This window comes from Mobula birostris, chromosome 2, assembly GCF_030028105.1.
Source record: "Mobula birostris isolate sMobBir1 chromosome 2, sMobBir1.hap1, whole genome shotgun sequence".
Lineage (NCBI taxonomy): Eukaryota > Metazoa > Chordata > Chondrichthyes > Myliobatiformes > Myliobatidae > Mobula > Mobula birostris.
The window spans coordinates 212,150,330-212,273,354 of NC_092371.1; the positions used below are offsets into that span (position 1 = coordinate 212,150,330).

The window sequence follows — 123,025 nt, forward strand, 5'->3', positions numbered from 1 at the left end:
GGGGCAGGGGCTGATTGATTTTTGGTTAGTCAGGGCATGAAGGGATACAGGGAGACGGCAGGAGATTGAGGCTGAGAGGGAAATGGCTCGGAGCAGACTCGATGGGCCAAATGGCTTATTCCTGTTCCTATACTTTATCTTATGATAGGCGCTTTGATTTAGTGCGTAAGGCTTTAGAATTCTGTACCTGAGGGCAGAAGCCGCGGGCGAACCGCGTACACCTACACGCACCACGTGCGCCGCAGCGCATGCGCAGTTTTGCTGCGAGGCAATGCGCATGCTTGGGGTGCATTCGGCCGGTTTCGGAGGGTGGGCATGGCCGTTTAAACTCGCACCACCCACCCCACCCACCCCGCGCGCACCCTGAGGTACCCTTCTGGTTACGCGCGTCTGATTTCCCTACGTCATCAACTGCTCCAATCCGGATGTGAATCTCCGTGTCGGTCCTTGCCTCAGGACGGTGGCTCGTTTGGTACCTTCGCTGGTGCTGGCAGCGATCGCAGTGTTGAATGGCCCGTCAGGAAGGCGGGGGGGAAGTATACGCAATATAACAACGGGCAGCTGAAAGCTCCACGTGTAGCCGACACTGAGCCGTTGTTTCGTTCTCGTCCTCGTCCTCGTCCTTGTCCGTTCAGTGAGGGAGCCTGCGGACGCGGGGTGCGATGAGACAAGGTATTAAAGCTTACCGTTTGTCTGGACAGAGCTGCGAATGATTGAGGCGGTTGGAGTGGGCCTGTCACTCCCTCCGGCACCGAGTGGTGGGTTTCCTCGGTGCCTGCTGTGGAGGAGATTACATCGTCTGTTTCGCCACCCAAATGAGCCATCCTGCCTGCCTGTCCCTCTCCATTTTTTTAATATATTGCTGCCAAAACCTGAGAAGGCCGCAGTAAAACTGCACACAGTACCTATGTGCATTGTGTGCAATTCAACCATGATTTGATCAAGTAGCCGACTGACTGGACTATTGAAATGAATCCGTCCCGTTCTCCCTCTCCTTCGCTATTTTACTACCCCCCCCCCCCCCGGCTATTTAATGTTTTCCCCTTGCAATTCGTTTCTATAGAGCGTGATTGCTACAGTCGGGAATTCGGTTATTGGATGTCCCTTGGGTGGTGTTTTCAGACATAACTGATACTTCATAGCTACGTGCAAATTGAAACTCTTTACGGGCATTCTGAAAAGAACAACACCAGCCGATTTCATTTTTCCTGCTTTGGACTGTCCAACTGAGGGAAAATGAGTCAACTTTTCATAAACGTAGATTTTAAGCATTTTTGATTGCATAGGCTGTAAGAACATCAGAAGTAAGCGCAGAAGCATGTTCTCTGGCCCTTCAAGATTGCTCTGCCATCTAGCAGAATAATGGTTATGGGCTATAAAGAGATGCATAAAAATTGGAACAAAGCAATCTGCATTAATGGCTGTGCAGCTGGATTTAACCCCACAATTTGTTAGCGAATTGACTGGTACCACTTACTAATTGTTAATAGAAGGATTTCTTCTGATGCTGCTAGGTTATGGATCTGTGGTAGGCACCCATGTTTATTTGATGGGCCATGGGGTTGTTATTCAATGTTCACATTGGGAGGTGGGTGGTGTGAGTACTGATCGCCATATTTCAGCCTGTTCTGAATCTGGTCACCACTGTGCTAGGCTGCCCACAATTATCAGCAAAGTTATGGAAGCACCTTTGACCATCTCATCAAGCAATATTCATGCATTAATTAAATAACTGCTGCTCAGTCTCAATTCCACATAATTCTGATCCTTTTTGCTGATAATTGTGGGCAGCCTGGCACAGTGGTGGCTGGAGTCTTTCTGTCCTGATTTATGGACAGGACAAAATCTGACAAACTTTCACTTTGGATGTTAGTATTACAACTGCACTGGAAAACTTTGGGGCGCATTTAGTTTCGGGCTGCCATTCCAGACAGCAATGACTTGTTGCTATGGCTCACAATCCTTGCTATGTTAGCATTCATTTCAAGGGGTCTAGAATACAAGAGCAAGGGTTTGATGCTGAGGCTTTATTAGGCACTAGTGAGGCCTCGCGTTGAGTATTGTGAACAGTTCTGTGCTCCTCATCTTGGAGGAGGTGTGCTGGCATTGGAGATGGTCGAGAGGAGGTTCACAGGGATGATTCCAGGAATGAAAGGGTTATCATATGAGCAGCATTTGAAGACTTTCTCTCTGCTCGCTGGAATTCAGAAGGATTGCGGGGGGGGGGGGGAATCTCATTGAAATCTTTCAAATGTAGAAAGGCCCAGACAGAGTAGATATGGAAAGGATGTTTCCCATGATGGGAGAGTTTAACACAAGAGGGCACAGCCTCAGGATAGAGGGGCGCCCTCTCAAAACAGATGCAGAGAAATTTCTTTCGCCAAAGGGTGATGAATTTGTGGTATTTGTTACCACATGCAGCTGTGGAGGCCAGGTCATTGGACGTATTTAAGGCAGAGATTGACAAGTTCTTGTTTGAATGTGGCATCAGAGATTACAGGGAAAAGGCCAAGAAATGGGGTTGAGGAGGAGGAGGAGGAAAAAAAAGGATCAGCCATGATGAAATGGCAGAGCAGACTCAATGGACCAAATGGCCTAATTCTGCTCCTGTGTCTTATGGTCAATATCAAGTATGCTCATTCCTTTCTCTTTATTATCTTGCATTAATTGATTTGGGTGAAAAATTGAATGGTGTTGCATTCAGGAGGACTGAGATCAATCATCTATTCAAAACTTTTCTGTGCTTTTTAGGATTTATTATTGAGAATTAATTTGTTGATGAAGCATTTTTCTTCTCTCCTTTGTTCTCCTGTGCTGCTGATAGATACCCAGTTTTGAACTATTAGCATAGCAGTTAGTGTGACTCTACTACAGCTCGGGACGTTCCGGACTCTGGGGTTCAATTCCCGACCCTGTCTGTAAGGAGTTTATACATTATTCCCGTTCACTGTTTCCTTCAGGTGCTCCAGTTTCCTCCCACAGTCCAAAGACGTACTGGTTGGTGCTTTAATTGGTCGTTGTAAATTGTCTTGTGATTAGGCTGGGTTTAAATAGATGGGTTACTGGACAGTGCGGTTCAGTAGGCCAGAAGGCCCTTTTCTAATCTGTATCTCCAAATAAAAATGAGCTAAATCAACCCCACTTTATGCAATGATGGCACCACACAGTCAAACAATGCTCTCTGTGAAAATACGGGTCTTCATCTCTATGTAAACAGGGTGTTCAGTCCACCATGTCTATACTGATCGGTGGGCATTCTTCCTTATTAATCCCATCTTGCAGCTCCTAGCTCTGGCCCATAGCCTGGGTGATTCAATTACTTGCCTAGACGTTACTGAAATGCAGTCAGTGCTGTAAAAGGAGTGGATTCAAACTACCAGATCACACCTATTGAATTCTCAAGTCATTGCTATTTCAAAAACATTTTTGATCACTGCTAAAATCAAAAAGTCAATGATAAGTACTATTCTGAAACTATCTGTGAATTTGATGCAATTTGTTACTGCTAGCCCGCTTAATGTGAAAGTTGGAATTCAGATGTTAAGACGCAAAACCAAAAAATAAGCTAAAGTTATTGTGCAATAATGCTGTACATACTGCAGATTTAAATTCTGATTTTTTCCATTTTTTTTAGATTTTAATGAAATTGCTGAGCCTGAGGTGATCAATTGCCTGAAGTGTACAAAGAGGAAAATACATTTATGGAACCAAATCTTCAGGAAACCTGTGAGGCTGATACAGAAGAAGCACAAAAAAAAGTTGCATCCCTAGAAACGGCACAAAGTTCTGCAGACAGCACATCTCGTGTGAATACCAATGGACTGGAACCTTTATCCAGTGCTTTTGAATTGGGCATTGCGGACAAGAGCGGTCTCCATTTGGGAAAACGTTGTATGAGTACTTGTGGTATTACAGAAGTAGGCTGTAAGCACTTAAAAATAGGGGGCAATAAAAATGAGGATGTTTCGACTGAACCTGAAATAACCAAATATGTTGCGAAATCATTGCTTGCTCTTAAGACATCAGTGCAGCCTCTAATGGGTGATATAAACGAGAGTTCAGAAAAGGATTCTGAAACCATTTTGCCACAAAGCAATAACAGAGAAAGATGCAAACCTGTACATCACTCTTTTGGACATGCCCATTCCGCAATAGTTAAGGGTACCATGACGCAAGCAGAGATCTCTTCAAATGATACCAATATCCTACCTAATTCTCTGCTGGTTTCACAACAAAACACATGTCAGATAGAAAGGCATTCAAATAAAGGACATTTGACTGATCATTTAAAATGTTCTGATGCGGACAAGAATAGTGCAGCCCCAAGTAAATTGGAACACGAGTCTCAGTTCACTCCTGTTACATTACCTTTACAACAAAATATTGGCAAAAAAAGGGGGAGATGCAAAGAAACTCAAAATAACGTGATGAGTAGTCCAGCAGTAGATCTTTCTAACCTTTCTACCAATGGTAGTTCCAGTGAAATAGATTCAGTTCCAGGATTAGTTCCTGTGAAAATCCCTAGGAAACCGGGAAGAAAGGCTAAAAGTGCCACAGTTGTACCTGTGAAAGAAATTCTAAGTCAGAGTAACATTGAAAATGGAGGTGAGAGAGAGGCAGAATGTCCTCAACAAATGGAAATTGCAAAGAAACAAAGAAGGAAGCCTAAGAACGTAAAAGCAGAGCATGTGGAAGAAGCAGTGACTCAAACACCATCAATGGAGAATTGTACAAGTGCTGAAAATGGTGGGGACAGTGAGATGGGAATGCATGATTTAATGAAGATTCCAAAGAAGCAAGGAAGGAAACCCAAATATGTAAAAGCAGCATCTGTTGAAGGAGATGTGTCGCAAACACCATCAACCAGGACTTGTCATAATGCTGGGAATGGAAGTGACAGTGACTTTGAAGTGTCTCAATCAATGAAGATCCCAAAGAAACGAGGAAGAAAACCTAAGAATGCAAAACCGGTATCTTCTGAAGGAGTTGGGCTGAAAATTTCCTCAATAGAGGTGTGCATTGATACTGAGAATGGTGAAACCAGTGAGAAAAGAATGTCTGAACCAGTGAAGATTCCGAAGAAACGGGGAAGAAAGCCTAAGAGTGAAATGGTAGCCCCAGAAGAGAACACAGATACTCATGGGCTTTTGAAACCACTTGTGCAAACGTTATTGGAGCAAAGAGATGCAGACGAAGACCTAAAAGCAAGTGGACGACCAAAGAGAAGGGCAGCTAGAGCGTAAGGACTTGTATTTTTTGCTGTGCATGTGTGCTTGTATTGTTGTTCCACGTGAGCATGACTCCCAGCTAGGGTCATAATCATACTTTATTGATCCCGGGGGAAATTGGTTTTCGTTACAGTTGCACCATAAATAATAAATAGTAATAAAACCATTAACAGTTAAATAGTAATATGTAAATTCTGAGATAAGTCCAGGACCAGCCTATTGGCTCAAGGAGTGCAGAGTTTGAAAATTAAACTTTCAGTCTTGCCATGAACAGTGTATTTATAAAATGAATTAAACCTTGCAACACTTAAATCAATTTGCAGAAAGTCTGTAGCAACTAGAATGCATCTCTGTCCTTTATTGCCCTGACAACATAGTAGTTCAGGGCCGTTTGGTCCCTTGTGCCTACATACCCATTCAATAAGATCTTGGCAGGTCTTTTACCTGAGAACCACTTTTCTGTACAAATAGCTTATCTGTTGTTTCTTATAGTATCTGAAAATCTTTCTGAAAATAATCAGCAACTGGACCTCCTTGCCCCCCCCCCCCGATAGAGAATTTGAAAGATTCATTATGTTTTTATGAAGAAATTTCTTCTATACTGAGTGGCTCAGTTTATTTTGAGTCAGGGTACTCCAGTTTGGGAAACCTCAACTCCACATATACCTTATCAATTATGTCACTCATTAATGGGTTCTTCCCCCACCCCACCCAGATTACATCAGGCTGAGAAAGTTGCTCCCAGAGTCACTCAATTATTAGGGATGAGGTCTCAGGGTACTTGGAATCACATGGTAAAATAGGCCAAAGTCGGCATGGTTTCTCAAGGGAAAATCTTGCTTGACAAATCTGTTGGAATTGTTTGAAGGAATGACAAGCAGGATAGACAAAGGAGATTAGTTGATGTTTTGTTTTCAGAAGGCCTTTGACAAGGTGCCACACATGAGGCTGCTTAAGCTACAAGCCCATGGTATGACAGGAAAGATTCTAGCATGGATAGAACAGTGACTGATTGGCATGAGGCACAGAGTGGGAATAAAGGGAGCCTTTACTGGCTGGCTACCTGTGACTAGTGGTGTTCCACAGGGATCTAAGTTGGGACTGATTCTTCTTTTTGTTCTATATGTTAGTAATTTGGCCAATGGAATTAATGGCTTTGTTGCAAAGTTTCAGATGATATGAAGTTAGGAGGGGCAGGTAGTTTTGAGGAAGTAGAGGCGCTACAAAAGGACTTGGACAGATTAGGAGAATGGGCAAAGAAATGGCAGATGGAATACAGTGTTGGGAAATGTATGGTCATGCAGTTTGGTAGAAGAAATGAAAGGATTGACTATTTTCTAAATGGAGAGAAAATACAAAAACCTGAGGTGGAAAGGTGTCCTTGTGCAGGATTCCCCTAAAAGTTAATTTGTAGATTGAGTCAGTGGTGAGGAAGGCAAATGCAATGTATGCATTCATTTCAAGAGGACTAGAATATAAAAGCAGGGACGTAATGTTGAGACTTCATAAAGTACTGGCGAGGCCTCAATTAGAGTATTGTGAGCAGTTTTGGGCCCTTTTCTTAGGGAGGATATGCTGAAAATAGAGGGTTCAAGTGAGGTTCAGGGAAATGATTCCAGATTCCAGGACTGAATGGCTTGTCATACGAAGATAGTTTGATGGGTTTGTGCCTGTACTCACTGGAATTCAGAAAAATGAGGGATGACCTCATTGAAACTTATTGAATGTTGAAAGGCCATGCTAGAGTGGATGTGGAGAGAATGTTTCCTATGGTGGGAGAGTCTAACACCAGAGGACATAGCCTCAGAATAGAGGGGTGTTCTTTTAGAAATGAGGAATTCCTTGAGCCAGAAACATTAGAACATAAGAAATAGGAGCAGGAGTAGGCCATCTAGCCTATTGAGTCAGCTCTGCCATTCAATAAGATCATGGCTGATCTGGCCATGGACTCATCTCCACCGACCTGCCGTTTCCCCATAACCTTTAGTTCCCCTACTATACAAAAATCTATCTATTCTTGTCTTAAATATTTACTGAGGTAGCCTCCACTGCTTTATTGGTAGAGAATTCCACAGATTCACCGCTCTGGGAAAAGCAGTTCCTCCTCATCTCTGTCCTAAATCTACTCCCCTGAATCTTGAGGTTATGTCCCCTAGTTCTAGTCTCACCACCAGTGGAAACAATTTTCTTGTCTCTATCTTGCCTATCCCTTTCATAATCCTATATGTTCCTATAAGGTCTCTCATTCTTAATTCCTGTGAGTATGGTCCCAGGCAACTCAATCTCTCCTCTTAGTTTAACCTCGTCATCTCTGGAATCAACCTGGTAAACCAACTCTGCACTGCCTCCAAAGCCAATATATCCTTCAAGTAAGGAGACCAGAACTGCACACAGTACTCCTGGTGTGGCCTCACCAATACCCTGTACAGTTGCAGCATAACCTCCCTGCTGTTGAATTCAATCCCTCTCGCAATGAAGGACAACATTCCATTTGCCTTCTTGATGGCCTGCTGCACCTGCAAACCAACATTTTGTGATTCATGCACAAGCCCTCTGAAGTCCCCTGCACAGCAGCATGCTGCAATTTTTTTTACTATTTAAATAACATTTATTTTTCCTTTCAAGTTGGATGAGCTTGCATTGACCAACATTGTACTCCATCTGCCAGACCCTTGCTCACTCACTTAACCTCTCTGCAGATTCTCCATATCTTCTGCACAATTTACTTTTCCACTCAATTTGGTGTCATCAACGAACTTGGATACACTACCCTCAGTCCCCTCTTCCGGATCCAAATTACTACCTCTTCAATGCCCAGCAACTGAATCTTCATGACTGACCTCCCATGTGGGACCTTGTCAAAGGCCTTGCTGAAGTCAATGTAGACATCAGTATTTCTGGTAAATTCCTCAGACAACTCTGTTAAGATCGGTTAGACACAAGTTGCCACACACAAAGCTATGTTGACTGTCCTTAATCAGTCTCTGTCTATCCATACGGTTGTGTATACAGTCCCTTAGTATACCTTCCAAGGTATACTAAGTGATGTGGAGAGGGGGAGCCCGCTGCGTGGGCAACAGCCGGTTCCTCAAATCTTCCCACCCAGGCTTATGCCCTGGAGAGAACACAGTCCACCAGAGGCACAACCCATGATCCCCTGGGATTGATGGCTGCCTATTAATAACACAACAAAAACCACTTCTTTTGTAATGGTGGTTGGTTTTAGGGCAACACTGTTCTCTTCCTTGTATTCCCTTGCTTCTATGACCTTTGCCATGAAAAATACAGGTGAGAAGTAGTCAAGACCTCACCCGTTACCTGTGGCTGCAAACATACCAGACTGATCCTTGAGGAGATCAGTTCTCTCACTTGTTAACCTTTTGCTCTCAATATCTTGTAGGATTCTATTTTGCCATATCTGCGAATGATATTTCATATATACCCTTATTGCCCTCCTGATTTCTTATTTAAATATACTCTTATATCCCTCAAGCAATTCACTTGATCAGGATGTATAACTCCGTTTTCCTGACCAGAGCCTCAGTATCCCTCACCAATCTTATCAGAGCAACATACACACAATGATGGCAGAAACTTGCCAGGCTTGCCCTGTGCTTTAACAGGAAGGTGCTGGTCCTGAAATCTCCCTACTTTTTAAAAGAAAACACTTGCCTAACATTAATTTACTTGCCAACAGCCTCTCCATTCTTCCTTACCAGTAGAGTAACCCCTTTACCTCCCCATCACATCTAAAATAACGAAGCTCTGATGGCAACAACATTGTAATTCCAAGTACTGATACTCAGTGTTGAGACAAACACTTAACAGCCCATTAATTTCGCCATATTTATTCGTCTGTCCCTTGTTGTCCATCCTTTCAGTCTTATTTGCCATACCATCTTTCTTGATCTTGATCCTACCACACCAGCCCTGCTGCTATGGTTACCATACACCTGCCACTATAGTTTAAATTTACTCCTCTAATCCCTACTGATTATTGCTGGCAGTGTGGGGAGGTCTGTAGTACAACCCCATCAAGAGATCACCTGTTCCTATTGTGAACAATGTTGCAGTCCTAATACAAACAAAAGAAAATCTGCAGATGCTGGAAATCCAAGCAACACACGCAAAATGCTGGAGGAACACAGTAGCCTTGGCAGCATCTATGGAAAAGCGTATAATCCACATTTCAGGCCCAGACCCTTCAGGAGGACTGGAGTTAAAAAAAGAGTTAGAAGGTGCGGAGAAGAAACACAAGGTGATAGGTGAAACTGGGAAAGGGGGAGGGGTGAGGTATAGAGCTGGGAAGTTGATTGGTGAAAGAGATACAGAGCTGGAGAAAGGGGAATCTGAGAGGAGAGAACAGAAGGTCATGGAAGAAAGAAAACAGGGAGGAGCACCAGAGGGAGGTGATGGGCAGGTAAGGAAATCAGAGAAAAGGGAATGGGGGTGGGGCCTTACTGGAAGTTAGAGAAATCGATGTTCATGCCATCAGGTTGGAGGCTATCCAGATGGAATATAAGGTGTTGCTCCTTCAACCTGACTGGCTTCATCATGACAGCAGAAAAGGCTGTTGACTGGCATGCCGATATGGGAATGTGAAGTGGAATTAAAATTGGTGGCCACTGGGAGATCCCTCTTTTTTTCTGGTGGATGGAGCATAGGTACTCGGCAAAGTGACATACTGATCTCGGTCGGGTCTCAACGATTAATATACAGGAAGCCACACCAGGAGCACTGGACACATTATATGATCCCAACAGACTTACAGGTGAAGTAAAGCCTCACCTGGAAGGACTGTTTGGGGCCCTGAATGGTAGTGAGGTAGAAGGCTTGGGGCAGGTGTAGCGCTTCTTCCATTTCCATGGAGAAGTGTCAGGAGGGAGATCAGTGGCGAAGGACGAATGACAAGGGAGTCGCGTAGGGAGCTATCCCTGCAGAAAGCGGGGTGGAGGGAAAGGTGTGCTTGGTGGTGGGATCCCGCTGGAGATGACAGAAGTTATAGAGAATTAGGTGCTGGATACAGAGGGTGGTTAGTGAGGACAAGAGGAACCCTATCCCTGGATGGGGTGAGGGCAGATGTGTGCAAAATGGAAGAGATACAGTTGAGGGCAGCATTGATGGTGGAGGAATGGAAGCCCCTTTCTTGGAAGGAGGAGGATATTCCTTCATCCTGGAATGAAAAGGCTCATCCTGAGAGCAGATGCGACGGAGGTGGAGGAATTGAGGGAAGGTGGGGTGACATTTTTACAAGTAACAGGGTGGGAAGAGGTATAGTCCAGGTAGCTGTGAGAATCAGTGGGTTTATAATAGACATCAGTAGATAAGCTGTCTCCAGAGATAGAGACAGAGAGATCAAGAAAGGGGAAGAGGTGTCGGAAATGGACCAGGTAAATTTGAGGGAGGGTGGAAGTTGGAGGCAAAGTTGATGAAATCGCGGAGCTCTACATGGGTGCAAGAAGCTGCACCAATGCAGCTGTAATGCATGTATTTTCATGCAGACTGTAAGGCAACTGAAAAGTGAGAGTGCCCAAATTCCTAAACTGTCAGTTTTGGAAGGCATGCTTTGGTTTATTATGTTCAATCTAATTGTGGCAGAGGACTGTTACTGGTTGTGGTTCCATTTGGCTATTGTGGTAGATGGGTTACATTCCATTGTCTAAAGCAGCCTACTTTTGTTACTGTTACAATTTAGTTTTAACCCTCAATGGGTTATGCTGCATTGTTCTTTCTTTCAGTGCCTTGCTTTACTTGCGTGAAATAGTTGAGGAGATAAAGTCACCTTCTAATAAAGCTGATGATGTGGCTGCCAATACAAATAGTGAACCGGACCAGTCTCAGTACAGGCTGTTGACAGAGCCTCAGTCATCCCCTACGGAAAGAAGAGGAAGGAGGAAGAAAAAATCCAGTGATGATGATGTCTTTGATGATTTGTCAGATGACAAAGATTTCGTGGTTTCTGATGCAGTAACTGATGAGGAAGAAGAAGAAGATGACCTTGACGTACCTGGTGCTATCTCTGAATCTGATCTAGATGATCCTTTGAATGAGGAATGTCAAAAACCAAGAAAGACGCCAACAAATGTAAGTTATTTGCTCTGTGGTCCTTCGCTGCATCATTTGCATGTAACTATTTTATCACCCCTTGTTCAATCCCTTCCGACCTATGTTCGTGACACTTCTCACGCTCTTAAACTTTTCGATGATTTTAAGTTCGCTGGCCCCCACCGCTTTATTTTCGCCATGGATGTCCAGTCCTTATATACTTCCATCCCCCATCAGGAAGGTCTTAAAGCTCTACGCTTCTTTTTGGATTCCAGACCTAATCAGTTCCCCTCTACCACCACTCTGCTCCGTCTAGCGGAATTAGTCCTTACTCTTAATAATTTCTCCTTTGGCTCCTCCCACTTCCTCCAAACTAAAGGTGTAGCTATGGGCACCCGTATGGGTCCTAGCTATGCCTGCCTTTTTGTTGGGTTTGTGGAACAATCTATGTTCCGTGCCTATTCTGGTATCTGTCCCCCACTTTTCCTTCGCTACATCGATGACTGCATTGGCGCTGCTTCCTGCACGCATGCAGAACTCGTTGACTTTATTAACTTCGCCTCCAACTTTCACCCTGCCCTCAAGTTTACCTGGTCCATTTCCGACACCTCCCTCCCCTTTCTAGATCTTTCTGTCTCTGTCTCTGGAGACAGCTTATCCACTGATGTCTACTATAAGCCTACTGACTCTCACAGCTATCTGGACTATTCCTCTTCTCACCCTGTCTCTTGCAAAAACGCCATCCCCTTCTCGCAATTCCTCCGTCTCCGCCGCATCTGCTCTCAGGATGAGGCTTTTCATTCTAGGACGAGGGAGATGTCTTCCTTTTTTAAAGAAAGGGGCTTCCCTTCCTCCACTATCAACTCTGCTCTTAAACGCATCTCTCTCATTTCACGTACATCTGCTCTCACTCCATCCTCTCACCACCCCACTAGGAATAGGGTTCCCCTGGTTCTCACCTACCACCCCACCAGCCTCCGGGTCCAACATATTATTCTCCGTAACTTCCGCCACCTCCAACGGGATCCCACCACTAAGCACATCTTTCCCTCCCCCCCCCCCCTGCATTCCGCAGGGATCGCTCCCTACACAACTCCCTTGTCCATTCGTCTCCCCCATCCCTCCCCACTGATCTCCCTCCTGGCACTTATCCGTGTAAGCGGAACAAGTGCTACACATGCCCTTACACTTCCTCCCTTACCACCATTCAGGGCCCCAAACAGTCCTTCCAGGTGAGGCAACACTTCACCTGTGAGTCGACTGGGGTGATATACTGCGTCCGGTGCTCCCGATGTGGCCTTTTATATATTGGCGAGACCCGACGCAGACTGGGAGACTGCTTTGCTGAACATCTAAGCTCTGTCCGCCAGAGAAAGCAGGATCTCCCAGTGGCCACACATTTTAATTCCACATCCCATTCCCATTCTGACATGTCCATCCACGGCCTCCTCTACTGTAAAGATGAAGCCACACTCAGGTTGGAGGAACAACACCTTATATTCCGTCTGGGTAGCCTCCAACCTGATGGCATGAACATCGACTTCTCTAACTTCCACTAAGGCCCCACCTCCCCCTCGTATCCCATCTGTTACTCATTTTTATGCACACATTCTTTCTCTCACTCTCCTTTTTCTCCCTCTGTCCCTCTGAATATACCCCTTGCCCATCCTCTGGGTTCCCCACCCCCCTTGTCTTTCTTCTCGGACCTCCTGTCCCATGATCCTCTCGTATCCCCTTTTACCAATCACCTGTCCAGCTCTTGGCTCCATCCCTCCCCCTCCTGTCTTCTCCTATCATTTTGGATCTCCCCCTCCCCCTCCAACTTTCATATCCCTTACTCACCCTTCCTTCAGTTAGTCCTGACGAAGGGTCTCGGCCTGAAACGTCAACTGCACCTCTTCCTACAGATGCTGCCTGGCCTGCTGCGTTCACCAGCAACTTTGAGTGTTATTTGCTGGATGGTTATTCGCATTTTTCCTTCGTGCAGAATCTTACAAAATTGCTTTCGTAGTGTCTGCACTTGTATTTTTATTATTTTGGGACCATCAACAAAACGTGAATTGAAATCTAATAAATTTGGTAAACAGAATGAATGTGAATATGAATTTAAGACTGTATGGCAAGAAAGTAGATGAGCATAGTTTATAATTGTTTTTGTGCCCTGTGATGTTCAACTTGTGCCAAATTCAAATTGAATGTACTACTGTGAAGCAGTGTCAAAGATACCCACCTCATTTGGGAGGCCCACCTTTATGATGCTGAATGGAGCCTTGTGATTTCATCGATCCTTGATTAAATAATAAATCTGGCCTGAGCAATGGAAACTCTGGGAATTTCCTAACGAGGAAAAAAAACAACAAAGATTTTTTCCTATTTGTTAAGTTTAAGATTCTTTTATGTGTAGCACAAGGACAAATAGGATTTAACTTTTAAGTTCTAAGGAGGAAATTTAGGATTGCTTTCTCTGAAATACTTCCTCAGCTCGTTGCACAACTCCCATTTGGACAGGCAGCTAATTAAATGTGCACAGATCAGTTTCTGGGTTCAATTTGTTAGGGTTGGGAAGGAATTGCCACCACTTAACTGCATTGCATGCTGGTTATGATTGAAACTGTCATCTCTAAATCAAAGTTCAAAAGTTCGAAGTAAATTTGTTATCAAAGTACATATGTCACCACAAAATACTCTGCAGATGCTGGGGTCAAAGCAACACTCACAACACGCTGGAGGAACTCAGCAGGTCGGGCAGCATCCATGGAAATGATCAGTTAACGTTTCGGGCCAGGACCCTGACAAAGGGTTGACAGTTGACTGTTCATTTCCATGGATGCTGCCCGACCTGCTGAGTTCCTCCAGGGTGTTGTGAGTGTTACATATGTCACCATATGCTATGCTGAGATTTATTTTCTCATGGGCGTTTGCAGTAAATACAAAGAAACACAATGAAAAGAAGAGCAAACAACCAATGTGCCAAAGACAACAAACTGCAAATGCAAAAGGAAAAAAGCAAACGAAGTAATAATAAATAAATAAGCAATAAATATTGAGAACATGAGATGAAGAGTCCTTGAAAGTGGGATCAGTTCAGTGTTGGGATTAGTGCTGCTATCCCTTCTGGTTCAAAAACCTGATGGTTGAGGAATACTTGTTCCTGGTGGTGTGAATCCTGAGGCTGCTGTACCTCTGTCCTGATGACAGCAGCGAGAAGAGATCATTGCCTAGATGGTGTGAGGTCCGTGATGGTGAATGCTGCTTTCCTGCGACCGGTCCTTATAGATGTGCTCACTGGTGAGGAGGGCTTTAACCGTGATGGTCCGGGCTGTATCCTTTACCTTTTGTAGGCTTTTCCATTCAATGGCATTAGTGTTTCTATACCAGGCTGTGTTAAGCCACTAAGTTTACTCTCCACTGCACATCTGTAGAAGTGTGTCAAAGTGATGAGGATTGGCTCATGGACCTCTGGTTTCCTCCTGTAGTCAAATATCAGCTCTTTGGTTTTGCTGACGTTGAGTGAGAGGTTGCTGTTGTGACACCATTCATCCAGATTTTCAGTCTCTGTCCTGTATGCTGATTCGTCACAACGGTGTAATATCAATGCAATGTGTTTGCACGTTAAGGATAGGCTAGAGAAGTGTTTTGGGTCTGTTTAATAATTGGTGATTTTTAAACTAGTTTCACTTGCGTTGAGTTTATTTGACTGGCATGGTTATAAAGAAATAACTTACAAATATTTTATTTTCAGAAGCAAGCTCGTAGTGCAAAACGGCGATTATGTGGGAATTTCGCAAATGGCCTACCTAACAATATAATGGTACCAGTATGGGAAGCCACAACAATTACAATAAAGCAGTAAGCCTCTGAGTTTCTTTTTCATTGGGGAGAAAAAAACAAAGTTGTTTAATCCAGTCAATTTATTGATTACATTTTGTATTTAAATAGTAGTTTACATTATGTTACTAATTGGCTTTGCTGTGTATGGCATCCTGAAAGTTGAAGACTGCTGGCTGTATATATGAGTTAAGGTTAGATTGTGTGGTCCTTGAAGAACATCTACAGCAGAGTTGTGATTGGGGCAAGGATAAGTAAAAATCTTCAGAAGAATCTATATGCTGGACTTCAGAATGACTGATCAGACTTTTATTTGCACAGCATTAGGCCTTCTGAAGACCTGCATCTATCTGAATTGTGCCAGTCATCTGTAGCAACATAAACACAAAGGATTTTTTTCACAATTTCTAAATATGCAGGTGATGTCGAAATAGGTAGAGATAGGAATGCATCAAATTAGAGGAAGAGATTAATTAACTGTGAAACAGGCAAAAACTGCAGTGTAACACCTGTTGGTAAGGAGAATATTTATGTCAGTTATTATTAGAATTGCAGTTCTGATTGCTGTATTATGGTGATAAAGAAGAACTGAAGAATGCAGAGAGATTGAGGATGTACAGTTCAGGAAAGATACACAGGTTCACCTCAGAAATAAAGATGAGTGCTATCTAATTGAGAACTTTAAAATGTTTGAAAAAATGGGTAGTGAGAGAATGTACTTTCCCCACGTGGAAACCTAACTGGAGGTCATCAATGTCATGTCACCAAGAGGTAGTAATTCAGAGGAAGTTCTTTACCCGAGGAGAGGCAGACCCAAAAATATGACCGCGAAAGGAATAGAGGATTATGCTGCTCGATTTAGATAAGCAAAGACAGAAGTAAGCTTGAGTAGGGTGTAAACACCACACTACGTTGACCAATTAGGTCAATTGCTTTATGTCTGTGACATTTGTCAATCCTCCATCAAATTGTTTCAAAATCCCAGTGGTTTGGCGTGAGACTCATTGGATGCTGATTCCCACATCCTCAACATACCAGTCCCCCTCCTCCAGTGCTCCCTCTGGCTGAGTCCCTGGTTCCTGTGTTCCATTGAAATGTACAAAATTAAGTGGAAAATCTTATTGTACTGCTGTATTGTGTAACATTGCTTTTTAAAAAAAAATGTGTTAAAGGAGCAATGGAAAAGCATTCAGTAATTCAGAGAATATGCCAGTCAGGCACCACAGAGTCCAAGTTGTGGTAGAACTGTGTACTCTTTGTATGTAAATTAATATAAAATTGTGTCATTTAATGTCAGTCCACATGCTCATATGTATCAGATGTAGGCTTCAGAACTAGTTTTGAAACTTGCATAACCTGAGTAATCAGTAGTCATTTGGATTGTGTTGCATGTGGAAAAATTCTACCAATATTGCACTACAGTTGAGAATTCTTAAATATAGAGGAAGTAGGTGACAGCTTAGAATATTCGCAAGACCCAAATGACATAGGAACTTTTGTTTCTCATGCTGGATGTACTCAATAGATGAAGCAGTATCTGTATAGAGCAGGGGTTTCTATCTTTTTGTTATGCCATGGACCAATTACCAATAAGCAAGGAGTCCTTGGTCCCAGGTTGGGAATCCCTGTTATAGTAGGAAAAAGATTTAAATTTTCATAACTTGAAAGTTCTGATGAAAGATCTTTGACCTGAAACGTTAACTCTATTTCCTTCTCCGTCTGTCTGACCTGCTAATTGTTTTCAGTATTGAAGAAAAGTGTTTTGTCAAGCTAGTTAAGCAGAGAGCTATATGTTGGCATGTTTTTAAATCCTTTGGTTGCCTAATTTATTAAATTAATAATGCTGATATAAAATAAAAGTAATTTAGACAAAAAAATTCCATTTTGTTCATAGTCGAGAAGAGCATCACTCCCCTTGGGTATTTCCAGATTGGATTCCTTCATCTCAGGAATGGAGTTTTCTTTCTCAAAGGTAAGAGCTGATCTACTTTTGAGCTGTACTTCCTTGTCTATAAGGTGCTATCAAAGCAGTGTGGAACTTACTCTGAAGACCGTTGCTGTTTTATGAGCAAATAATAATTGAATTTTGTACATTTTAATTCTTTGTGAATTGCAGTATTTGATTTGGAAATGTATTAGAAAGTTCCAAGCCTATCATCAATTTCTAAGGTTTGGTGTTCAAAACAGAATTATTGAATGGGATTTGACTAGGTATTATGTAATTGAAAAGTATCACTATTTGCCAATTTCATCCCCTCTAAGATAATTGTACATTTTGGCACAGATGCTAAGGGAACTTTAGTTACTGGGAGATTAACTACAAAAAGATCTAAACAAATTTAATTATGGTTGCATTAATCTGCAAAGATTTTACTATCTCCATTCTGTGACAAAGAATGCCTGTATTCCTTGAATAAATCAATGGGCACTTGTACTGTCTTTGTCAATCCCAAACCCATACTTCCCTTGCACCATTGGGTACTGAAGCTCAGCTATTTAAGGCTTCATGGCCTTGCTTTGAAGACTTTGACTCCTAGTGTATCATGCCTTGTGAAACTAATAACCTTTCAGCTTCAATTCTATTGGAGTTACTATAAAGCACTCCAGAAGATTTTGTTTCCATGTGTAAAATCACTATTTCGCACTTGCCTTCTTTAAGTTTTAATTTTTTGATTGTGATGATAGAAATGGTGCTCTTGTCTGCATTCATCTGTATGTCCCATATTAAATCTCAGTTATGCAAATTAGGGAGTGCTCAGCTATATTTTAAAAAGATTTTGTCGTATTTTATCTTGCCAATGCTGAAACTGAAATTACTGCAGCTATCCACAAGAAGGCAAAAGGAAAGATTAATCAAAGACAATTCATTCTTTTGTATCACTTATCAGGTAATGCCACTTGCCTTTGTTTATGATCTATTTTCCAGTCATTATATTACAAAAAGAATGTAGATGTGCTAAACAATTGATAAGGTTGATGCCAGAATCCAGAATGTCCAACAGTCAAGCAAGACTGAATAAATTGGGACAATTTACCATCTTGGTAATCCAAGATGTTGCCAAGCTGCAAACTCCATTGAGTTGTGGCTCAGATATAGTTGTTTATTAGGTTTGTAAGTATGGTTTTGAGAACAGACAGGTGTTGAGGGTTAGCTTAGGGTTTTAGGAAAGGGATTAGGTTAGGGTTTTAGGAATTAGCGATCAGGCTGGAATCCTGGTCTAGCTTCATGTCCAAGGTCAGCAATGCGAATGTGGGATATCAGTGGTCGGATGTCTGATGTTGGCCGGCAGAAAACTGACATGGACTCCCCAGTGAGCTGTCGGCAGGTTCCAGAGTCGGAGTCCCATGCAGGCAGGAGGAACAATTTCCAGTGACTTCCTGGGTTCACGAATTGGTGAGATCAGAGTTCGAGGCCTAGTGTTTGGAGTTCCATTATCAGAGAGTGCAGGGTTCAAGGCCTAGTGTTTGGTGTTCAGCCTGTCGTGGGATCAGTGTCAAGGATCAGGGCCCAAGAGTCAAATTGGAAGTCTGGACTCAGGCCAGTGGGCCAAGTTTGTGAATCTCTGGAAGTCTGCTGGGAAGTCAAAGTCCAATGTCTGAAAGTGTAACTCAGAGCCCTCTGGAGGCTGAATGCCAAATAAGACGGCCTGCCCCAAGGGTGTGTGTAAGAGGGAGGAATGGGGGGTTTATTTTGCCGTTGTCGGTTTTTGTATTCTGAGTTGTTCTGCGGAGCATTGTGAGCATGGTAGGCTGGTGCCTGAATGTGTGGCAACAGTTGTGGGCTGCCCCAAGCACATCCTTGTTAACACAGATGATGCCTTTCACTATCTTCCAATGTACATGAGTAAACTTGGATCTTGACATGTGATTCTTGTGGGCATGCAACACACCAATTTTACCCCCCTTCTTTCTTCTCCCCCCACACCACAATTTTCTGCATGGAAAATGCAGAACATAACAATATTTAAGCAAGAAGAAGCCATTTAGATCCTTGTGCCATTCAGTAAGATTCTGGCTGATCTTTTACTTCAGTGCCACTTTCTTGCATTAGACCCATTACCCTTAATATCCAAAGATGTATTGATCCCACTGATTGCACCTCTAGGAGTGGATTCGATATCCTGCAGAGGGAGGAGCTTTTTCTCATTTCAATCATGAATGGCTAAACACTTATCTGAAGTTTTTGTACTGTACATCCTAGCTATGAAAGCATTATCAGATAGCACATGAATTTACTATATCTTAGTAAGATCATTTCTAATTGCTTTTGTATTCTGGAGAATATAGACCAGTCCGGCCAAGCTTCTTGTAGGATAATTCCTCCCACCCCAGGAAGTAACCTGATGAACCTCTGATGTAAGCATTGCCTTTAGTATGGAGATCTGATTGATATACAGTATTTTAAGGGCATTCTCACAAAGTGTTTGTCTTGCAGTTGTTATTACCCTTGTATTCAATTCTTTTTGCAGTAAAAACGAACATACTGTTTGTCTTCTGGATTGCTTGTTATCCCAGATGTTAACTTTCAATGATTCATGTGTAAAGACCATCGAGTCCCTCTAAATACCAGCTCATTTTTGTGTGTTTTCCTACTTTTTTCCTCTAGGTGGCAGGAAAATTGTCTTCGGTGACAATTCACTCACAACTTATGACATGCCTTTCTTTTTCCTTTAGTGAATCACTGAAATATTTGCCAAGTGAAACAACTTCACCTTCTTTTAAAATTAAAAGGGAAGGTCTTAGAGAGGACCTCACAATTCAGAACCTGAACAGGTAACATAAATTTTCATTAAGTGAAAAATGTTGATTTGTTAACTGAAACAAAAAAAAACTAATTGTATAAAACAACTTTATTTCAAGCTGCTTCCCAGTTAATTTGGTGTTTGATAGTTTCCATAGCATTTAAGCAGTTGCCCTCAAAATCCTTGACTTGGGGTGTAATGGAGGTCCAGTAGTTTCACTTACTTGCAGTTTCCAGAAAATGGTGCAAGTTATTTCCTGAACTCCTTGTCTGTTAAAGAAGGGAACATCTTGTTAAGTCTCTTGTATAATCTTCTATATTAAAGCTCCTGCATGTGTTCAAGTTGTTAAATAAGAATTAATTAAAATAAAATTAAACATTTATTGTCATTAGATCCTTCTGATAGAACATAACTTCAGGACTTATCACAATTTTACAGTTATCTTATTATATGGATATATTTCATTTTGCAGGTTCCAGTCATTACCTGCTCACACAGAACGTTGGGATGTAAACTTTTTTGTAGGTGGTCCAGTATGGTGTCTAGAATGGTGTCCAACTCCAGAGGGTTCAGCTGCCTGTCAGTATGCTGCTATTTATTGCAACAAAGGAATGAACGATAGACATAAACTAATGTGCCAGCACGTAGAGCCGACGTTGCTTCAGATATGGCAGCTGGGTGATCTCCAGCAGGAAAAATGGTAAGCAAGTAGCAATGACTTTTTGATTTCTGGTTGGAAGCAGTGATGCAAGGAATTTGTGAGTAGTGTCAAACTGCAATAGAAGAATCTAATTTCTACCTGATGTGTAAGTGCATTTACTATCATTGGCTTTTGGATTTATAAGAACAATCATTTTCCTAAGTATTTATCTGTGAGACTAAAATCAGAATGAGAATCAAAATCAGAACCAGGTTTACTATCACTGGCATGTGACATGAAACTTGTTAACTCAGCAGCAACAGTTCAATGCAATACATAATCTAGCAGAGAGAGAAAAAATAATAATAAATAAAATAAAACATAATAAATAAACAAGCAAATCAATTATGTATATTGAATAGATTATTAAAAAATGTGTGAAAACAGATATACTGTATATTAAAGAAGTGAGGTAGTGTCCAAAGCTTCAAAGTCCATTTAGGAATCAGATTGCAGAGGGGAAGAAAATTCCTGTAAAGCTAATACTACTTTAAAATAAACACAGGAAAGCTCAAAAAGAAGGATGTGAAGTCAAAGCTTGTTAGGTAAGATTTGATCAGCTGGTAGTTAGAGTAATTTATTAACTTTTTTTTAAAAAAAAGTCACTCAGAGAAAAGTCATCTCCATCTTTTCAAGAAGCATTTGGGGATGGCCAGTAAATGTTAGTCCTGTTGAGGAATGGCCAGTGATGCCCAGATGTAGAACGATAAGTTTTGAAAAATTTGTAAGGTGCCACCTGGACTGCCCTTGACTTTGCCAGCGGAGTAAATGATTTGTCCTTTTATTCACCTACATTTTTTTTACATCATTTACTGAAGCCCTTTATGTAACAGTGACATCTGCAGAGGTTTTACCTTCAATACCCACTTGATTAGGTGCACCTGTACACCTGCCCATTAACGCAAGTAATCTAATCAACCAATCATGTGGTAGCAACTCAATGCATAAGAGCATGCAGACATGGTCAAGAGGTTCATTTGTTGTTCATACCAAACATCAGAGTGGGGAAGAAAAGTGATCTAAGTGACTTTGACTATGGAATGGTTGTTGGTGTCAGACGGGGTGGTTTGAGTATCTTGGAAACTGACGTATCAAAATGAAAAGATTCTGAACTTGATTCATTGGACAAATTAACTTTGTCAGAGACATTGAATGAACAAAACTTGCTCTTTGTTTGCATTTTGTGTTCAGCTTAAATCAGAGTGAGTTTATTGTATGTTTGGAAGAAACAAAGTATATTCTGTAACTTTTATAGCCCTCAAATGAATGCTGCATTAGCTTATGGCATTGCAACAGATTATGGATGTATCTGGGATATGAAGTGGTGTCCCAGTGGGACTTGGGAACTGCCAGAAACCACTAGAAAGGTAAGTAACTTGTTCACTTTCAAACTTATGTAAACTTTTTTTTACAGAATTGTTCTAAAATACATTAAAAGATTAATCTGTGATTTTAACAAGGTTACAAAAGTGGCATTGAATTTTCAACTGATTCAGAATGAAAATTGGCTTTGTGATATCTACATATGCTTATGGTAAAACATTCAAAATCTAACTTAACAAAACTTTTTTTTATTATTATTTTTTAAAAATCTACCCCCACTACCAAAATGAGCTGGTTGGTAAAAAAAAAGAAGAAGAAAAAAAAAACCTTACCATATGATATTATAATAATGGCTCAGATCCATACTTTAATAACAGTTCAAAGATTATGAAAATAATTTAGAAAGGGTCCCCATAACATTAGAAAATCATGTTTAGAATCAGAAATGGAACAATGAATCTTCTCTAGATCAAGGCACAACATAACGTTAGATAACCATTGAACATGAGTGGGTGGGGTAGCCTCTTTCCACTTGAGCAAGATCGCCCTCCTGGCCATAAAAGACATAAAGGCCAATAACAAAACTTAAGGTAATATTGGATGTGTGATTGAGCATTATCTCTGAAATCAAGTTTTGTTTACAGTGCAGCCTACAATCTTGTACTTGCTCGTGTAATTTCTGTAACTACAATCATCCAGCAATAATTCCATTGTCCTAATGGCTGCTTCAATATCTTTGGGATTTAGTAGCAATGCTGTTTGAAATGTTCTTTTCACAAAATCTGTATTGCAACCTGAAATATCCTTGTGTAGACCATACTCGTCCCCAAGCAAAACTTCCACTGCCGGCACCATTTTGGAGCAGTTCTGCAGGATGTCTCCAAATCTGTGAATAAATGCTAGATATCCTTGGTGTACTCAGAGACCTGTCCTTGCCACCAAATGAACAAGAAGTTTAAAAAAAAAACGCTCTTCATCTATCATACAAATGAAACGATTTTACTTAAATTATCCATTTCGTTCCTGAGATGCAGTCCCTTTTCTATTTTCCTTGTAACTTAGTCTTAATGCCTTCCTCCAGTTCAGCTTTATAGTGCCATCTTTTGATTGATTACAAATATTAGTTGTTAAACAAAATCAACATTTTGTAGCAACTCAGTTCATAGCCATGTAATCTTTAAAATGTGAAAATAATAGAAACATAGAAAACTTACAGCACAATACAGGCCCCTCGGCCCACAAAGTTGTGCCGAACATGTCCCCACCTTAGAAATTACCAGGGTTACCCATACCCCTCTGTTTTTCTAAGCTCCATGTACCTATCCAAAAGTCTCTTAAAAGACCCTGTCGTATCCGCCTCCACCACTGTTGCCAGCAGCCCTGGCTCCTAATCTTCCTCTGGCATTAGTGGTTGTAACTTGAAATTTTCTGTAGATTCCTGCAAGAAATTGAATCTCAAGGTGGTATGGTAACATATTTAGAACTTCAGCTATGAAATTGTGTTACATTGAGGCCACCATCTGTCTCTGTGGTTAATTTTAAGGAGCTCTTGGTTATGAGGGTTTCCCTACGCATTGCAACCTTTTTGATGGGAGCTAGAACATTTTGGCTCAGCTGACAATGTGGCACTAACAAGATGTAAGTGATAAGGCCAAAAGATATGTTGACAGTTTGAAGTCTATATGAAAATGGTTTATCTGAAATGTCTGTGACTTGCAAGGCAACATTATCTTACCCAGAAAATATATTTATATTTTTGGTTTCTGAGGTTTATCATAATCATACTTTGAAAACATGCTCTTCCCCTTAAAACTATTTTTAAGGACAAGGTATAGTCTCCACACAGACAGGAAGGAGGAGGGGTACAGAGAAAAAATATTTGCAGTCGTAAATGTGTGATCTTTGTTAAGGTAGAATAAGCAGTTCTTGTGGGGAAAACATTCTCAATTTTACAATTTAGAGGAAGTACCCTTAATATGCTGAAGAGCCATATCATCATCATGATCAGATGGATAGATGTACTTTATTAATCCCGAGGGAAATTTGGTTTTGTTACAGCCGCACCAACTAATAGAGTGTAAATATAGCAATACAAAAAAACCCCAACAAATAAACAACAAAATGCAAACTATGTCAGATGGAAAATAAGTCCAGGACCAGTCTATTTGGCTCAGGGTGTCTGACCCTCCACGGGGGGAGCTGCACGTTCGATGGCCACAGGCAGGAACGACTTCCCATGCCGCCAAGTGTTGTATCACGGTGGAATGTGGCCGAAGTCCAACAGTAAAAAGTTCAATATCCAGTCTGCAAACACGTTCCTCGATCGTAATATACCCCGGATTGCACCATCTGTTGTTAGCCAGAACAGTAAGCACCTAACTCCTTTAGGCTTACCGCTGTCAGTGCACTTCCGGTCAGCCGGAATGGTATTACCCACCGAACTCCTCTTCTCCAAAAGTCTCTGTTGTCTCGACTCGATCCTCTTTCCTCGATTTTGTGATCCCCTCTGCATCCTCTGTGTTTTCCTCCGGATTTCAGCAGGGGTGTCCGCCGCTCTGCTCGCTAAACCGGCCGGCATTTGCTGGTCCATGGAATACACAATGCGACCTTGCTTTTGTCCCACGTGTCGGGATGTAACCATTTCCAGCTCTAAAGAAAACCCAAATAAAACTCTCTCTACCAGCATGTTAGAGAGGGTGCAGGTTCGATGTGTTACCGTGAGGGAAAAAAAATACAAAAAATAACGTAAATTTAAAAAGTAAGAAGAAGAAAGTAAGAATAGATCGGAACGGCTGTACCAGGCTGCATGCACAACTGGCGCATGCGCAGAATGCCACCATTTTTTAAATGTTTATTCCTAATCATACTCACAACTGTCCTGTTTCTTGATTTTTATCTTCTTTGAACTAGATGCTTTATCCTTTTCAAGGTTATCTGGAAAAAAGAAGAAAGAAAGAACAAAAAAAAAAGCTGTGTAATAATCATTGATACAACAATAAGAAAGAATGTTCATGGAGCCTTTCAGAGCCACTTGACCTCTTAACCAGTTTCCCCCGGGATCAATAAAGTATGACTATGAAATGCTGAGAAGAGCAGTAATCAACAAATTTCCGTAACACAGTGATAAGATAAATTATTAGTTAACATATGTTAGTGGTGTTGATTCGCCATTAGAAGAGTTCATCTCTTCTTGGAATAGTTCCTGTGAAGTTTTTTTTTCCACCCATTTGTACCACCTGGCCTAGCCTCAGTTTTAATTCTTATCCAAAAGACAACACATTGACAGTGTAGCACTGCCTTAGTAATACACAGGAGCACTTGCGTTACTTGGATGCTCAAGTCTCTGAAGTAAGGTTTGAATCTTTTACCCCAGATCCATAGATTAGAAATAGAAGTAATATCTATTATTAAAATCTTGTAAATTTTTTTTGTAGCTTCCTCAGATGGCAAGACTTGGTATTCTAGCAGCTGCATTTTCCTCTGGAAAGGTTGTTGTCTACAGTTTGCCACATCCAGAATCCCTAAACATGTATAAAATGAAACTTCTAAAAGGTATGTAATCAGGAAACTCAGCTCAGGTGAACATTTGAAGTGCCTTTCTCCATGTAGAACAATGACATTTTTCCACTGTTACAATGATTGGTTACTCTGGAGAGAATTAGGAGTTGTTACATTTCTACCAAACGTGTATTAATGTGCACTACATTTTAAACAAGGCTGGAAAGTTACAAATGTAAGTTAAGGAGAATGAAACTCAAAATTGTCTGCATCAGAAATGATGGTGATTAATTAATCCACTTTGTCATCCCCACACCCATGGTCCCTTGCTCCTTCGCTGCATTCTGAAAATATGCCACCAGAGGGCAGCAAATAATTAAATTCACTTTTTATTTATTGCATGTGCATCAAAACATACAGTGAGAAGTGTTATTTGCGTTAAGAACCAACATGAACTAGAGGTGTGCAGGGGGTAGCCTGTAAGGGTATTACTATACAAAACAGGCCCCTTTCCTCCCTCCAAACGATCACACACACACACACACACACACACACACACACACACACACACACACACACACACACACACACACACACACACACACACTCACTCTCTCACACTCTCGTGCCTCTCACCCCTGAACAGGCTGCCTCTGAGCCTTGAGCCTCCATCCTCCAACGGGCCACCATTGGGCTCACAGATAATGGACCCTTCAAGACATACTGAGCCAGGGCTTCAAACATTGGGTCTCCAATTCTGGACTTGCTGACTTCGGTGGTTGATCTCAGGCTTCAGTCTTGGGTATCAATTCCAAGACTTGCCAATCACCAGACTCTGAATTCCAGGCCTCAAACTCCAGACGTGCACAGACCTCCAACCCTAGGCGTTGCCAATGTGGAGGGTCGCCAGTCCTCATCCACAATGCCCACCTAGCTCAGTTGTTGATTACATCTGACCCAACATCAATCCATGGGGATCACTAGCCTTTGACCATGGAGCACTCCAATCAATATGGGGCCTGACCTCTAACTCTCCTCATCCCTGTGCCTGACCCCTTACTTCCCAAGCTATCCCCAAAACCATCCCTGCAAACCTAATAAAAAACAAGTCTGAGCCATGACCTGGATGGGTGTTGCAGCTCAGTACCATCTTGGCCAGAGGTAAAGGCCTGAAGGTCAAAGCCCCTAGGTCGACTTGAATAATTATTCCACAGACAATAATTATTCTGAGTAAGTTGAGCAGAAGATTAGTAAAATGGGAATGAAATGGATTTGCAAGTGGGGCTCAGAGAGCAGTTCATTTTTGAAATCTTCACATTTTACATGCAGAACAATATCTCTAATGGTTGTGATTTTTGATGACTGATACTGCATTGGTCTCCAAACCTTGGAAGCTCGGGCAGTTTGGAATTGTCAGGTGGACAAGTTGCCCAGTGACTTTGGCATTATACGCGTTATAAGACTGAAGAGCTTGGAAGATGATAAGAAATGCAAGTCTGGGAAGTTTGGAGGCTGTTGGTTGGGATTTGTGAGAGAGAAGAAATGGGATCTGGAAGGTGGAAGGGAAGTTCAGAGATGAGAGCTGTGGTGAGAGGAGAGAAAGGAAATGAAGGAAAGCGTGCCATATGCCTTTTTCACCACCTATCTACCAGTGTCATCGATTCATACCTGCATTCCGGGTCTCTCTGTTCTGTAACATATCCCAGGGTCCTGCGATTTATGTGTTAAGATTTGCTTTGGTTTAATTTACCAAATGCAACAGTTCACCCTTATCTGAGTTGAATCCTAGCTGCAATTCCTTTGTTCACTTCCCTAATTCATTTATGTTCTGTTGGAATCTTAGATAATCTTCACTAACAGAAAATCTGCAGATGCTGGAAATCCATGCAACACACAAAATGCTGGAGGAACTCAACAGGCCAGGCAGCATTTATGGAAAAGAGTACAGTCAACGTTTCAGGCAGAGACCCTGCATCAGAACTGGCCTGCTGAGTGCCACCAGCATTTTGTGAGTCTTGCTTAACCGCTTTCACTGTCTGCTATACAACCAATTTTGGTGTCACTCACAAACTTACTAACCACTTTAGATGATAAACAGCAGTAGATCCAGCACTGATCCCAGTGGTACGCCATTGGTCATTGACTTCCAATCAGAAGAACAACCATCCACTACCGCTCTGTCTCCTTCCACCATCCAATTTTGTATCCACTTGACTAGCGCAACCTGTATCCTACGTGATGTAACCTTTCAGACTAGCATTCCATGTGGAACCTAGTCAAAGGCATTGCTAATGTCCATTGAAACAAAGTGTACTGCTCTGCCCTCAATCTTGTCTGAGGATATGTTTGACTAGGTCCTGGGGATTTATCCACTGTATAGGCCTTAAGTTTGCCACCCCACCTCTATTCTAATGTGGATATGTTCCAAAACATCATTATTTCCATTCATTTCTTAGCTTCCATGACTTTACTGTGGAGAAGGTCATATGTAACTTCTCAAATGTTGAATAAACTTTTCTCAGGCTTCCAGTTAGGTACAGGTATTGATTATAACCATTTCAATGGCAAACTCTGCCATCTTCATCAGGGAATGTCTTAATAGTTATCCTTTAATTGTGTCAGCTATTTATTCACTTGTGCATCAATCTCAAGCTTTAACTGAATTCTTGCACATGGACAAATTACTCAGGGGTGCTCATCCTATTTAATTGTGTTTGTAGACTCTCATTGGTTTCTTATCTACAAAGAGCTCTCTTATTAATATATTTTTTATAAGGTCATTTGAGCTATCGCTTCTGTGCTCGCCTCTCAGTTATTTCCTGCAACATCTTCTACCCCCCGCCCATCTGTTCCACATGTGTGCACACACAAAATCATTTATAGTTCACGATTGACCTATTAACCAGCATATCTTTCGGATCTGGAGGGAACACTAACATTTGGAGAATTGAATTGAATTGACTTTATTTCTTACATCCTTCATGTACACGAGGAGTAAAAATCTTTGTTACGTCTCCATCTAAATGTGCAATCATAGTAATTTATAATAAATAGAACAGTCAATGTAACATGAAATACGCTCAAATCGACGTGAGTTAATCAGTCTGATGGCCTGGTGGAATAAGCTGTCCTGGAGCCTGGTGGTCCTGGTTTTTATGCTGCGGTACCATTTCTCAGATGGTAGCAGCTGGAATAGATTGTGGTTTGGGTGACTCAGGACCCAGTGATCCTTCAGGCCCTTTTTTTCACACCTTTCCTTGTAAACGTCCTGAATCATGGGAAGCTCACAACTCCAAATGCGCTGGGCTGTCCACTCCACTCTCTGCAGAGTCCTACAATTAAGGAAGGTACAGTTCCCATACCAGGCAGTGATGCAGCCAGTCAGGATGCTCTCCATTGTGCCCCTGTAGAAAGTTCTTAGGATTTGGAGGCCCATACCAAACTTCCTCAACCATCTGAGGTGAAAGAGGTGCTATTATGCCTCTTTTACCACACAGCTGGTGTTTACAGACCATGTGAGGTCCTTGGTGATGTGGATGCTGAGGAACTTAAAGCTGTTTACCCTCTCAACCCCAGATCCATTGATGTCAATAGGGGTTGGCTCATCTCCATTTCTCCTGTAATCCACAACCAGATCTTTTGTTCTTACAGCATTGAGGGAGAGGTTGTTTTCTTGACACCACTGTGTCAGACAGATGACTTCTTCCCTGTAGGCCACCTTGTTATTGTTTGAGATCAGGCTAATCAATGTAGTGTTGACAGCAAATTTAAATAGCAGATTAGAGCTGTGGGTGGCAACACAGTTATGTGTATAGAGGGAGTAAAGGAGGGGACAGTACACAGCCCAGAGGGACTCCTGTATTGAGAGTCAGAGGGGTGGAGGTGAGGGAGCCCACTCTTACCACCTGCCGGTGATCTGACAAGAAGTCAGGATCCAGCTGCACAAGGCTGAGGTCTAAGAGCTTCCTGTCGAGTCTGGATGGAATTGTGGTGTTGAATGCTGAACTGTAGTCAAAGAGTATTCTCACATAAGCACCCTTCTCCAGATGTGTAAAGACGGTATGTAGAGCAGTGGCTATTGTGTTGTCTGTCAATCATTTGTGTTGGTAGGTGAATTGTAGGGGGTCCAGTTTGGGTGGTATCATGCTGCAGATGTAGTCCTTGACCAGCCTCTCAAAACGTTTGCTTATTGTTGAGGTGAGTGTGACAGGATGCAAGTTGTTCAGGCATATTACCTTGGTCTTTTTTGGTACAGGGGCAATGGTGAATACTTTGAAGCAGGAGGGCACTCTACACTGGGAGAGGGAGAGATTAAAAATGTCTGTAAACACACCTCCCAGTTGTGCTGCGCCCATCCTGAGTTCTTGCCCTGGGATGTGGTCCGGTCCTGCAGCCTTGAGACTGTCCACTCGTTGGAAACATTTGCGTACCTCAGCCTCAGATAACCAGGTTGCAGTGGTGGCTTTCCTCAGCGGCTCAGAGTTAGCAACATCGAACCAAGCGTAAAAGCAATTGAGTTCATCTGGGAGAGAGGCCGCGATGTTGGCAGCACCACTATGGTTGGCTTTGGAGTCTGCGATGGTATGCAACCCTCGCCACAAGTCACGTGTGCTATTCGTTGTGAATCTTGACTCAATCTTGTCCCTGTATTGTTGTTTCGCAGCCTTGATAGCTTTGCTCAGATCATAGCTGCTTTTCTTGAGCTCCTGCTGATTGCCGACAGCGTAAGCTCTGTGTCGTGCGTTAAGTACTGCTCTCATGGAACTATTGATCCAGGGTTTCTGGTTCGGGAAGACCCTGACCGACTTCTGAGGGACACCATCGTCGATGCACTTCCGGATAAAGCATGTGACTCCATCCGTGAACTTGGGAGACATCCTCATCATGGAAGACGTTCCATTCGACGTCATAGAAGCAGCCTCAGGTAGAACATGTAAAGTCTACGCTGACTGCATCAGAGGTCAGGAGCAAAGCCAGGATGCTCCATCTTTGAAGAAGTAGCACTATCTGCCACGCCATAGTGTTGCTCTTAATTTGGACCCTCTTGCGTATATCCACTAATGGTCTTGTTCTTCATTCTGTTTCAGTTAGGTAGAATTCTGAGTCACCATTTTGCCTCAAAGTTTTAAAGGTTAGGCTCGCTCAAAATTTCCCAAACCAGAAATTGAGGGTTTGAAATAACAAGCAGTATGGTGCTGCAACTGATGCAAGGGGGATGTATAGTGCTCACTTGTTATGACTTGAAGCAGAACTATGCTATCCAATTGATTACTCAAAAAGTCTTATTTAAGCAACTTGTAATTCATTTTTCTAAAAAGTTTTGAAACTTGTAATTTGAAAACACCTGTTTAGAAGTTTTCCATAAGTATCAGTAATCAAGACAAGTATCACTGTCTTGTTTGATATTTGCAGTGTTTCAACTAGTTAAAGAGTATATTTTACATCCTTGGTTTAATTTCCTTTAGTTTGCAAATTAGTTTTGCATTCAAAAATGCTATTACTGCAATGTTTCTTTGCCATATTTGAGCTCCAAAGATGGTTGATCTGTATATGCATGCTTTGCTGGTTGCATGGTAATTTATTTGGGATTTCAATTGGTATAAGAAATTGTTCATTTCTTTATATATTGCCAACTACACTCTGTTTTTATCAGGACCTTTCAAAATCAGTTTTCCATTTTTATTATTTTTATACTTCCATTAAATAATTTAGTCGGATTGTTTTCTGCCTTGTTTCTTTCCTAAAGTATATTTTTTCAAGACTACAGCATTGTGAAGTTTCAGAGTTTAAATATCAGGGAGTGGCAGCTGAGACGTAAATTCAGATAATCCTGACCTCTTGCAATTGAAAAGGAATGAGTAACTTTTTTCACTTTGATGCTGCTGCATAAGTTCCACTCAACTTGAAAATATCAATGTCATCTTTTCAAAATTTATTTCCTTGCATTTAATAGATTTAATGATGGCTTCATGGCAAATTGTCATAAAAATGAACATAGTGGGACAGATTTTTCAGAAGTCACATATTTAATCAACATCCTCTTTTTAAGTTTTTTTAAACTTCATCTGATATTTTGCCAATTTTGAACTGGATTTGATTGGCTTTTTGTGATAAATGGAGACAGTGAGTACAATGGGACAATATACCAAAGAATCCATTTCTGTCAAACAAATTGTGATTGGTGCAAACTGAAGTTAGTTGACCATGATGATTTGAGGAAATAAAATAAATTCAATTTTGTAGGTCACACAGAATCAATCATGGGTCAATGGTTTTTGGATGCAAGAATAAAATTAGAAATAGATTTAGTTTTTTCTCCCCAATTTAATTATACGATATATCAAAGCTCTTTTTGAGCTGTGTCTGTCTGATAAAGCTGTTCATTTATTCTTGGTGATTCATACCTTCATATTAAATCACCCTTTGGATACATGAGGAGATTGATGATAAACTGCCGTATGACATTGTCCAAGAACAAAAATGTAAGAGCCGAGATAAATATACATTGACAGGTTGTGGTAGATATGCCTGTGCGGTACACATTCCCGGGTAACCAGGTGAATAGTTCTTGGTCCGTTAGGGAGGGTTTAAACTAATTTGGCAGGGGGATGAGAACCGGAATGATAGAGTGGAAGAAGGAGAAAACAGAAATAAATCTGGGTGAGCAGTAAAGATGTCAGGAAAGACAGGCAGGAGATGGGGCAAATTTGTAGCCATTGGGATGAGTTGCAGTGCAATCAAAGCAAAAAGTACCAAATACTGGTCTTAAGGTGTTATACTTAAATGCACGCAGCATAAGGAATAAGGTGGATGATCTTGTCATACAGCTACAGATTGGCAAGTATGATATTGTGGCCATCACTGAGACGTGGCTAAAGGGTGCATGTCTCTGGGAGCTGAATGTCCAAGGATACATGGTGTATCGGAAGGATAGGAAGGTAGCCAGAGGGGGTGGGGTGGCTTTATTGGTAAGAAATGATATCAAATCATTAGAAAGAGGTGACATAGGATCGGAAGGTGCAGAATCTTTATGGGTTGAGCTAAGAAATCGCAGGGGTAAAAGGACCCTGATGGCAGTTATATACAGGCCTCCAAACAGCTACAGTGATGTGGACTACAAATTACAACAGGAAATAGAAAAGGCTTGTCAGAAGGGCAGTGTTATGATAATTGTGGGGGATTTTAACATGCGAGTGGATTGGGAAAATCAGGTCGGCACTGGATCTCAAGAGAGAGAATTTGTAGAATGTCTGCGAGATGGCTCTTTAGAACAGCTTGTTGTTGAGCCCACTAGGGCTGTACTAGATTGGGTATTGTGTAATGAACTGGTGATTAGAGAGATTGAGGTGAAGGAACCCTTAGGAGGCAGTGTCCATAACATGATTGAGTTCACTGTGAAAATTGAAAAAGAGAAGCCGAAATCCAATGTGTTGGTATTTCAGTGGAGTAAAGAAAATTATAGTGGCATGAGAGAGCAACTGGCCAAATTTGACTGGAAAGGAACTCTGGCGGGTAGGACGACAGAGCAGCAGTGGCTGGAGTTTATGCGAGAAGTGAGGAAGGTGCAAGACAGGTATATTCCAAAAAAAGAAGAAATTTTCGAATGGAAAGAGGATGCAACAGTGACTGACAAAAGAAGTCAAAGCCAGAGTTAAAGCAAAGGAGAGGGCATACTAGGAAGCAAAAATTAGTGGGAAGGCAGAGGACTGGGAAGTTTTTAAAAGCTTACAAAAGGAACCTAAGAAGGTCATTAAGAGGGAAAAGATGAACTATGAAAGGAAGCTAGCAAATAATATCAAAGAGGATACTTAAGGCTTTTTCAAGTATATAAAGAGTAAAAGACAGGTGAGAGTAGATATAGGACTGATAGCAAATGATGCTAGGGAAATTGTAATGGGAGATAAGGAGATGGCGGAGGAACTGAACGAGTATTTTGCATCAGACTTCACTGAGGAAGACTGCAGTATACTGGACACTTGAGGTTGGCAGGGAAGAGAAGTGTGCGCAGTCACAATTACGTCAGAGAAAGTACTCAGGAAGCTGAATAGTCTAAAGGTAGATAAACCTCCCAGATCAGATGGACTGCATACTCATGTTCTGAAGGAAGTAGCTGTGGAGATTGCGGAGGCATTAGCGATGATCTTTCAAATGTCGATAGATTCTGGCATGGTTCCGGAGGACTGGAAGATTGCAAATATCACTCCGCTATTTAAGAAGGGGGCAAGGAAGCAAAGAGGAAATTATAGACCTGTTAGCTTGACATCGGTGGTTGGGAAGTTGTTGGAGTTGATTGTCAAGGATGAGGTTACAGACTACCTAGAGGCATATGACAAGATAGGCAGAACTCAGCATGGATTCCTTAAAGGAAAATCCTGCCTGACAAACCTATTACAATTTTTTTGAGGAAATTACAAGTAGGCTAGACAAGGGAGATGCAGTGGATGTTGTATATTTGGATTTTCAGAAGGCCTTTGATAAGGTGCCACACATGAGGCTGCTTAACAAGATAAGAGCCCATGGAACTATGGGAAAGTTACATACGTGGATAAAGCATTGGCTGATTGGCAGGAAACAGAGTGGGAATAAAGGGATCCTATTCTGGTTGGCTGCCGGTTACCAGTGGTGTTCCACAGGGATCCGTGTTGGGGCCACTTCTTTTTACGTTGTACATCAACAATTTGGATTATGGAATAGATAGCTTTGTGGCTAAGTTTGCTGACAATACGAAGATAGGTGGAGGGGCCGGTAGTGCTGAGGAAACAGAGTCTGCAGAGAGACTTGGATAGATTGGAAGAATGGGCAAAGAAGTGGCAAATAAAATACAGTGTTGGAAAGTGTATGGTTATGCACTTTGGCAGAAGAAATAAATGGGCGGACTATTATTTAAATGGGGAGAGAATTCAGAGTTCTGAGATGCAACGGGACTTGGGAGGACTTGGGAGTCCTCTTACAGATTCCCTTAAAGTTAACCTCCAGGTTGAGTCGGTAGTGAAGAAGGCGAATGCAATGTTGGCATTCATTTCTAGAGGAATAGAGTATAGGAGCAGGGATGTAATGTTGAGGCTCTATAAGGCGTTGGTGAGACCTCACTTGGAGTACTGTGGGCAGTTTTTGCCTCTTTATTTAAGAAAGGATGTGCTGATGTTGGAGAGGGTACAGAGAAGATTCACTAGAATGATTCTGGGAATGAGAGGGTTAACATATGAGGAACGTTTGTCTGCTCTTGGACTGTATTCCTTGGAGTTTAGAAAAATGAGAGGACACCTCATAGAAACATCTTGAATGTTAAAAGGCATTGACAGAGTGGATGTGGCAAAGTTGTTTCCCATGATGGGGGAGTCTAGTACGAGGGGGCATGACTTAAGGATTGAAGGGCACCCATTCAGAACAGAGATGCAAAGAAATTTTTATAGCCAGAGGATGGTGAATCTATGAAATTTGTTGCTACATGTGGCAGTGGAGGCCAAGTCATTGGGTGTATTTAAGGCAGAGATTGATAGGTATCTGAGTAGCCAGGGCATCAAAGGTTATGGTGAGAAGGCGGGGGAGTGGGACTAAATGGGAGAATGGATCAGCTCCTGATAAAATGGCAGAGCAGACTCGATGGGCTGAATGGTCGACTTCTGCTCCTTTGTCTTATGGTCAAAGGGGATCTAGTTCATCAATTGTCAACATTTTCTCATTTTTACCTCATTACAGAAGAACAGCTCTAACTGAGTAACTGTAGTAGAAATCAACAACAACCTAAATAAGATGAATTATTGAAGTTCCTCTATGATTAGCAGAAATGTTTGTCCCTTAAACTGACAGCTGTTTCACTTCCTTGAGAAGCCCTGTGCTTCTTTTCAATGAATTATTTTTTTAAGCTTCCATTTTTTCCATTATAATTTTTTTTTTACCTCTTGGTAGTGCATGTGGTCTTAGTATGTGTACTAAAACTTCAGCAATCTGGCAGCCTTGGTGCTTTGACCCTTGGTAGTGTCATACCTACAGATTTTCTACATTATTAGCTCTTTTATAAATACTCAAGCACATCTTCATTTCAGTTTATTTTCATCTTGTGCAGCAGTATAATAAATGTTTCAGTCAGCCTAGTGCATTCAAAGGGAGTGGGAAATATACAAGTACTTTGGATCCCAGCTTCAGCCACAAATCTACCCATTTTCCTGAACCCTGGTATACAGGACACCAATCCATGCTCTGGCTTTATACCCAGCCCACAATCCTGGCAGCTGTCTGGAACTATTGGCTCTGGACCCAGTAGCCATCAGGATTTCTGAGCAAATTCTTATCAGAGTGCCACTAAATGGGGATTCAGAATTAGGTGTTTAATTTAAGAAAAAAGCTTTTTCCTATGTATAACATTGTAACAATGGATTTATCCAATAATTATATTGGGCAGCACATCAGAATTGCAGAATTTTGTGTTGTATTGATGCATATACAGTGTAAAGAAGCGGATTTCTGATGTTGGGTAGTTAGTGTCCATGCTCCTTTCATTTTGTGCACTTCATTGAAGCATTGAGCACACTTCAATATCTGCAGTGGTACGGAGTGCCAGCCAAAAATAGCTTTATAATGTTCAGCTACTTTATTCAATCCTGTTTTGTCTAAGGCAAGGGCAATCATACTTCATATTTCCTTAGTACCTAAAAGGGCATTCAGTCTGTTAAGTTTGTTGGCTCACTGAGCATTTCAACATACTATTAACTTTCTTGTTAATCTGGTATCCATACCATCTGTCAGTACCCTCCCCAAAACTTATGACTTGCCCATGGATTAGAGGCCATTTTGATAGGGCTGTTGATCTACTGTCCTACATTTCTTTGTGATGTGGGAGGAAACCAGAGCATCTGGAGGAAATTCTGCAGTCAAACGTAACACATGCAAGCTGAGCACACAGGTTTGGGATTGAATCTGGATTACTGCCTCTTCTAGCTGCACTGCTGTGCCTCATTATTATCAGGCTCATATTACTAGTAGGCAGAGTTCAATCACTAGTGATGAGCCAAAACAGGTGTAGCCTCCTGGTAAGCTCAGCTCGCTTTTGTCTAGGGGGAGCAGCCTTTGGCCCTGCCAAACTGGGTAATCAAGTTTGTGTGGATGCTGTGGGATGTACCCCACACTGCCAATTAACAGACATCACACAATGTACGATTTACAAATTCCACTTTATAGATCTTACTGGAACGCTAATTAATAGAGATACAATATAAAAGGAAAGTAAAAAGCGCCAAACTTACTAGAGTTCAACCACTTTGTGCACAACCATTGGAGCTCATTGACGGAGTCTTCTTTCCACCATTCGATCTCCTCCGCTCGACCCGCTGCCTGGGACCAACCACGGTGGTCGACTGGAGTGCGTCCAGCACGTCCTTCCTGTTCGGTTCTCCTCCGAAAAGCCCTGGGCCTCAGACTCCCTCTTGGGTCCAATCCTCGCCCAGCTTACAGCATCTCTCTCATCGCGTCTCCTCTCTCTGTCCCTATCACACCTTCTGCCCAAAGCCCGCGAAAACAATAGCTTACAGACACAAGAAAGAATAACATCTATCCCAATTGGTTAGGAAATGAATACAATTCCCGTTATCACTAATTATAACCCAAACAAGCTGCTACCATTAACTCAGCAGTTAACATTACAGAGAAGCCAATTTATTATAATATAACAAAGAAGCCATTTTATTAGCCTTAGTAAATAACATGAAAGAAGAAACCCCTTACACAGGAAGATGCATATTTGAAATCAAACACATACTTATTCTTGTACAATAATTGTATACCACGTATTGAAAAAATATAGATGATCTGTGGGCAAGAATAGAATAGTCTCATGTTGTAATTAAAGCTGTCTGTGGGAGATCGGCTGATTTCAAAGGAACAGCAGGAAGGAAGTTTTAGTGTGTAGCTATACTCTGTGCAAGAAAGTAGAATTACGTGCACTATTCCTGTTTGGTGAGTGGTGTGTGCAGATGTCAATCATAATTTCAGCTTACCTGTTATTGATCCACAACTGAATAGTCTTCCAATATATACAGTGGTATGCAAAAGTTTGGGTGTCCCTGGTCAAAATTTCTGTTACTGTGAATAGCTAAGCAAGTTACAGATGACCTGATTTCCAATAGGCACAAAGTTAAAGATGAAACATTTCTTTAATATTTTAAGCAAGATTACTTTTTTATTTCCATCTTTTACAGTTTCAAAATAACAAAAAAGAAAAAGGGCCCGAAGCAAAAGTTTGGGTACCCTGCATGGTCAGTACTTCGTTAAGTAACACCCCCTTTGGCAAGTATCACAGCTTGTAAACGCTTTCGGTAGCCAGCTGAGAGTCTGTCATTTCTTGTTTGGGTGATTTTCGCCCATTCTTCCTTGCAAAAGGCTTCTCGTTCTGTGAGATTCTTAGGCCGTCTTGCATGCACTGCTCTTTTGGGGTCTATCCACAGATTTTCGATGATGTTTAGGTCGGGGGACTGTGAGGGCCATGGTAAAACCTTCAGCTTGCACCTCTTGAGGTTGTCCATTGTGGATTTTGAGGTGTGTTTAGGATCATTATCTTGTAGAAGCCATCCTCTTCTCGTCTTCAGCTTTTTTACAGACGGTGTGATTTTTGCTTCCAGAATTCACTGGTATTTAATTGACTTCATTCTTCCCTCTACCAGTGAAATGTTCCCTGTGCCACTGGCTGCAACACAAGCCCAAAGCATGATCGATCCATCCCCGTGCTTAACAGTTGGAGAGATGTTCTTTTCATGAAATTCTGTACCATTTTTTCTCCAAACATACCTTTGCTCATTGCGGCCAAAAAGTTCTATTTTAACTTCATCATTCTACAGGACTTGTTTCCAAAATGCATCAGACTTGTTTAGATGTTCCTTTGCAAACTTCTGATGCTGGATTTTGTGGTGAGGATGCAGGAAAGGTTTTCTTCTGATGACTGTTCCATGAAGGTCATATCTGTGCAGGTTTCACTGCACAGTAGAACAGTGCACCACCACTCCAGAGTCTGCTAAATCTTCCTGAAGGTCTTTTGCAGTCAAACAGGGGTGTTGATTTGCCTTTCTAGCAATCCTACGAGCAGTTCTCTTGGAAGGTTTTCTTGGTCTTCCAGACCTCAACTTGACCTCCACTGTTCCTGTTAACTGCCATTTCTTAATTACATTACAAACTGAGGAAATGGCTACCTGAAAATGCTTTGCTATCTTCTTATAGCCTTATCCTGCTTTGTGGACATCATTTATTTTAATTTTCAGAGTGCCAGGCAGCTGCTTAGAGGAGCCCATGGCTGCTGATTGTTGGGACAAGGTTTGAGGAGTTCAGGGTATTTATAAAGCTTTGAAATTTGCATCACCTGGCCTTTCCTCACGATGACTGTGAACAAGCCATAGCCCTAACAAGCTAATTAAGGTCTGAGACCTTGATAAAAGTTATCTGAGAGCTCAAATCTCTTGGGGTGCCCAAACTTTTGCATGGCGCTCATTTCCTTTTTTTTTACACTCTAAATTTGTACAAAACAAAAATAATACACTAATCTTGCTTAAAATGTTGAAAAGAATATTTCATCTTTAACTTTATGACTTTTGGAGATCAGTTCATCTTCTGTTCACTTAACTATTTACAGTAACAGAAATTTTGACCAGGGTGCCCAAACCTTTGCATGTTACTGTATGGATACAGCTTATAAATGAATTTTGTATAAAAGACACTAGTGAGTGACTAATAGAAAAGACTGGGTATCAGCAAAGAATTGGTACCTTCAAGAGGAAATGCTTTTTAAAAGATGAACTGCTCAGCTAAGATCAGGTATGATCTACAGGAGGCCATCATGATAGTGAAAAGGCAATTCAGGGTGAAATTAGAGACACAGTTGGATACAGGACAGCCGTTAGCGGGGTTTAAATAGCATTGCTCCCAAAAGGCAGACCCTAACAGCATAAATGGCACTGATGCTTCACTCCCCAATGAGCTGAACACCTTTTATGCACACTTTGAAGGGAGAATAACCCTATACCTGTGCAAACCCCTACAGATCCTGTGATCTCTGAGGCTGATGTCAGAACATCCTTCAAGAGGGAGGACCCAGTGATGTCCCTGGCCAGGTAGTGAAAACCATTACTGATCAAATGGCTAGAGTGTTCAAGAACGCTGGTGCTGCTGCAGTATGAAATTTCAAAAGACAGTGATTATACTGGTCCCCATTATCAGGGTGAGCTAGCTGAAGGACTATTCACTAGTAGCACTCATATCTACCATTATGAAGTGTCTCAAGAGATTTGTTATGGCAGAAACCAAATCCTTCCTGCCTCTGCAAGGATGTACTGTATACAATTAACATTTTTTATATAGCCTTTAGTTAATTATTTAAATGAATAGGAATACTTAATCGAGCGGTGTATATATATATATATATATATATATATATATATATATATTATTATTGAAATATTAAATACACAATAGTCCTCCCCTAACTAAAACCACCTACTCAATATAGAATGCATTTAATTTACATACACAGCATACTATATAATACAACTACTATATACAGACATCCACAGCATAAAATGGTCCTATTCAGGCCTAAAGATTTAATTGCTGTGGAGGATTTTGTACTCTTGTGCGAGAACTGCTTTCTTGACAAGGGAGATCACCCTGCTTGGCGGATGAGACTTGTGGCTGTAAAAACAATCTCAGGTTCTGGGACCTCCTCTGTGGTAGTTGTAGGGGTTGACTCTGAGACTGCTGGAAGTGGTTCTGACAGCTCTGGACACCTTTCTTCACCTTCCCTTTTCTTCTCATTTGTGCATCTTGACCTTGGGGAGGAGCATTTAGCACTGGAGTATTCTCTTATTAATACTTCTATTGCTCCTTTTATGATCTGATCGCTCCTCTTGGTTTCTTCATCCACAACATCATCTGACAAATCTCGTGTTTTTGTATCTCCATTGACTCCTTTCTTTTTGGCCTTCCATTCATCCAGCTGGGCTTTGATCTTTGCATCTACTTTTATAAGTAGCTTTTTGTCTCCCACTTGAAGTTCATGCAATATCCTTAATGCATGCAGAGTATATTCTGGTTCCTTATAATCATAAAAACTGAATGCTCGCAACTTTCCTGAAGCTCCTTGAACTCTTTCAGCTTAAAACCAAGCCACATTTTGTAATTAACTGCCTAATTAACCTATCAGAAGCTTTCTCAGCTACGTTGCCTACAAAAACAGTTGTAATTGGACCACTGCTTTCATCACTTTCACACTTCCTCTGTGCAGCATGGTCCTTCCTTCTTCCAACTAGAGGCATCAACACCTGTTTGTCATCTTGGGCAGCAGTTCATGCGGTTCAGCATGGAGACAGTTGCGGCACCATCCAGTACCTTTTCTTAATTCACTTCCAGTTGGCTTTATTGCAGGGAATATAACAAACCCCACTCCCCACCCCCCACCTTTATACTCTGACCTCATCTTTTTTTCTTGGCCCGAAACGTTGACTGTTTGCTCTTTTCCATAGATGCTGCTTGACCTGCTGAGTTCCTCCAGTGTTTTGTGTGTGTGTCGCTTAGATTTCCAGCATCTGCAGATTTTCTCTTGTTTTTGCTTGTCTGTTGTTAGCTTTCACATTGAAAATCTCAAAGCTACACAGTCCTGTGTCACTCTCATCAACAGATATTTTTTATCAATAGCATGCAAATTAGTTCTGTTTTTGAAACTGCAGCTTGACTTCTTAGCTTTTTTCCTTTCCCTGTGCAGTCTATTTTTGTCTGCCTGACATGCTCTTTGTATCTTGTTGCATTTTCTGCAAGTTTTGCCTTTAAATCTGCATTTATTTGGTGTATGTGGGTCCCTGCCACAATGATAACACAATTTGTTTGCCCGGGCAGGTTTCTGTTTAGACATTGAAATTTTGTTCATGCTCACTTTCATTCTTGACTGCAACTCATTTGTGTCTCTGTCTGCGGTTTCCATTGATACAGTAATTTCATAATTTCAACTGCTCTTTTAAATGTGAATTGTGCTTCAGGAGCTGTTTTTGAATGCTTTTTAAAGATTCTACAAGTAAACTATCTCCTGGTTTATCATTAAGCCCAATGACAAACTGATTGATTGTGTGTGTGTGTGTGTGTGTGTGTAAACTGATTGTGGACTTCAGCGAGGGAACTCACCTCAACTGGCCCTCATTGAGAGGTCAGTGTTGGAAATGGTGAACAGCTTCAAATTTCTGGGTATCAACATCTTGCAGGCGCAACACATTGATGTAATCATGAAGAAAGCATCCCAGCAGTTCTACTTCGTTAGGAATTTGAGAAGATTTAGTATGGCACCAAAGATTCTTGCAAATCTCCAAAGATGACTGGCAGTAAACATTTTTTAGATTATGAGAACACTCAGTCCTCTTTTATTGTCATTTAGAAATGCATACATGCATTAAGAAATGATACAATGTTTCTCCAGAGTGATATCACAGAAAACAAGACAGACCAAAGACTAACACTGACAGAACCACATAATTATAACATATAGTTACAGCAGTGCAAAGCAATACCATAATTTGATAAAGAACAGACCATAGGCACAGTAAAAAAAAAAAAAGTTCTCAAAGTCCCGAGTGGATCGACTCCCGAGTCCCTGACAGCAGGCGGCAAAAGGGAGAAACTCCCTGCCATAAACCTCCAGGCACCGTCAACTTGCTGATGCCTTGGAAGCAGCCGACCCTGAGTCCATCCATCCAGAAACTCTGAGCTTCGGAACAGCCTCTCCAATACAGCCTCCCGAGCGCTGAAACACGCAAAGCCGAGGATTTCGGGGCCTTCAGCTCCGGAGATTCCGGTTACCACACAGTAGCAGCGGTAGCAAAGCAGTCATTTCAGAAGTTTTCCAGATGTTCCGCTGTGCTCTCACGTCTGTCTCCATCAAATCAGGATTGTGCACGGTCCCCTACTTGACAGATAACAGATATTCATCACCGAAGTGGCCGCGTGCGCTGTCGTCACGCCGCCATCTTCTCCCCCTTCCCGGGGGATTTTGACTACTATCACAACCCAATATGGAGACTCCAGTGCACAGGATAAAAAAAAAAGGCTGCAGAGGGTTGAGACTCAGCCAGCTCCATCTCCTCAATATTGAGGATATTTTCAAGAAGTGGCACCTCAAGAAGGTGGCATTCATCACAAAGGAACCTCACCACTTGGAGCATGCACTCTTGTTACTACCGTCGGGGAAGAAGTACAGGAGCCTGAAGACCAACCTCAATGATTCAGATACAGTTTCTTCCCCTTGCCGTCAGATTTCTAAACAGTCCATGAACACTGCATCGTTATTACTCTTTTTTTTTGCACCATTTATTTACTTTGTAGTATGTAGTAATTTTATGTCTATACACTATTGCTGCAGCAAAACTACAAATTTCACATATACTGTAAGACAATGATAATAAACCTGATTCTGATTCTGAGCTGCTGGAGCTCACGTTCCCTTTTCCACCAAGTCTTACTTTTTAACTAAAGCAACTCTGTTTTAAGAACAGTATGCATATCATTAATGTAACAATTTAATTTAAAAGAATTAAAACACTTATGAACACTAGAGAACAAAAAAGAATTTCAGTCCATTAATTCAACATTGTAAATTACCTACGGCTTTTCTTTGACATCTGCTGTTTTCCATTGAGATGAAACAAAAGGCTGGACTGGGGTTGTGCACAGTCACAATGACAGTGGTCAGGAAGTTGCTGCCTATTCAGAAATTCCAAATTTCCTGAGATTTATCGGGGCAAATTCAGACAGTTCAATGTGGAAATATTGTTATTTCTGAAGAAATGTGTGTCTTTTTACCTTTTTAGTGCCTTCTGCATCGTTTTTATTTTCCTCATCATTTACTACCAAAAATCTGTGGCAGTGCTATTTTGTAGAGTGAGTTGTGGCTTAGAAGATAAGAGCTCCTGAAGGGGGCCCTGGAAGGTTAATTAATGCTAAGAATCTTCTGTCATCAATTTGGCAGGCAGTTTTTATCTTGAGGTTTGCAATGCATCTGTAATTACAAACTCATGCCAGCCTCAAAATGATATAAGGAGCAACATAAATTCTCTTGATATTTATTTACTTGTGGCTTTATTTAGGAAACTCTAATAAATATAAATTTGACACTAGAGAGAGTTTACCTTTTGCTGTTGGGAAGTGATGGGCCTAGATAAATTAATTGTACAATTGCCTCATTTAATCACATTCCCAGTGAAAATATATGCTTGGGTAAAAAGACAATGCAAAACACTGTATTTTCTTTTTATCATGTTAATCTCAAAAGGAAAGTGCAAGACTTGAAAATTCAGTATTCTAAAATTGTCAACTTGTTATTTCTTCAGATTGCCAGATAATCAGCAGTTATAGCTTTCTTTCCAGTGTCCTTGAATTACTTCTGGTAACAATCAAAGATACGTAATTACTTATTTTTTATTTTAATTTACCCACTACCATTGGAAGCTCTGTGTCACTCTTCCTTTTTTTCCTTAAAATCTACCACATTGACCAAGCTTTATACCTTGTATGGTTTTTTCTAGTCTTTGGAAAGGTGACTGTGAAAGTACCTTGGGATTTTTGTCTTTCTACTTTAAAGATACTACGTAAATGGATATCAGGATTGTAAGTCATAGTCCCAAACTATGCATATTATATATATTTCACAATCTATTGATGTTATCTGCTTGGGTGATATCAAGGCAAGTACATATATCTGCATCTCCTGTATTTTTGTCCACTGTTATTAATTTACAGTATGCAGTTGCAAAAACAGGTAATTTTTTGAACTTTCCTAAGAAGGAATCTTCATTAATGGTGAAACAATGGAAGGAGTAGAAAATGGACCTCATTCCAATCGAATTTTTTTTTCCTTGTTGGGCTTTGGAGTAGTTGGGGGGGAATGGTTTGTAGTATGACGTGCTTTATGTAATATATGGTCAGAACAGCTGTAGGGAAGCATTATTTTCAAATCCTAGCCCAGACTTTTTATTTGGGCTGAAGAATTATGCTCTAGACTATTCTGGGGAAAGGGTTAAAAAAAAAAGTGGGGTGGGCAGGGAATTAGTTTGTGGATGCAATACATTCGGCCTTCCTTATCTGCGGGGGATTGGTTCCAGGACCCGCCCCCCCCCCCCGCGCGGATACCAAAATTCGCGGATGCTCAAGTCCCTTATATAAAAGCCTAAGAGAGCTCGTAAGGGTGTTACGAAAAGTGAAAGTAGCATTCAGTGTTTGTTTTGCAGCGAGCCGTTAGAGGGGTAGCGTGCACCCTGAGCTGCGAGAGTGCTTTATCTCGATTTATTTTGTGCATCCATTAGCAAGATGTGTCCTAAGGTATCAGAAAAGCCTAAGAGAGCTCGTAAGGGTGTTACGCTTAGCGTAAAACTGGACGTAATTAAGCGTTTTGATCGTGGTGAACGAAATAAAGACATTGTGCATGCATTGAACTTGCCTGCGTCCACCATTCGTACTACGTACTTGCATGCAGAGAGAAAGAATCTTGAAAGCGGCCAATGTTAACTGTGGTTCTGCTAGTAGCATATCATTCCTGCTTTTACTATATGTTAGTGTTATTTTAGGTTTTATGTGTTATTTGGTATGATTTGGTAGGTTATTTTTTGGGTCTGGGGACGCTCAAAAGATTTTTCTCATATAACCCGAATGAGACGTGAGGCAAACAATGCTCAAACATCAAGTGCTGGAGAGAGAACTTCCGGGTTTTCCCGATCCGCGGTTGGTTGAATCCGCGGATGCAGAGGGCCAACTGTATAGATATTGATGCACATTTGGAAGGAATCGGAATAGCACAGGCCATTGCCAACCCCATTCTCAATGGTGGCACTCAAGTAGTTGGCAATGGCACAGCAGTTGTCATAGGGGACTTGCACATAGATTGGGTGAGTCAAGTTGGTTAAGGCAGTCCTGAGGACTTCATAGAGTGCATCCATGACGGCTTTCTTGAACAGCACGTTATGGCTGCTTACCAAGTTAAAAGCCCATGGTATTACAGGAAAGTTACTAACATGGTTAGAGCAATGAGTGGGAATAAAAGGATCCCTTTCTGGTTGGCTGCCAGTGACAGTGATGTTCCACAGAGGCCGGTGTTGGGACCACTTCTTTTTATGCTTTTTTTTAATGATTTCGATGATGGAATAGATGGCTTTGTTGCCAAGTTTGCAGATGATACAAAGATTGGTGATGGGGCAGGTAGTGTTGAGGAAACATTAAGGATGCAGAAGGACTTAGACAGATTAGGAGAGTTGGCAAGGAAGTGACAAATGAAATATAATGTTGGAAAATGCATGGTCATGCACTTTGGTAGTAGAAATAAATGCGCAGACTATTTTCTAAATGGGGAGAAAATCCAGGAATCTGAGATGCAGAGGGACTTGGGAGTACTTGTGCAGAACACCCTGAAGGTTAACTTGCAGGCTGGGTTGGTGGTGAGGAAGGCAAATGCCAAGTTAGCATTCATTCCAAGAGGTCTAGAATACAGCAGCAAGGATGCATTGCTGAGGCTTTATAAGGTACTGGTGAGGCCTCACCTTGAGTATTGTGAACAATACTCAAGAAAAGATGTGCTGACATTGGAGAGGGTCCAGAGGAGGTTCACAAGGATGATTCCAGGAATGAAAGGGTTATCATACAAGGAACGTTTGATGGCTCTGCGTCTGTAATCGCTGGAATTTAGAAGGATGGTGGGGGGGGATCTCATTGAAACCTTTCGAATGTTGAAAGGCCTAGACAGAGTAGATGTAGAAAGGATGTTTCCCATGGTGGGAGAGTCTAGGACTAGAGGACGTAGCCTCAGGATAGAGGGGCACCCTTTCAAAACAGAGTTGTGGAGAAATTTCTTTAGCCAAAGGGTGGTGAATTAGTGGAATTTGTTGCCACATGCATCTGTGGAGGTAGAACATTGGCTGTACTTAAGGCAGAGATTGATAGGTTCTTGATTGGACATGGCATCAAAGGTTACAGGGAGAAGGCTGGGAACTGGGATTAAGGAGGAGATAAGAATAAAGGATCAACCATGATTGAATGGCGGAGCAGACTTGATGGGCCTGATGGCTTAATTCTGCTGCTATGTCTTATGGTTACTGAACCTACAAGGGAATGTGCTATCTTAGATTTGGTCCTGTACAATGAAACAGGTAAATTAGTGATCTTGTAGTTAAGGATCCTCTTGGAAAGAGTGATCACAGTATGACTGAATTTCTCATACAAATGGATGGTGCAATCATTCAATCTAAAACCAGTGTGTTATGCCTAAACAATGGAAACTACAATGGGATGAGGGAGGATTTGGCTAGTGTAGACTGAGAAAACAGGCTGAGGAACAGTGGAAGACTTCCACAGATTTTTCACGGTACTCAACAAAATTATATTCCAGTTAAAAACAAGGACGGTAAGGGTCAGGAGAGCCATCCATTGATAGCTAAGGAGATAAACGAAGGCATCAAACTGAAAGTTCGTGCATACAAAGTCGCCAGAAATAGTGGGAAACTGGAAGATTGGGAAAACTTTAAAAAGCAATAAGTACCACTAAGCGAGCAATAAATAAAGAGAAGCTAGATTATGAAAATAAACTGGCACAAAACATAAAAGCAGATTGTAAAAGATTTTATTGTATAAAGCAGAAAAGTGTGGCTAAAGTGAATTTAGATCCCTTGGATGACAAGAAGGAGGAATTGATATTGGGTAATAAGGAAATGGCCGAGGCTTTGAAGGACTATTTTGTGTTGGTCTTCATGGTGGAGGACATATCTAACATGCCAAAGAGAGATGTTATGGATGCGATGGGAGGTGAGGACCTCTATACAATAGCTATCACTAAAGAGGTGGTGCTGAGCAAACTAATGGGCCTGAAGATAGATAAGTCCCCTGGTCCCGATGGAATGCATCCCAGGATAGTAGAAGAAGAAGTAGCAGAAGTTGTAGTAGAGTCTTTGGTGACAATTTACCAAAATTCTCTGGGCAGGTCCCAGCAGATTGGAAGATGGTGAATGTCATGCCCTGTTCAAAAAAGGATGTAGGCAAAAGGTAGGCAATTTAGTTTAATATCTGTAGTTGGGAAAATTTTTGAAGCTATCATTAAGGAAGAAATAGCGAGGCATCGGGAAACAAATGGATCCATGAGGCAGACACAGCATGGATTCTGGCAAGTCCTGTTTGACAAACTATTGGAGTTCTTTGAGGATATAACGAGCGCCAGTGGATAGAGGGGAACAGATGGACGTTATTTGCTTGGATTTCCAGAAGGCATTCGATAAGGTGCTGTATAAAAGACTTATCCATAAGATAAGGATGCATAAGAGTTGGGGGTGATGTATTAGCATAGATAGAAGATTGGTTAACCAAGAGAAAGCAGAGAGTTGGGATACCTGAGTGTTACTCTGGTTGGAAAGCAGTGGCGAGCGGTGTGCCACAGGGTCAATGCTGGGCCCACAACTGTTCACCATATACATTGTTTATCTGGAAGAGGGGACCGAGTGTAGTGTATCTGAGTTTGTTGATGATATTAAATTGAGTGGAAAAGCAAACTCTGCAGAAGATACGGAGAGTCTGCAGAGAGAGATAGATAGGTTAAGTGAGTGGGCAAGGGTTTGGCAGGTGGAGTACGATGTTGGTAAATGCAAGGTCATCCACTGGAAGGAAAAATGAAGGCAGATTATTATTTAAATGGTAAAAAAATTGCAGCATGCTGCTATGCAGAGGGACTTCAGAGTGTTTGTGCATGAATCACAAAAAATTGGTTTGTTTGTGCATCAGGCTATCAAGAAGGCAAATGGAATGTTGGCCTTCATTGCTAGAGGGATTGAATTCAAGAGCAGGGAGGTTATGCTGCAACTGTACAGGGTACTACTGGTGAGGCTGCATCTGGAGTACTGCATGCAATTCTGGCCTCCTTACTTGAGGAAGGATAATACAGGCTTTGGAGGCGGTGCAAAGGAAGTTCACCAGGTTGATTCCAGAGATGAGGGGGTAAGCTATGAGGAGAGATTGAGTCGCCTAGGACTCTACTCGTTGGAATTCAGAAGAATGAGAGGAGATCTTATAGAAACATAAAATTGAAAGAGGTAGTTAAGATAGAGGCAGGAAAGTTGCTTCCACTGGTAGATGAGATTAGAACTAGGGGACATAGCCTCAAGATTTGGGGGAGTAGATTTAGGAGCAACTGCTTTTCTCAGAGAGTCGTGAACCTGTGGAATTCTCTGCCCAGTGAGGCTACCTCTGTAAATATATTTCAGACAAGGTTGGATAAATTTTTGCATATTAGGGGAATTGAGAGTTATGGGGAAAAGGCAGGTAGGGGGAGATGAGTCAATGGCCAGATCAGCCGTGATCTTATTGAATGGCGAAGTAGGCTCAACTCCTGCTCCTATTTCTTATGTTCTAATCTGCAGCATGCTCTTCACCATCTTCCCCTTAAAATGAGAAACAGGTGTTTAGCAAATACCAGTTGAATTTGGATGGAACCTGATATTTCTGGATATGGATATTGTAGCTCTGGTTTGTTGAGTGATGAGTATTATTCTAATCTATGGTGTGCAATGATAATTCATTAATCTAGTTAATCAGATACATCACTGCTTGTCCTTTTTTCACAGATTTCAAATCCTCTTTCTTGATGTTATATTTCTACTATTTTCACATATTATTTGATGCCTTCTGAGTTTAGAAATCTATCTCCTAAAATATACTTAGCAATGTGGCCTCCACAGCATTCTGAAGGTACATGTTCACCATTTTTCACTCTAGTCCTAAGTATTCTAGGATTATGTCTCTGATCCTAGACCTCCACAGCTAGAGGAAACATCCCCTCTCCATCCAGCCTGCCAAGCCTTAATAGAACTTTGCATGCTTCCATAAGAATTCCTCTCATACTGCTAAACTTTAGTGAACATGGACCGAATTGATCCAATTTCTCCTTGAATTATAGTCCTGCCGTGGCAAGAATCAGTCTGATGAACCTTGGTTGCATTCGTTCTACGACATGTACATCATTTCTTTGCTAAACAGATCACGAATGCATACCATGCCATTTGCTTTCCTAACTGCTTGCTGCATCTGAATGTCACTCCCTGCCAACCAACTTTGAGTCTTTGTCATTATAATAACGCCAATCCCATGTTCTTCTGTTCTGCACACTTGTATCTCGTGGGACTTCAAACTACTACTACGTCGACTCAGGCCTAGGCCTTAAAAGGCTTTTTGAAACTCTACGTCCACTGTTTCTCCACATCTATTCTACTAATTATATCCTCAAAAAAAAAAAAAACTCCAGTAGGTTTATCAAATGCTATTTCCATTTCATAAATACGTTTTCTAATTCTGTTGGTATTTTGTAAGTGCCCTGTTACGACAGCCTTTGCATTTTCCCTAACACTGATAGCCTGTCATAGATGTAAACCCAAACTGAACAGAAGTTTCAAAGAGTAATTTGAACATTCCATGAAGTATAATTTAAGTATAGGTCTAAAGGTAACTGTTTACAATAGAAAAGTGGAGAAACTTCTAAATTTTACCAAAGAATATTAGAGATGTTAGTGATGGCCAAGTCTAAACGAATGTGAATTACAACAATTAAAGACTTGATATTTTCTGTATTAAAATATAAAGAATGACATATTTTAAATGTTGATGTTTCAAGAACAAAAATCCAAAAATGCAGTTATGATGTATGTAAGTTTTTCCAACATTATTTACTAAGGTGTCTTATTTTATGGTTACAGCTTCATCTATACAAGGACCAATCATATGCAAGGCAAGTTCACTTAATTGGATTTACAACTGCATGCCGGAAAAAAAAAAATCACTGTTTATATGATTTCTAATGTTAAGATTTAACAATATGTGAAATTATTTTTATGTAGGTGCAATGTACTGTAATTCTGGAAATTGGATCCATTCAGTATAGTGGGTCTTCTCAATGTGGACAGTGTTTTTGCCTTGACTGGCTGCCCTCTGAGGAACATCAATGTTTGGCAGCAGGTTTTTATGATGGTATGTATCAATATGAGCTATGAAGCTTAATATTATCTTCCTTGCCTCAGCAACGAGTTCTGAGCTCGAGTGCTGCTGGTTCCTTTATTGTTTTGCTCTAAGTTAAGCAATTGCATTTTGTTTAAGTACTAGCAAGTTTCATTTTCTAGCCACCTTCGGTCTCAGTTGTGCATACACCATGTCACATTTTACAACACCATGTACTGTACATAGGGAATTACATAAGGTAATGCTATATTTTAATAATTGAACTTGCACCATACTACATCCAAGTTACTTTCCACTTAAAAGTTGTAAAAGTTTCAAAACTAAAGTAAGCAACAAAAATCCAATCCGTTTTCACCATCTGCATTGAACTGCTTTGTAGGCAAGGCATATTGCATGGTTAGAATCATACTAATATCTTCATGTACAGTGACTGCTTTTTAAAGACCAAATTTTGTGATGGCCAAGTCTAAACGAATGCTTCTTTTGACTCTGAAGCTGACCATCTAAAATCACTTTTATCTTCAGTTTTTAATTCCTTATTTTATTACCATTAACCCAAAGTAAAAGCAACATTTAAAATTTAAACTATATATGCTATGCAATGTTATTTCCTTCTAAAGCTTTTAGGAATTATGATCATTAACCTAGCAGTCCAAAAAGGAGAACATCTTAAAGCTTTCTCGCTGGAAGTGTGTATCTTTATCATAAAATTTCCTACATTTATAGATTAACTTTTGTAACTGTTGCTTCAGCTAGCCCCTCCTGGCCCAGCTAAGCTGAAGAAATCTTGTTTGGGTGGATGCTGCATGGTGTCCCCTGTTACAAATCAGTACCATGAAATGACAAACAGTACACAATATGAGATTAAACGATTGAGCTTTATAATTCTTAATTTGACTATAAGGTTAGTAAAGAAAACAAAAAAGAAAAAGGGGCCATTCTCATGAAACAGTCTAATGCTCAACATTGGAGCTCACTGATAAGGCCGTTCGTCCACCATCGACCTCCGCTGATCGTCACTGACCTTCAGACCCTCGCTCCAAGTCCACTCTGTCCGAGGTCTGCCAACACTCTCCATTCATGTCTTCTCTCCTCATCTTTCCCCAGCAAAAGACCACAAATTCACAGCTCCCAGACACACAAGAAAGAACAACATCCTGCTCATTGGCTAGCATACCCCGTTATCTCAAGTCATAACCCAAACTTTTCTGCGCCAGAGAAACCATTACCTCTGCAGTGGAACATTACAGAGAAGCCATTACATTAGTAGTGAAACCTTATAGTGTGTTACGCTCTCCCCCACCAAATTTAGTCACGTCCTCATGACATTGAGGTAATTAGCCAACCCTACCTGCAAAACACAAAGTCCAATCCAGATGCATAAGGCAGTGACATATCTCCCCAAAACGGTAGGGTTTACACTCTGCTCCCCTGGTGCTACGTAGGCCAGCCTATCCGGTGGTCTCCTAATTCTCTGAGACCTCCGCACCCCCTCACCTAACTCTTCAGGTTCAGACACTACTGGGGATACTTCTGGTCTACCTAGTGAGGCCTCCCCCGACCTATCACTCATGCCCACTTGCAACTCAGATCCCTCTGTCCAGTGGCTAAGCCCCACTTCCTCAAAAGCAGCTCAAAACACCGGGTGCACGGACAATGTTCCCAGAAAGCTTTCACCAGCCTTCTCCTTGCAGGTCCCCATGAGCCTCTTCACAAGAGGGGTGTTGGTCCCCACTAGAATTGAAAAGCCGCCCTTCTCAACAGGGTCCGGACAAACTGGCACCAATGTATCAAGGACCTCAGACACTTTCACATAGGCCTCCGAGAACTCCCAACTTCACTGACAATAACCGTTGTATGGTAATCATTAGCACTAAGCCCTCAGATCTCCAGTACCCTGAATGGTGTCAATGGTAAATGCTTCAGATACCGGTTGTAAAACGAATGGTACAATGACATGACCTGCGACCCAGTGTCGAGTATGGCTTTGGCATAAATACCCTCTATCCATAGTGATACACTGGAGCATGGTCCCATTAAGCCTTCAGGAATTGGGCTTTTGCTTTCGAGGGTTCATTGTACATTGCTGGGAATGTGCTCCCCCAGAGATGCCAGGCTGTTCCCTCACTGGGTCTCCTCTGAGTTTTCCCAACGACTCTCTCTGCTGAGGTACCCGGGGGCTCATTTTCCTTCTGGCGTGACACCTACTGCCGACAGCCCTCCACATTGTTCAGCCCCTTGGGGGATCCGCCCCCCCCATCATATGGGGGGGGCCACACCCAGCTGATAACAGCTGACATATCTCCATTCTCAACTCTGCCACAGTCTGTTCTAGTGCTGCCCGTGGAAGTCTATCCGTGGTCACTTCACCACAGGGACCACTACCAAGGACTGTACCCTGCTAACGGAGTCCTCCCACGCCTCCACCACCATACCTCTCTGATCAGCTCAACAAAAGATGGGGGGGGGGGGCGCGTCTTATGAGAAATTCAGAGATCCCAAGCAATCAGGTCATGGGACTGGGCGCCCCTGGCTATCTGGTCAATTCTTAACTGATCCACCTCAGTGGCCTGAATGACCCCTCTGCGCTGCAAGCAATTTAGATGCCTCTCTAGCTGAAAAATAAAAGTAGAAAGCTTCTCCCCCTTTTCCTGATGCATGTTCTGAAACCCCACCATGAGCTCCATTGGGCTTCCTGTCGGGCCAAAAGCACTGTCCAGTGTTTGCATGTAATTGACAGCTGTTGCTATGGGACACATTAACCTAACAGCTCTCAGTGTCATCGGCCTGCCCATTCAAACTTTCAACCAATCTCTGTCGCTTTGTGTCATCAGTGCACTGCCACTCATCTAACAACTCGGAGGTCCGCTCCGCCCAAGTCTCAGACTCCTCCTTCCCTTTAGGGGTGGGCATTATTCCAGAGAATAGGCTGAGCCTGTCACAGCTGGGACTTTGAACCTGACTTTTCCATTTATTCACCAGAGAGGTAAGGGCGGATACTAACTCAGAATTGCTGCTACAGAGAAACTATTACCTCAGCAGTGGAACATGCAGAGAAGCCATTACATTAGCTGTGAAACCTTACAGTGTGTTATGCTTGCATTGTCAGGTACCTCCAGATAATTGAGAAATATGCATTAAGTAGCAGAATTTGGGCAGATAGTCATACAACACCATGTTCATGCTGAACATCTAGCATCCATCTATAATAATCCCACCTACCAGCACTTCGTCTCTAGCTTTCTATGCTTGGAGATTAAAGGACTAGTGTTAATACATCATAAATGTTTTGAAAAGACCTGTCTCCAGAACCCCTCAGTGTTTCCAGCATTAGTAGGTGCAACCCTGGTATCTAACTTGAACAGAAGTCTTATTCTGTCCATCATAGAACAAATTATTGATCTGGCATCAATTCACCTATTGAATACCATTTGATTTGCATATGATTATTTGTATTAGAAATGTGGCAACATGCAAGTCCAGATACAACCACTGCAGCTGGGAATTAAAATCTGGTCAATTAAATAAATCTGGAATAAAATGGATTGCCATAAGAACAATTTTGAATCACAAATGTCATTTAGAAAAGGAAGTATGCTCTCTGCTCAATCTGTCCAAAATATGACTGATCCATCAGCAATGTAATTACTTTCTGACTGCCCACTGAAATTAGATAACTCATCATGTGGTTTAATAATGTTCAAAGTAAATTTATTCTCACCATATACTGAGATACATTTTTTTGCAGACATAGTCAATAAAGCCAATAATCATAATAGAATCAATGAAAGCCTACACCAACAGGGTGGACAACCAGTGTGCAAAAGATGACGAACTGTGCAAATACAAAAAAAAGGGAGATAAAGAAATAACAATAAATAGACAATAAATATTGAGATCATAAAATGAAGGGAAGAATAGTTTGTGGCAAGTGTAGTTACCCTCTCTGATTCAAGAGGCTGATGGTTGAGGGGTAATAACTGTTCCTGAGCCTGGTGGTGTGAGGCTCCTGTACCACCTTCCTGACAGCAGCAACAAGAAGAAAACGTGACCTGGATGGTGGGGCTCCCGGATAATGGATGCTGCTTTCCTGAGACAACACTCCCCGTAGATGTGCTAATATCTGTGATGGGCTGGGCCATTTCTACTACTTTTTGTAGGAGTTTCCTTTCAAGAACTTTAATGTTTCTATACCAAGCTGTGATGCAGCCAGCCAGTATACTCTCCACCACGCATCTACAGAAGTTAGTCAAAGTTATGGATGGCATAAAGTTCCATAGTAAGTCAAGGTACTGCCATGCTTTTTTTGTAATTGCACTTGCATGCTGGGCCAGGACAGGTCCTCTGAAATGATAATACCCAAGAATTTAAAGTTGCTGACCCTCTCCACCTCTGATTCCCTAATGAGGACCGGCTCATAGACTTCTAGTTTTTTCCCTGCCGAATTCAATAACTGTCTCCTTAGTAATAGTAATATTGAGTAAGAAGTTGTTGTGCGACCACTCAGCAGGATTTTCAATGTCTGTATACTATATGTTGATTCATCACCACCTTTCATTTGGCCTACACAATGGTGTTGTCAACAAACTTGAATATGGCATTTGAGCTGTGCTCAGCCTCATGGTCATAACTGTAAAGTGAGTAGTGCAGGGGCTAAGCACACAGCCTTGTGGTGCACCTGTGCTGGTGGACATTCTGAAGGAGGTATTGTTGCCAATTGCAACAGACTGGGGTCTGCAAATGTGTAAATCAAGGATCCAATTGCACAAGGAGGTAATGAGGCCAAGGTCTTGAAGCTTATTGATTAATTTTGACGGGAGGATAGTATTGAGCGCCGGGCTGTAGTCGATAAAGAACATTCTGATGTATGCATCTTTGCTGTCCAGTTGTTCCAGGGTTGAGTGAAGAGCCAAAGAAATGACATCTGTGAACGTGTTGTGCCAGTAGGCAAATTGGAGCAGATCCAAGTCACTTCTCAGGCAGGTGATGTTTCATCACCAACCTCTCAAAATACTTCATCACAGTGGATGTAAGTAGTACTGGCTGATGGTCATTGAGGCTGGTTACACACCAGTATAATTGAAGCCCGCTGAAAGCAGATGGGTACTTCAGACTGCCGAAGCAAGAGGTGAAAGATCTCAGTAAACACTTCAGCCAGTTGATCAGCACGGGACTTTAGTACTCAGCCAAGTAACCCCCATTTGGGCCAGCTGCTTCCCATGGGTTCACCTTTCCAAAGGATGCACCCACATCTGCTTCAGAGACTGAAATCACAAGATTGCAACTGACTGGGGTCTGCAAGTGAGTAAATCGAGGATCCAATTGCACAAAGAGGTAATGATGCCAATGTCTTGAAGGTGTGGGAGTTCGTGGTGGTTCCTCCATGTTTTGACGGTCAAAGTGAGCACAGAAGGTATTGAGTTTATCTGGAAGCGAAGCCCTGTTGTCACTTACATCGCTTGATTTTGCTTTATTAGAGTTGATAGCATTCAAGCCCTGCCATAGCTGTTGAGCAACCTTCATTGATTCATGTTTAGTCCAAAATTGCCACTTCACCCATGAGATAGTTTCCTGGAGGTCATACCTGCCTGATCTCTTGTAACTTTCTTGGTTGCCAGACTTGAATGCCTCTGATCTGGCCTTTAGCAGGTCATGGATCTCATGATTCATCCAAGGCTTCTGCTTGGGGAAGACTGAATAATTTTCTAGGGACACATTTGTCTGCAACTGATTTTGTAAAGTCTGTGACAACAGTGGTCCCCAGATGTGTCCTTGAACATGGCCCAGTTCACCGACTTGAGGCACGCCAGCAACTGCTCGCTCCTCTGCCTCCCATGACCATCTTTTTGTTGTCCTAATATCTGGAAACTTGCTCTTTAGCCACTGCTTGTATGCAGATAGGACAGCCAGGGAGTCAAATTTCCCAAAGTGCAGTCTGGGTATGGAAGAGTAGGCATTCCTTATCTCAGTATAGCAGTAGTTTAGTGTGTCCTCTGGTGCTACAGGTTGTACACTGATGGTAATTGGGTAGGGATTTCTTAAGACAAGCCTGACTGAAATCCCCGTCTGTGATTTGGACTGCGTCATGGTAGACTGTTTCTTGTTTGGTGATGGCATCATGCCATAGCATTGGTAGATCAGCAGTGAATGCTTCCTTTGCCAGTCACCACCTTGTCAAAGGAAATGAAGTTCTAGATTTGGCTATTGCTGTGCTCTCCTGATCACCTTTGTATCAGTTCCCTAAACTTTGCTGCTGTAGATAACGATCAAGTATATTATCACATAAATATCAAGTCTCACTTGGCAGCATTGCTTTACTTGCTGATCTATAAGTTTCAGACCACCATTGCCTCAGATTTAAAATTCTCAATAGGCTTTGCTTTTCAAGCTTCTGCAACCTCGCAGTTTCCTAGAAATTCTTCTTTCATCTTTACTTTCTTGCATATCTATAAATTTGTGGACGATACAATCATTGTTGGTAGAATCTCAGATGGAGATGAGGGCATACAGGAGCGAGATATACCAGCTAGTTGAGTGGTGTCATAGCAACGACCTTGCACTCAATGTCGGTAAGACCGAAGAGCTAAATGTGAATTTGTCAATGGGTAGGGCATAGGAACATGAACCGATCCTTGGAGGGATCAGAAGTGGAGAGAGTGAGCAATTTCAAATTCTTCAGTGTCAAGATCTCTGAGGTTCTAACCTGGTCCCAACATTTCAATGCAGGTATAAAGAAGGCAAGACAGCGGCTATATTTCATTAGGAGTTTGAAAAGGTTTGGTTTGTCACCCAAAAGACTCAAAAACTCCTATAGATATACCTTGGAGAGCTACTGCACAGCACCAAAAGAAGCTACAGAAAGTTGTAAAATTAGCTCCATCACGGGTACTAGCCTCCATAGTATCCAAGACATCTTCAAGGAGCAGTGCCTGAGAAAAGTGACATCCATTATTAAGGAGTCACATCACCCAGGACATGCCCTCTTCTCATTGTTATCATGCAAGAGCTTAAAGGCACACACATGGCAATTCAGGAACAGCTTCTTCCCCTCTGCCGTCTGGACATTGAACCCGTGAACAGTACCTCAGTTTTATTATTTCTGTTTTTGCACCATTTTTAATTTAACTATTATATACGTGTATATGTAATTGTAAGGAAAATGCATGGTCATGCACTTTGGTAGTAGAAATAAATGTGTGGACTATTTTCTAAATGGGGAGAAAATCCAGGAATCTGAGATGCAGAAGGACTTGGGAATTCTTGTGCAGAACACCCTCAAGGTTAACTTGCAGGTTGTGTCAGTGGTGAGGAAGGCAAATGCCATGTTGGCATTCATTTCAAGCAGCCTAGAATACAAGAGCAAGGATGTGATGCTGAGGCTTTGTAAGGCACTGGTGAGGCCACACCTGGAGTATTGTGAACAGTTTTGGGCTCCCCCTCAAAAGATGTGTTGGCGTTAAAGAGGGCCCAGAGGAGGTTCACAAGGATGATTCCAGGAATGAAAGGATTATCATACGAGGAGTGTTTGATGGCTCTGGGTCTGTACTCACTGGAATTCAGAAGGATGTGGGGGGAGATCTCATTGAAACCTTTCGAATATTGAAAGACCTAGACAAAATAGATGTGGAAAGGATGTCTCCCATGATGGGAGAGTCTAGGAGAAGAGGGCACAGCCTCAGGATAGAGGGGCGCCCTCTCAAAACAGATGTGGAGAAATTTCTTTAGTCAAAGATTGGTGAATTTGTGGAATTTGATGCCACATGCAGCTGTGGAGGTCAAGTCATTGGGTTTATTTAAGGCAGAGCTTGCTAGGTTCTCGATTGGACATGACGTCAAAGGTTACAGGAAGAAGGCCGGGAACTGGGGTTGAGGAGGAGATAGAAAAGAAGGATCAGCCATGATTGAATGGTGGAGCAGACTCAATGGGCCAGATGGCCTAATTCTACTCCTATGTCTTATGGTCTTGTATGTGTATGTATATGTATATATGTGTAGATGTATGTATATCTCAATTGATTTGTTTATTTTTAATCTATATTACGTATTGCATTGTACTGATATCATTAAGTTAACAAATTTCACGATGTATGCCGATGATATTAAACATGATTCTTATCTCAATTCTACTAAGTCAGTTGTCAAGGATTAGAAGTTTTAAAAGGGATGGGAGGAAAGGTGAAGAGATGAGGGAAGAGCAATGCTAATCAGGAATAGTATCACAGCTGCAGAAACAGGGTATGTGGGGGAATCATCTTCTGAGTCAGGGTGAGTGGAAGTCAGAAACAGGAAAGGAACAATCACCCTGTTGGGAATATAGTGGGCTCCAGTTAATTGGGATATATGGGGACCACTACATTTTGGCCCAATTAAACTGCTGCCCCAATTAGCTCAAGTTTCATGAAGATAGTTAAAAAGTTGTAAAAAAGACAAAGTAGTCTAAGTAACATGTTATGCTTTTAAATGAAATGCAGAACAAATTAGAACACTGCCAATACTACTGCAGTACTGTAAAACTATTTGTTCCTAATAGTTATCGACAGAAGAATTCATCTAATGTACATGGCCATGTTTTTTGACTGTAAGTAAGCAAGATCCGCACAGGTACCTAGGCCGGATAATGGACTGCCTCCATTGCCTTCCTTCAGACAGTAATGTCATAATCCAACATCCTGTGTAGTGACTAGCTCAAATTCAGATGTGTCCTCACTTTCCTCGTCTTCATATTGGTGATTTTGACGATTTTGTCCTCCAAATCTTCACTGCCTTTTAAATTGGCATCTGTCAGCCCGAATTGAAAACAGTACACGAGCATATGCAATTAACACTATTTAAAAGCTGTTTGCTGTAAGCACGGGTGTAGTGTCCACACAAGGGCACACAACTGACACTAGTTAGGAACTGTTTGGCAACGATCTCCTGTTCTAATTAAGTAGCATAGTGTTCCAATTAAACAAAGGGAATCCTGGTTATTTTTTCGATTAAATTTTTGTTCTTTAAGTGTTATCCCATATAACCGCTGCCCTGATTAACCGATGGCCCAATTAATGTGAATCCACTTATTTTACAGGCATCTCAATAGCCACCAGGAAACGGGGGCAAATAAATAGGCAAATTTTGGAAAGGTGCAGAAATAAGTTTTTAATGGATGATTTAAACTTCCCTAATATTGATTGGCACCTCCTTCATGCAGAAAGTTTAGATGGGGCAGAATTTGTTACTGTGTCCAGCAAGAATTCCTGACACACTATATGAGTAGGCTGACTGGAGGAACGGTTATGCTGGACCTAGTACTAGGCAATAAGCCTTGTCAGGTTTCACACCTCTCAGTAGGTGTACAATTCAGAGATAAGAACCACAACTCCCTGATCTTTACCATAGCTATACATAAGGATAGGAGCAGATGATATGAGAAAGCATTTTATTGGGAGAGCTAATTACAATGGTATTAGGCAGGAACTTGGGAATGTAAATTGGAAACAGATGTTCTCATGAAAATTCACAGCAGAAATGCGGAGGCTGTTGAGGGAATACTTGCATGGGGTTTGGATAGGTTTGTCCCACTGAGACAGGGAAAGGATGTAATGGTAAAGGAACCATGGTTGGACAAGACAGGTGGACCATTTAGGCAAGAGGAAGGAAGCATACTTGAGGTTTAGGAAGTAAAAATCAGGGAGGATTCTTGGGAAGATCTTAAGAAAGATAGAAGGGGACATGAGAAGGCCTTGGCGAGTCAGATTAAGGAAATCCCCAAGGTGTTCGATTATGTACTGTACATGAAGAACAGGATGATGACTAGAGTGAGGGCAGGACTGCAGGTAGAGGAGGAAGTAGGGAAGGTCCCTAATGAATACTTCATTGTTCACCAGGGAGAGAGACTTTGACAAATGTGAGATCAGCTTGGAGCAGACTAATGTGTTGTAGCATGCTGAGGTTAAAAAGGAAGCAGTGTTGGGGATTCTGGAAACGTCCCTGGGGCTAGATGGGATATATCTCAGGTTGTTAACGGAAAGTGAGGAAAGAGATTTCTAGGATATTGGCAATGATCTTTGTGTCCTCTGTGGCTATAGAAGGGATTGGAGGATGGAAGATGTTCTTCAAGAAAAGTAATAGGCACAATCCTGGGAATTTACAGACCAGTGAGTCTTGCGTGAGTGGTGGGCAAACTATTGGAGAGAATTCTCAGGGACAGGATTTATGAGCATTTGGAGAATCGGGTCGTACTTTAGAAGCCTAATTGAGTTTTTCAAATAGGTAACAAAACAAATCAATGAAGCTAGCGTGGTGGGTGTAATGCATATGGATTTTAGTAAGGCATTTGACAAGTTTCTCCATTTTAAGCACATCCAGAGAGTCATGAAGTATGGGATCCTTGGAAACTTGGCTGCATGGATTCAGAACTGTCTTGCCAACAGAAAGCAGAAGGTAGTAGTAAATGGAGCATGTTCTGCCTGGAGGTTCATGACTCTAGCAGTGTTCTACAGGAATCTGTTCTGGGACCGTTGGTTTTTGTGATTTTTTTTTTAAATATCAATGATTTCATCGAGGAAGTGGAGGAGTGGGTTAGTAAGTTTGCAGATGACACAAAGGATAGCATAAGAGGTTATAGAAGGTTGCAACAGGATTTGGACAGGATACACAGCTGGTCAAAAATGTGAAATGATACACTTCAGAAGATGGAACTTGAAGGTGAGTACAGGTTTCCCCCGCCATCCGAAGGTAGAATGTTCCTATGAAACAGTTCGTAAGCCGGAATGTTGTAAAGCGAAGAAGCAATTACCATTTATTTATATGGGAGAATTTTGTGAGCGTTCACAGACCCAAAAATAACCTACCAAATCATGCCAAGTAACACATAAAACCTAAAGTAACAGTAACATATAGTAAAAGCAGGAATGATATGATGAACACACAACCTATATAAAATAGAAATACTTCTCCACAATAATTGCCTGCACTGTTCTCTGTAGCAAAAATCTCACGCAAGCACTCTCCGGTAACGTTTAAGCTATGAAGCTGCCAAATCGTACCAAATAATGCATAAAAATACACAGCTGATATAAAGTAGAAATAATGTATGTATAGTGTAGTATCACTTCCGGAATTGGGACAGCGCCGAGCACACTGAGTGTTAGACTGAGTTGTCGGAGGTTGGGGTGGTGCAGTGGCCCCCACCCTCTGGGCAGCGACCCGATACCGATCCGCAAAGCATGCAGGGGTGCAGCAGTTGCCGGGACGCATCCAGCACATCTTTAAGAAAAAAGCCAAAATAAACAAGCTAATTAATTAGGTGCTGCCTGGCACGTAAATGTTGGCCCAGATCAGAGGCGACGCAATCGGCAATCATCTCTGATCTGAGCCGACATTTATGTGCCGGGCGGCACCTAATTAATTAGCTTGTTTATTTCGGCTTTTTTTCTTAAAGATGTGCTGGGTGCCTCAAGGCTACCGCTACATTCTCCGAGGATCGGTATCTGTCCGCGGTTTGGGGTGGTGGAACACTGGGGTGTCATCTCGTCGTCTGTTTCCATGAGGGTGGACAGGTCATCTTTTTCTATATCTGCCTGCCTCGATGTCGAAGGTCGAGGTTCATCGTCTGCTGTGGCTGATGTGGAAGGTTGCTTAGCCTCGCGCATTTTTAGATCATACAGTTCTTTTGTAAGCAATCAAACCATCCTGCAAATATGCCCTAAACCGACGTACCCTTTCAAAATTAAAGTCGTACTTTATCATTGCAGTGAAAATCTCATGCAGGTGCTTCACGTTCAGTTCCTGGATGACTTCACTTTCGGTCCGTTCGCTACTGCATTTGGTTTTGATTGCTATCCTTTCCTCTTCCAATTGCATCAGCTCTTCATCTATCAGTTCTTGGTAATGGGCTGCCAAAACCTCTTCAACATCATCTTCGTCAACTTCCACAAGCCAAACTCACTTTGTCCTTACTTCGTTCACCACGATCGAAACACTTAACTATGTCTAGTTTTACCGGAAGTGTAACACCCTTACGAGCTCTTTCAGGCTTTTCCAATACCTTGGAACTCATCTCGCAAACAGCTACTCACAGGCACGTGTTTAAACAATGCCGGCGAGAATGCCGTTCCAAATCCAGGGGAGAGCGGCTGCTCGGGGCATGCGCTGCTTTTTTCCGCGCGCTGCCTTTTTTCGTAACAGTGAAAACACCTTCTGTTAGCGAAAACAGGTAACTAATGTAGGTCTTTCGTAACAGTGAGGTTTCATAAAGCGAACATTCGAAAAGCGGGGGACACCTGTATATCGTTAATGGCAGAATCCTTGGCAATGTGAAAGAACAGAAAGATCTTGGGATCCAAGTCCATAGATCCTCAAAGTTACTGAACGAGTTGATAACAGGGTTAAGAAGGTGTATGGTGTGCTGGTCCTCATTAGTCTGAAAACTGAGCTCAAGAGCCACGAGGTAATATTGCAGCTTTAAAACTCTGGTTTGACCACACTTGGTGTATTGTGCTCAGTTCTGATCATTTTATTATAGGAGGATGTAGAAGCTTTCTAGAGGGTACAATGGAGGTGTACCAGGATGCTGCCTGTTATTTTGAGGAAAGGTTGAGTGAGCAAGGGTTTTCCTCTTTGGAGCGATGGAGGTTGTGAGGTGATTTATCAGAAGCGTATAGAATTATGGGAGGCATAGATAGAGTAGGCACCCAACACCTTACTCCTGGGGTGACACTGGCCAATATCAGACAACATCCATTTACGGTGAGTGGAGGAAAGTTTAGGAGAGATGTCAGAGGTAGGCTTTTTACATAGAAAATGATGCATACCTGAAATGCACTGCCAGGAGTGGTGGGAGAAGCTGATGCAATAGTCTTCTAAGGACTCTTAAATAAGCACATGAATGTATGAAAAATGAACTCATGGAATAGGTTTATATTGGTCGGGACAATATCTAGGACCTTTGAAATTTCCCCCATAAACTACTGTCCCCGTTTCCTATCATGACCCAAATTAAATCTTGGCATTTTCAACAACTTTTAAGTTTATTGTATTTGAACATAATAGGAGGTCTTAAAGCTACAGAGATCTTAATTGCAAACTGCATTAAGCCCAAGGAAGAAATCAAATTGATATTGCCATAATTCAGTTCCTGTGTAACACTGCACCTTGCAGTAGCTATTATACGAGGCTAATATTTGTTAAATTTCCATGTTTGATTCTGCCCTTAGCTATTCTGTTCATCCATGAAAGGCTGCTAATTCTATAAAATTCAGTCCCAATCGTATATGCCTACCATACAATTATGTTCAAGTTTATCTACTGTTACACAATGATATGAGCCTTAAGGAAATGCTGCATGGCCAAGATCTCGCATGTCTTTGTTGTCTTAGTACCGTCATGCGATAGTGTGATTCTAGTCAATTCCTTTTAATGGACCATGATAACTCTGTAACTTGTAAGAGGAATGCATAAAAAGTGATTATGTAATGACTTTCAACTGTAATGAATGTAAGTAAACTGATATTAGAATTTGCATAATTTTTTAATAATCATTTTATTAAATAGGTACAGTTGCTCTCTGGAATCTGAATTCAAAATCATTACTGTTGCGAGTCCAGCAAGGTGACGGAGGTTTGAAAATCTATCCCTTCCATTCCTTTGTTGCACATGACCATGCAGTCAAAGCCATTGCTTGGAGTAAAGCCCACAGGTAAGTTCTTAAAGAGAAATATGTGGGAAATCAACTACAGTTAGGACAGACATGAGATCATAAGTTAAGATTCCATTGCAATATGGGTTCCTGGAACTAATTGTTAGATTGCATTAAATAAGATATTTACTTCAACAGTTCTGCTGGAGCTAAACAGCCTTTTTGTTAATGTAGGTAACTTAACCTATGGCAGATCAAATTTGGGGATAATGATTTTTCAAGACATATTGTCAGGACAGGAAAAAGAGCTTAACTCTACATGTGGCATTACCCAGTGAGGAAAGCATGAGGTAGATACAGAAATTTGGTAGGAATTCAATTTTTCACACAACTGATATACAATATAAAATGAAAACAAAACACAGTTGTATTTTTCCAAAGATCATTTTTAAGTAGGCAATGAATCAAATTAATTGACAAAATAATATACTGTAGACACTGGGAATCAGAAACAAAAATAGAAAATGCTAGAAGTATTCTGCAGGATTATTGGCAATGTTTTAATTGCAATGTGCAATTTCCAGGTGGTCTGTGGAAAGGGGGAATGTTTGGAGAGTAAAATAATTTTGTCACATTTTCTCTCCTTGTGTTCTGAACCATGAATAATTAGCATTTGTAGAATTTGTCACGTTCTGAGCCAAATTCTGTAATGCATGCACCAAAAACAAACAGCAGATTGAATCCTTTTTCCCCTCCATCTCACCACTCATTATGTACTTTTCTCACCAGCACAGCTGCAGCTTGTGCTGTCCTACTTTTACAGATTGTGAAAACCATCTGCCTCTGAATTTTAGTCCATATTCTTCAATTTAATGCAAACCCCTGCTTTATGTCGGCAAACTATGCATTCACTGGTACACAAGCCAGCTAGTGTCTTGTATATATGATCACCCAATTACCAGTGAGAGGGTTTAGAAACTGCACTCCCTCACCTTTTAGTGTTTTCTGCTTCTCTCTTGATGCTGTGTCTTATGCCGTGAGATTTAGCTTGACAGTTGAGTTCATAGAACTTGGTTCTACTTTACTCCTGCCAATTTCAGTTCTAAATTTGTTGTTATGGTAACTGAAGCCAAATTCAATATCAACTAATTAATGAGCCAAAGATTCCTTCAGCTCGATATCAAGAACCCACATCAATTTTTTAATCTTAAAAATGTATGTGCCTATCCATCTTCCAAGTGAGCTCATACAGAATAGGATCGTGTGCAAACCCCCTATTCTCAGCTGACCTTGCTGACCCACATCCTATTAATTATTTTCCCAGCTGTTCCACATTGACCATTTAGATCTCTGTCTCCCCCTCAAGCTAACACTCAATGATACCTTTTGCCTGTTTTACAATAGACTTTTTCCAAGTGATCTCATCAATTCTGGCAGCTTTCCCTACCAACCCCCCTCTCCCCCAATTCTCCATTTTCGGCAGGGATCACTCCCTTTGTGATTCCCGTGCCCATTCGTTCCTTCCCACTAATCTCCCTCATGGCACTTATCCATGCAAGCAGTCTAAATGCTACATCTGCCCATTCACCACCTCCCTCACCTCCGTTCAGGGCTCCAAACAGTGAGGCAACACTTCATCTGTGAACCTGCTGGGGTTGTCTATTGCATCCAGTACTCCTGATGCGGCCTCCTCTACGTTGGTGAGACTTGTCATAAATTGGGGATCATTCATCGTGCACCTCCGTTCCATCTGCAAAAAGCGGAACTTCCCAGTGGCCCTATGTTTTAATTTCAATTCCCACTCCCATTCTGACACGTCAGTCTGTGGCCTCCTCTTGTGCCACGATGAGGTCACCCTCAGAGTGGAGAAGCAACAACTTGTATTTCATCTGGGTAGACTCCAATCTCAGTTTCAATATCAAATTCTCTCTCCGGTTTATATGTCTTTCTGGTTTAAGTCCCTCCCCTCTTCTCTTCAAATCCCTACTCTGGCCTCTTACCTCTTCTCACCTGCCTGTCGCCTTCCCCTACGTCCCCTCTTCCTTCCTCTTTTCTTATGGTCAACCCTCCTCTCCTATCAGATTCCTTTATCTCCAGCCCTTTATCTTTTCCATGCACCTGCTGTCACCTATCCTTCTTCCCCTCGCCGAACCTTTTTATTCTGGCGTCTTCCCCCTTTCCAGTCCTGAAGAAGGGTCTTGGGTGGAAATGTCGACTACTAGTTCATTTCCATGGATGCTGCCTAATCTGAGTATCTCCAGCATTTTACGTATGTTGCTTTGGACTTCCAGCATCTGTAGAATTCATAGTGTTTATCTTCCAGAAGAGATGAGGTCAGCATGGACCAGCGTGACCCTATTAAATGATAGGGCACGTTTGCTGAACCTGGAGGCCTAGTCTTGTTCTTATTTTCTTGTGATCTTTCAAGTATTTTGTTCACCCATAGCACAGTACACAGAGTCCCACATTCTCCTTTTCACTGCTTACGTGAATTTCTGCTACATATTCTGTCCAGCTGGCTACATGGCAACTTGTAGATCATTTATTTCAAATCATTCTTGATGCATTCTAAGTGAGACATTATCTTACTCATTTTTTTTAATCTCTATCTGAACTCTTGAAATACTACTTTTTGTGTTCCTGTTTGGACCAGTTCATTGTAAATGGACGTTGAATTAACTTTTCTTGGGCTTCCCAGTGGAGTGCAGGTATCGATTATTTTCGATGTTTCAATAACAAACTCTGCTATCCCCATAGTCCATCCTTTCTGGTGCAGGTTTCCACCGGATTAATACCATCCACAACCTGAAAAGGAGCTCGAATCACAGCTTGATGACCTGGGACTCAGGTTGGCTGGCATTTACAGGATTCCCTGTGAATGTGGAGCAGCGTATATCAGCCAGATGGGACATACGGTGGAAACCCGCATCAAGGAGCACAGGAGATGTATCTATTTGAGTTATCCAGATAAATCGGCAGTAGCACAGCATTGCATTCTCAATGGTCATAGGACTGACTTCAGCACAAACTACTGTGCTACACCAATGGCTTTTGGGACCGCCTGGTAAAGGAGGCCATTGAAATAAAACTAGAGGAAAAGAATTTTAACAAAGACAAAGGTCTCGCTCTAAGTTAGAATTGGAATTCGATTGTAAAGAAGGTGGGAGAAAGGAAACCTGATTGGATGAGAACTAACATCAGGAGGAATGGACTTCAGGGGTATTAATACCACCAGATTAGACATGCCCAAGCATCGTCCCTGATGAAGATGTCAGAGTTTGTCATTGAGGCGTCGGTTATAATCAATACCTGTACCCAGCTGGAAGCCTGAGAAGAGTTTCTTCATCACATATGCTGGGAAAGCACTAAATCCTTTCTCGTATGTGGATGTCGTACTATGTTTGTAGGTTCAGCGGCAATAAAGGTTGGGAAATAATTGAAAGGAAATGCTCACTTTTCAAAACTCTTTCAAGACCATTTTGTACAAATTTACTATCCCTCTCACCCATTTTCCATACTACCTGCCTTGTTGCTTTGTATGAATTTCTGAATACATAGACATGTCCATTGTACCCCTTATGCCTCTGTCTTATTGTCCAATACAACCAACTCTGCTGTGTCTCATTTGCCACTTGGGAATACATAGCCTTTCAATGATAAGGTGTTTTACACTTCCCAAACTGCTTTATAGCAGTGCACTACTCTTTGTGTTTAATAAAAGAAGTACAACAGCCAATCTGCACAGAAGCAAGCTGCCATAAAGAGCAGGTTATAGTTTCTAAGTAAATACATAATGTTGATCAGGGTAAAAAGTGGCCAGGACACTCCCTCATTTTCTTTGAAGTTGTGTTACTTGTATATACATTTCTGTCCACCCCAGAAAAACCTTTGGTATTTCATAGACATTGTATCTTCCAGTTCATCAATTTTAATTAACACAAAGGAGTCGGTCTAGATTCTTCTGATGCCTTATTGAATCTCTTTGTTACCTCAACACTCAACTAGTCCCATGTTCTTGTGATTGCACTTTCTGTGACTTCAGCTCCTCAATAATTCTGTTGCCTGTATTCAAGTCTGGCCACCTGCTGTCTGTCTGGTAGCAACTCGATTGTCTCTTGATTTCATCATGATGTCTTGATTTTTAACATTCACATCTTAGTTTTAAATCTTTTGTCTTTAAAGTACAGGGCTTCCTTCAATTAAAGGTATGACAGGGGAGCTCAGTCCCAGGTATTATAAGGCCTGCAACATGTGGGAACTCCAAGCAAATTTTCAAATTCTGCAATGCCATGTCTGCAGGAATTGCCATCATTCTGACCAGCTTGAATGCTGGGTTTCAGAGCTTGAGGATCAACTAGAGGTACTATTGAGGCTGAGAGTTATGTGAAGGACCAATTTTTTAGAACTGCTCCTGCTCCAGCTAAGGAATTGCAGAAAGAATGAATGAGTAAACACCAGATCTAGGAAAGGAGGCAAGCAGATAGATGGGGAAGCCTTAGAGTGCTAGTCATTCCATGACTGTTTATTGGAAAATTTTGGGAATGGTGAATGTGGATGTTGCTCTGGAAATGTAGCCAGATCCAATGGCTAGCTCTGCTGCTCAATGGGTAGGAACCAGTGTCCGGGGCAATTGTAAGTGGAATAGATGGGTGCTTTTGCAGTCTTGGTCGCAGATTCTGGATGGTGTGTTGCTTCCAAGGGTAAGGATGTCATTGAATGACTGTTTACCATTCCGTTTGTACCACCTTGCAATCAAAGGTTCCAGTTCACATTGGTATAAATAGAGCAAAAATTAGTGATGAGATTCTGCAACTTGTTTTTGTATCTGCTACTCAGCTTGCTAAATTCAGGATTATGAACTTGTAATCTCTCTATTACTTTCAGAGCCAAATGCTAACCAGTGCAGAATTAAGAGTAGGTCAACAGGTAAAATGAATGTGACTGAGGAAATGGTGCAAGCGGGATAAGTTATTTTTTTAGATTATTGAAAAAGTGGGACCTGTACAAGTAAAGCAGATTATACCTGGACATGATGGAGTCAATGTCCTTGGAAAAAGGAGGAGTAGTGTTACTAGGACTGTTGGGGAGGATTTAAATTAATTTTACAGGGGGAAAGGTATGTCAGGGAGTGAGTAACAGCCAAACATAGAAGGAAAGGCAAGGCTGCAGGCACATGGAAGGAAGGTAATGCAAGTCTATTTTAGTATTTGGATACTGATAAATAAGGTTGCTGAACAAAGGGTGATGGTCATTGTGTGGAAATATATTGTTGCTTCATGGAAACTTTGAAAGACTAATTACGTAGCATTCCAGAGTCTTCAGGTGGGATAGGACGGAGGTGGGGATTGGAATGTAAAAGAGGTGGCATTGCAATATTAGTTAAGGCATCCATCACTGTAGTAAGGAGGGACAATATCCTAAATGTACTACAGATAAGGCCACATGGTGAGACCTTGGAGGTAAAAATGAAGTCATCGGTTTGCTGCCACTGTCTCAAAGACCTCCAAGTAATTAGCTAGTGATAAAGAAACAGTTATGTAGGCAAATCAGAAAGAAGTGTTAAAATGAAGCCCTGCATTGGTCGGAGTCCACCATGTATGTTGCGTCCCAGCTGCCTAAATGATATGCAGGTCAGAGAGCAAGCTGTTGCCCAAGTAGCAGACTTACCCTCTCCACGCAGCTGATGGATTCAAACGAACGGCAGAGACTGGTACTGATTGGCACCAGTGACATTTCAGGAGTTGCCACTCAACGTAGAACTCAATGGCCTTAGGGACACCATTTCTGGAGTTTTCCTCGGGGTTTACTTCTGAAGCCTTCCCCATGAGTGGATATAGCTGCAGGGCAGCATAGGTTGAGATTAGAGTTTTCCTTTCCTAGATGAGCTGCCAAACATGACGGAAGAGCCCCATCTGCCTAAAGTGGCTGGTTTTAAGGTGCCAATGACCCGCTTTTGCCCCTTGTCAGTAGAAACAATTCCACCAGCCTTAGTATCTAAGCCACACATGAAGGAAAGGAGCTGAACTTGATTGTCAGAAGCTATTTGAGTCACGCATCATATGGAGCATTTAATAGGTAGTGGGAGCTTATCCCACTGCCATCGCCAGCTATAACAACCATAAGGAACCACTGTTAAAATAATACTGCAATAATAGTATTTTAATGTCCCCGATATTAATTGGGATCACCTTAACGTAAAGACTGGAAGGGGTGGAATTTTTTAGAGTGCATCTAGGAGATCTTTTGAGATAACTGGAGCAAGTTTCAGTGGGAGAACATTTTGGAAGTGATGACAGTAAATGTTAAGTTTTAAGAATATAAAGAAGGATAAGGATTGTTTGGAAGTTAACTTCCCGTAAGTCTGGTTTTAATATAATAAAATAACTTGGAAGAAGTGGGTTCGGAGCAGCTACTTACAGTTTGGCCTAAGGCCATAAATTGGGGGTGGGGGGGCAATCAAAAGCAAAATAGAGTTCTGGGACAACTGCTTCCCTAAGGATGAACGGTAAAGCCAGCAAATCTAAAAATTTCTGGATATCAAAGGTTAAAGTTTGTGGCAGGTTTGGAGATCTCAACATTGGTGAGGCCTTACAGGACTCTTGTGTGTTTGTCTCTCTGTGTTTTGGGGTGGAGGGGAGTATGTGGGTTGGGGATTATTTTTAAAACAAATAGTTAAGGGAGGAAGAGGGGGTGTGAAATGGCTGACAGTCAAATTAATGAAAATTGAGGAAAATCCCAAAGCATGTTAAGGGCATGCGCGTAACGAGGATAAAGATAAACCCATTAGGGGCCAAAGTTCCAACTTGTGCATTTGAGGTTGTAAGTGAGATAGAAACATAGAAAATCTACAGCACAATACAGGCCCTTTGGCCCACTGAGTTGTGCCAAACATGTCCCTACCTTAGAAATTACTAGGCTTACCTATAGCCCTCTATTTTTCTAAGCTCCATGTACCTATCTAAAAGTCTCTTAAAAGACCCTATTGTATCCGCCTCCACCACCGTTGCCGGCAGCCCATTCCAGGCACTCACCACTCTGCGTAAAAAAAAAAACTTACCCCTGACATCTCTTCTGTACCTGCTCCCCAGCACCTTAAACCTGTGTCTTCTTGTGGCAACCATTTCAGGCCTTGGAAAAGGCCTCTGACTATCCACATGATCAATGTCTCTCATCATCTTATACACCTCTATCAGGTCACCTCTCATCCTCCGTCGCTCCAAACAAAAAAAGGCCGAGCTCACTCAACCTATTCTCATAAGGTATGCTCCCCAATCCAGGCAACATCCTTGTAAATCTCCTTTGCACCCTTTCTATGGCTTCCACATCCTTCCTGTAGTAAAGCGACCAGAACTGAGCACAGTACTCCAAGTGGGGTCTGACCAGGGTCCTATATAGCTACAACATTACCTCTCGGCTCCTGAATTCAATTCCACGATTGATGAACGCCAATACACCGTATGCCGCCTTAACCACAGAGTCAATCTACGCAGCTGCTTTGAGTGTCCTATGGACTTGGACCCCAAGATCCTTCTGATCCTCCAGACTGCTAAGAGTCTTACCATTAATACTATATTCTGCCATCATATCGTACGTTCTAGTATCAATTGTTTGGCAACAATAAAAATATAACGTATTTGACCTACCAAAATGAATGACTTCACACTTATCTGGGTTGAACTCCATCTGCCACTTCTCAGCCCAGTTTTGCATCCTACCAATGTCCCGCTGTAACTTCTGACAGCCCTCCACACTATCCACAACACCTCCAACCTTTGTGTCATCAGCAAATTTACTAACTCATCCCTCTACTTCCTCATCCAGGTCATTTATAAAAATCACAAAGAGTAAGGGTCCCAGAACAGATCCCTGAGGCACTCCACTGGTGACCAACCTCCATGCAGAATATGACCCGTCTACAACCACTCTTTGCCTTCTGAAGGCAAGCCAGTTCTGGATCCACAAGGCAATGTCTCCTTGGATCCCATGCTGCCTTACTTTCTCAATAAGCCTTGCATGGGGTACCTTATCAAATGCCTTGCTGAAATCCATATACACTACATCTACTGCTCTTCCTTCATCAATGCGTTTAGTCACATCCTCAAAAAATTCAATCAGGCTCGTAAGACATGACCTGCCCTTGACAAAGCCATGCTGACTACTCCTAATCATACCTCTCCAAATGTTCATAAATCCTGCCTCTCAGGATCTTCTCCAATAACTTACCAACCACTGAGGTAAGACTCACTGGTCTATAATTTCCTGAGCTATCTCTACTCCCTTTCTTGAATAAAGGAACAAAATCCACAACCCTCCAGTCCTCCGGAACCTCTCATGTCCCCATTGATGATGCAAGGATCATTGCCAGAGGCTCAGCAATCTCCTTCCTCGCCTCCCACAGTAGCCGAGGGTACATCTTTCTTTCTTTTTTCTTTATTAATCTTTTTATTGATTTAAAAGGAACATAAATACAAACAAGAGGAAAATTATCTCAAATATATATATCAATAACAATGCAAACCGTGATTAAGATAGACATTATCAAAATCATACATATTGTTAAGCTAGTATAAAATATATAATAAAAAAAAAGAAAACAGCAATTCTCTTATCAGTTCATGAAAAGGAAAGAAAAAACATTGAATTTTAAATGAAGAAAAAAGCCCTACTACATTATATATTGGGAAAAAAAGAAACAAAAAAGAAGGGACTGGACTGTCCATTTTGAGGATACGACCAAAAAGAAAGAAAGACTTTCTGATCAAATCTAAAACTTCGGAAAAAAAAAATTGGAAGAGTAATAAATCAAATTAAATGAAAATATTAAATAAAAGGTCGCCAGATTTGCTCAAATTTAAAGGATGTATCAAATGTCCGACAACTTATTTTCTCTCAACTTAAACAGGACAATGGAGGAGAGCCAATAAAAGACCGTAGGTGGATTAGAAGGTACATCTCATCCGGTCCCGGCGACTTATCCAACTTGATGCTTTCCGAAAGCTCCAGCACATCCTCTTTCTTAATATCTACATGCTAAAGCTTTTCAGTCTGCTGCAAGTCATCACTACAGTCACCAAGATCTTTTCCATAGTGAATACTGAAGTAAAGTATTCATTAAGTACCTCTGCTATTTCCCTCGGTTCCTTACATACTTTCCCACTGTCACACTTGGTAGGTCCTATTCTTTCAGGTCTTATCCTCTTGCTCTTCACATACTTGTAGAATGCCTTGTGGTTTTCCTTAATCTTGCCCGCCAAGGCCTTCTCATGGCCCCTTCTGGCTCTCCTGATTTCCTTCTTAAGCTCCTTCCTATTAGCCTTATAATCTTCTAGATCTCTAACATTACCTAGCTCTCTGAACCTTTTGTAAGCTTTTCTTCTTGACTAGATTTATTACAGCCTTTGTACGCCACGGTTCCTGTACCCTACCATAACTTCCCTGTCTCATTGGAACATACCTATGCAGAACTCCACACAAATATCCCCTGAATATTTGCCACATTTCTTCCTTACTTTTCCTTGAGAACATCTGTTTCCAATTTAAGCCTCCAATTTCCTGCCTGATAGCCTCATAATTCCCCTTACTCCAATTAAATGCTTTTCTAACTTGTCTGTTCCTATCTCTCTCCAATGTTGTTGTAAAGGAGATAGAATTATGATCACTATCTCCAAAATGCTCTCCCACTGAGAGATCTGACACCTGATCAGGTTCATTTCCCAATATCAAATCAAGTACAGCCTCTCCTCTTGTAGACTTATCTACATATTCTGTCAAGAAACCTTCCTGAACACACCGAACAAACTCCACCCCATCTAAACCCCTTGCTCTAGGGAGATGCCAATCGATATTTGGGAAATTAAAATCTCCCATCACAAGAACTCTGTTATTATTACACCTTTCCACGATCTGTATCCCTACCTGCTCCTCAATATTCCTGCTACTATTGGGCGCCCTATAAAAAAACACCCAGTAAAGTTATTGACCCCTTCCTGTTCCTAACCTTCACCCACAGAGACTCCGTAGACAATTCCTCCATGGTGTCCACCTTTTCTGTAGCTGTGACACTATCTGTGATCAACAGTGCCACGCCCCCACCTCTTTTTCCTCCCTCCCTGTCCTTTCTGAAACATCTAAAACCCAGCACTTGAAGTAACCATTCCTGTCTCTGAGCCATCCAAGTCTCTATAATGGCCATCACATCATATCTCCAAGTACTGATCCACACTCTAAGCTCATCTGCTTTGTTCACAACACTGCGTGCGTTAAAATAGACACATCTCAAGCCTTCGGTCTGAGCGTGTCCCTTCTCTATCACCTGCCTATCCTCCCTCTCGCACTGTCTACAAGCTTTCTCTATTTGTGAGCCAACCTCCTCTTCCCCAGTCTCTTCAGTTCGGTTCCCACCCCCCAACAATTCTAGTTTAAACTCTCCCCAGTAGCCTTAGCAAACCTCCTCGCCAGGATATTGGTCCCACTGGGATTCAAGTGCAACCCGTCCTTTTTGTACAGGTCACATCTGCTCCAAAAGAGGTCCCAATGATCCAGAAATCTGAATCCCTGCCCCCTGCTCCAATCCCTCAGCCACGCATTTATCCTCCACCTCATTCTATTCCTATTCTCACTGTCGCGTGGCACAGGCAGTAATCCCGCGATTACTACCTTTGTGGTCCTGTTTCTCAACTTCCTTCCTAACTCCCTGTAGTCTTCCTTTCAGGACCTCTTCCCTTTTAGTATAGTATAGTCATACTTTATTGATCCCGGGGGAAATTGGTTTTCATTACAGTTGCACCATAAATAATAATAGAACTATAAATAGTTAAATAGTAATATGTAAATTATGCCAGGAAATAAGTCCAGGACCAGCCTATTGGCTCAGGGTGTCTGACCCTCCTAGGGAGGAGTTGTAAAGTTTGATGGCCACAGGCAGGAATGACTTCCTATGACACTCTGTGCTGCATCTTGGTGGAATGAGTCTCTGGCTGAATGTACTCCTGTGCCCACCCAGTACATTATGTAGTGGATGGGAAAAATTGACCAAGATGGCATGCAACTTAGACAGCATCCTCTTTTCAGACACCACCGTGAGGGAGTCCAGTTCCATCCCCACAACATCACTGGCCTTACGAATGAGCTTGTTGATTCTGTTGGTGTCTGCTACCCTCAGCCTGCTGCCCCAGCACACAACAGCAAACATGGTTTCTATCAGATACATGGATGGGAGGTGTATGGAGGGATATGGTCCGTGTGCAGGTCAGTGGGACTAGGCAGAAAATGGTTCAGCACAGCCAAGAAGGGCCAAAAGGTCTGTTTCTGTGCTGTAGTTTCTATGGTTTCTATGATAGCACTGGCCACCACAGACTCATAGAACATCCTCAGTATCGTCCGGCAGATGTTAAAGGGCCTCAGTCTCCTCAGGACATAGAGACGGCTCTGACCCTTCTTGTAGACAGCCTTGGTGTTCTTGACCAGTCCAGTTTATTGTCAGTTCGTATCCCCAGGTATTTGTAATCCTCCACCATGTCCACACTGACCCCCTGGATGGAAACAGGGGTCACCACCAGCTCCTTAGTCTTTTTCACATTAAGCTGCAGGTAATTCTGCTCACACCATGTGACAGAGTTTCCTACCGTAGCCCTGTACTCAGCCTTATCTCCCTTGCTGATGCATCCAACTATGGCAGAGTCATCAGAAAACTTCTGAAGATGACAAGACTCTGTGCAGTAGTGGAAGTCTGAGGTGTAAATGGTGAAGAGAAAGGGAGACAAGACAGTCCCCTGTGGAGCCCCAGTGCTGCTGATCACTCTGTCGGACACACAGTGTTGCAAGCACACGTCCTGTGGTCTGCCAGTCAGGTAATCAAGAATCCATGACACCAGGGAAGCATCCACCTGCATCGCTGTCAGCTTCTCCCCCAGCAGAGCAGGACGGATGGCGTTGAACGCACTGGAGAAAAAACATGACCCTCACAGTGCTCGCTGGCTTGTCCAGGTGGGCGTAGACACGGTTCAGCAGGTAGACAATGGCATCCTCAACTCCTAGTCGGGCCTGGTAGGCGAACTGGAGGGGATCTAAATGTGGCCTGACCATAGTCCGGAGCAGCTCCAGAACAAGTCTCTCCAGGGTCTTCATGATGTGGGAGGTCAATGCCACCGGTCTGTAGTCATTGAGGCCGCTGGGGCGCGGCGTCTTCGGCACAGGTTTCGTACCTATGTCATTGGTACCAATATGTACCATGTCCTCTGGCTGTTCTACCTCCCACTGCAGTGAATACTGTTTTATCTGTATTTAACGTGGAAATAATACTATTGGATAATTCAGGGAGGTGGACAGTGGAATTATAATCATGCATACTTAAACTCTACATGAACAAGTCCTTTGGCTCACCTGAAAAATAGGATATTAGCTTCCTCAGCAAGGTTAAAGGTGGATAATTCCCTGCTGAGCTGAATTCCAGGTTGTTGTGGAAATCAAGGGAAGAGAAATTTTCAGATCTTCTCTGGCCACTTAAGAGGTACCAGATGAATGGAGCATAGTAGATGTCGTAACTTTATTCAGGAACGGAAGTATGAATAAGCCAAGTACAGCTCACAAGCTGGTGAGTTGAAGATCAGTGGTAGGGAGGTTATTGGGAAAAAGTTATATAATCTGCACTTAGAAAGGCAAGAATACTCATTATGGATCTTTAGAGGCACTACCCTGAATGCCTATTTCATTGAATTTTTTGAGAATATAAAGTATGGTGATGAGAATAATATTGCTTATTATGTCCATATTGACATCAGTAATGCTTATAATCAGGTCCCAAATGGGAGACTGGTTCTGTGGATCCAGGGCTGTTTGGAAATTTAGATCCAAAATCGGCTTTATGATAGGAGGCAGAAGGTGGTTGAGGGTTGCTTCTCTGAAAAGCCCGTTCAGTGCTTTACTTGAGGGTTTGGTGCTTGGAACCCTTGCTGTTTTTTGTATACATTAATAACTTAGATGTGAATGCAGAAGGCAATATTAGAGAAGATGCAGACAACGTGAGAACTGAGGGTAGTATTTGGCGTCTGAACAATATAATTTTTTATTTATTTTATGTGAAGATACAGCACGGGAACAGAACCTTGTGGCCCATTGAGCCAGTGCTGCCCAAATACACCCATGTGACTAATTAACCTACTGTCCCGTGCACGTCTTTGGAATGTGGGAGGCACCCAAAGAAAATCCACGTTGTCACAGGGAGAACATACAGACAGCGGTGGGAAATGAACAGTGGTTACTGGCACTTAAAGCATTGTGGTAACCACTGCGTTACTGTCCCATCCCAGTTACTTAGTAACATTGGCTGAGAAATTCCTTGGTCTTAATGATGTTGAGTACAAGATTGTTGTTGCGAGCCTACTCAACCAGCCAATCTGTCTCACTCCTACAGTATATGCCTCATGGTCACCGTATACAATAGGTAACTCCTGATATCTATACTAATTGTACATGCATATAAATCTATAACATAAATTTATGGTAATTTCTTCCAACTTCAGCAATTTCCATATTTTAAGTAGAATTTAAATCCTTAATGCACCAATTTTAAACTTGAGCTAAACTGAATTATTTGTCTTGCAAATTAGTTTCATTGAAGTTTCTTGACTTTTGCATTGTTAGTATTTGAATGAAAGTTTAAGGTAATATAAAGTGTCACACAGCATCTTAGCATTGTTAAAATATTGAACTGTTAATGCTTCACACCAGTACTCCTGAATATCTATTTTTGAGTAGTTATGGAATATATTTCTGCTGGCTTTAATATGGTGCAAAGTACCATATTTAAGAGAGCATTCATTTCTCAACAGTTTCTGAAATTAATTTTTCTGTCTTTCAGTATTAAATTTGCAACTAGGTAGCTGTTATCTTTGAACTAGAAAAGTACCATTTCGAATGTTTTGCTTGTATGTCAGAAATTAGTTCTTCTTGTTAAAGAAATTTGGGACCAGTTGATTCTTAAATTACTGGTTTCATAAGATGTAATACGTTGAAGCTGGCAATAAATAGAACAAGTTAAGGATTTATTATCACATTCATTATCTTCATTGCTCACATAGACTAACTTGTACTGTTAATAGCAGCTTCCATAGCTAACCCTATGTCATTCAATCTATATTAAATTATCTACTGTTTCCATGGACAAAGTAGGGTTCATTTAGAAATGTTCAGTCCTTGCACCTTCATTGTTATGTAGCAGAATTGTTGTGAAATACCAACTTTGATGAAGAAAAATGCAGCTTGATATTAGGTTATGTAGGTTAGATTAAGTAAACGATGCATTTACTTCCTTTGTTCAAAAAAAAAGAAAAATTGCTAATAATCAGGTATTAAAATTTTATAGCAATATTTTGAAACTTAGTAAAAGTAGGATTTAGTGAAAGGGCTGAAAATTTTTACTTTTTTTAAGTTTTTATTTGGAACATACCTTGCCTCCAGCAATGATCAAGAAACACTGTTCAAATCAAAGAATGGAAGAGATGTCACCAAGAAAATACAAAAGCCGTTCGTTAATAAGCCCTGGGTGGAAAACTGTCAGTCAACTTGACAGGGTGGTAGGGGTGATGTTTATGTACCCTATAGTTGAGCAATTAATTCTTTGTTTCCACCGAGGAATTGGTGCCCACGTGCCTCTTTTTCCAGCACTCACATTCATCCAAATATACATTTTATTTTAAACTTGTTCAAACCAAAGCATTTAATAACTTAATTTCAAGATTTATGATAGAATTTTGTATGGTGTTTGTCTCCACATTTCTCAAGTGATACTGTATGAATGAGCTTAAATTATTTAAATGTGTTGGTGTGGAACTCAAACTATATATTCAGAAAGATCTGCCTTTTCTATTTTTATAATGCTCACATTTGTATTTCAAGACTACATTTCAGTAGTGTCTTAGAATAGATTGAATAGAAGTACTATCTTAAGCAGAAAGTATATATAGTGGATTGCAGTTAATTGTGCCAAGGGTTAATCAGAATAGCCATTTATTTGGGACAACTCTAAAAGAATGAAAACTAATTTTTAAAAAAAAGCCACGATTCCCTTTGTTTATTAGGGACACTTCTAAAGTTTCTACTTGGCATCAGTTGTGTGCACTTCTTTAAAAGCCACACACTACACTGTGCTTAGAGTGAACAGTTTTTAAGTAATGTCAGTTGAGTGTGTGTGTTATCAAAAAGCAGTGAATTTTCTCACTCATAGTTGGTAGAAAAATAGGCAGTAAGACAATTTGGAGCAATTTTGCTCACTGCAATTTCAAGCATTCAGGCTTGGAGATGCTAAAGCCAGCAGGAGTGAAAGTGAAACAATTTCACTACTGCAAGTTAGGTGAAGAATTTGAAGGTATCAGTGATCATCTTGAATGTTACAATGAAAATGGAGATTTGGAGGATGCAACCATCGAAAGCTTTGTATGCAGGCAGTACATTAAGTGCACTAGGTGTCTGCATTGATTTTGTTCATTTACAATCAATCAAAAGAACATGGCAGTGTACACTGGATGAATTCTTCTGACAGTAAATTACTAGGAACTACACTTTAACAATACTACAGTACTGTACGTGTTATAATTTGTTCTGTATTTCACTTAAGTACGTAATTTGTTACTCAGTTAAATGTTAGCTTGGCTTTTTTATGTTTTTAACTATTTCCATGAACCTTTGCCTAATTGGGGCAGCTGCTTAATTGGCCAAAATGTTCTGGTCCCTAGGTGAGCCAATTAACTGGAATCTACTGTATATGAAGTCACTGAATCTTACTTTATAAATGGTTCTGCAGGAACTGAATGAGGTATTATGAGGAATATTTAAGAATATAAATTCAGAATCAAAAGGTATTTTTCTTGCATGTCAAAATGGGATTGAATGCAGTCAATATCAACAGAATTCACAGAGCATTATCTATTGCAGCAGTATTTATGCTGAATGAAAATAAGGGGATAAGTTTAACAGTAGGTTTTGCCTTTTGTTAAAGTGTCATTTAATTGTCATTAATGTGTAACTTGTATTTTTATCCATGTTAGTTAATTTTCATTTATCTTCTCTCAAATTGTCTACAAAAAGCAATTTTCTAGTGACAGCTAGCCCTGACAGGAAAATCAAGTTTTGGGATCTCAGGAGAACATACCAACCTGTCAATGATATCAAGCGATACTTAAACACTGAAGTTGCTTGGTTATTGCCCTGGTGCGGAGTTATGGTGGCACAAGAAAATTGCTATGCAGCGTAAGTTTTAATTCTGGTGACAAATCGAATCATGTAATTAAAGTGCAAATTAACACCTTCATATGTTACTAGTGAATTCTAAATTTTAGAGTAATGTTGAAAAAGATAGGAATACACAATAAGACAGGCAGTATCTGCGGTAAGCAAAACTGAATTAATTCTTCATGTCAAAGCTCCATTACCAGTTGTAGTTTTCTCCTTACTTTCACTACCCTAATATACTCATTTTGGTCCATTGAGATCCACCTTCATTCTTCTTCTAAGTTACCTGCCCTGATTATTAAATATAAAAGACTGGGGGTCCATCTAATGTTAAGCACGCTATTGGACCTTTTCCTTGCTATTGTATTATTTCAGGAGTAGCATTAAAATCAAGTATTTAATTTTTTGTTTTTCTGAACACTTACAGAACCAAGCTTGTGAACACAAAGAGATGATCGATTTTGTTTTGAGGTGTACTATTCTTGGGAAGTAGTAATTGTGGTTAGACCCTGTTAGGAGATAAATGTTGAGAATAATGGGCCAATTTATTTGTTTACACCACAAATGATGATAGTTAAGGAAACATCCATGCTGGATCAATGACATGTTTTTCTTGTAGGTTTGGCCTCAGTGGAATTCACTATTTGGATGCTGGTTTTCTAGGATTTAAGCCTTATTTTGCTGCTCCAAGAGCAGGAACTGTGTGGGTAGGTTTGTTTTTCCTTTGATGCTATTTAAAGATTACATTGACTGCTTTGCTATAGAAATATATTTCCTTATACCAGCAGGGAGAATGCCATCATTTTGCAATCTAATGAAGCATTTCCGTAGTGGTTCAAGCAATTTAGACTAACTTGATACTGAGGACTTTTTCTGAAAGACATAATTTGTTAATTATACTCACAGTTGTAACATGGTAACATCAGTTGCTCATTTACAGAGTTTAAAATGCCTGTGGGCTTTTAACCAAAAAATACCCACTTCCTCTTCCTAATTTTATCATCTTATTGGTTCACCTACTGCTATTCCATTCAAGATGACAAGATTTTCACAAGTTGCTTAGATACAAGTTGCCCAAAAAAAGAACTTAAGGATCTAGGACATGTATCACAATATTCCAATCTAATCATAACATGATTCAGGTTGCTGATGTCGTAAATAGGGGTATAAGCCTGCATTTTTTTAATTGGAACATTGTCGTCTTGTTCATTATTATAATATTGGACAAGGGAAAGTGTTCTTGATCAATATTTGCAATGCATGCCCTTTATTACAAAAAATGCTGATCATAAATTTGCTTATAGTAATTTCTGTTATTTTAATAAGAATAAAAGCAGAAGGATTATTTCTTCAATTATTTTCAGTGTATGATGTACAGATGGGGACAGAATGTAAGGCTGATACCATGAAAACAAGTTAAATTTATTGTCATTTAACTATATACAAGTATATAGCATATATAACCATATAACTGTAATACCCTGGTTCACATCTTTACTGTCATGCTGTAGGTATTTCATTTAGCTGCTCTGTAAGAGCAGTCTGTTCTGCTTTCAGCCTGTTTGGGTTATTGTTGAAGATAAGGGATGATGTAGAATGTGTGCCATCCAATTAGTGGGAGCTTTTCTTGGTGAGGGGCAATAAGGTTGTTCTTGGGTTTTTGTTCAGGGGGAGATGAAGAGGGAAGACGCTGGGGAGAACTGGTTGTAGCATACGATCCAGTGGGAGACCTGTTTGTTTGAGATGGATTGCAGACGATGTTCGGAAGGTGGTGTGGGCTTTCACACAGACCGAGAGCTCAGCGCGTGAATGACACAGAAGTTCAAGATGAGCTCCAACATGTGCACATTTGACTTTTTAATTAGAATGGGCTCTTTTCTTTTTGTTTTCTTTATGAACCCTTAAGTTAAGATTCATAAATATAATTCCTTTAATCTTTTGCAGTGTGCTGTGTTATTTCATGGCAGTAATTTGTAACAAGGTAGCAAATTACACAGCATGCACACAAACCGAGGGTTGGGATGGGAGAGCCGTCTCAACCTCATAGGTTTGACGGGACCATAGAGTGTTTTCCCTGGACCAGTGGGTTTCATAACGTATATGGAAATGAGACATTTCTCTGAACCAGGGTGCAAAGCACACTAGTACACATAACTTATGAAGGCAAGTATAAAATCTACAGATGAATATGCATAAATAACAAACTGAAGTACATAAATTACCACAAGAGCCTACAGAGTTGTGGGCACAGCTCAGCACATGAAAACCAGCCTCCTCTCATGAACTCAGCATAATCAAAAACCCCATGCATGCTGGACAGTCTGTCGTCTTCTCTCCTATCATCAGAAAGTTACAAAAACCTTAAAGCAAGGGCCACCAGGCTCAAGGGCAACCAGTATGACGAGATATTTTGAACTTACAATCTACCTCATCATGGACTTTCACCTTGTCTGCCTGTGCTACACTTTCTCTTGTGTTCTGTTATTGTTTTCCCTTGCACTACCTCTGTTGTAATAAAATGATCTATATGGATAGCATCCAAAACAAGATTTTCAATGTACCTTGGTACATGTGACAATAAAAAAACTCAATCTATAGTACTACAGGGTGTTAACGAGGCCACACCTGGAAAACTGCACAGTTTTGCTCCCTGACCTAGGAAAGGATATGATCATATTAGTGGCAGTTCAAAGGAAATTCACAAGGCCTGTTGCTGGGATGAGTGTTGTCTGATCTGAAAAATTAAACATGTTGGACCTGTATTTTTTTTGGAGCCTGAGTGAATGACAAATGACCTTATTGAGAGAAACAAGACCATAAATGGTCATGATAGAACACATTTTTGAGATGCTTTCACTTGTGGGGAAAGTCCTAATTGAAGTTTCAAGATCATTTAGAACTCAGATAGGTAGAGATTTCTTTTCAAAGATGGCAGTGAGTCTTTGGAATTCTACACCCCAGATAGTTGTGAAAGATCGATACAGTGGTTCCAGTTAATTGTGACACAGCGGGACCAATACGTTTTGGCTCAATTAAGTGGCTGTCCCAATTAGCAGAAGTTTCATGGAAATAGTAAAAAGGTATATAAAAAAGACCAACTACTGTTTAACTAAGAAACAAATTGTATATTTAAATGAAATGCACAACAAATTAGAACACTGTCAATACTACTACAGTACTATAAAACTGCATATTACTTCCTAATAATTATGAATGGAGGAATTCAGTGTACTCTGACACATTCTTTTGTTTAACAAAATAATCGCAGATATCTCGTGCAGCCTTCGTACAATCTGTCAATGATTGCATCCTCCAAATCTTCCTTTTCATTATAAATTTCAAGATGATTGTCAATACCTTCAGATTCTTCATAGTTCTTAACTTGTTGAAATAGTGATTATCATTTTATTTTCACTCTCAGCCATTCCTAGCACCTCCAAGCCTGAGTGCTTGAAAGCACTGAGCAATACGGTTCTGATTGTCTTACTGCTTATTTCTTGCCAACTATCAGTGACAGAAACAACTGATTGTTGAGCACAGGCACACACAACTAACGCTATTTAAAAACTTTGTAGAGTCTAATGGCCACAAGTGCACTTGTCTGGCACTAGTTAAAAACTGCTCAGCAGCAGTTTTCTGCCCCAATTAAGTGGCATAGTGTTCCAAATGAGCAAAGAGAATCCCATCTATTTTCTCAGTTAGATTTTGTTCTTTAAGAAATTGGCCCAAATAATTGACTGGCCCAATTAACTGGGATCCACTGTGTTTTAAAAATCAGGGAATCGAAAGTGATAGGAAACCAGCACAGAGGAGTTGAAGCTTGGGTTTCATCAGGACCGTGTTCATATTGAATGGAAGAGCAGGCTTTAAGGGGTCAAGTAGCCTACTCTTGCTTCTATTTTCTGTTATTTGCTTAACTTCCCCCACCTCCTCCCTTAATTTGAGTTATATTTGTCTGTTTCCTTACTAATTGTCTTGTATCTGGCTTATAGAGTATTTCTGGGTCTGATTGGCTAAATACCTGTGTGTCAGGAGACAATACAGGAGAAGTGATAGCTGTGATCCTTCCAGACTGTATGAACAATACCATGAATATCAAGCGACCTAATGAGCGTCGATTTGTGAGTATGCTACGAGGTGTTGACATGAAAAACAGTCAGTTTGGTAAAAGTATATATTTAAAGTTATATAGTACTCATGAAAATACCAATGCATTAAAGTAAAAATTATCAAGCAGTTGTATTTAATCAAAATCTGTGGAATATTTGACTTTATTTGTGTGATAAGCGTAATAACTTTGGTTTTGTATTGCAATCATTCTGGTCAGTAGAACAGGGGAATGTTCAAAGTAAATTTATTTTCAAAGTACATATATGTCACCATCTGCAACTCTGAGATTCATTTTTGTGTGGGCATCCACAGTAAATACATGAAACACAATAGAATCAATGAAAGACCACACCCAATAGGGTGGACAACAGTCATTGTGCAAAAGATTGCAAACTACAAATACAAAAAGAAATAATAATAATGATAATAAATAAGCAATAAATAAGACCGTAAGATATAGGAGCAGAAGTAGGCCATTCGACCCGTTGAGTCTGCTCCACCTTTCAATCATGGCTGATCCAATTCTTCCAGTCATCCCCACTCCCCTGCCTTCTCCCCATACCCTTTGATGGAATGAAGTCCTTGTGAGTCCATAGGTTGTGGGAACAGTTCAGTGATGGCGTGAGTGAAGTTATACTCTCTAGTTCAAGAGCCAGTTAGTTCTGTTCATATTTTTAAGTTGCTGATATAGAAATTTTGCTTGGTGGAGGTTTCCAAATAATATTTAATCATCAAATAGACACTTACTTAATGTGATTTCACATCTGTTGCCTACTTCCCCCCCCCCCCCCCGCCCAAAAAGAATTCATTTTAGAGCTATTTAAGGTTGGGCTGTATCATCATAATCTCCAGAGCAAGTTGTTATACTGTAAATTTTCAGTTGGCCAGTCTAAATTGTCAGAAAATGTCATTGAAAAAGTCTGAGAAATATGGTCATTCGGCATTACCCTGAAATTTACACTATTCAGTCAGCAAGCATCAAAAAAGTTCTGCAAATTTCTTATGGTATATTAGAAACAGAAGTTCTTTGGACTAAATTAACATAAATCAATGTAAAATTATTTTATAATGTGTCCGAATTTTAAATTTCATTAGGTCCATCAATCCTTGTGATTTTCACAAACGAATAATTTCTACGTGTATGAGACCATAGTATACGGAATACTTTACTAGGACCAGTGTGTAAGTTATATCGTGCAAATATTAACAGATAAGAAATGCAAAAAAGAAAAACAAGTTAAATATTCTTTTTTTTTCTTGCATTTTATATAGCCTTAAAATCTAAATTGTATTTTGAGATATGCTTCTTTGTTTTCTAAGGGCAATTGTGTTTTATACTTAGATCCTTGATATTGATCCTTAATTCCAGGATTGAATGATTTGTCATATGAAGAGAGTTTATAGATCTGGGCCTGTATTCACTAAAATTCAGAAGAATAAAGGGTGACCTCATTGAAACCTATCAAATGGTGAATGGCCTTGTTAGATTGGACGTGGGGAGGATATTTCCTATTGTGGGAGAGTCTAAGACCAGTGGACACAGCCTCAGAATAGAACGAAGATGAGGAATTTCTTCAACCAGAGAGTGGTGAATCCATGGAATACTTTGCCACAGGCAGATGTGGAGGCCAAGTCTTTATGTACATTTAAGGTAGAGGTTGATAGATTCTTGATTGGTCAGGGTATGGAGGGTTGCAGGGAGAAGGCAGGAGACTGGGGCTAAGAGGAAAGTTGGATCAACAATGATAAAAAGCAGATGTGATGGGCCAAATGGCCTAATTCTGCTCCGGTATCTTATGGTCTTGTATGTGAATGTTAGTTGGGCAGTAAAATACGATTGTCCATACAAGTGCTTTCTAGTAAGTAAGGATAATAACTTTGAAGTAGTGCTATATTTAATGTGCACAGGTAACAATAATCCCAAGTTTCCTACTTGTCCTCACTGGTACATGCTCTAAGTGAAGACCTGTGAGGAATTATTTTAAGATTATAAATAGTTTTACAAACAACTCTTACAGCCAACAATAGGAAAAAAGACACCATCCATTCACTCAGGATTGGATTTGGAAATTAAAGCTACTCCAAATTCATATGCAATTTTAAAAACATACTTAAGAACACTCTTGATTCCTTATTTTGCTGTACTCTTGCTTAATGACCATTATCTTTGTGCAGCCTATTTATAAAGCTGACCTTGTTGATCACAATGCTGTCAACAGCATATCAACTGGAAGTTCAAATCAAGAAGAGAAGGAGACCAAAATCCATAAAAAATCTTCCACGAAGGAGAAAGATCTAAATTCAAGCTGTGTCGCTGAACCAAAGACTTATAGTGAGGCAGTGAAGAAATATTACCTAATGTTTGATGACACTGACCTGGTGAGTGAAAGAATTTGAACCTTGTTTATTTTGTGCTACTCTTGATCTTATGCAATGTTACGGTTAGGTCTGGCCAAATATAAACTCTAATGTATAAACACACAGAGCAACACACACATACACAATGCTAGAGGAACTCAGCAGGCCAGGCAGCATCTATGGAGAGGTATGAAACAGTCAGTATTCCAAATGAAGGGTCTCAGATCAAAATGTCAATTGTTTGTTCCTCTCCATAGATACTACCTGACCTGCTGAGTTCCTCCAACATTTAGTGTGTGTTGCTCTAAACTCTGAAGTGTTTGGATGTGTTTTCATCCCCTCTCCGTCCCACATACTTGCACCCTATGAATATCTCTCTGCCAATAGTTTCTCCATCACCTATTCTGCCCACCACCTCCTATCCCAATTTAACAGTCTCAATAGATTAACTCTCTCCTCCCCATATATCTCCATCTATTCCCAATATGCCACCTAACATTCTTGTAGAATGGACTTTGCATAGGTAAGGAACACACATCAAAGTTGCTGGTGAATGCAGCAGGCCAAGCAGCATCTGTAGGAAGAGGTGCAGTTGACGTTTCAGGCCGAGACCCTTCGTCAGGACTAACTGACGGAAGAGTGAGTAAGAGATTTGAAAGTGGGAGGGGGAGGGGGAGATCCAAAATGATAGGAGAAGACAGGAGGGGGAGGGATAGAGCCAAGAGCTGGACAGGTGATAGGCAAAAGGGGATACGAGAGGATCATGGGACAGGAGGTCCGGGAAGAAAGACGGGGGGGGCGGGGAACCCAGAGGATGAGCAAGAGGAATATTCAGAGGGAGAAAAAGGGAGAGTGAGAGAAAGAATGTGTACATAAAAATGAGTAACAGATGGGGTACGAGGGGGAGGTGGGGCCTTAGCGGAAGTTAGAGAAGTCGATGTTCATGCCATCAGGTTGGAGGCTACCCAGACGGAATATAAGGTGTTGTTCCTCCAACCTGAGTGTGGCTTCATCTTTACAGTACAGGAGGCCATGGATAGACATGTCAGAATGGGATGTGGAATTAAAATGTGTGGCCACTGGGAGATCCTGCTTTCTCTGGCGGACAGAGCGTAGATGTTCAGCAAAGCGGTCTCCCAGTCTGCGTCGGGTCTCGCCAATATATAAAAGGCCACATCGGGAACACCGGACACAGTATATCACCCCAGTCGACTCACAGGTGAAGTGTTGCCTCACCTGGAAGGACTGTTCCACCGCTTTATTTTCACCATGGATGTCCAGTCCTTATATACTTCCATCCCCCATCAGGAAGGCCCTCGACACTGTTTTATCACCCCTTGTTCAATCCCTTCTGACCTATGTTCGTGACACTTCTCACGCTCTTAAACTTTTCGATGATTTTAAGTTTCCTGGCCCCCACCATGGATGTCCAGTCCTTATATACTTCCATCCCCCATCAGGAAGGTCTCAAAGCTCTATGCTTCTTTTTGGATTCCAGATCTAATCAGTTCCCCTCTACCACCACTCTGCTCCGTCTAATGGAATTAGTCCTTACTCTTAATAATTTCTCCTTTGGCTCCTCCCACTTCCTCCAAACTAAAGGTGTAGCTATGGGCACCCTTATGGGTCCTAGCTATGCCTGCCTTTTTGTTGGGTTTGTGGAACAATCTATGTTCCGTGCCTATTCTGGTATCTGTCCCCCACTTTTCCTTCGCTACATCGACGACTGCATTGGCGCTGCTTCCTGCACGCATGCAGAACTCGTTGACTTTATTAACTTTGCCTCCAACTTTCACCCTGCCCTCAAGTTTACCTGGTCCATTTCCGACACCTCCCTCCCCTTTCTAGATCTTTCTGTCTCTGTCTCTGGAGACAGCTTATCCACTGATGTCTACTATAAGCCTACTGACTCTCACAGCTATCTGGACTATTCCTCTTCTCGCCCTGTCTCTTGCAAAAACGCCATCCCCTTCTCGCAATTCCTCCGTCTCCACCGCATCTGCTCTCAGGATGAGGCTTTTCATTCTAGGACGAGGGAGATGTCTTCCTTTTTTAAAGAAAGGGGCTTCCCTTCCTCCACTATCAACTCTGCTCTTAAACGCATCTCCCCCATTTCACGTACATCTGCTCTCACTCCATCCTCCCGCCACCCCACTAGGAATAGGGTTCCCCTGGTCCTCACCTACCACCCCACCAGCCTCCGGGTCCAACATATTATTCTCCGTAACTTCCGCCACCTCCAACGGGATCCCACCACTAAGCACACCTTTCCCTCCCCCCCCTCTCTCTGCATTCCGCAGGGATCGCTCCCTACACAACTCCCTTGTCCATTCGTCCCCCCCATCCCTCCCCACTGATCTCCCTCCTGGCACTTATCCATGTAAGCGGAACAAGTGCTACACATGCCCTTACACTTCCTCCCTTACCACCATTCAGGGCCCCAAACAGTCCTTCCAGGTGAGGCTACACTTCACCTGTGAGTCGACTGGGGTGATATACTGTGTCCGGTGCTCCCGATATGGCCTTTTATATATTGGCGAGACCCGACGCAGGCTGGGAGACCGCTTTGCTGAACATCTACGCTCTGTCCGCCAGAGAAAGCAGGATCTCCCAGTGGCCACACATTTTAATTCCACATCCCATTCCCATTCTGACATGTCTATCCATGGCCTCCTGTACTCTAAAGATGAAGCCACACTCAGGTTTGAGGAACAACACCTTATATTCCGTCTGGGTAGCCTCCAACCTGGTGGCATGAACATCGACTTCTCTAACTTCTGCTAAGGACCCACCTCCCCCTCGTACCCCATCTGTTACTCATTTTTATGTACACATTCTTTCTCTCACTCTCCTTTTTCTCCCTCTGAATATACCTCTTGCCCATCTTTCTTCTCGGACCTCCTGTCCCATGATCCTCTCGTATCCCCCTTTTGCCTATCACCTGTCCAGCTCTTGGCTCCATCCCTCCCCCTCCTGTCTTCTCCTATCATTTTGGATCTCCCCCTCCCCTCCAACTTTCAAATCCCTTACTCACTCTTCCTTCAGTTAGTCCTGACGAAGGGTCTCGGCCTGAAACGTCGACTGCACCTCTTCCTAGAGATGCTGCTTGGCCTGCTGCGTTCACCAGCAACTTTGATGTGTGTTGCTTGAATTTCCAGCATCTGCAGAATTCCTGTTGTTTGCATAGGTAAGGGTAAGGTTCCTATCTAGCAGAATATGGTGGACTAAGTTCTTCCACGACTGGCCCCATCCATTGCTATTTTAATGCATGTTGAGTGCATTGCAATTTCTAGAACTTTATCTCAGCGGTGGAGTTAAAGCCACATCTCTAATTATCAAAAGGGGGAGAAAATATGAAGCAAAGAGTGAATGACACACATGAGATGAAGTGAATGAAATACAAAATAGGTAATAAAAAAAACATGAGAATTTATCAGTAGTTAATATTGAAATTGAGTGGTTACTAAGGACAGCTATGACCAATTAGAGACCAAGCAAGTAACCTGACCCATAACGGTAGAGGCAAGAGTGAAGAAATTAGACAGCTAACATGTACTCGATAAGGAGTACAAGGAAGAGCATGTTCCCAATCTTCCCATAGAAGTGGGTGTAAAACAGATAAAAATATGAGATGGATATTGTTCAGTAGGTATTAGAAGGCCTGTATTAGTAGACTTAATGTAAATAGGTCACCTAATCTAATTGGGATGCATCCTAGGATGCTGTGGGAGGTGTGGCTGGTAATTGTAGAACAGCTTGCCTTCATTTTCTTGTTCTCCCTAGGTACATGGTAGGTTCCAGAAGACACCCTTGGCACCCTTGTTCAACATGAGTATAAGAACATGGTTAACGACCACAAATGTTGAACTCTGGGGATGAGGAAACATTTAGAAACAATAACTGAAAAAAATTATATGCAATTAATAAAGGACAACAAACAAGCATTTATTAAAAGTAAATTTTGTGGGACAACCCAGATTTTCTTTTTGATGAAGTTGCAGAAGATTATGCATTAAGTGTAAGCGTGTAGATTTTCAGAAGTAACTTAATAAATTTTAAAGATGTTAAAGGTTGGTTCATAAAATTGAGGTCTGTTGGCAGCATGGATTAACGAAAGATTTCTCTCAAAAACAGCAGGATATAATATGGTAAATTACTGTTTTATGTATTAGTGAATAGCTGGCCAGTGGTGTAGTGACATTCACACTTCCCATCCGTGCTGGGTTGAGCGTCAAGTTAGCAACTTGGCCTCATATTTAAAAAAAAAACAGACAAAAATCCCAAAGAAACAGCAAGGTTGCCACCCAATGCGCCACAGGGCGAGGAAAGGAACAACAACATTAGAAAATAGTAGACAAAAATATTCCACAGGAATTGATAATAGGTCCACAGCCTTTTGTGTTACATGTAAATGATTTGGATGTGAGTATATTCTTTTTTTCAGGCAGTATGAAACTTGGGGCTGTTGTGATCAATAAGTAGGGGTGTTAAAGATTACAAGAGGATATAGATGGGCTAAAAGGATTGGCAAGTGGCAGGTGAAATTTATGCAAAACAGTGTTAGGTGTTAAGTTTTGGCATAAACAACACTACTAAATGGCACTGTTCTGTAGCTCATGCAGAAACCAAAGGGCCTCTGTGTACCTATGCATAAACCTTCGAAAGTGGCAGTATGTGCTTCATAAATAAGGCACAGAATTTTAAAGCAGAATCACTGAAGTATTATGTCTTTTTTGACCAAAGTGTGGTAGGGACGTTGTGAAGGTCCCAGAGAGATTACAAAAGAGATTACTAGAATATTTCCAGAAACTAGGGACTTTAGCTATAAAGTTAGATGAGAAGTTGACTGGTCCTCTTGGAGAATGCAGCATTATGAAGGGGTTTGAGAGAGCTTTGCAAGATCGTGACAAGTTTAGGTAGAATAAGTAGAAGCTGTTGCTAGATGTTTTGCTGAACGAGGAGCAAAGAATAAAAAGCACTGTGGGGCTATAAGAGAAACGAGTGTGAAAACAGATATGATCTCCTCTCGACATTCTATTCTCCAAGAGAAACGGTCTCAACTTCATCTGTCCAACTTTATGGCCAAAATTCCTTATCCCTGCAAATATTCTAGTATATCACTTAATAGGCTTGCTCACTGAATGTCCAGCCTTGTGCAGCACCAGTATTGAGGAAATATAGTGACAGAAGTATATAAAGAGGACTTCAAGAAAGTACAATAAGGGAGAAAATGAACAATGGGAATTACGTTAATTAAATTTGGATTGGTCTGTATCATTTTTACACTATGTTTGCTTTTAATGAGGCTGTTCTTTCAAGATATTGATTTGCATTTTAACCTCACTATCTTCAAGCATCTATGTGTAACTCTTGCTTAGGGGGTGATAGCCCCTGGCCCGGCCAAACGTAAAAAATTTTGTTTCGGTGGATGCTGCACGACGTGTCCCCTGTTACAAATCAGTACCCCGAAATAACAAACAGTACACAATATGCAATTAACCGATTAAGCTTTATAATTCTTACTTTGACTATAGGGTTACTAAAGAAAACAAAAGAAAAAGGGCCCAATCTTATTAAACAGTCTGTTGCGCAAAGTTGGAGCTCACTGATAAGCCGGTCATCCACCATCGACCTCCTCCGATCGTCGCTGCCCTTCGGATCCTCGCTCTAAGTCCATCCCATCCGGCGATCTACCAACTCTCTCCGTTTGTCTTCTCTCCTCATCTCTCCCCAGCAAAAGACCATGAAAATTTCTCTTCCAGACTCACAAGAAAGAACAACAGCATTCCAAACCCTGTTATCTCTGGTCATAATCTCTTACTGCTACAGAGAAACCTAGCCTGTTACACAGCAGTGAAACCTTACAGCATGTTACACTCTTCCTCCCCCACCAAATTTAGTCATGTCCTCATGACGTTGAGACAATTTGCCATCCCTTCCTACAAAACACAAAGCCCAATCCAGGTGTAAAAGGCAGTGACATATCTCCCCAACACAGTAGGGGTCACACTCTGTTCCCCTGGTGCTATGTTGGCCAACCTATCTGGTGGTCTCCTAATTCCCTGAGACCTCACCTAACTCTTCAGCTTCTGACACTGCTGGGGATACTTCTGGTCTACCTGGCAAGGCCTCCCCCAGCCTATCCCTCGTGCCCACCTGCAACTCGGAGCCCTCTGTCCCATAATTAAACCCCGCTTCCTCCCCTGCAGAGTCCCACTGCATCCCAGGCTGCCCACAGATAGCACCCCCTCCCCACCCCACCCCCGACTTCACCTGCCTCAATGGGAGAAGGGCCGGGAGTCTCTTCCTCAATCAATGGAGAGTTAGCAAAAGGCAGCATATACCACCCATCCAGGTCCTCACCCTCCGAATCAGTATCCCTCTCGGGTGGGGGCCAGCCTAATCTCGCATGTTAGGGGCCCAGTAGTCACCACGTGTTTCCACAGAGTCCTCTTACTAGGTGTAGGCTCCAAGTCGGCTCTGGGTTTACCTCTTGTCCCAGGGGCAATCGAGTGGTTCTGATGAAGAATCTTGACAGGCCCATTTCCATCCTCTGGTTTCATCCGGAAAACTGGAAGCTTGGGCATTTGACTCAGCGTAGCTGCCCAGCGGTCAGCCAACTTATGCTTTCCAGGTAACCCCAAATTCCTTATGAGGACTCTGTCTCCCAGCTTGAGTTGGGAGAACCTCTCCTTTTGATCATACCTCTTCTTATTCCCTTGATTCTGCTTGGCATCCGCGACCCCGGCTAATTCAAAAGCCCTTTTCAGCTCTCTTCTCATGTCAGACACATACTTCAGATAAGTCTTCGATGGTAAGTCACCCTTGTCAGTCCCAAAGCAAAGTTCAATGGGTAACCTTGCCTCGTGCCCAAACATCAGATATATGGCAAGTACCAGTAGCTTCATTTCGTACCAATATGTTGATTCCACCTGCTCTTACTGATCTCCAGGGTCCCAAGCATGTCTAGCAAGGTCCAGTTAAAGCTGTCTGGCTGGGAATCACCTTGCGGGTAATAGGGTGTGGTCCTCGACTCCAAGCATGCCCAGTATCTCATGGATGAGTCTGCTCTTGAAACCCCATCCCTGATCACTATGTATTCGCCTGGGAAGGCCATAATAAATGAAATACTTCTCCTATACCACTTTTACCACCATAGACACCCTCTGGTCCTTGGTAGGAAAAGCCTGAGCATATCTGGTGTAGTGGTCCATGATGACTAAGACATTCGCCGTGTTGCTGGCATCGGGTTCTATTGACAGGAAATACACACACACCAGGTCCAGAGGTTCCGCATTCTGCAGGTGGGACAAGGGAGCTGCCCACATAGGCAGTATCTTCCGCCGTATGCATTGAATGTAGATTTGCAGTATTCTTTGACCTCCGACTTCATTCAGGGCCAGTAAAATCGGTCTCTGAGCAATCCATAAGTCTTTTCCACCCCCAAATGTCCCTTTCTTCCCCAAGGGAAGTAAACGCATAGGAGCTGATTCAAAGGGTGACTCACTTTCACGTAGCCTTTCACAGACCTCCGATAGTAACCACAGAACCCGAGGAACGAGCACAGAGCACTCATAGTCTGGGGTCTTGGCCAAATGGTAACCGCCTCGATCTTAGCTGGGTCTCGATCTACCCCATGCCGTGAGACTATGTGCCCAACATAGCTAACAGACATTTGGCAGAACTGGCACTTCAGCTTTCAGGCAGCCCAGCACCTTCAGCAGCCTCGCTTCATGTTCTTCCAAGGTGGATCCAAATACTATGAGGTCATCCAGATATACCAATACCTCAGGCAAGTTCATATTCCCCACCCTCTTCTCCATGACCCACTGGAAGGTTGCAGGAGCTCCTGAGATGCCCTGGGCCCTTTCACACTGGAAAAATCCCAGGGGACATATAAATGTTGTTTTCTCTTTGTCAGCCTCACTGATGGGGATCTGGTAATATCCACCCCTCAAGTCCAGCACACTGAACCACTTCACACCACTCAGACAGGCCAGCATGTCTTCAATCCTTGGGACAGTATACTGGTCAGGGATGGTGTGCCTGTTCAGAGTCCTATAGTCCACACACATCCGTACCTTCCCATTCTTCTTTTGGGCCACTACTATTGGAGACGCATAGGGGCTTCGGGACTCTGTGATGACCCCAGCTTCCTTCAACTTTCACAAATGCTGCCAAACTTCCTCCATCTTTGCAGGGGCCAGTCACCACGACCTTTCTCTGAACAGGGTACCTTCAGTCACCTGGATAGTGTGACGTGTGCTCTTGGAACAACCCACATCAAACTCATCAGTGGAAAAGACACCTTCCCGCTTCAACATCTTCTCTACCAACTTCTTCCAACCCACAGGAACCAGGGAGTCCCTGAAGTTGAATGACTCAGCGGTCAACTTTCCCCCCCTTTTTCCAGTAATTTCTCCTTGGCGTGTCTCACAGGGACACTAGACATTACCGTCACTGGAACAGATGCACCAGGGGCATCCCCCGCTAGAAGGTGACCTTCCTCTTCGTAGTGTTCCTGACAATCGTTGCCATTCTGCTTGCCTGTACAACCGAGGGCTTCTGTAATTCGAGCCTTACCAGTACCCCAGCAGGAAATTCCGACTCCTCCTTGTGGTCTCAGGCACTCCGGGAAATTTGGGGATCCCCATCACTCCCGCCAGTTCCCCGGGCTGTACTACCGTTGGCTTTGACAGGGTGAACCACACAGTCCCTCATCTAAATTTGGTATCCAGCCTGATGCAGCCACGCACTTCCTCAAAAGCATCTTGAAACACTGGGCGCATGGACAGTGTTCCCAGAAAGCTCTCGCCAGCCTTCTCCTTGCAGGCCCCCGTGAGCCTCTTCACAAGAGGGGTGTTGGTCCCCACCAGAACTGAAACGCTGCCCTTCTCAACTGGGTCCGGACAAACCAGCACCAATGTATCAAGGACCTCAGACGCTCCCACATCGGCCTCCGAGAACTTAACTGACAAATAACCGTCGTATGGATAATTACTAGCACTAAGCCCCCAGAACTCCAGTGCCCTGAATGGTGTCATTGGTAAATGCTTCAGATACCGGTTGTAAAACGAACGGTACAGCAACGTGACCTGCAATCCGGTGTCAAGTATGGCTTCAGCATAAGTACCCCCTATTCATAGCGACACACTGGAGCATGGACCTACTAAGCCTTCAGGATTTGGGCCTTTCGCTTTCGGGGGTTCCTTAGTACATTGCTGGGAACATGTTCCCCCAGGGACACCAGGCCATTCCCTCACTGGATCTCCTCTAAGTTTTCGCAACGACTCCCTCTGCTGAGGTACCCAGGAGCTCACTCTCCTTCTGGCGTGATAGCTGCTGCCAGCAGCCCTCCGCATTGTTCGTCCCCTTGGGGAATCTCCTCCCCCCCCCCCCCCATCAGCTCCATCATATGGGGAAGGTCACACCCACTGATAACAGCCGACATATTTGCATTCTCAACTCTGCCACAATCTCCTCTACTGCTCCCCGGGATAGGCTACCCGTGGTCACTTCACCACAGGGGACAACTACCGAGGACTGTACCCTGCTGATGGAGTCTTCCCCTGCCTCCTCCACGTTCTGCTCTTCCCATACCTCTCTGATCAGCTCAACAAAAGATGGAAGGGGGCATATCTTATGAGAAATTCAGAGACCCCAAGCAATTAGGTCATGGGACTGGGCGCCCCTGGCTATCTGGTCCATTCTTAACTGATCCACCTCAGCCGCCTGAATGATCCCTCTGCGCTGCAAGCAATTTAGCTGCCTCTCTAGCTGAAAAATAAAAGCAGAAAGCTTCTCCCCCTTCACCTGACGCCTGTTCTGAAACCCCACCTTGAGCTCCATTGGCATTGTCCAGTGCTTGCACATAATTGACAGCTGTCGCTACCGGATATTTCATCCTGATAGCTCTCACAATGTCATCGGCCTGCCCATGCAAACTTCCAACCAATCTCTGTCACCTTATGTCATCAGTGCACTGCCACCCATCTAACAACTTGGAGGTCCGGTCCGCCCAAGTCTCATACTCCTCCTCCCCTTTGGGGGTGGGCGTTATTCCAGAGAATAGGTGGAGCCTGCCATAGCTGGGACTTTGAATCTGATTTTTCCATTTATTCGCCAGAGAAGCAAGGGCGGATGCTAACTCAGAATTCTCACTCTTCACTGGGGGACGTGGACTGATTAGGCATTCCAAATCCAACCACTCTTTCCCCTCTCTCCTTTGAAATCTCCACCCCCAGCTACTGCTACCTCAGTGCTGGTCTGCATTAAAACGAGAGCTGCAGCACCATTTTATCAAACCTGCGCCCACAATCGCAATTTTAACAGTACTTAACAGGCAAACTAACAATTCATCCGGTGTACAAATATCTGCCCCACTAGTTCATTGCTCAGGGTAATCACACAGCATCCAATGGAATCAATCCCGAACATAGCCCCCACAATTGTAACTCTCGCTTTTACTAGCGGCTTAATATAGAGGGTGACAGCCCCTGGCCCGGCCAAACTTAAGAATCTCGTTTGGGTGGATGCTGTGCAATGTGTCCCATGTAACAAATCAGTATCCTGAAATAACAGATAGTACACAATATGCGATTAAACAATTAAGCTTTATAATTCTTACTTTAACTATAGGGTTAGTAAAGAAAACGGGGGAAAAAAGAAAAAAGGGCCCAATCTTATGAAACAGTCTATTGTGCAATGTTGGAGCTCACTGATAAGCCGGTCATCCACCATCGACTTCCTCTGGCCATCGCTGCCTTTCGGACCTTCGCTCCAAGTCCACCCCATCCGGCGGTCTACCTACTCTCTCCATTTGGGTCTTCTCTCTTCATCTCTCCCCGGCAAAGGACCCCGAAAATCTCTCTTCCAGACTCACAAGAAAGAACAACAGCATTCTAAACCCCGTTATCTCTAATCATAACCCAAACATTGCTGCTACAGAGAAACCATTACATTATCAGTGAAACCTTACAGCATGTTACATATAGAACTGGATATGGGTAGAGGCTATCTCAAAAACTAAGATCCTGTAGAACCAGCTGAAAGTTTAAATACTGAGGGCAATCTTTTCTTGAGTAAAGTTCATTCCACTGAAGAACATGTTGGTATAACTTGGCTGCTTCTATGTAGTTAAATGGTTATGTGATGCAAGTTAACCTGCTTTTAACAGGGAACAGTATGCTACCATAAAGAACATTATTCCCAATGAATAGTAATTATAAAAGATATCTAATAGTCTTACATGCACTGATATATGAAATATAAATGGGGTACAGTGTAGTCTCATAATGGACATGCTGATGTTATCAAATTAGTTGATTTTAATCAATTATATTGTTGCTGTTTATAATTTGTATTTTCCACCATTTAAAATATTGTTTGTGTGGTGTATGACTCCTAAGGCATAGAAGTCTTGCTAACTACATTGAAAATTTATTATAAATACAAACTCTTAAAACTTAGTTTATTTATATTAAGGCAGACTGACATCTGGCTAGCTCCATCACTAAAACTGGTAAATCACATTTCCTTATCTCACACAGAATCAGAAAGCCATAAGAATGAGTTTGTGTTAAAATAATAGCAGGTGTTTATTTACAGTGAACATTGCTAAGGAATGGTAAGCAGTGCCAGTTCTCCGAATTCAAGAATAACATGTAAAAATGTTGAAGAAGCTTCCCTGATTTTTTTAAATTGCAGTCACAGTGCCTATCAAGCCCTATAGTAGTTTAGTGAAGTTCTAAGTTAAATAATGAACAGAAGAACATTAAAGACTTCAATCTATTGACTTCAAAGGAATATTTAATTAACTCCAGAAGCTGATGCAATAGAGTATGCTTTTAAATCAAAGCTGTGAAATGCTCATCAGAAGGTACCAACATTGTAAAGGAGAGTCAAGGTGTCCCTTGATTCTATAATTATACTTCAGTCAGTGGTAGTGTAAAAAGTTGTAGTCTGGAGAGGCAGTGGTAGTTGGCAGGGAGTGTTTATGTGTGACGCACATTTCTCTTAATTTCACAGTTATATTTGCCAATCCCGGTGACCTCATGAACAGCAAAGGCCTTGTTCAGGGATGAGCAAGCATTCCACAGACTGACATGAGGAGAGGGGATTTGTGGTCTGGTTGGGCACAGGGTGGTGCCCTACCTAAATACGCATTCGGAACATATGAAAACCTAATCTGGTGTAATTTACTGTGATGTGTATTGATGCAGTAATCAGAAATTGCTCTTTTTTTAAACAAAACAAGGAAATTTTGTGTAATAATGTTGGTACAAGTACGTTTGTAATTGTGAGAAGCCAAAATGTGCCAAAATTATTTTATAAATGTATATGCAACTATTTATTTGTGACTTCTAGCTACAAATGTACAATATAGCTACATTAAAACAGAAGGTGAAACAAGTTTGAAATGTATTGATTATAGCCTGAGAATAATATTGGCTTCTGAGATATAGAAGAAAAAGCATCTTCTCTTCACTGTGTTGCAGTCAACAGGAAGCTGGTGGACTGAATAGAACATAACAGATGGCATACCCTGGGCAGAGTGAGAGGGATTAATTTTTAAGTTAATGAAGGATGAGGCATTTAATCAACAGAGTGCCTGTAAAATCAGCTGTTTAAGGCCATTGTTGGTGCCTGTTGAAATTGCTGGCTTTTTAATGGCACTTCCTTGAAAATGTCATAATTTCTCTCTGAAGTATATTGCAAATATGACCAAAATAATAAATTCTATTGTTTTCAAAGATGCCTAATTGCAGTAGTAAATCCAAGGGCAATTTGGAGAGCTTCATATTTCAGAAGCAAATTTCCACAAGCGGTCCTTATCATTAAGTTGAATTTTGCAGGCATTAGGTAGATAAGTTTGAACATGGAGCTATCTCCTACACAGATTCTTCAGGAATATCCAGTAGTTTATCATCCTTCCAAGAATTCTGATTATCTGTTTTGCAACTGGGATGTAGTATATGCCCAGGGCTATTTCTCCTTGCCCTTTGGTAGCTAGCTTCATGGCCAAAAGTGAAGGCGTAATTTTTGGAACTGTCTTGGATCATTACATCTACAGCTGTCATGGAGATTTGATGTGATATAATTTGCATGTCAGCAACAGAGCCAATAGATTCATAGAATTTAAACAGATAATGAACTGTACATTTTGAGCCTCTATTGGTCTAACTCAATAGATCAGAAAAGGTTAGTTGGCGCAAATAAAGAGGAAGCTTTATTATTGCTCTTGATTTACTCAAAGAAATAATTTGCATTCCAAGTTTCCCATCCAAGGGAATCAAAGAGGAAGTCAGCTATAGGAACTAGGGTGACAACAGAGAAATAAAATTATGCATCATTGACATACATATGTGTAGACAGCACTATAGTTGGAATGTACCTGTCTCCAGATTATTTAGGTTGCATGTTCAAATAACAAAACTAGAGAAACAAATTTTTAAACTTAAGATAATATGTTTTGCAATTTTAGATTCAAAAATCATCAGAAAAAAGATTTTTCACACTTCCATAAGACTCATTTGACATAAATCTTTTTTTAAAAATTCATAAAATCAGCACTAAACCCATTAGCATCTACCTTTGCACCTGCATCTAAGTTAGAGATTCTAGTCCAGTCACAAGTCCCAAACTTCTGACAGCCAGTTGCCATGAACAGAGCTACTACATTTGATGCAATAATATCTTGGGGAGTAGTGCAAACTTCCATATTTCTCACTTGTCCTAAGAAATTCCTCTGCAGGAACACTAGGCTTATTCACTTGAATGGAGGCAAACAGTAGCAAGAATCAGAAGATAGCTAAATTAAAATTAATTTAAAGGAATTTAATACATTTAAATTGTGTATTGCTGAGTGTTTTGTGTTATAATAATTTTAACATGTAATATGTAAATGTTAATTATGTTGATTTTTGTAAATACAGGCAGTCTCTTTAAAATTAAAACAGAAAATACTGGAAAATTCAGTATAAATCAATATCAGTGGAGTGATGTTTCATAAGACATAGGAGTAGAATTAGGCTATTCAGCCCATTGAGAAATTCCTCCTAGTATTTGTTCTAAATGGACGTCCCTCTATTTTGAGGCAGTGCCCTCTTGTCCTAGGCTCCCCCATTATCAGAAACATTCTTTCCACTGTATCTCGGCCTTTCACTGAGATCCCGCCCCCCCCCCAAACTCCTACGAGTACAGACACTCCTCATATGTTAACCCTTTCATTCCTTGAATTGTTCTCATGAACCTCCTCTGGACACACTCCAATGCCAGCACATATTTTCCTAGATAAGGGGCTAAAACTGCTCACAATACTCCCAAGTGTGATCTGACCAATGCCTTATAGAGCCTCAGCATTACATCCATTTATACTCTAGACCTCTAGAAGATAAGTGCTAACATTGCATTTGACTTCCATACCACCAACTCAACCTGTAAGTTAATAAGGACTCCAAAGTCTCTTTGGACATCTGATTTTTTTTGTTTGAATTTTCTCCTCATTTAGAAAATTGTCTACACCTTTATTCCTTCTACCAGAGTGCATGACCATACACTTCCCTGCACTATATTCCATCTATCTTTGCCAATTCTTCTAATCTGTTTTAAGTCCTTTTGCAGACTCCCTGCATCCTCAACACTACCTGCCCCTCCACCTATCTTTGTGTCATCCGTAAACTTAGCCATAAAGCCATCAATCTGTCAGCCAAACAATTGTATAGAATGTGAAAAGAAGCAGTCCCAGCACCAATCCCTGCAAAACACCACTAGACACCGGCAGTCAATGAGAAATGGGTCCTTTTCTTCCCACTCTTTCCCTCCTCCCAGTCAGCCAATTTTCTGTCCATGCGGGATTCAGGTTAATATTTCAAAAGAAATCTAAAAGTGAGAAAGCAAGCTTGTTTTAAGTTGCAGAGAGAAGAGGTTGAGACAACATATGAAACTGAGATTATCCATGTGACACACAGACAGCCTTTCCTGTTTATGTCTGAACTGATTTGTTCTGATGTCAGATCATCCACCTGTTGGGTTAATTCAGCTTACCTAACTCCTCAATTTTATGGCATCTTTCACTTCCAGTGTGTTTGTTTCCCTCTGTGCTGTTCTCTTTCATTTCCCTCTATTTTGTCTTCTCCATACACATCACCTTATTTAATAAGCATTCAACATCTTCTGTAAGACAACGGCAACATAATTTTTATAATCTTGGTTTTTACCCTTTCGTAGCAATTCGACGACGAATTCTCCCTTGTTTTTCATTGCTGACTCTCCCTGCAATTTAAAATCATACTTATTCCTCACTTTTCCAGTACTGATAAAAGATTATTAGCCTGAAATCTCTGCACAGATGCTATCTTATCTGCTGAGTATCACTGACATTTACTATTTTTATTTCAGATTTTCCAGCATCAACATTTCTTGCTTCTCAATTTATTCCTATCCATTGTGTTGTCAGCTGGTAAGGATGGGGATCTAGTTGGCTTAGCTAGTTTTCAAAGCAACTTTAATCATCATGTGGATTGGACAAATCAAGTTGACATGAGTACCATTGAGGATAAGTTCATAGAATGTTGGGGGAAACAACCAATGAGTAATTATTTTTGTTATTATGCAGCTGGATATAATTAATTGATAGTTACATAGTAAACTGCCCTAGGAAAGAGTGAGCATAGCATGATAGAATTTCAAGTTCAATATGAGGATGACAAATGTGTGTCTGAAACTGTTGTCTAAATTTAAATGAAAGGAGTTTCAACTGTATGAGCACAGGAAATATTTCATAAATGTCAGCAAAATAAATTTCAGTAAGAAAGAGAGGCTCAACAAAAAAGGATGCACATTCTGTCTCTAACTGAAATAGAAATGATGCCAAATTTGGGAAAAATGTTTATAATACAAAGAATACCAATAGGCCACAGAACTGTGAAATTTTTAAAAACTAAAAAATGATTAAGAAGTGATTCTGAAGAGGGAATAGATGGAGAATGAGAGCAAATTAGTAAACAATACAACGTAAGAGCTTCTGGTATATAAAATGGAAGAGATTGGTCATATAAAAATTGCTTATAATTAAAACATAAGATCTAATAAGTTAAAGTTTATTTTAGGAAGATTATGCTTGAATTGGAGGTTGTGCAGAGATGATTGACAAAGTTGGCTCCTGGGAAGAAATTAATTAGACTGGGCCTTTGTTCATTTAACTTTTCAGGGTGGGTGCTGAAGAGCTGTTCACCTGAGTAGATATACAGTGGCATGCAAAAGTTTGGGCACCCCGGTCAAAATTTCTGTTACTGTGAATGGTTAGGTGAGTAGAAGACGAACTGATCTTCAAAAGTCATGAAGTTAAAGATGAAACATTCTTTTCAACATTTTAAGCAAGATTAGTGTATTATTTTTGTTTTGTACAATTTTAAAGTGAAAAAAAGGAAAGGAGCACCAATCAAAAGTTTGGGCACCCCAAGAGATTTGAGCTCTCAGATAACTTTTACCAAGGTCTCAGACCTTAATTAGCTTGTTAAGGCTATGGCTTGTTCACAGTCATCGTTAGGAAAGGCCAGGTGATGCAAATTTCAAAGCTTTATAAATACCCTGACTCCTCAAACGTTGTCCCAACAATCAGCAGCCATGGGCCCCTCTAAGCAGCTGCCTAGCACTCTGAAAATTAAAATAAATTATGTCCACAAAGCAGGAGAAGGCTATAAGAAGATAGCAAAGCGTTTTCAGGTAGCCGTTTTCAGTTCATAATGTAATCAAGAAATGGCAGTTAACAGGAACGGTGGACCTCAAGTTGAGGTCTGGAAGACCAAGAAAACCTTTAGAGAGAACTGCTCATAGGATTGCTAGAAGGGCAAATCAAAATCCCCGTTTGACTGCAAAAGACCTTCAGGAAGACTTAGCAGACTCTGGAGTGGTGGTGCACTGTTCTACTGTGCAGCGACACCTGCACAAATATGACCTTCATGGAAGAGTCATCAGAAGAAAACCTTTCCTGCGTCTTCACCACAAAATTCAACGTCAAAAGTTTGCAAAGGAACATCTAAACAAGCCTGATGCATTTTGGAAACAAGTCCTGTGGACTGATGAAGTTAAAATAGAACTTTTTGGCGGCTATGAGGAAAGGTATGTTTGGAGAAAAAAGGGTGCAGAATTTCATGAAAAGAACACTTCTCCTGTTAAGCAGGGGGGTTGATCGATCATGCTTTGGGCTTGTGTTGCAGCCAGTGGCATGGGGAACATTTCACTGGTAGAGGGAAGAATGAATTCAATTAAATACCAGCAATTTCTGGAAGCAAACATCATACCATCCGTAAAAAAGCTGAGGATGAAAAGAGGATGGCTTCTACAACAGGATAGTGATCCTAAACACACCTCAGAATCCACAATGGACTACTTCAAGAGGCGCAAGCTGAAGGTTTTGCCATGGCCCTCACAGTCCCCCGACCTAAACATCATCGAAAATCTGTAGATAGACCTCAAAAGAGCCCATGCAAGATGGCCCAAGAATCTCACAGAACTAGAAGTCTTTTGCAAGGAAGAATGGGCAAAAGTCCCCCAAATAAGAATTGAAAGACACTTAGCTGGCTACAGAAGGTGTTTACAAGCTGTGATACTTGCCAAAGGGGGTGTCACTAAGTACTGACCATGCAGAGTGCCCAAACTTTTGCTTCGAGCTCTTTTCCTTTTTTGTTATTTTGAAACTGTAAAAGATGGAAATAAAAGTAATCTTGCTTAAAATATTAAAGAAATGTGTCATCTTTAACTTTATGCCTTTTGGAAATCAGTTCATCTTTTGCTCACTTAGCTATTCACAGTAACAGAAATTTTGACCGGGGTGCCCAAACTTTTGCATGCCACTGTATCTAAAACCAATAGCATACTTTCAGAATAAGGATTGCCCCTGCATGAGAAATGAGAAGGAATTTCTTCTTCAAAGTTTGTGACTTTTTGGAATTCCATATGCTTAGAGCTGCGTAGACAGAGTTATTGAATATGTTCACAATGGAGCTTGGTATAGGAACTGCTCTGCCCAAAACAGCAAGAAATTTTATGAATGCAGCCCAGCACTCAAAATGCACTCAAATCCGCCTCTTCTCTACAAACCCTGTCTGCACTTCTTGCTGCTTTGGGAAAGCAGTCAACATAATTAAGTGCCCCTCCCAGTCATTCTCTTTATCTCCCCTCCCATCAGGCAACGCTTAAAAGGATGGACCACAAGACTTAAGGACAGCTTAAATCCCACTATTAGCAGATCTTGAACAAACCTCTCAAATGCTAAAAGCTGAACTGTTGACTTTCCAATCTAATTTGTGTGGCCCTTACACTTTGTCTACTTCATTGCATTTCTCTGTAACAATATATTGCCTTCTGTTTTTAATTTTACTACTTCTATGTGCTTATAAGGGACTAAACCAGGGAGGATGAAACTGAGTCAAGGTATGCAGATATGTGTTTGGTGGGGCAGGAACAAGCTGAAACAGTGGATCTACCTGGATAAGCAAGTTTGTGGATCTTGGGTAGGAGGTAGAAATAGGAGGTGTGGGATACGGGAACTATGAAGTTGGTGGCAGGGGATGGGAGATCCCCAGAGTTAATAAGGTCAGTGATAGTGTGGGAGACAATGACCTGGTGCTCCTTACTGGGATCCTGTTTGAGAGGTAAGTAAGAGGAGGTGTCTGACAGTTGCCGCTGGGACTCAGCAAGGTGGATGTCAGTCTGCCAGACTACAGTACCCCCCACCTCCTTGTCTGCAGGTTCTCGAACTTCTGGTAATGTGCCCCCCCCACCACCATTCCCCATCCCCTTTTTCCTCTCTCACTTTGTCTCCTTGCCTGCTCATCACCTCCCTCTGGTGCTTCTCCCCTTTTCTTTTTTCCATGGCCTTATGACCTCTCCTACTTCACCCCTTCCCCCCAGTTTCATCTATCACCTTGTGTTTCTCCATCCCCTCCCCACTTTCTAACTGATTCAAAATCTTATTTTCTCCAGCCCTGCTGAAGGGTCTTGCTGAAACCCTTCGAGCAAACTTGTTTGTTTTGATTTTAAAGAGTGGATAAACATGCATACACTCTTATTTAAATTGTTAATCTATGCTACCACCTTTAAAACCAGATTTAGGATGCATATTTATATCAGTTGACATTTACAAGTGGTTCATTAGTCCTCTCCTCGCCCCTTTGTGATGTTTTCCTTTAAATTATGCAATTATTGAAAAGTTCACTGGTAACTTTACTTGGATGTTAAGTATCTGATGTTGATGTCTGGTCTGATCCTGTATTTTAGGTGTATTACTCTATTTTAAAACTTCTTTAAAATATTTTTTAGAGGAGTTTCAAGAACTTGTTTTCCAGAGGACCTTTTAAGAGAATGCAGACTGTTGACAAAGAAAAAACTTATCCTGACAGAATGCCACTGGAATCTGTATACAAGGTAAACCGAACATCAATATTGCCGTGAAAAATGGGATCATTATACAAAATTTTCTCAAAACTTTCACATTCAAAATGTTATATAAAATGTGAAAAGTGTTTTCAATCTACGTTTTAATGTCAGTGCTCAGCTAAATTTCACTGGCCTAGCATTGCTCCCTTCTAATTTTATTTGCTACTAAAATCATATTGTGGATCACCATAATACTAAGTCACGTACGAGGTTGTATGTGAGGTCACAGGAAGTAAAAGATCATATTACAATCATGGATTTGTTTCCCTTAACCCCATTTCTCCTAACTTTGTGTGATTTTATAAAACATGGTGGTTTCACACACTGTTGCTTTCCAAGCAAGTGAGGTTGCAAATCTCCCAGTGGATAAATTTTGCATTTTCCATTCCTGTTCACATCATAGGTAGTTTTGCACTAGTGAAAGGTAAGTCCTACAGAAACAAAAATCTTGGCAAAATATTAGATGACTTTCTGAAAGGCTGCCAGAGTATCCAGAAATTTTTTCTATTCTGGATTAATTTAATAGCACACCTTTTTTTGTTTGGAGTGTTGTCAACAAATTTGTAAATAATTTTCTTCATTAGAGCTGGTTTATACAGTCAAATCCTGATGCAGGACTTGAGAATCAGAGACCATTACTTTGTGATTCTGTGATATTTCCATTAGATTACACTGATAGACAGGGGAGGGGGGTTAGGTATGTTTGCATCAGGTAAATTTCCTGTTTCTGTTATTATTTAATTGCTGTGGACAGTGATAATGACAGATTATCCAGGTGTGAAACCTTAAAAAAAAGGGATTTTGGTTGTCATAAGTGGAGGGCAGTGCAGGTGGTTAAGATGAATTTATACGCAGTAGTGATTAAATCTTTATGCTTATTAAATGGGCACTGAGGTTGTATATAGTTACTAGGCTGTCATTGCTAAAATAAAAGAGCAGGAGGAGATTTAATGAGTTTTAAGTAATGAAAAGGTGAATTGGTATGGATTATTTTGTTTAGAGAGTTTATAAGTTTTAAGGAAAAGTGGTTAGTTTTATTTATTGAAGGAAATCATTTTTAAAAAAGGATATCTTTCCATATTAAATGTTTGAGGCAGGGACCACGGTCTTATAACGGAGTACAGATATTGTCAGGATCAAAGTGGAAAATAAGTATCAGAAGGGAATTTAAAAACGCAAACACGAGGAAATCTGCAGATGCTGCAAATCCAAGCAACACACGCAAAATGCTGGTGGAACGCAGCAGGCCAGGCAGCATCTATAGGAAGAAGTACAGTCGACGTTTCAGGCCAAGACCCACGAGGGGTGATTGATAAGTTTGTGGCCTAAGGTAGAAGGAGTCAATTTTAGAAAACCAAGCACATTTATTTTTCAACATAAGACAGAGGAGCAGAAGTAGGCCATTCGGCCCATCGAGTCTGCTCCGCCATTTTATCATGAGCTGATCCATTTTATCCTATTTAGTCCCGCTGCCCCGCCTTCTCACCATAACCTTTGATGCCCTGGCTACTCAGATACCTATCAGTCTCTGCCTTAAATACACCCAATGACTTGGCCTCCACTGCTGCCCGTGGCAAGAAATTCCATAGATTCACCACCCTCTGACTAAAAAAATTTTTTCGCGTTTCTGTTCTGAAAGGGCGCCCTTCAATCCTGAAGTCATGCCCTCTCATACTAGACTCCCCCATCATGGGAAACAACTTTGCCACATCCACTCTGTCCATGCCTTTTAACATTCGAAATGTTTCTATGAGGTCTCCCCTCATTCTTCTAAACTCCAAGGAATACAGTCCAAGAGCAGACAAACGTTCCTCATATGTTAACCCTCTCATTCCAGGAATCATTCTAGTGAATCTTCTCTGTACCTTCTCCAACGTCAGCACATCCTTTCTTAAATAAGGAGACCAAAACTGCCCACAATACTCCAAGTGAGGTCTCACCAGCGCCTTATAGAGCCTCAACATCACATTCCTGCTCCTATACTCTATTCCTCTAGAAATGAATGCCAACATTGCATTCGCCTTCTTCACTACCAACTCAACCTGGAGGTTAACTTTAAGGGTATCCTGTACAAGGACTCCCAAGTCCCATTGCATCTCAGAACTTTGAATTCTTTCCCCATTTAAATAATAGTCTGCCCGTTTATTTTTTCTTCCAAAGTGCACAACCATACACTTTCCAACATTGTACTTCATTTGCCACTTCTCTGCCCATTCTTCCAATCTATCCAAGTCTCTCTGCAGACTCTCCGTTTCCTCAGCACTACCGGCCCCTCCACCTATCTTCGTATCGTCAGCAAACTTAGCCACAAAGCCATCTATTCCATAATCCAAATCGTTGATGTACAATGTAAAGAAGCAGCCCCAACACGGACCCCCGTGGAACACCACTGGTAACCGGCAGCCAACCAGAATAGGATCCCTTTATTCCCACTCTCTGTTTCCTGCCAATCAGCCAACGCTCTATCCACGTATGTAACTTTCCTGTAATTCCATGGGCTCTTATCTTGTTAAGCAGCCTCATGTGTGGCACCTTGTCAAAGGCCTTCTGAAAATCCAAATATACAACATCCACTGCATCTCCCTTGTCTAGCCTACTGGTAATTTCCTCAAAAAATTGTAATAGGTTTGTCAGGCAGGATTTTCCTTTAAGGAATCCATGCTGAGTTCTGCCTATCTTGTCATATGCCTCCAGGTACTCTGTAACCTCATCCTTGACAATCGACTCCAACAACTTCCCAACCACCGACGTCAAGCTAACAGGTCTATAATTTCCTTTTTGCTTCCTTGCCCCCTTCTTAAATAGCGGAGTGACATTTGCAATCTTCCAGTCTTCCGGAACCATGCCAGAATCTATCGACTTTTGAAAGATCATCACTAATGCCTCCGCAATCTCCACAGCTACTTCCTTCAGAACACGAGGGTGCATTCCATCTGGTCCAGGAGATTTATCGACCTTTAGCCTATTCAGCTTCCTGAGTACTTTCTCTGTCGTAATTGTGACTGCACACACTTCTCTTCCCTGCCACCCTTGAGTGTCCGGTATCCTGCTGTCTTCCTCAGTGAAGACTGATGCAAAATACTTGTTCAGTTCCTCTGCCATCTCCTCATCTCCCATTACAATTTTTCCAGTATCATTTTCTATCGGTCCTATATCTACTCTCACCTGTCTTTTACTCTTTATATACTTGAAAAGATTTTAGTATCCTCTTTGATATTATTTGCTAGTTTCCTTTCATAGTTAATCTTTTCTCTCTTAATGACCTTCTTGGTTTCCTTTTGTAAGGTTTTAAAGACTTCCCAATCCTCTGTCTTCCCACTAATTTTTGCTTCCTTGTATGCCCTCTCCTTAGCTTTAACTTTGGCTTTGACTTCTCTTGTCAACCACGGTTGCATCCTTTTTCCACTCGAAAAGTTCTTCTTTTTTGGAATATACCTGTCTTGCACATTCCTCATTTCTCGCATAAACTCCAGCCACTGCTGCTCTGCCGTCTTTCCCGCCAGTGTCTCTTTCCAGTCAACTTTGGCCAGTTCCTCTCTCATGCCACTGTAGTTTCCTTTACTCCACTGAAACACCGACACATCAGATTTCGGCTTCTCTTTTTCTAACTTCACAGTGAACTCAATCATGTTATGATCACTGCCTCCTAAGGGTTCCTTCACCTCAATCTCTCCAATCACCTCCGGTTCATTACACAATACCCAATCCAGTACAGCCGATCCCCTAGTGGGCTCAACAACAAACTGTTCTAAAAAGCCATCTTGCAGACATTCTACAAATTCTCTCTCTTGAGATCCAGTGCTGACCTGATTTTTCCAATCTACTCGCATGTTAAAATCCCCCACAATTATCATAACACTGCCCTTCTGACAAGCCTTTTCTATTTCCAGTTGTAATTTGTAGTCCACATCCCTGCAGCTGTTTGGAGGCCTATAAATAACTGCCATCAGGGTCCTTTTACCCCTGCTATTCCTTAGCTCAACCCATAAAGATTCTGCACCTTCCGATCCTATATCACCTCTTTCTAATGATTTAATATCATTTCTTACCAATAAAGCCACGACTCCCCCTCTGCCTACCTTCCTATCCTTCCGATACACCGTGTATCCTTGGACGTTCAGCTCCCAGAGACATGCATCCTTTAGCCAGGTCTCAGTGATAGCCACAATATCATACCTGCCAATCTGTAGCTGTACAACAAGATCATCCACCTTATTTCTTATGCTGCGTGCATTTAAGTACAACACCTTAAGACCAGTATTTGATACTTTTTGCTTTGATTTCACTGCAACTTTATTGCACTGCAACTCATCCCAATGGCTACACATTTGCCCCATCACCTGCCTGTCTTTCCTGACATCTTTACTGCTCACTATCTTAGATTTATTTCTGTTTTCCCCTTCCTCTGCTCTATCATTCCGGTTCCCATCCCCCTGCCAAATTAGTTTAAACCCTCCCTAACAGCTCTATTAAACTTTCCCGCCAGGATATTGGTCCCCTTCGGGTTCAGGTGTAACCTGTCCTTTTTGAACAGGTCATACTTCCCCCAGAAGAGATCCCAATTATCCAAGAATCTGAAGCCCTGCCCCCTACACCAGTCTCTCAGCCAGGCATTCACCTGCCTGATCTGACTACTCTTGCCCTCGCTAGCACGTGGCACAGGTAGCAATCCCGAGATTACTACCCTGAGGGTCCTGCTTCTCAGCTTCCTTCCTAACTCCTGGAAATCTCTCTTCAGGACCTCCTCCTTTGTCCTATCTATGTCATTGGTACCAACATGTACCAAGACAACTGGCTGCTCACCCTCCCCCTTTAGAATATTCAGGACCCGATCCGAGACATCCCGTACCCTGGCACCTGGGAGGCAACACACCATGTGGGTATCTCTGTCAGGCTCACAGAATCTCCTGTCTGTTCCCCTGACTATGGAATCCCCCACGACTACCACATTTCTCTTCACCCTCCTTCTCTCCTGCACAACAGCGCCAGGCTCAGCGCCAGAGACCCGGTCACCGTGGGCGTCCCCTGTCAGGTCATCCCACTCAACAGCATCCAGAACAAGATATTTGTTGCTGAGGGGGACAGCCACAGGGGTGCTCTCCACTATCCGGGCATTTCCCTTCCCTCTCTTGACAGTGACCCAGTGTTCTGACTCCTGTAGCCTAGGGATGACTACCTCCCTGTAGCTCCTGTCTATCACCTCTTCACTTTCCCTAATAAGCAGTAGGTCATCAAGCTGCAGCTCCAGATCCCTAACACGGTCTCTGAGGAGCTGCATCTCGGTGCACCTGGCGCAGATGTGGCCATCAGGGAGGCTGGAAGTCTCCCAGGATTCCCACATCTGACACCCTGAACAAAGCACATAGTCCCCTCCTACATGTACACACTTAGTCCAGCGGTCGTGGAGCACACTTCTTTGTAGAAGTGCTCCACAGCAGGGGTGATTGATAAGTTGATGGCTTAAGGTAGAAGGAGATGAGTTATTAACTTCAAACTTTCTGTATTATCAGTCAAAGAGTTGAACTGCACGTGCATGTAACAAGAGTGTCTTGTACCTCCAGGTGGTCCACAGCAGAGGTGATTGATAAGTTCGTGGCCTATGGTAAAAGGAGATGAGTTATACAGCTCTGGTTACATGCACGTGCAGTTCAACTTTTTTTTCGTGTGTGTCGCACCAGTCAGCCATTCTTGTCTGGCGCGTGCTGTCAGGATTGGTCTGCTTTCGGATTAACTGGGTCACGATATGAATGTTCTTGACTCGACCCTTTTTTTTTTACGAGGCCGAGTGGCTAGCTCGACGCTCAACCCAGCACGGGTGGAAAGCATGCTCCGGGGGGTTGCCCGACTTGGATTTGAACTCGGGAGCCTTTGCTCCGGAGTCTGGCGCTGATGACATTGCGCCACCAGCCGGGCAACTCTTTGAGTGAAAATGCAGAAAATTTGAAGTTAATAACTCATCTCCTTCTACCTTAGGCAACAAACTTATCAATCACCCCTGCTGTGGACCACTTCTGGAGGTCCAAGACACTGACTTCTACAAAGAAGGGATCAGTGTGCTCCACGCCCGCTGGACTAAGTGTGTAAATGTAGGAAAAATAAATGTACCTAGGTTTTCTAAAATTGACTCCTTCTACCTTAGGCCATGAACTTATCAATCAGCCCTTGTTAGGAGCCCTTACTGGCAGCAGTGGTAATTGATCCTGGGTCACTGGCACTATAATAGCAACATGCTAACTGCTACGCTAACGTGCAGCCAGTAACACATCCTTGGATACCTGCTCCCTGATTTCTTGCCCACCATTTTCAGCAAGGCCTTCTATCCTTTGTGAGTCTGTGCACTGGTTTCCATACCCTGCCCAGGCGACCTTAAACTACTTTAAATCCTGCCCAAATGAACTGCCAAATCTTTGGTGTAGCGATATTGAGTCTAACAATATAATTCAATGTAAAAGTGTTCTTGCTGGTCAGCTGGGACTCTGGCACAAAGCACGTAGAAGATGAGAATGAGACTGAGCAATAACACTATTGATTTATGGAAGGGGATTAATATTTGACAAAACTTGTTTTTGAGGTTATAATTACCAAAATAGATGATGGTGAACCAGTTGCTGTGATGCATTTGATGAGCTGCTACAAGAGATATTTGAGCAAAATCTGAATGTAGAGTATTGGTGTTAATGTACTGTAATGAATAGAGGATTGGTTAATGGATGGAAAATAATGTAGGAGTAAATGGGTCACTTTTGGTTTTGGTGGCTGGTTCTAGCAGGATCAATGCTATAGCTCCAGCTGTTTGCAATCTACATCAGTAATTTGAGTGAGCGTTTTATGTGTGCTGAAATCGTAATTATTTCCTCCTCACCTGACCCTCTCCACTTTACTATTTCCCTCTGTTACTTTCATTATCCTTTTGAAAATTTGGAAGTCTATCACTTGTAGATCAGGGAGTATGTCTCCTTGTGAAAGGCTGAAGTAAGGATTCACCAGAATAATTACTGCAAGGAGTGTTTGTCCTTTTAAGCAGTCAGGGCCTATCTCTTGAGCATGGAAGAGTTGGATCATGTTGGAATAGACAGAGTTCCTACGGGTTTTAGCTAGTGCTGGAATCAGGATGAACTGTCTGGAAGCATGGCTCCCAGTCTCAAAATAAGCGGTTAACAATTTAGCTTGGAAATTAAAAGAAATTTCTTCACCCAAGACGTAGTGGAACTTGATAGCTCAATTATTGAATAGGTAATTGGAGTTCAGAATTGTAAGGAAGTCAAGGGAAATATGGTTTGTGCAGGAAAGTAGCACTGAGGATACGCTTCACCTGTGAATCTGTTTAGGTCATCTACTGTATCCAGTGCTTCCAATGTGGCCTCCTCTACATTGCTGAGAACCGGCGAAAATTGAGGGACTGTTTTATTGAGCACCTCTGTTCTATCCGCAAAAAGCAGAATTTCCGGGTTGTAAGCCATTTTAATTCCTGTCCCATTCCCTTTCTGACATGTCAATCCATGGCCTCCTCTTTTTGCCACAATGAGGCCACTTTCGAGTTGGAGGAACAACATCTCATAACACATCTAGGTAGCCTCCAACCTAATGACATGAACGTTGACTTCTCCAATTTCTGGTAATTTTTTCCCATCCCCCTTCCCTCTTCTAATCCCTACTCTGGCCTCCTGCCACTTCTTCTCACCTGCCTATCGCCTCCCCCGGTGCCCCTGTTCCTACCCTCTCTCCTCTTTGTCAGATTCCTTCTTTACCAGCCCATTGCCTTTTCCACATATTACCTCTCAGCATCTAACTTTCCATCCTCCCCACCTTCTTATTCTGGCATCTTTCCCTTTCCTTTCCAGTTCTGATGAACAGCCAGAAAAGCTGACTGTTCCATAGATTCTGCCTAACCTGAGTTCCTCCAGCATTTTGTGTGTGTTGCTCAGGATTTCTAGTGTCTGCAGAATTTCTTCTGTTTCTGAGGAAAAGTGGCCATGAAAATTAAATGAAGGGTCATTCACATCAGCCAAACAGACTTCTACATTAGCCTTCTCTAACTTCTTATTTCTCATGTTTTTGTAGCTTCCCTGTTGTGTTCACTTTCTTTCAGTTCCAGGTTATATGGTTTAGGTCTCTTTAAAGCCACACACCATCAAATTGTCTGTTGTATATGTTTACTAAATGGCACATACTCTTAAGTTCTGAATGTCAGAGAATGCAGTTAAGCTCCATTTGGCATTCTGGTGCAGTATTGTGTCACAGTTGCCTTTATATATTAAAAGACGGACAAGAACAAATGATGTGTAAAATGAAGAAAATTTAATTTTACAGTCCAGTGTCTGGAACTGTAATAGCAACATTGGAAGCTTATCCTCTAGGCCTGATGATCTAGCACGTCTAACATACTTGTTATTTGTGGCTTTCTGTGTACAGCTAAATTGAAGATACAAAAAGTTATCCAAAGGCCTAAATTATTTTTCAGATGTCACACTTCCAAAGAGTCCATCAGATTTCTTGGATCAAAACAAGGAACTTCCAATTGTTATTAAATGTGGAGTTCTACTCATGCTGCCAAGAACAGTTATCAATAATAAACTATAAATATTTTTGCAGGGTGTAGTAAATCAATTTAGTAAGAAATGTTATCCTCTTCTTCTGTTTCTATAAAGCCTGCTTATGATTTCACTTATGAATTTTTATCATCCACTTGCTTTACCTTCCTAACTTCCTTTTTTAATTTCACACCTACATTTTCTGTTCTCTGGCCATTTGCTTCTGATTAAGGGGGATTGATCAGAACTCTTAACTTCTCCACAGATACTGCCTGACATGCAAAGTATTTTGAGCATTTTTTGCTTTGTTTCAGATTTATAGTTCCAAGTAAAATTTATTATCAGAACCCATATAACTACATACAACCCTGAGAATCTTTTTCTGTGGGCATACTTAGCAAATCCATAGAACATTAACTGAAAACTATAAACATCAGGAACTGTTAACTGTAAACAAACTGTTGCTTCTAACATGTTGCTTTTTAGCTCTTAGTATTTGGCATCAATTTTTTTGTCTTGTTTTGCCCTTTTTTAAAAAATAAACTATTGTGGTTATTCCTACCAGAATGCTGTCCCCATTTTTAAGTACTTTTTTAAAATTTGGTTTTCCTACATTATTGTTGCTCTTAACAAGTATGTTGCCTTCAGATTTCATGTATGGATCTAACATTTAATATTTCTTGCAGTTTGGAAAGTCATTTTTTAAAAAATAATAAAGCTTGTCTATCTAATTTAGCTGTCTTTTTCTACCAGGTCCGTTTCAATCCCAATCTGGATGCCCATGGATGGGTTCTGTCTGCTGGGCAATCTGGCATTGTTCGAGCCCACTGTGTACGGAGCCTTAACACACATGTCAGCAGGAAGTTGATCAAGGAATACCAAGCACAATTCAGTTCTATGTTCCAGCCTGCAGTAACAACCAATTGAGAGTCCCATTGTCTCTAACATGATGCACAGTGTAGAAACTGATGCAAACAATAATATGAAGCCACCATTCTTGGGTTGACATACCGCCACTTTGAATTTTCCAAGCAACAAATGGAGTTGTAACATAGCTCACACCTACTGGATCCTGTTGGGGCACAATAATTGAATGAGACACAGCTATTCCTGCCTGCTAGGTTCAGCTGTGTATGTTTTTTTTAAAGTTTGTTGTATAGAATAATGTCTTATTTAAATGTATTACTGGAGTTCAATCAAATGAATCAGACACATTGGGGTAGAAATTTGCCTTTGATCACAGACTCTAAAGTAGCGCAGTGATATCAGTCACCATTTATATTCATCCCACCCATTTATTGGCTTCAGTGGATATGAATATTGAGAGAGGAGTACAAGTCTCAATGTTATAGACCCTGTTTAGCGCTGCTGATCAAAACAAATTCTGCCACCGGTTTTTCAAATGAAGTAGTCAAAAAGTTTCACTTTGGTTGTTATGATTTTCCTGAATCTTGTTTAGATGTTGTGAGTGAGGAGTAGCATTGGCCTTTAATCAACAAAAAAAAAGCTTTGAGACAAAAGTGAACGTGTCTGATTTCACAGGATTGACAGGTTTTTAGCTGCTAGGAACAATTTTACAAAACCAATGTTAAAATCATGAAATGTCATGCAATGTTTTTGCAAACTTTTTTAAAGAAATTGAATTGGAAATAGTTTTCCTAGGTTTTCTGCCATCTTGCTAAGCACCCTTGCTAGCATTTTGGTTATATAATAGAAAATCATATCTTTGCATGAAAATATCGTTTGAGAATTGGTGTATTGGTTGGTGTCTTACTGAGGCAGGTAAAAACAGGTCACATTTATTTTTAAGAGAAACAATCAGATTATCTAAAGTATGAATGGACTGAATTAACTTTTTTAGTTTATGTGCAGTAAGTAGTTCAGGATTTTATAATTGTACATATAAAGCAAAATTTATAATTGCTAGGCAATAACTTTATTCCTGGTCTTAACTGTAATTAGCTTTATAAAGTAAGAGTTTGCAAGACTCTCAAAAATTTGATTCATTCTTGTTCTATGATTGTGCCACTTCATTGGTACAGTGAAGTTATAAAAGGTTGGTCTCACTCTGGATGTATCCAGAAGCTTCCCTTTAATTTTGGATCGAAGTCTAATTTTCCCCAGATTCCATTGCTTTTCCTTTGGTAGATCATTAGTCCAAAGTCTTTGTGCTGTTGGCATTGTGACCTGTAGTGCATGCTAGTGAAGAGCTACGCTAGCTATCAACATAAATGGTTATTCTTAGAAGTATCGAATTTAGCAAGCAATTTCCTCTGAATACATTATTGCTGAAAACTGACTCCCTTTTGTATTTTGAATGGCATTTCATGATTTTTTTAACATGGCTATTTGTAAAACAGGCAATGATCAATTGCTCACACTGAGCATTGCTGTCATTTCCATATTGCTTTTTCAAGTTAAATATGCACTATGTGTAACATTTGGCTTTTTGGCTGTGAACCTTTCTAAAGAATGCTTTGAACAGTTCATGCTCTCCCTTTATTCCATCTTGCAACTCCCTCCTCCCCCCAAAAAAATCCTGTAAAATTGTTTCAGAATTTGTAGTTTTTCAAGTTGTTTTCTACAAGTGATGTTTGTTTTATAATAATTATAATACAACCAGTGATATAATTGCCTTTCTAATTTCTCTTGAATTTCTGTTTTATGTTGTGTGTATTTCATTTATTTGCTGTTGCATGTAGGTTGGGCATTTAAAGATCTGTAAATCTGAACCTAGCTGATGTAGTTGGATGCACCTTGTAATACAACTACCTCAAAACAAAACAATAGACTGTCTGTAAGGTTTCGTAGTCACTTTTTTGTGAATGGTCAGTGCAAAGCTAGAGAGCTACATAACGTCAGTACATTTATAGTCTTTGTTGTTTCATATTACTACCTTTACCCCAGTTCAAACATTGTTTTCCATGTGCATTTATGACACATTTGCACACTGGAATTGGGTGCAAATAGAATGGCCTTTACCATTTTGTGGCTGAAATACATCACTCCCACATCACTCCCACATCACTTGCACAGGAATTGCCTTCTGTATTGAAATTCTTAATTCCCTACGACCAGCAAGAATTAATAACTGCCTTCCCTGCTATGGCAAAATCACAACTCAGTTATTTTTTATTATAGGTACAGAAGTTGATAGTGATATTAGCACTTTCAATGTAGATGCATTTAAGCTACCAGTTGAGCTTTTTTTTCCCCTCCATGTAAAGTATATGAAATTAAAAATTGCTCTATTTTTAAAGGTACTGCCTAACCTAGTGAGTGACTCTGAGTGAGCAATGTCGTGCAACATTTTATCCTTGTTATATGAATCCCACATCAAAAGACATTTGGCTTCATTCCTGTTTGTAAACCATTGTAAAAGGGAGAGAAAGCACTGTTAAAATGTAGCATGTTCCGAAGAGTGTGGTGGCATGGATGTTTCCATACCAGTGCTTTGGCCTCAAATGTTGTATCACTTATATTCATGAATTGATTTCTTTGTCTTTTAATCTTGAATGGAAATGTATTCAAGATGTGCTGTATTTTAGGTTGCATATAAATAACTTATTTTAATGCAATTCCCACACTTTGCTTTTTCTTTTACATCTGACCAAAACTGCAGGAAAGTGGTTCATTTCCAAATCTTTGACAATGCTGCCATGAAATGATACTCTCCATCATTATTCCATTTAAGGGGTGCTTTCCTTGAATAACATTATTGATTTTTTTTTTTTGCTTGGCATATGTAACTGGATACCAAATTTTACCATTCTGAGTGCAGTGTATCAGTATTTAACACAGCAATGCGTCGATGTACTAAATGTCTTAGTTTAGATTAATATACAGTATTTAGATTAGTGCACTGTTTATCTGCACTTTCCATTTTATAAATTTCTTTTCCCAAGTCAGCCCCTAAATTCAGAAAACTCCCCTGAAAGTTCAATCAACAAAAAGTTCATTTTTCAAGATAATTTAATTACCTCTTGCATTAATGCAGCTTAAGTCTTGTTTAACTATGCTATAAAGCACTATCATTTCCCTTCCTTGCACCATTATTTTTGATCAAGCACAAAGAGTACTTTCCTCTCTGACATGGCTGAACTGCTTTGAGGGAAATGCTAAATTTTGTTTCTTTAATGCATTCCATGTTGCTCTTACCCCCACCCATAAGCTGTTATTTCTGTATTAATATCATAATCAAGGCTTGTTTTCCTGTTGGTCATCCCTTGCAAATAATATGATTTTTTTTAAAGAGTTCCCTGAAAGGTTTAAATATTATAATTATACAGTTATCATCATGTAACATTAGTGAATTTGATTGTTCAAGGCAAAGAGTGGAATGAAACTCAGCTTTAGAACATGAATTTAAAACACTTGACAGAGTGTACAGTTGCTAATAAGAGTTTGTTAATTATTTCTTAGAAATTAAAGCTGTGAATGTGGCACAGAGATTAAAATGTTGCCTTTTGTTATAAAATGTTTCATTTTAGTTTCACCATTCTCTCTGATCCATCATGTATGTTCATGCTCCAGTGCTTCCCAGTTGCATCTTTCAGAAAGCCATAGCCATTGGTGCACTGGCCTGTTGAGCTTGCCAAGGTAGTTTGCATCCTTGGGTAACTGACTTTAATCAATCAGGAAAATTTGGCTTTTGTAAAAATTATTTGGGCAATTAGTTTTGCAGCGCATGTTCTACTATGCTTCTGCAAATTCATTAGCTTTGGAAGCGGACTAGAACACGCGAGAGCTATTATGCGGCTTGATTAAAATAGAGCAGGGTCGAATTTCTTGACACTAATGTCTTAAATATTTATACATAATTATTGTAAAAATACCAAGTTAGTTCTATACAGAAATCTCTGCATAGTTAGCAAATGTCTAACTTGAGAACATTTATAATTTAGAAAGTTTGACACACTGTTCTCATGCAGTAATTTCCCAGATTTTTATTATTGATTTTATATGTTGTCGTGCACAAGTTCACATGCTGATGATTAAATTTTAAAATGGTTACAATTAGCCATGTAGTCTTTGTAGCTGCCTCTTTTCAAGAGCCTGGTGAACCCTTCATATTCATTCCAACTATTTATAACACAGCAAGTCATTTATTAAAATGTCTTAGTGATACTATATTTATTTAGAAAGAAGTGTTGTTGAGTTATCGCAAAATGGATGCCTTTTAAGAAAAGTACCGCATTCTGATGTCATATTGCCTGATTTAGTAGGCTTCTCTCCTGACCATATCATCCTGCAGTGCACCTTGTATATAACATCTGATAAGAAAAGGACACTATGTGGCAAGAATTGTTGCTTCTTATCCACCAGTACATTTTGTAGAAGGGAAGGAAGGCTTCTGGCTGGCTCGAGCCAAAGTAAATGCCTGTTTATTTTGCAGTAATTACTAATCTATAAGGATGTAACCCAAGGTCAATTTATATATCCATTCCAATTAATCTTTCACCTTGCTTAATGTTATCTCAGTTTTTGATCTTTGTGTCTATATGTATTTGGAGTATGACTAATACTCTGGTATTCTCGGGTTTCAAGTCTGAGTGGTTATGTCATTTTATATTTAAATGTTACTTTGGTCATAATATGCAATTAAAACATTTTAATTTTTTACTTGTTTTCTTCTTATGCTTGGATATTATTCTGACAACTTAGTAAATAAAGTTATGATTATTTTAATTACAGCAATTGTGACAGAGACCGTGCAATAAGTAAAGTGGGCACTGGAGATCATAAGTAAACATTGTCAGCTTTCTTGGATTGTTCTACAGATTGCAAAAATTTGAAGCCTGCCTCCTGAAAGAAAGTTTCGGGGTGGTGGGTTGTCTAGGCTTAGTCTGTCCTGAACTACTATAAAGTTCCATACAGTAATACTTCCGTCAGTTCCAACTTCAGGGAAAGGATGAGATGGTTTTGTGACTAATTGTCACAGTCCTGCCAGAAGAGTGATGTCTGGATCACTTGTGAGATGATAACCAAGTTTTGTAGCAACATTTCTGGTCAGCTAACTTACCTTGCCTTATTTTTAATCGGCTGGGTTGTGACATTTATGCAAACTCATCACAATGAAGAAGCTGAGCTCACAAGAAAGGCATACAAACCTTGTTTGTCCAATGTCACTTTGAAGACCATTGTCATTAATTGGAATTGATATAAGACTAGTATACTAACTGTGCTTGGGACATCTTTAGAGTTAAAACAATGGAAACAGGGAAGGTGACTCATTCAGATGATCCCACTTTTCCTGAGTAATTGAAATTCAAGAAACTGCTGGAAATGTTTATAATGTCTGTCAGCATCTGTGAAAAGAAAAGCAACTGATAATTCTGGTTAGGGATCCTTCATTATAGCTGACAGCCCTTAGAGTTTCCAGCATTTTCTAATTTTCTTTGTTTCCAAAATGTTAGCTTGCAGTATTACCTGAAGATCATTGGAAAAGGTCTTTTCCTGTCACTGGCATGATTTGTGTTCAAGGGCTATGCAATTAATTTTGATACTGCATCGGCATCATTTCTTCCATTTTGTGCATCTCATGATGGATCATACTTGAATATCCTCCCAGAAAATGATTCATAGTTGTGTACTGGGTAATAAGTGTATATTCACCATGATTCTGTATTTCTTCCAGGATTCTGATGAAAACAAAATATATTCATAGTCCACAGTCCTTTCTACAGTTTTCTTTTTGATGCAAATCCTCTTAAAAGTTTAGTTGTGAATCCTGCATATGTGGGAAGAGGAAGCCTTCTTGGTGCATATCTATCAATTTAAGAGCCATGCAACAAACTAGATGCTCAAAGCTTAATGATCTTTCAGATTATTATATAGTAGGCTTCCTACTTTGCACATATGTACTTGATATAGGTTTCATCAGGAGGCCCAGTATATAGTGTTATCATGGTCCAAGTATGCATAGTTGGAAAAGCATTCTTTATTTTTAGGTTCACACGTAGAATGATGAATTATTCTCAGTAGTTATTGCTGCTGTTAATGTACCTCATCTGGCATCTAGAGAGACCCAACTAAATTGTAACATGTAGGCACAATTCAGATTCAATCCTTATCAGGCACAATGAGAAAAGGGCTGTATCACAGCTTGGAATGTTGTTGAGTTGTCCCACGAAGTGCTTTAATGTGTCACTTCTATTAAATGTTATATTAAACAATTGATCATCTGGCTTTTCATATCTTCTGTAAAAACGATAAATGTTGGGTTTAATTTCACTTCATGCACTTTTTTCCTCAAAGATATTTGATAAATTGCAATTTGAAAAGTACGTTTGGTGAAAATTGTTCAAAAAATACTAGTGAAAACATGGAGAAATTAAGTCTTTATTGTAACAATCTATTGAAAATTCATAACCAACACATAAAAAGTCAATCTGAATTGCTCAAGAATGGACTCATCTTGGATTGCAAGACTAATAAGTAATGATGGGAAAAGTTTTCTGTATGCAGTCATTTTTATTGACATGAAAATATTTCAAAAGTACACAACATCTGATGTTCAACACTCCTGTGCACATGTTCACCTACATATAAAACAAGAACATTTACCTCTATTTACAAAACAGTACAACAAAGAACATTGGCTCCTGTAGAGCTTGACACTTTATTACAGGGAAATCTCTGTACCTCAAATATGTTACACACAACACAGCACACATAAAATTCACACCATAATTTTCATATGAGCATTCACAAAGGCCAGCTATAAACTATGATTCAATCTAACTTCTGAACCCATGTTTTTACCTTCAACCTGTTTTTATGTGAGTAAATTCTAACCATCCCAAAATTTGTTATATTGTGTGACAGGATATGAAAGGTTTATCTCACAGGCTTCTAACAGCTTTTTAGAGAAATTACACTTTCATTTGAAGGGGCAGTAGGTTTTAAAAGTAGTGTTTTGTAGTAATACTGCGTTTTGCAGCTCAATAACATCCAAGTACAATTCAGGTTCAATGCTTATCAGGCATTATGGGAAAAGAGCTGTATCACAGCTTAGAATATTGTTGAGCTGTCCCATGAGGTGCTTTAATGTGGACTTGCACATTACAGGTGTATGATCAGGGATCTTGACTTACAACACAATGGACTATTATTTTGTGTCTGTGATTCTGCTGCTGACTATATGCTCTGCTCTTAATGATAGCAGAGTCAAGGGACATGGGGAGAAGGCAGGAGCAGGGTACTGATTTTGGATGATTAGCCATGATCAACCTGAATGGCGGTGCTGGCTTGAAGGGCTGAATGGCCTATTCCTGCACCTATTGTCTATATGATGTTTGTGACATTTCACACTTTTCATAATCAATCTTTAAATGGATTAGCTATCAATTTATGGAAGAGATTATCCTCGTCTTCAGTCTGAG

At 41.2% G+C, this 123,025-nt stretch overlaps 1 protein-coding gene across 4 annotated transcripts; it reads left to right on the plus strand.

Annotated features, from left to right (window-relative positions):
* Positions 1–346: 346 nt before the first annotated feature.
* gtf3c2 (general transcription factor IIIC, polypeptide 2, beta) lies at positions 347–120,282 on the plus strand. 4 transcript variants are annotated; one of them, XM_072251409.1, is made up of 18 exons: positions 347–672; positions 3,635–5,239; positions 10,967–11,312; positions 15,016–15,122; positions 16,996–17,073; positions 19,776–19,874; positions 20,316–20,543; positions 21,799–21,910; positions 25,301–25,418; positions 50,099–50,130; positions 50,240–50,369; positions 63,891–64,035; positions 80,059–80,220; positions 80,822–80,909; positions 84,195–84,323; positions 86,488–86,691; positions 105,994–106,098; positions 115,395–120,282. In XM_072251409.1, exons 2-18 carry the CDS (start codon positions 3,702–3,704, stop codon positions 115,566–115,568), a joined length of 3,795 nt encoding a protein of 1,264 aa, XP_072107510.1. In that variant the 5' UTR covers positions 347–672; positions 3,635–3,701; the 3' UTR covers positions 115,569–120,282. The 4 variants fall into 4 exon arrangements, 3 of the variants coding, with proteins under 3 accessions (XP_072107510.1, XP_072107512.1, XP_072107511.1); XR_011885024.1 differs by lacking the exons at positions 105,994–106,098; positions 115,395–120,282 and adding an exon at positions 85,408–85,494 and having other exon boundaries at positions 86,488–86,572; XM_072251411.1 differs by lacking the exons at positions 105,994–106,098; positions 115,395–120,282 and adding an exon at positions 97,309–100,087.
* Positions 120,283–123,025: the final 2,743 nt, after the last annotated feature.

Bases quoted from the DNA above. Each gene is read 5' to 3' on its own strand.
- gtf3c2 (XM_072251409.1), top strand. From the start codon at position 3,702: ATGGAACCAAATCTTCAGGAAACCTGTGAGGCTGATACAGAAGAAGCA. The intron at 11,313-15,015 runs GTAAGTTATTTG...TTTTATTTTCAG, and splicing joins CAAGAAAGACGCCAACAAAT to AAGCAAGCTCGTAGTGCAAA. The intron at 64,036-80,058 runs GTAAGTTCTTAA...GTCTACAAAAAG, and splicing joins GCTTGGAGTAAAGCCCACAG to CAATTTTCTAGTGACAGCTA.